At 35.0% G+C, this 144,179-nt stretch overlaps 9 protein-coding genes and 1 non-coding gene across 12 annotated transcripts; 4 read left to right on the top strand and 6 right to left on the bottom strand.

Moving 5' to 3' along the window:
* The first annotated feature begins 2,037 nt into the window (after positions 1–2,037).
* On the top strand, positions 2,038–10,997 carry LOC112001279 (uncharacterized). Its single transcript, XM_065759809.1, has 2 exons — positions 2,038–2,571; positions 8,441–10,997. Exons 1-2 carry the CDS (start codon positions 2,484–2,486, stop codon positions 10,843–10,845), a joined length of 2,493 nt encoding a protein of 830 aa, XP_065615881.1. The 5' UTR covers positions 2,038–2,483; the 3' UTR covers positions 10,846–10,997.
* Positions 10,998–13,836: 2,839 nt separating this feature from the next.
* Positions 13,837–24,451, top strand: LOC136061704 (transcription elongation factor SPT6 homolog). Its single transcript, XM_065759810.1, has 17 exons — positions 13,837–13,924; positions 14,034–14,084; positions 15,209–15,338; positions 15,433–15,520; positions 15,624–15,705; positions 16,005–16,122; positions 16,304–16,535; positions 16,625–16,831; positions 16,915–17,037; positions 17,233–17,613; positions 17,707–17,817; positions 17,903–18,682; positions 19,200–19,341; positions 19,421–20,592; positions 20,692–20,901; positions 21,505–21,955; positions 22,362–24,451. Exons 1-17 carry the CDS (start codon positions 13,879–13,881, stop codon positions 24,182–24,184), a joined length of 6,147 nt encoding a protein of 2,048 aa, XP_065615882.1. The 5' UTR covers positions 13,837–13,878; the 3' UTR covers positions 24,185–24,451.
* A 6,788-nt stretch (positions 24,452–31,239) lies between these two features.
* On the bottom strand, positions 31,240–35,145 carry LOC112030967 (protein FAR1-RELATED SEQUENCE 5). Of its 2 annotated transcripts, none has more exons than XM_065759808.1 (4): positions 34,873–35,145; positions 31,934–34,070; positions 31,720–31,826; positions 31,240–31,611 (listed from the first exon to the last, which is right to left on the bottom strand). In XM_065759808.1, the coding sequence occupies exons 2-4, from the start codon at positions 34,059–34,061 to the stop codon at positions 31,576–31,578; spliced, it is 2,271 nt and encodes a 756-aa protein (XP_065615880.1). In that variant the 5' UTR covers positions 34,062–34,070; positions 34,873–35,145; the 3' UTR covers positions 31,240–31,575. The 2 variants fall into 2 exon arrangements, with proteins under 2 accessions (XP_065615880.1, XP_023919402.1); XM_024063634.2 differs by having other exon boundaries at positions 31,934–34,075; positions 34,873–35,144.
* Positions 35,146–39,139: 3,994 nt separating this feature from the next.
* On the top strand, positions 39,140–56,493 carry LOC111987934 (nascent polypeptide-associated complex subunit alpha-like protein 1). 2 transcript variants are annotated; one of them, XM_065759807.1, is made up of 4 exons: positions 39,140–39,303; positions 49,944–50,016; positions 55,735–55,868; positions 55,969–56,493. In XM_065759807.1, exons 1-4 carry the CDS (start codon positions 39,244–39,246, stop codon positions 56,299–56,301), a joined length of 600 nt encoding a protein of 199 aa, XP_065615879.1. In that variant the 5' UTR covers positions 39,140–39,243; the 3' UTR covers positions 56,302–56,493. The 2 variants fall into 2 exon arrangements, with proteins under 2 accessions (XP_065615879.1, XP_023875444.2); XM_024019676.2 differs by lacking the exons at positions 49,944–50,016; positions 55,735–55,868; positions 55,969–56,493 and adding exons at positions 40,425–40,506; positions 41,758–41,891; positions 41,992–42,426 and having other exon boundaries at positions 39,146–39,303.
* Positions 44,747–47,086, bottom strand: LOC112030968 (uncharacterized). Its single transcript, XR_010623534.1, has 2 exons — positions 46,897–47,086; positions 44,747–45,316 (listed from the first exon to the last, which is right to left on the bottom strand). It is a non-coding gene; the product is annotated as an uncharacterized LOC112030968 (transcript).
* On the bottom strand, positions 52,105–53,479 carry LOC136061703 (transcription termination factor MTERF9, chloroplastic-like). The gene has a single exon (XM_065759806.1). It carries the CDS (start codon positions 53,351–53,353, stop codon positions 52,217–52,219), a length of 1,137 nt encoding a protein of 378 aa, XP_065615878.1. The 5' UTR covers positions 53,354–53,479; the 3' UTR covers positions 52,105–52,216.
* A 6,142-nt stretch (positions 56,494–62,635) lies between the features above and the next one.
* LOC111987938 (uncharacterized) lies at positions 62,636–73,978 on the bottom strand. The gene is made up of 9 exons (XM_024019679.2): positions 73,789–73,978; positions 73,539–73,688; positions 71,142–71,175; positions 70,959–71,010; positions 65,164–65,259; positions 64,140–64,193; positions 63,975–64,040; positions 63,196–63,274; positions 62,636–63,119 (listed from the first exon to the last, which is right to left on the bottom strand). Exons 1-9 carry the CDS (start codon positions 73,855–73,857, stop codon positions 63,042–63,044), a joined length of 678 nt encoding a protein of 225 aa, XP_023875447.2. The 5' UTR covers positions 73,858–73,978; the 3' UTR covers positions 62,636–63,041.
* Positions 73,979–82,312: 8,334 nt separating this feature from the next.
* LOC111987937 (serine/threonine-protein kinase RIPK-like) lies at positions 82,313–92,599 on the top strand. The gene is made up of 11 exons (XM_065759798.1): positions 82,313–82,495; positions 82,611–82,661; positions 83,826–83,907; positions 85,278–85,375; positions 85,908–86,086; positions 87,060–87,139; positions 87,172–87,793; positions 87,902–88,074; positions 88,737–88,958; positions 89,429–89,575; positions 92,139–92,599. Exons 2-11 carry the CDS (start codon positions 82,654–82,656, stop codon positions 92,514–92,516), a joined length of 1,989 nt encoding a protein of 662 aa, XP_065615870.1. The 5' UTR covers positions 82,313–82,495; positions 82,611–82,653; the 3' UTR covers positions 92,517–92,599.
* Positions 92,600–114,631: 22,032 nt separating this feature from the next.
* Positions 114,632–120,754, bottom strand: LOC111987940 (transcription factor GAMYB). Its single transcript, XM_065759805.1, is given in 6 exon segments — positions 114,632–115,276; positions 115,596–116,610; positions 118,077–118,093; positions 118,096–118,467; positions 118,593–118,729; positions 120,040–120,754. Coding segments are annotated over 4 exon segments (1,680 nt in total). The 5' UTR covers positions 118,436–118,467; positions 118,593–118,729; positions 120,040–120,754; the 3' UTR covers positions 114,632–114,968.
* Positions 120,755–142,096: 21,342 nt separating this feature from the next.
* LOC111987921 (uncharacterized) lies at positions 142,097–143,313 on the bottom strand. The gene is made up of 2 exons (XM_024019664.1): positions 143,041–143,313; positions 142,097–142,432 (listed from the first exon to the last, which is right to left on the bottom strand). The coding sequence occupies exons 1-2, from the start codon at positions 143,311–143,313 to the stop codon at positions 142,097–142,099; spliced, it is 609 nt and encodes a 202-aa protein (XP_023875432.1).
* Between the last annotated feature and the right edge of the window lie 866 nt (positions 143,314–144,179).

The raw sequence follows: 144,179 nt of genomic DNA, 5'->3' as shown, positions 1-144,179 counted from the left end.
TAGATTTTAAAAATTAATTTGTAAGGAAAATCATTAATTTTAATATAGAGAGAGAGAGAGAGAGAGAGAGAGAGAGAGAGAGAGAGAGAGAGATTGTTCACCTTTCATGTGTTTGGTGTATCATAAATTGGATGTCACCAACCAAGTGGGTGTCGACATAAATTTGGCTGCAAGCCATAACTGGCTTTTTGCTCCTTTACAATTTGTATCTGGGCTTGGACCCAGGAAGGCTGGTTCTTTACAGAGGGCATTAGTTCGAGCTGGAGTAGTTACCTCTCGAATGTACTTGATTGCTCATGGACTTGGTACAAAAAAGGTGTTTGCAAATGCAATTGGTTTCTTACGTGTAAGGTGCAGTGGGTTGGCTGCTTCTAGTAGTGATTTGATCTTTTGGATGATACTAGAATTCATCCAGAGTCATATCCTCTTGCCGAGGCTTTGGCTGGTGAAGTTCACACGAAATATGCTGAAACTGCAGATTATGATGAGACACCTATAGAATATGTTAAGAACAATCCACAACTGCTACAAAATTTCATAGTTCATAACTATGCGGAGGATAACAACAAAGATAAACGAGAGACTCTTTATGACATTAAAATGGAGTTGCTTCATGGATTTTGTGAGTGGCGTAGTCCTTTTAAAGAATTAAGTCAGGATGAGGAGTTCTATATTTTGTCTGGGGAAAATAGGGATTCACTTGTTGAAGGAAAGATAGTTCAAGTAACAGTTCGGCATGTAAAAACTGATCGAGCAATATGTGTTGTTGACTCTGGCTTGACAGGAATACTGTACAAAAATGAATTGCAGATCAACTGGATGATGTTGATTTAACAGACAAATTACAAGCAGGTCATGTGCTTGCCTGCAAGATTAAACAGATTCAGAAGAATAGATACCAGCTGATAATAACTTGCAAAGAAAGTGAGTTGAACAATAGTCAATGTCAAAACCCATGTGATGTTGATCCCTATTACCGTGAACACCAGATGCATGCCTTAAGTCAGGTGGAGAAATCCTGTAGAGCGGTGGTAGCAAAAAAGAATTTTATACCAAGGATGATAGTTCATCCCCATTTCCGGAATATGACTGCTGATGAAGCAAAGGAGGTATGTATTTGATATCTATTTACTATGTATATATATTCCTAAGTGTGGTGATTTATATTGTCTGTGGTTAAGAATTCTCTCTCTCTCCCCCTGCCCCCTGCTTTGTTGTGTAGTTCCTTTCAGACAAGGATGTTGGAGCAAGTGTTATTTGTCCAAGCTCAAAAGGTCCTCTTGTCTGATTTTAACTCTGAAATTTATGACGAGTTTATACTCAGAAAGAAATAGTTGAAGATAGGAAGGATCAGAAGGCTAGCTTGCTTACCCTTGGAACACACTGAGAATTGATAAGGACAGTTTTGAAGATTTGGATGAGGTGAGTGCTTTTCTTATAAATCTTAGAAAATGAATTTTTCTTTCCATTCATCCACCTCACTGCTTCCATATTTGCTCTTCCCTTTTTCATCTTTTTGAAAAAGGGTTCTAAATTCTGAAGCTTCTCATTTTGCCTTAAATTTGCTCTAATAAGGTGTAGTCTGTATGATATGCACATGTTATTTGTCAATTTTCTTGATTTTTTTGGCTAATTCTGTGTGGAAATCCTTGAGAGAAACGAAATTATTTTATAAAATTCACCAATGTATTTGTAGTTTGAGTTTGAACATTGATTATATGGATAGAGAATCTTGATGGTAATTTATAACAAGCACACACATGCACACATATGCGCTGGAGATCATTCGATGCATATTAACCTATGACTTAGATCATATAGCTTACTACTTTTAGTTGTAAAATTATAAAGTAGCAATGAATTGGGGTCATGCTTAAAGTGCTATGGTTAGTCATATGATCCTCAAAATTTGTGCAAACCCTAGACTTCTTTCAGGGTATTTGCTGATGGGTTTGATAATTTAAATCTATATTTTTAAAAATATTGGTTATGTTTATTTGGCCTCCTGACCATTTAAATACATGCATTGACTCTCTCTCTCTCTCTCTCTCTCTCTCTCTCTCTATAATAATTCCTGCTATTGTTATAGGTCATGGATCGATATGTTGACCCTTTGGTATCTCACTTGAAGGCTATCCTTTGTTATCGTAAATTCAGGAAAGGCTCAAAAACTGAAATTGATGACCTCTTGAAGGTTGAGAAATCAGAAAACCCAATGAGGATAGTTTATTGCTTTGGTGTTTGTCATACCCATCCTGGTGCTTTTATTTTGTCTTTTATAAGAAATACAAATCCACATCATGAATATGTAGTGCTGCACCACAAGGGATATATATTTCGGAAAAATACATTTCATAACATCGACCGGCTTGTGGCATATTTCCAGAAACACATTAATGATTTGCCTCCACAGTCTACTCATTCAGCTTCTGCATCGTACCAATGGTCGGCACTGCTTATAGGAGTTGTTTAGGTGGGGATCCATGGGTGGCAGTAGGGAAAAGAATGAGATCAACAGGAGAGGACAGTCATGTCCAGAAAGAAATACCTTGTCAGCTCCTGGTTCTCAAGGTAAAGTTTTGATTTAATTAGTAATTGTTTTAATTAATTTATAGGTATATGTAGTCTTAGTTTTATAGCATGGAATCTTAGTTTTCGCATCATTGGTATGCTTAAAAGGGAAGAAGATCCTAAAGATAAATTTGTCTATTTTCATTGAGTTATTGCAGTACTTGAGAGTTAATTTTGAAGTTTGAATATGGCTTACTGCATAGAAAGTATTAGTGAATGTGGTAAGCATCTACTTTGGAGCGGACACCTTTTAACCCTTAACTTTATCCCCACGCTTGTAGAATCATTGAACAAGTAGCACAGAAATGCACAAATGTAGGTTGCATCACATGCTTAAATTTTGCCTTCAAGGATGTGATGTTTCACTCTTTAGGTTTTATGTGCCATGCTTGTAATTCCCATTCTGAATTTGGTGTGATGAATTCAGGGTTGTGTGTCTGGTCAGTAACTCATAGTATGCAATCTTTGACAACAAGAAAGTAAGATAGAAGAATAAATTTAAGTTTTGCAAGTACAATGTCATGGCATGGAAATCCACATACATTGTATCACATGCTTAATGTATATGTTTAAGGACTTGATGGTTCAGTGTTTTGGTTTTACGTGTCATGCTTACACTTCTAATGCATATTTAAGATTATTCGAGTAGTTTTGGTATATTTTGGGTGTATTTATAGGATTAAGTCAAATAAAAAGCTATGAAATTTTGGTTGTCTTCTGTTAATTTGTAAGTGATATTTTGTATAAGGTATTCATTTTATTAGATGGTTTCCTCTATACCTGTCTGGATCATATACAGATACACTGATAGACCTATTCTCTAGTGTGTCATATAGGAATGTAATGCATTGAACTTATGCTGACATTGTTTGATNTTTCATGTGTTTGGTGTATCATAAATTTACTCTTAAATTGCTAGAGTAAAATACATTTACAAAGTGCACATCATTTGAAAAGAGAATAATTTTCTAAAAATAATTTTTGTTTATTAAAATTTTTGGGTATTAATTATTCCTATAATTTTAGGCTACCAAACAAATAGACAATACATTTGATTGGCCAATGGGGGATATCAAAGTGATACAGAAAATTTGTACACTGCAAAACATGTTATTTATAGGGGGTCTTTTCATGTTAAGTCAACCCTAGATAGTATTCATACTAATAATCTCAAGAATTTCTAAGATAACTCCACTATAAAGTTCCCAAATATTCAATCCCATTTAAATAATTGGATTGAATTTTTGCCACATTATCAGTATTTAAACAAACATCATCTATTACCATTTTGTACCTATTTAAATTATTGATACGGTTTTAAAATCATCTACTTATTTTGAAAACAAATAAATAGAATTTTAGGAACACCATACATGGTGGAATTAATTAAAAACTCTAAAAATATTTTAATTCATGGTCCTCACTCCTCATAGCCAATTGATTAGAAGTTAGTAGTTACTAATAAAATGTATTAGACTTGTCAGAATTGGAATTAGACCTGTTAACTCACTCTCTCTAAATGTTGTTTTTAGCAAGATACCCCAAAACCCTCATCTCTTCCTACTATATTTTAGTAAGTTAACAAGTGATGTCAACGATATTACAAATTTTATTATATCAGATTATATACTAAGGTGTAAACTTTTAAATATAAAACAAAAACATAGGTAAACAACTTATTTATTAAATTGTGGATGTGGTAATATTGTACTTCTTTTTCCGCCAAACAATTCATATATAGTTATATATTACCTATATCATCTTAGTGAAAATACCAACCAAAAAAAAAAAAATTGGGTTACCATTAAAAAAAACTATTATAAATTTATAAGAGTAAGATTTTCAATTAATATTTTTTATTGGTAAAAAATTTTAATTTTAATTATAAATTGGTTCAATGCCATTTGGTAACCCAAAATTTTTTTTTTTTTTTTGGTTGATATTTTCTGGTTCTTTCCTGCAGTGATGCTTCAACATATCAGTGTTTGCTCTTATACCAAATATGATGCAGGACAACTAGAACAAAACTAAAACAAACAATAAAATAAAGAGATATGACCTAGGATTCAGCATCTAGATCTTGCTTGGAGTTAGCACCAAGTGGGAAAACTACTAGAAGTTAGCACCTAGGATAGACCTGGAGTCATCATCAGATCAAAGAAATACCAAACAGCCATTTTTTTCATTCATCAAAATATCAACTATCTCCTCAAGTACAATAGGTTGCTTATAAAAAATTGCTAAACCCTAGTTCTAATTGGCTAGAAAACCTTAATTGCTTTATTATAAAAATAACCTTGCTTCCAAATTAAAATACTAATGCCCTAATAAATTACTAGGACCCAAAACATAAAAATACAATTAACTTGCAAATATAAATAATACTAAATAATAATCTTCATACATATACACATAAATTAAGTTAGAGTAGAATTTTTATCTTGTATAAAAATAATAATAAAAAAGTCTTAATACTTAATAGTACTAATGTACTGGAAGGCTTATTGGGTACGCAAATATGCATTTATTTCATTCAAGCTGTATTAACTAATAACTGATAGTGTAATGGAAGATGATAGTGTATTGCTGATACAACAACATAAACTTGTATTTTCACCAAATCAGCAAAACTATTGTCCATTAGGCTCTACAGCGGTACAGCCTCTAAAAGCATTTGGGCTATTTTAGGCAACACATTTAAAGATTTAGTAAGGATACATTATATTTCATATTGAAGAGGATACGGTATATATGTGAACTCTCACGTAATTTCCTAGGTCATATACAATCAACCAAGTCCAACTTGGCCAAATCGTTTTCCCTTAAAAAAAAAAACAAAAAAAAAAAATCGAGTAATTGACCAAATCGTTTACATCATTTTCTTGGAAAGTTCATAATCAAACAAAGAAAGAGGGAGACATGAAGCATAGTTGCGAATTGAATTAGTTCAAGAAAGAAAAAAATAATGTTCTTAATTTCTAAAACCAAACATATGAATAATTTTTCTTCTTTCAAGATGAAAGACTCTAGTATAGTTAATATTGAAAGCAAAAAAAAAAAAAAAAAAAAAAAAAAAAGAAAAAAAAAAGAGACCTTTAACTTTATAACTAAATGATTTTTCTTGATTTTCTTCTTATTGAGAAATTAAATATATATAATTCATGTTTACATTATTGATACATGATACAAGCTACGTAGCGTAAAAAAAAAATGATATTATAAGTTAATGACCATATCATGCCGAATGATGCTTTTGTAATTTAGTACTTTTTTTATTTTATAATTTTTTTTATAAAATCAAAATTGTTATACATTAATCCCTATAAATTGATTTAAAATTAAAAATTTATATACTAGATTCTGAAATGGTCAAACAACATCAAATAACTATTAAAATTAGATATGGAAAGGTCAATTGGCACCAATTTGTGTTGTGGTGGGATTGAATGATATAAATATGTGAGAGAAGGTGATTTTTTTTTTATGTGAAATAATTGGTGCTTATACCTAACTTGACAAAATTGGACTCAACCGAATAACCCAAAGGAAAAATACCCTACTCAAACCCGAAATTATTGATCTGTTACCAACCCTTTTTTTTTTTTGTTGAAAAATTATTACAATATATTACTAATTTCGCAGGTCAAACTATTTCCCTCCCTAGACCCCAAACACTTTGTGTATAGAGAAATGTCAATTTAGCTACAAGGCCTTTGGCGTTACCAATCTTTTTTTAAAAAAATAATATTTTAAGGATGATGGATATGAAGGACTAAACGTAAATGGGTGAGAAAATTTATATGGTAGATAGCGATTCTCAAGTTTGAAGATTTTCATTGCTAGATCTAATATAAGGTTGAGTAGATTGAGATACAATTCATATTAAACATTTACTTATTTTTCTTTACCCAAATATGTTATGTTCTATTTTTAAAGATTTTTTTAGTTTTTTTTTAGGTAAAATAATTTTATTATTATTTTACACGAAAAAAATATATATAGTGTAACTAAAAAGACTGATATCTTGACATGGAAAAATTATAAAGTCCTCAAGGTGGACAAGTGACGTGGTCCACCATTCCACTAAAAGATTCCAACTTATTCAAAATTGTTGAGTTAAAATTTTTTAAAATAAAAACTGATTACTGACTCAGTAATTTTAAACAAATGAGAGTCTTTTAATGGAATTGTGGACAAGTAACGTGGTCCACTGACATGGTCCACCAAAGGATTAATAATTTATCATGACATGGTCTAAAACATTTAGTTAGTTTGTTAGTTAGTTTATTTTTATTTTTATATATTTTTTGTTCATGGTGATGATATCATTAGTAAACTTGAAATTGTGTAAATTTAAAAATTTATGTATTAAGTATTTAACTTTTATTTTTCACATTTAGCTTTTTTTATTTGTAGCTTTTTAATCCTTGTGAAAAATATGTGTCAATCCCATAGAGTGATCTACTTGACTTACTTGCAACCCGCTATTTTTATCTAAAACTAACTTACCCGAAATAAAAAGACTCAATTTCACCAAAATAAAGTTGTGTAGCACTAGAAGTATTTTTTAGTGTTTTCCAACAAAGATATTTACAATTCAAATTTCAAATCTTTAATCTAGTCCCAACTATTTATTTATTTATTTATTATAAAGTATTCCTCTTAAATCCAAATTATGAAAAATAAGAAAAACATTATTTGCATAATTTAAAAAAAAAATAATAAGAGAGAGAGAGAAGAAAATAGCATTAGCATCCAAAACCATTTTATAACTTCTCCTTGAAGGTACTAAGTACTAACAAAAAAGTGAAAAAGTACTAAGGACAGAGCCTGAGCCTGACCCCCTGCCATGCTAATGAACCATCTCACGTTCCTAATTCCGTTACTTAAATAGACTCTCCGCTCCTCATCATCATCATCATCCCAATAATTAATATCCACAATCACTGCAACTCTAGCTATAACTAAAAACTTCAAAACTAAAACCCCATTCTCTCACTCTCTCTAAAAAACCATTTCCAATACAAGAAATCTAGGGTTTCTAGTTTCTACCAAACCATCACTCAGTCAGCCATGGCCATTGTCAGCAAAGGAAGAGGAAAAGCTTGTACATCTCTCTCTCTCTTTCTCTCTGCATTTTTTAGCTTTTTTTTTTTTTTTTTTTTTTTGTATATATGCAATTTTCTTTTTTGATTTTTTTTTTTTTTTTTTGGTATGTGGTAAACTTGTTCACATGGAAGATGGTGAAGAAGAAGAAGAAGAAGAAGGTGAACTCGTGAGTCGCGAAGCCATTGACGAAGACGACGAAGACGAAGACGAAGAAGGTAAGTTTTCTTCGCCATTTCTCAGTGCATTCGTTTTCTATTTATAACGAAAATATCTTCTTCGGAGTTCTCGCTTTCCGTACCGTACTGTAAGGAAACTCCATTTTTTTCTCTCTCTAAACACTACTGCTTTGTTCTGATCCTAACATAGCTTTCTTTTTTTCTTTTTTTTTCAATGTTTATTAATTTCAAAGGAGCTTGGTCAATGTTTATATTAATTTATTACTTCGCTTAATAAATAAATACTATAAATCAATCAATCAATAAAAAAATATATAAAATATATATATATATTTAAAGCTTTGCAACTTTTCGTCTTCTCGTATATTTAGTGGTTTCCGGCTATCTTCGGCGACGGAGTTGTATTCGCCGGCGAATGTTTGGTACAGATTGCTGAGAGCTTGCGGAAGACTTTTATCTCGCGAGATATGTCGATATTTTTGCTTTTGAGCTCGCTGGATTTTAGATATACTACTTCGCGTAAATCTAGGACGCTACTTTGGTTTACGATTTCTTTTTTTTTTTTTTTTTTTTTTTTTGAACAGGAAAAAATGATTCGATGAGTGGTGGCAGTCAAGATAGGCATCCAAGTGGCTTGACTACTAAGCCACATGTTGAACAAAGCCATTGCAATTATAATAGCAGGAGGGAAAGCAACACTAATGGAGGGAAGGGTTCTGGATATGGTAGTAATTTTCAATGGGGCTCAGATTGCACAAATGGGAGTGGGATAGAAAATGGGTGGAAAAATTTTCCTGGTGCTAAAATCCAGAATTCCCCTGGTAGAGAAGCTTTCCCTGGTGGGTGGAGCGACAATCAGATTAGTAGTACCAGTAATGGGAATTGGAGTGGTGGAGATGAGAATGTTACAAAATGTAGTTGGGGGGTTAAGAACATTGTTGGCAGGGAAGGTGAGAGTGCTACTGCTAATGATGCTTGGGGTGGTGGTAAAAGTAGCAATACCAGTGTTAAAGATGGCAAACAGAATATCAACTGCTTAAATAAGAACAGTGATACCTCGGGAGGTCGTGACTGGGTAAGTGGGCAAAGGGGAAGTGGCATTGATAGTGGTGGCAATTGGGGCATAGTAAGTAATGACAATTGGGGTAGAGCTGGTGGTAATGCTAATGACAAAGAGAGTTGCGGTTGGGGGGAATGGGGGGGTAGCAGAAGTGGTGGTAGTGGTACTAAAGATGTTGGACCAAGGAATGAAGATTGGGGTGATAAGAGCCATGGTGGCTGGCTCAATATTGACTTGGGTGGTAAGGAAGGTGGGAGAGGCACTATTTTTAGTGGTAATGGGTCCAGAGTAAGTAACAGTTGGGTTGATGGTAGAGATGGGGCTGCTACCAGTTTGAGCAGTTGGGCAGCCGGTGGTAATAATGATGTCAAAAAGAGTGATGATTGGGGGGCATGGGGAGATAGAAAAAGTGGTAATAGTGGTGCTAGCAAGGGTAAAGGGAATGACAATTGGGGCAATAAGAAAAATACTGGCTGGGATGGTTGTGCTGAAGGTAGTAAGGAAAGTGGGAGTGACACTGTTATTAGTGGTAATGGATGCAAAGTAAGTAACAGTTGGGTTGATGGTAGAGATGGGGCTGCCGCTGGTTTGAGCAGCTGGGCAGCCGGTGGTAATAATGATGTCAAAAAGAGTGATGATTGGGGGGCATGGGGGGATAGAAAAAGTGGTAATAGTGGTGCTAACAAGGGTAAAGGCAATGACAGTTGGGGCAATAAGAAAAATACTGGCTGGGATGGCTGTGCTGGAGGTCGCAAGGAAAGTGGGAAAGACACTGTTACTAGTGGTAATGTGTGCACAGAAAGGAACAGTAGGGTTGATAGTAGAGATAGGGCTGCTACCAGTTTGAGAAGCTGGGCATCCGGCAGTAATAATGATGGCAAAAAGAGTGATAATTGGGGATCATGGGAAAATAGGAAAAGTGGTAATAGTGGTGTTAAAAAGGGTCAAGGGAATGACAATTGGGGCAATAAGAAAACTAATGGCTGGGAGGGCTGTGATAGGGGCAGTAGGCAAAGTGGTAGTGATGTTGGTACTGTTCACAATAGGTGTGGGGTAAGTAATGCTGGTTGGGGGGACTGTAAAGGAGGTACTTCTACAAATGTTGGTTGGGGAGCTAGTGGTGAAAATGTTGGCAAAAAGGGTCTAGGGAATAAAAATTGGGGCAATAAGAAAACAGCTGGCTGGGAGGGCTGTAGTAGGCAAAGTGGTAGTGATGCTGGTGCTGGTAACAATGCGGTTGGGGTAAGTAATGCCAGTTGGGGCTGCAAAAGAGGTACTTCTACAAATGTTGGTTGGGGAGCTGGTGGTGAAAATGTTGGCAAAAAAGGTCAAGGAAATGACAATTGGAGCAATAAGAAAACTACTGGCTGGGATGGCTGTGATAGGGGTAGTAGACAAAGTGGTAGTGATGCTGGTACTGTTAACATTGGGGGTGGGGTAAGTAATGCTGGTTGGGGGGACTGCAAAGGAGGTGCTGCTACAAATGGTGGTTGGGGAGCTGTTGGTGAAAATACTGGCAAAAAGAGTGGTGGTATGGGTGAGTGGGGAAATAAGAACAATGCTGGTAGAGGGGGTGGAAGGGCTTGGCATTCAGCTGCTGAACCTGGTTCAGAGGTTAAAAATGCTAGTTGGGGTGAAAGGAGTGGCAATCGGGGCAATAAGAACAATACCCGCTGGGATGGGAGTGACAGTGTTAGTAGACCAAGTGGTGGTGGCACTCGTACTGGTGATAATGGGGGCGGAGTAAGTAGCGGTGGCTGGGGGAATTCCAAAGGAGGTGCTGCTGCAAGTGGTGGTTGGGGAGCTAGTGGTGCAAAAGATGGCCCAAAGAGTGGTGGTTGGGGCGAATGGGGAAAGAAGAAGAGCAATGCTGAAACTGATTCAAAGGCTAAAAATGCTGGATGGGGTGCTAATTCTGGATGGAAGTAAATAGTTTTGGGGAAGTGAAATCGTGTGTACAGAGATTTAACAGTGCTGAGATCCTCTTTAATTGTTTTTGCCGTTTTCTTGGATAGTGAGTAGTGAGTGATAGTTTGATGTCTTTTACGAAGAAACCTTATATTACTAATGCTTTAATGGATATATCTCAGTTCTTATATTATTACCCTCGTGACCAAATATTATTTGTTGGTTTGTTTAATTTTTGTTTTCCATTTTCAAAATTGTAATATCTGTTTGTCTTAGCTGTATAATTCCAGGTTCAATTAGAAATTCTATTGACGGAGTGCATTCGTATTGCATGTCATGTTGAACATTTAAGATTAACATCATTTGTATAGAAATAGTAGAAAGAATATCTGATGAATCATGAATGCAAAGACAGAACTTTTGATTTTAGTTGAAAATGTAATTATTGAAGGAACAATCTAAACTTTCGAGTCAGCTAATGATGGTTATTTCATTCATTGAAGTCTTTTTGCTAAACCCCTCCGGTCATCCTTGGATTAGATCCTCCCTCCATTTCTTTTTCATCCCTACACAGTGGTTCCCTTCTCTCTTTAAAAACATGACTACTGTGACAACAAAGTGTTAGATTTAAATTTTTATTTCTTAGAAAAGATAAAATATGGAACCAAAGGACTGTGGTTTCATAAGAGACTTGTAACTTACTCCAATCCACCTCTAAAACTTGTATCTATTTTGCTTATCTGACTCGAATGTATCGATTTTGCTTTCTGACTGCTCACATGTAACGACTTCCCTATCTATTAGGGACCTATCGATTTAATATCTATCATTGTTGTTAGTTGTTACCCAAAAAATGTATACTAAGACATATATGTGCAACATTAAACTACACAAAGGAAAAGAAAATGACTCAATGCACTAATGTATCTTTTCAAAACTTAATTTAGCAAATGAGTCCCATAAAAAAATATAAATAAATAAATAAATAAAATTTAGCAAATGAGTATGTTTTTACTTTTCGGTTACTTTTTAAGTAATTGATCGTTCATCTCTACCAACTAAACCAAATTAATTAAGAAATTTTGTGTAATATATTAAAGAGATAATATATGGTATAAGAAAGTTTACTTTAAAGAGTTTGAAGTTTGAAGTTTGAAGTTAGAACTTTTTTTTTTTTTTTTTTTTTTGATGAAAGAAGTTAGAACTTATGTGTAGAAAAACAATGTAGAATTGACTTATAGAGGTTTTATAATTGTTGGTGTGACATGTCATGATTAGTACATAATAAAAATTCCCTAACTAATGAAATAGAATGAAAGGAATAAATGAGGCATATTATAATTAGTACATAATAAAAATAGGGTCATTAGTAAAGCCATGTAATATAAAAATAAAATTTATTTCTCTAACTAATTGAAAAGGAAAGGAATAGATAAAGATCTCTAATGTTATTATTATTATTTTTTTATGAGAAAGAAGTATTTATTAAAGAGAAAAGAAAAAGAGAAGTTACAAAGAAACAGAACTGTTTGCCTCAACCGTGATAATAAACTCTAAACAATAGGGACAACATCCTATATCAAAAGAACCAAATATATTATGATTGGAAGAGCAAATTTGACCTAGATATAGGCAAATGAATTGGTTTCAACTTTTCTATTACTTTTGAAGTAATTGATTTTTCATATATGCCACTAAACCAGATTAATTAAGAAATCATATAATATATCAAAAAGGTAATATATGGTACAAGATAGTTTACTTTAGAGTGTGGAATAGAAACTGTGTCACTGTTAACGAATCCATGTAATAAAAAATAAAAATAAAATTTTTTTTCCTAACTAATTAAAAAGAAAGAAAGGAATAGATAAAGAGATCATAGGGGCAGCCTTAAATTGTGCCAATGACATTAAATAAATAAGTTGGTAGAGGAATATTGGCCATTAAATTGAAGGGTAATAAAGTAGGAGAACAGCAGCAATACAATCCTTGTCCAGTTTACCAAAAACGTATACTGATAGTGATATGCTCTGTCAAGTGGCCTGCACCATATGCTCTCCTAGCTTGTACCATATAGTATTAGACATTAGTACCCCCCATAAAACAGTTCCAACCAAATGACATTTATGCCCCCCTCCTTCCTCTCTCCAACAAGATTTTATGAAACAAGATTTTTTTTTTTTTTTTTTTTATGTCAAGCTTAGCTCATATTTTTTTTTTCTAACAAAACTCGACGTTGTTCACAAGCTACTTGATTAACATATTCTGTATTTTTATTTATTGTAAAATCATGTTTAAAATATTTTACCTATTCATAATTTTATAAATTTTTATTACAAATAGATTTTTTATATCATCAATAAGTTTCAAATAGTAATTTAATATTATATGAACCTATTGAAAACCTTATACAATATAATTTCAAGTCTATATAAATATATTTTTAGGTACAATACTTAGGTGACGTTTTTTAAGTTCATTTTAGAATTCATATGATGAAAATGTATTTTTAGTTAATTATATGGATGAATTTTAAGATGAGAATTTAAAGAACAATAAATAAATTACTATACCTAAATTTTGTCATAAAATATACTAATATTATACTATCTAATTAAATTGAATCTCCATGTTCATGAGTTTGTTCACAAACACATTACTATGTTTCAACTTAGCTCGTTTAATAATCGAGCCTAAAATTAAGGCTTATTTTCTAAATTAACAAACATAAATAAGGTTTTTTTGGGAAGCAAGCTCAAGATTCACCAACTCCATCCCCATTGTTATTCCACGTGGCATGATTACAGTAGCAGACCCATAATAGGGGTGTTTTGGTAAATTAGTAGTATGGAGCACACGCAAATGGCATAACATGCAACAGAAAAAGCCTGAAGGTCTGGTACTCTCTCTATCCATTTCTGTACTATTTCTTCTCTCTCTCTCTCTCTAAAACTTGACTCCACTCTATCATCAACACAGCTATTCAATCTCTCTCTCTCTCTCACTCTAAAACCATTGGGTTAGGGTTTCTGAGAATCGCTTACAACATACAATATGGCGAGGAAGAGAAGGTCACGCATTGTCGACGATGATGATGAAGGTCCCTAAATATCCATACTCTCTCTCTTTTCACATACACACATTATATGCGAAAACCAATTCATATTCTCTATGCGTTTTTTTTTTTTTTTTCTTGTTTTGTTTCACAGACGAAAACGAACCAGCTCTAGCTTCCAACAACGAAGACGAAGAAGACGATGGTATATATAAACAAAACTAACATATATAGTTTTATCTCAGCTTTTTAGGGTTTATTCTTTCCCATATATATATACGTTTCTTTTTGAAAAGTTGATGTAGCTCTAACCGTACGGACTCTTCGTTATCTCTGTCACTGTGTGTGTTCGTTTTGGTTTTTTGGTTTTAGCTTTTGCTCTATTTAATAATCAATAAGTGCTTTTCATAAATGTTTTTTTAAATTTTTTTTTAATTTATGTCCGTACGATCGGCGAGTTTTGCCGGCGAAATGATCATTTCCGGCTTTATCATCATCTCGTATCACTGCATTTAATTTTATATCGCGATATTTTCATCTGACGTGATAATGCGATATTTTGAATGCTGCTAGTTCTCTTCAATTGTTTTATGTAGTTTTTCTTTCTTCTCGCTCTGTTGGGTTTGTAAATTTGTGTTCTTTTTTTGCCTGCAAATTTTTATGAAACGTGAACGTTTTATAATTATTGTGTCCCTGCTTTTTTTTCTTTTTCTTTTTTTCCAAAAATTTATTTTATTTGTTTATTTATTTTTGCTTTCCCACTCCCATTTTCTTTGATTGTCAAAGTTACACTCAATTTGAGTTCAGTATCCAAGCATTGAGTCAAGTAAGGGTCCAGTTAACGAATGTCTATTAGTTAAAGTTGAGTGTTTTATTGCAATTGATCAGTATTTTTAGTGAGTCACACAATTTTGAGCTAATAGGTTATTTATTTATTTGCTTTTGTTACTTTCTAATGCAGTGGGACTTACTTAATTAGTTTTAAAAAGCAATATATTTCTTTAAGTAATATGTGATCTCGGTTTTTGTGCCCTCAACTTTATAATTTGTTTTATGCTTTCACTGTGAGTAATAATTACCACACACAGGTTATTTGCACACTCATTTACGCACACACTGCACGATGTGAGTTTAAATTGTGCTTTGAGAGAGTGTGTAACAAGATTTAGCCTTTTGCCATATGCTATTATTGTTTCTAGTATTATTATGGTAATGATGATGTTAGTGACTTAATGTGAGTTGGGTGTTGCTGGTATAGCTGTTGTATTTGTTTGCTATAATCTAATTGTTGTTGATAATTATTGAATTTGGTTTGATTGGTTTGATTAGAAGAAGATTTGGATGAGTTTGAGGATGATGGGTTTTTAGTAGATGATAATGATGATGATGATGATGAAGAATCGGAGGAAGAACAACAAAGCTATAAAGGCAAACAAAAGAAAAAGAGGAAAAGGAAAAGGTTAGGATAATATTTTCCCCTCCACTCTGCAATGTGATTTGAAGTATGTGGTTTACTTTCATGTTATAAAGTATTTTGCTTTGAAATTCTTTAGAAAATCGTTGAGGAGTCTTATGCTTGATGACGACGATCTTGAGTTGATTCGAGAGAATGAAAACTTGGGCATTACTCAATCAGAGAAGGTGAATTTTTGTGCCATCATCTTTTTTCTTTTTCCTTTTTCCTTTTATCCTTGTTGACATGGTATACACATATTTTGTTGATCATGTTTTGTTTCACTGATAGGGAGGTGCAAAGTTTAAGCGGCTCAAAAAGGCTGTGGTTGACACTGAACTGGAAGGACCCTCTGGCATTTCAGATGACGATGGTAATTGTTTCTCTGTTGTTATAACTTCTTCAATTTAGTTCAATGTTCTAAAAAGATGTCATTACTTTTTTTTTATAAGTAAAAATGATGTCCATTACCTGGCTTGAGGACTGCCTGAGTGGGGATCAATTTGCTTGAAAACACTTGGTGCTTGTTAGACATTTGCAATATGCGTTTCTTTTGGTTAAAAGCTATCCATAACATTGTTAATGATTCAAAATTGTGCTTTAAAAATCTAACATTAGAATGTCTATCATAAATTTTTTTTTTTTTTTTTTAAATTAAAATGGTGTTTTCAGGACCACTATTTAGTGATATTGCTGAAGAAGATGATTACGTGCCTGATGATGAAGAGGATGAAATGGCAAATTTTATAGTGGATCATGGAAAATTTTATGGGAAGGGAGCCCCCATAAGGTATTATGCCAGCATGAGCCCCTTGAATTTACTCTTGTAATTCTTATTTTGATTCACCTGCTTACTTTGTTATTTATAAATGATTAATTTTTAATTACTTTAAAAAAAAATGTTTTATTATTTTTTTTTTTTTTCTTTTCTTTTTTGCAAGTTCTACTTACAAATCTCTTTCTGGCCAAAGAAATCTGAATGAAAAGAAGTCAAGGCATGCATCAAAAGCTTCATCTGCAGTAAGGAAAGCTAGTTACACTTTTGGCAATGCTGATGAAGTACTGAATCTTAATGAGCAAGTTCTAGCTGAGAGTGCCAGACCTGATGATTCTAATGATTTTGCACCTTTCATCCTCAAAGACAAGTACATGACAGAGAAGGATGCTAGTATAAAGGAGATTGACGTGCCCGAGAGGATGCAGGTCTATTGTCTTTGATAATGGTAGTTAATTGCCAAAATGTCATCTTATTCTTACTCTAGAATTAATTCTTCCTACGTTTCAACTCTTAGATATTTGGGGAAGTCATTGGGCCTGCTCCAGTTGACGAAATGAGCATTATAGAGGAGAGTTCTTGGATACTTGGTCAACTTGGGACGTATATGTATCCATTGTTCTGCAAGATGCCGGAACAAGCTGAAGGATTTGATATATGTAAAAGAATTCGTAAGGAAGACATTATGAGCTTTTTGAAATTGCATCATGTGGAGAAGTGTGATGTAAGTATCAGTAGCTTTAAAGAGATATCCCATTTTAAACTCTGAATTGCACCTTTTAATTAGCAATTTTTGTTCTTTCCAAGATTCCGTTTATTGCTATGTATCGGAAGGAGCAGTGCCTGAGTCTTTTGAAAGACCCAGAGCAAGATGAAGAAAGCAGAGATAAGGTTGATGCCGAGAGAATGCCTAAACTGAAGTGGCACAAGGTACTCTTTATTTTTAATTTTTTCTTCTTTTAATTATAACCTTAGTAAAATTGAGGGGCTATACAAATTACATGTTGCCACCTTATTCATGTAGCATGAGTCATTGTAGAAGAGGAAGAAAAGAAAAGTAGGAAGTATATAACGTATAAACAGGATGAAATGTTTCCATAATCCAAGTGAATGCATTCTGTGCAGGTTCTTTGGGCCATCAAGGAGCTTGACAAAAAGTGGTTACATCTTCAGAAGCGGAAGAGTGCTCTTCAGAGGTACTATAACAAGCGCTATGAAGAGGAATGTAGCAATATTGTCAGTGGGGCAAGACTTGCCTTTGTTAAGGAGCTCTTTGAAACCACCACCAAGTCTCTGAAGAAGGCTGAATCTGAGAGAGATGTTGATGATGTGGACATGGAGTTTAGCTTACATTTTCCTCCAACTGAGGGGGGTAATGGTGGAAAATATAAGAGGCCTGCAAAGAAATCACAATATAGCTACTGCAATAAGGCTGGCCTGTGGGAGCTTGCACACAAGTTTGGTGACTCCAAGCAATTTGGCTTCCAAATAACTTTAGAGAGAACTGTATGTTCACTAGTGTATAAACTTCTTTTATTACCATGTTTTTGTTTTAACATTTATATGTGTAAGACATAATTTGGCTTCTTCTGACTGTAGGGATTTAAGTTTGATGAGGATCCTGAGGAATTTCCAGTGGAGATAGCTTCAAATTTTATGTGTGAAATGTTTGAAACTCCTGAAGCAGTGCTCAAAGGTGCTAGGCACATGGTATGCTCTTGATGTTTGTCTTTGATCCTGCATAACTTTGAGGGGCTGGTTGGTTTTGTTTGCTAACCTTTTTTTTTTTTTGCAGGCCGCAGTGGATATCAGCTGTGAGACATTGTTTAGGAAACATGCCCGTGGTATTTTCATGGATAGAGCTTTAGTCTCAACAAGCCCTACCCCAAAAGGAAACAGGGAAATAGATTGTTTTCACCAGTATGCAGGGGTCAAGTGGCTACACAACAAACCACTCTCAAAATTTGAGGACATGCAGTGGCTACTTATTCAGAAGGCGGAAGAAGAGAAGCTCCTTGAAATTACCATAAAGTTGCCAGAGAGTGCCCTGGATGAGTTGATAAGTGCGTCCTATGATGTTTATCTTAGAGACAATGACAATAGATCTGCTCAAATTTGGAACGAACAGCGCAAGATAATTCTAGAGGATGCAATTAAAAATTTTCTTCTTCCTTCCACTGAGAAGGAAGCAAGAGCTCTGTTGACCACCCGAGCAAAAAACTGGTTACTTATAGAATATGGGAAGCAGTTCTGGAATAGGGTCTCTGTGGCGCCATATCATTGTAAGAAAAATGTTGTTAATGAGAATAAAGGTACTGCACCAAGGGTAATGGCCTGTTGTTGGGGTCCAGGAAAGCCAGAAACTACATTTGTAATGTTGGATTCTTCAGGAGAAGTGCTTGATGTGTTGCATGCTGGGTCAATTACTAAACGGTCACAAAATGTTATTCACCAGCAACAGAGGAAGAATGACCAACAGCATGTTCTTAAGCTCATGAAAAATTATCGTCCACATGTCATTGTCTTAGGTGCTGCTAATGTGGCTTGCACACGGTTGAAGGATGATATCAAAGAGGTATTCATATCTGGAACAATTTAACATAGTAACTTTTGCTGTGCTAGTTATGAAGAGCTGAGTATTCATATCTAGAACAACAATATTTTCACTACATGATGTAGTCAAAAGTAGAGAGAGAGAGAGACATAGGTTAAAGTTGAACCTTGTGTAACTTTTACTTCTCAGATATCATCAATAACAATCTCATCCAAAAAATACATAAAATTTCATAATAGTTTTTTTAACTTTAAAATTATACAAAACTTTAAAATTATACACAAAACATGAGTCAAATAGTAAACAAGATATATTTGGTATGCATGTAAAGAATAAAGAGAACGTGCATTTTGCTTTCATGACTTAACATCATGACTTCACTGACTATTTTACTTGATGGATGCTAATGCAACTTAACATTCATGACTTCACTGACTTGTCATATGATGTATATTTTCCTTTTCTTCTATAATCATTTTGATTTCTTCTTTATTAGTTAGACGATATGACATTGTGAGTTGTTATTCCTGTTGATCAGATCATTTTTAAAATGGTAGAGGAGAATACTGGAGATATCAGCCAAGTTATGGATGAGATCAGCATTGTTTATGGGGATGAATCCTTTGCTCATATTTATGAACATTCACAGATTTCCTCAGAACAGCTGCCTGGACAACCAGGTAATTACATTTGTTTCTTGATATCTTCTTTTAATTAACTTGATTGTTTACTGTTGCCTTTATTTTGGAAATCATTTAGGCATTGTAAAGCGTGCTGTGGCTCTCGGTCGTTACCTCCAGAACCCGTTGGCTATGATTGCAACATTGTGTGGGACCCAAAGAGAGATAGTATCTTGGAAACTTAGCTCCTTGGATCACTATCTTACAGGTGATGAGAAGTGGGAGATGATAGAATGGGTTATGGTGGATGTTACTAACCAGGTAGGTCTAGACTTGAACTTGGCTGCAAGCCATGCCTGGCTTTTTGCGCCTTTGCAATTCGTTTCCGGGCTTGGACCTAGAAAGGTGGCTTCATTACAGAGGCAATTACTTGGAGGTAAAGAAATTAGAAATCGAAGAGAGTTAATTAGTTGTGGACTGAGAGGAAAGAACGATTTCTATAATGCAGTTGGTTTTTTACGAGTTAGTTGCAGTGGACTGCATTATACTGGCAAAGATACTAATCTGTTGGATAATACAAGAATTCACCCTGAGTCATATAGTCTTGCAGAGGATTTGGCAAAGGCAGTTCATAAATTTCATGTTCAGGATGATGCAAATAATGCAGATTCCCTGGAAGAGCCTGTACAGCACATTAATGACAATCCACAACTGCTAAAAAGTTTTGATATTACTGATTATTCGGAAAAATATGAAATAGAAATGGGAGAAAACAGAAGAGAGACTCTTTATGATATTAGAATGGAACTTCTTCATGGATTTCGAGATCCTCGAAGGCCTTATGAAGAACCAACTCAGGATGAGGAATTTGATATGGTATCTGGAAAAAATGGGAATGCTCTTGCTGAAGGAAGAATAGTCCAGGCAACAGTTCGCAATTTGCAATCTCATCGAGCATTCTGTGTGCTTGACTCAGGCTTGACTGGGGTACTCGTAGAGGAAGACTTTTCAGATAATGCTGATGACATTTCTTTAGCAGACAAGCTGCATGTAGGTGATATTCTTACCTGCAAGATCAAACAAATAGAAAAAGACAAATTCCAGGTGTGTCTGACTTGTAAAGAAAGTGAATTAAAGAGTAATGGAGACCAAAACTCTTCTGAAGCAGACCCTTATTACCGTGGAGGCCAGAGCAGTTTACGAAGTCAGCAGGGGAAAGCCCACAATGGGGAGCTAGCAAAGAAGCCTTTCAACCCAAGGATGATTGTTCATCCTCATTTTCAGAATCTAACTTTGAATCAAGCAATGGAGGTGTGTTATTCATGATGCAATTTTTAGCTTGTTCAATTTGTCATTGTCATGGAGTTTTGAATTGGTGATAGGCATTAATTTGTGTATTTTGTTGAGTAGTTCCTCTCAAATAAGGATGCTGGAGAATTTATTTTTCGCCCTAGTGCCAGAGGTCCATCTTATCTTACTTTAACTCTGAAAATCTGTGATGGACTTTTTGTGCACAAAGACATCACCGAAGGGGGAAAGGATCACAGCAATATTACAAGCTTGCTTCGTCTTGGAAAGACATTAAAAATAGGGGATGATTACTTTGAGGATATTGATGAGGTTTGTATTCTTTTTTTCTGGTCAGGAAGGCTTCTCAACTTTCTACCTTATATTGTCTCTGTTGCTACAATAGTATGTCATCTCTGCCAATTTTATATTTCAATCAGTCCTCATTCATCATATATGTAATTTCTTTATTTCTACACAGTGAGTTGACTAATGAGTTCTAGATTCGCCTATGTAGTAAAAAACTGAATAAATAGATAAAATTAAAAACTATGACTGTGAGTCACTAACATAATTCCATCTGATTCTTGCCCAGTGAACTAGCCAAAAAACTGATCAGGTTTTCCTAAGGAAAAGGTTGAAAGCTAGCTAATGTCTTGGTGTGGAGAATATTTTGGAATTAAAATTTTCCATGATCACAACTATAACATCAATAAGTTGACATCATACTTATTGCTAGTAGTTAGTTGTTGCTGGACCTTTGTATTAATCCCAACAAAATTGCGAGTTTTATCTTATGGGTTACTTGATAAATCCCCAAGCTGAGAAGAAATTACTTATACACAGAAAATTTAGTGTCTGTGCTTATCTGCTAAATGTATCTGCCCTTTTGATTGTTTTGGCTCATCCAATATTTTTTCATGGTGTCAAAAATAGGTTGTGGATCGTTATGTTGACCCACTGGTAACCCACTTGAAAACAATGGTTAGTTTCCGAAAATTCAAGAGGGGTTCAAAAGCAGAGGTTGATGAAGTGTTGAGAGTAGAAAAATCAGAATATCCGACTAGAATTGTTTACTGTTTTGGAATTTCTTATGAGCATCCTGGAACTTTCATCTTGTCTTATATAAAAACCACACATCTACGTCATGAGTTTGTTGGTCTGCATCCCAAGGGATTCAAGTTTAGGAAGCAAATGTTTGGGAAGATTGAGCATTTGGTGGCATATTTCCAGAAGCATATTGATGATTTGCAGCATGAGTCAGCACCAATGCAAAAATCTGCATTTGGGGGTTCTTCTGTAAAGACTAGTGATTGGGGAAGCAATGATAGTGGTTGGCAAAGCCAGCCAAAATCAGGCTTAGACAAATCTACCCCTTTTCCAAGAGGTGAAAACTACTCACTTTCTTTTTGTAATTTATTTAATTTTATACCTTGCACAAAGCACACAATAGCCTGGGGAAAATTATTTGATAGACTCCTCTGTCAAGTTTCAGATTATTATATTGATCTGGTGTTAAATTCCTGGATTAACGTTATGTTAGAAGTTTTTAATACCATTTAATAATGCTTATTTGTTAGTCTAACCAATTGATGTGTACATGAGTTTGATATATGAAGATGCATGTCTATAAAATATAAATAGGGCATTCACATATCAACGCTGTAAATGGTAATGTACAATAATTTTGTTGTAGAACACATGATATGGTCACAATAGGCTAACCTGCCAATATTTAGAATATTTTGATGCATTACCTTTCTTTACTCTTTATTTTTCCATTTAATTGACAGATACAAATGACTATGGAGATGATGTTGGAGATGGTGGCCAAGGCCTTGGTCGTGGATTTGGGCATGGGCGTGGACGTGGTCGTGGTCGTGGTCATGGGCGTGGGCGTGATGACAGCAGCCATGAAAATAAAGATTCTAGTTATGATACATACTCAAAGTCAGACTTTGGTTCGAAGGGTGGAGATGGGGGTGATGGTGGATGGAGCACTTTTCATAGTGAAAAAGCTCAGAATTCACCCACATGGGATAGTGATTGTACTAATACTAATGGAGGAAATTGGGAGGGTGTAGGTGATGGTACAGGTAGTTGGAGTGGGGGTGCAAGGGATAACAACAATAAGACTTTCTTTGGTGAGCTGGGCAGTGGTGGAACTGATGGTGTTGGTGGAACAAGTTGGGGACCTAGTGGTGGTATAGGTGGTTGGGGTGATAGCACTAGCAGTAAGGGTGGAGGTGCAAGTGGTGTCACTTGGGGTGGCAGCAAGGGAGCTGAGAGTAATAGTGGTGGCAGTCAAGGTGGCAATAATGTACATGGCCATGGGGGTGCAAGTGAGAAAAAAAATAATACTTTTTTTGGTGAGTTGGGCAGTGGTGGAACTGATGGTGTTGGTGGAACAAGCTGGGGATCTAGTGGTGGCACAGGTGGTTGGGGTGATAGCAGTAAGGGTAGAGGTGCAGGTGGTTGGGGCGATAGCAGTAAGGGTGGAGGTGCAGGTGGTGTCATTTGGGGTGGCAGCAAGGGAGCTGAGAGTAATAGTGGTGGCAATCAAGGTGTTAATAATGGATGTGGCCATGGGGGTGTAAGTGAGAACAACAATAATACTTTTTTTGGTGAGTTGGGCAGTGGTGGAACAAGTTGGGGACCTAGTGGTAGTACAGGTGGTTGGGGTGATAGCAGTAAGGGTGGAGGTGCAGGTGGTGTCACTTGGGGTGGCAACAAGGGATCTGAGAGTAATAGTGGTGGCAATCAAGAGGGCAATAATGGATGGAGCCATAGGGGTAGTGATGGTGGATGGAGCAATTCTCCTAGTGCCAAAATTAAAAATTCACCTGGAAAATGGGATAATAATCGTACTAATGCTAGTGGTGGAAATTGGAGTGGTGGTGGTGATGGAACTGGTGGTTGGAGTGGGGTTGGGAGTGCCAATTTTGGCAATTGGGATAACAATGGGGAAGGTGGGCATACTAGCGGTTACAAAATGGGTCGCTCCAATGACCATGGTTATGGACAAGGACAAGGACAAGGACGTGGTCCTAATCGTGGTCGAGGTCGTGGTCGAGGTCGTGGATGTGGACGTGGACGTGACTCTTATAACATAGGGGATGAGGACAACAATCATAGTGGTGGAACTAATACTGGTGGTTGGAGTGGGGGTGGGAGAGCCAGTTTTGACAATTGGGATAACAATGGGGAAGGTGGGCATACTAGTGGTAACAATATGGGTTGCTCCAATGACCATGGTTACAGACAAGGACGAGGACATGGTCCTAATCGTGGTCGAGGTCGTGGTGAAGGTTGTGGACGTGGCCGTGGCCAAGGTCGTGGGCGTGGACGTGGACATGACTCTTGTAACAGTGGGGATGATGACAACAATTATACCTCCTTTAGTGGGTTGGGCAGTGGGGGAACTGATAGTGCTGGTGGAACAAGTTGGGGACCTCGTGGTGGTACAGGTGGTTGGGGTGATAACAGTAAGGGTAGAGGTGCAAGTGGTGGCACTTGGGGTGGCACTTGGGGAGCTGAGAGTAACAGTGGCGGCAGCAATGGACGTGGTCGTGGATCTGGGGGTGACTGGAGTAGAAATGCTGGTAGTGGCTGGTAAAAATATCTTGGGAAGTGTAGGATTTCAGTTTGCAGTGATTAGTGAAATTCCTTCCATATGTGGGATTATGTTATTAGTGTAGACTGGGATCAAGGGTTGCTTTTATATTTTGTGCTGTAGTAAGTGAACAAGCATGGCCTCAAATGGCTCTCCTTTCTTGAAAGATAAGGTAAATGGTAAGATCTTGTGATCAAGATCCACCTAGTACTTGTTAACTTATCTATGGAAAAAAGGTTTATGCGAACAAGCTTGGCTTTACTCTTGTTACTTGGGAAGTAAAATATACTGCTTGTCATTGCTTTTAGTAAGACATAGTACCCACCACTCTTTGTGACTGAGGTTATATTGCTCTCTCTCTGTCTCTCTCTCTCTCTCCAATAATCTTCTAAAATGCTACTAATTGAAGGAACCCAGATAACTCTTCAGTTAAGTAATGATAGCACTCCAATTGATTTGATGACCAATGACTGTTGATTCATCCCCTGCTGCAATTTCTATGTAGAACAATACCCATGTACATTCTGTTTAGTTTTCAGCTAAAAGTATTTGCAGATGCAGATTTTTGTTAAACTTCTGGTTTGTGGCATGTCATTTGGTATTAAGATGTTGGGGAGGAAGAGAAGTCAGGCTTCTAGGATTATAATTGCTTCCCAAGTTAGATGCAACCTGAAATTATTCGTGTCAGCTGGTTAGTGATAGGTGCGCCTATTTTTTGTGTTGTTGAATTTGTGTTGCAATAATAATCATATTAGTAGTGGTTTATTCACTGAAGAAGATTTCCTAAGTAACTATTGATGGGGTTTTGCACCATGGAATGGTTGTGAACTGCATAATATCTTTCTCATGGCTAATCAATCTCTCAAACTCAGATTTGTTGTTCAAGATATGATTTTGAGCTTTACATAGGCTATGAAATCTTGAATCGTGCGTGACCTAGAATTGGTAAAAAAAAAAAATCCAATTGATAAACATATGTGACCAATCACATCTTAGAGTCCCGATGATTGGTGACTTTTCACTAACTAAAGTCCGTGTACTCACGCAAAGTGGGTACTCAAGGCACGTTGCCAACTCTGGGGTTCTAGTTATGTCAACTTGGTCACTCCACTGAGCATATTAGAGAGTTCAGGTCTAGATCCTTTTACCAAAAAAAAATTTTTTTGAATGTGTGGCTTAATTCTACACTGCATTCCATAATCATATGCATGTGTAGCTTTTTGGTTTACACTCCTTATTTCTTTATAATCTTATGACATAGCTCAGGATCAAAATTTAATTTTATGTAAAACCATTATCTATTATATATGTCATATTTGTTGTTGTGTTTGCTTGCAAAATCTTCAACCTTTATATTTTCAAAAATTGCATGAAGTGTCAGTGTGTCAATTGTAAATGAGCTAAGTTTTGCCGAGTAGTGTGTATTTAAGCTTGGCTCGTCAATAAAAATCAAATGCTTAAGCTTGGCTTGAGCTTGAGACATGCCTAAAAACAATGTTTAAACTTGAGCTTGTGAGAATGCCAAAAAACTTTAGCTCGGCTTGGCTTGGCTTGATTGATTAGTCAAGCCAAGCTTGAGCTTAATATCAAGCTCAAACTCGAGCTCAAGTCAAGCTTTTTAGCTTGGGATCCAAAAAAATTGCATCATCAAATGCTTATATCACCAAAAATCAAGTAAACATATATATCATATACGCATTTTATCATGCTTCTAACACCTGTGATTAGAATTTGTTCAAATTACAACTTTAAATAATTAAATCCATCCATCATCATTTATTGTCTATAGCTTGAGTAATTATTCAAAATATAATTTTTACATCCACATTTGTCATTCATACAATTATGATCTTCACAAGTCTAAATAAATTAACATTCCAAAACATTTATATACGTATATAAATTATATATATATATATATATATGAATAAACAAGCTATAAATTAACATTCCAAAACATGTGTAATGTCATAATAATAAATTTATTTAGTAAACATATATCAAGCTATAAACGAGTTTAAGCTCGGCATGTTTTGTATTAAGCCCTATTGTTTATGAGCTTGTTCACGTACAATTTTTTTTACTTGAACTCAGCTTGTTTATCAAACAAGCCTAAAACTAAGGCTCAAGCTTGGCTTATTTTTAAACAAACGAACATGAACAAGCTTTTTATCGAGCCAAGCACAAGTTGTTCATGAACGGCTTAGTTTGTTTACAGCCCTTATTGTCACTCATTATTAGTTGAATAGAGTCTTTCACCATTCAGTTTAGTTTTGGAGATCAAACTAATTTAGCACCTCATGTATCAGGCTTCGTCAATAGGACAGTAGTTGAAAAGACTCAAAAGACTCCCCTTGATCTACTTCACTTACTAACCTTCATTGAAGGCAAGTTTGGATGATCAAAGACCCGATAAGCTATGAATATAACCATGTTCATGGCCATGTTGCATATAGCCATAGACTACATAGGCACTTGAAGCATAAGATAATATAGGGCACCTAAAGTTTAGAACAGTTATAACCCCCCCCCCCCCCCCACCCACCCAAAAAAAAAAAAAAAAAGGTAAGGAAAAAGCATTATATTATGGGAAAAATACAAATGCCTTGAGGACATTTATTTAGAAACTTTTTGTGAGAGAAAAGAAAAAAAATAATCAACTTTTTTGACATATTTTTTTATATTTCCCATGAAAGTTGTACTATAAATTTTTTAAAATAATCCATTAACAAATATCTTAAGTACACCCGTTAATATCTTATTATTCAGGTTCAAGCATCTCATCACCTTGAGGTTATTTGCACTTCTGTTTGCAGATTTGTTCTTTCCTTCCACACACATCATGTACCAAAAATTCTAAGGAAAAGAGCATATATGTCTGCATATATATACTGTTAGTTTTCTCTCATAAATTGTACAGATAATGAAGTAAGCGGCAGAAAGTTTGGATCAAGAAAGGTGAAGAACTGTTGGAGAACTAGATTTTTCTCAGCACCAAAAGAGGAATTAACCCCACATTTTTCTCTTTTTTAAAAACTTTGGACATCTGTACCAATTTTGAATTGGTAATGTTAATAACTAGTAAGTGTTGTACCCCATTTTTATTCTATAGAAGAAAGGGTTGATTCAAAATTTTCATGTGTGACTTTAGTATGTAATAATATAGCTGCTTGTCACTTGTCAGTAAGTTTGCATGCCAAAATTATTGGATGTTCCCAAGGGTTTCAGTTTCAACCAGATTTGATGAACAAAAATAGGAGCATGAATGGGGTTAAACCGTTGTGTTAAGAAGCAGCCTTGTACTTTTTTTTAGTTTTCAGCTAAAAGTATATGCTGTGCAGATACTTGTTAAATTATGGTTTTTGGTTTGTCATTTGGTATTGAGAAGTGGTAGAAATTAACGAAGTCAGGCTTCTAGGTTTGGAAAATATAATTGCTTCTGAAGTTCGATGCAACATGAAAATATTCATGTCAGCCGTTTAATTAGTGCATGGTAATAAAGACATTAGACCAACACTTGTTTCTTTGTTGCCTCAATGCACAAAAGCACTAAAGATAAGCAAAACCTTTTTTTGTATTTGACAGAATATATGTCGTAGTAATAATAATAATAATAATAATAATAATAAGAGTTTATTCACCAAAATAGATGATTTAACAATTGATGGGTTTTGCACCATGGAACTCTTTGTTTCAAAGATTGGTCTGCTTAGAGGTTATATCTTCAATCTCATTTAAAACAGAGCCCATACGGCAAGATGTAAAATTAACTAATGGAATAAGTGTATGAAACATGTTTAAAATGTGAACACAGAAAAAATGGCAAGCATTTTAAATTTCATACAAATATGATAAAGCATAAAATAGAGGGAAAATATCTTCTTACTCGTTTTTATCTACTATTTTACATAAATATCTATAATTGACGTGGAAATGTTCACATTTTAAAAAACAAGGAAAAGAATGTCTAAATTTAAAACATGAAAGTAGAAATAAATAAATAAATAATTAGATGTCAAAAGCAAGTGCAAGAGCATCATTGCACTAAAATGTAACACAAGCGTTCAAGACTTCAAATAGCTCAGGCCCAGTAGCAACTTAGCCCAAAAGGGGGAAGTAATGGATACCGTTCTACATTTTTTTTCTTTTCCTCCAAGTTAATTATTTTTCTCCATGCAAAAATATTGTATTGTTAACCCATACTTTCATCTATAGGTGGTGAAACTTAACCCAAAAACTTAAGTGGACCAATTATGTTATATTAACTATTTATTATTATTTAATGTGGGACTTTACTCACACATGTATACTCAAAAGCCCATTTGATTCTTGATATCATGTTGAAGTTGCTCAATTTCTCTTTTTGGGAAATTCATTTTGTTAATAAGGATTGTAATGTTCAAGCCCATTTGCTAGCTGTCTGGGTTTCTTGTATGTACTGTTTGGGCTTCTTGTGCACAATCATTCTCACACTTAATTTCACAATTTACTGACTTGTGTGATTTTGAGTAGTTTGCGTGAAGTAGTGGATTGCATAACGCAGAAAATTTTCACCATTCACAGAAAATTTCCACCATTCACAAATGCACAACTTAACAATTTGTGAAATTAGGTATGTAATTGACCGTGTGCTTAGAATTATTCTTCTTGAATGATCTCATTCATTCCTTCCGTTCTCCTAGAGAATGAAGACAGTTTGGATCTCATGACTAACTTTTTGTTGTCCTTTTATTTTTGTTTAATGATACTTAAGTAGCCAGCTTAAAAAAAGAGTCATCATTGACTAACATTATATTATATAATTGAATGACCGCTAATATTTTAGTGATTTAGTCTAATTGTTCTATATTTGATGATGTATCTTTTTTCCTTTTACCCCATATCCATCAATGGACTGGCCTATAACTTGACCCACTGGGCTTGTTTTTGTTATCCTTATTTACCCAAAACAAAAAGGGCATGTGAATGTATTTTTTTTTTTTTTTAATGTTGTCATATAATAGTTTACCATTTTTACCTATTTTCCCCCTAAATTTTGTCAGTGTTTCAACTTTCAAGAGCTCTCATGAGTTATGGGAATGATTTTTCTAATTTATGACATGCTAAGTTCCAAATTTTATCTCTTACCAAGAACAAAAATTCCAAACTTTATTATTGACTTATTGTTACCTATTCTTTTTCTTCATTTGGAATGCAAGTCATATTTTTCTTCACATTATCTGAGATTTTTACCTAAGCATCCAATCCATGACATTTCCATACACCTCCTGAGAATCACTGCAATAAATAAGCATGGAATTCAATCATTTGAATCTTCCCATTTAAGTTCCCAATGTATTCAATTCTAAGTTTTATTTGGTAAAGAGGTACAAACTAGAGGTCGCTTAAGAATTCCAGCAAATTTGTTTTTATACTTTTGGAAAAAGAAAGATGGGTTCACTGGATTGAAATACATGTTTGAGGTTCAATACCACCTTCGTCTGATGAAAGTATTTGCTTAAATCTTGACAGAACCTTGCTTTCACCTACTTTAACAGATTCTTTCTTTATCAATTCCGCTAACTACAAGGGTAATTGGCATCAGTAAAGGTGAGATTTATACATTGAAATGCATAAACAAAAATGACCTTCGATTAAGGGTGAACCATTTAAGTAGAACATTGAACATCAACATCGTCTTCTATTTTCCTCAAGTGACCTGCCCCATGATAGACACAAAAGTTGCCATTGCTGTTACCCCCTTCTGGATTCTTAGATTAAGGTTTGCTTGTAGGAATGGATCATGGGTTGAAGTTGTTTGCTGCTAGTTTGTAATTATTGTTACCTATTAAGTCAAAGCTATAGCATTTACATAGTTCTATAACTATTCTTTTCTGCTAGTTCTTGAGCCAGAACTGTGGTACTTCTTTGACACACACACATATAACCCTATTAAATGCTTGCCCATTTTTTATTTAACATTAGATGATTTTGGAGGAAGGAATATAGGCATAGCATTCAAAGATTATAAGAGTACATCCACAACAAATCTGATATAACAATTTTTTTCACTACTACTGAGATACCATATTTATGGTGTTAATGAAAGATACATGTGAAAATAATATTGTACAAATCATAATTTGGCACCTTTTCATCGGAATTTGGCACCTCAACAAGTTCTTGTGAAATAGAATGTGAAAAAAGTTTTATCTCCCCAGCATAGCTCAATACAACCATGGGAAGATGATTATAAAAACTTTGAAGTAGTACTTTTTTCTTTTCTTTTTTTCTGTTGGGGGCTGGGGGTAGAGAGAAAGATGAAGCAAAATAAAGGTCACCAAACTGGTGAGTCATGCTACCAAACATATAGAAGAAACGATCAGCATTTTAAGATGGAATGATTTATATCATTATTATTATTATTAAATTTTTTTGGGGAGACAGCAGTGTGTATAATGTAACTTTGTGTGCTTTTTGGTGGTAAAATACTTAGCATTTATTTATTTATTTTAATGACAAGGAACCCCCCTCAAGGTATGGGACAGTGGGACCACCCATGAGGGGCAAACCCCAGATGCCCATACACCCCCACTGAGCAGACATCAGGTAAATCAAGAAATGTCTCAGCTAGGGGTCGAACTAGAGACTTCTGGGTTTACAGTTAGTCCAGGCACTTTCCCTTACTACTGGGTTTTTAATTACTCCAAGGTCAATGCATGATTTCGCCAATCCTGTGGACCTGACAACTTTGAAAAATTGCTAACACCGCAAATGACCATGAAATCGCACCAAAAGTTACAATGTGAAGGCTTTATGAGGAGACTATATACTTCTTGAGTTTCAGCTAGAGGATCCATTATAACCCTGACTTATAATCTTCCTTTTTGGTTGGACAGAATCTGCCTTTTCAAGTTCATACGGTGCATTGTGTTTGAAATAAGCCTTCTAGCTGAAATCAGTTACACCATGCCCACTCCATCAATCAAACCTAACATTCTTAGCAAAACTCTCTCAACCCAAAAGCCATTTCGAAACCAATACCACAGCCCATTCCAAACTCCATAATAAAACCACCATTTAAACTTCACATCCGGTGACTACTTTTTTCATAAACTCCACATCAAGTAACAAATATTTAAGGGGCAAATGTTTCAAAACATGTCTTCTGGTAGTACATGTGGAAGTTTTTACACAAAATGGATGCTTTAAACATGCAGGAAAGTCAACATTCAAAAGCATTTTTTTTTTTCTTTCCTAGCCAGGTGAAGTTTTTGAGGGGATTCAACCTCTAAACATGTCCCACCACTGGGGAGTGATGTGCAAATTGGACCAAAGACCACTGGCAACTATCAGAAGAAATTTACCGTGACATTATATCATGTTCCAAAAAATACCTACTTCAAAGTCTTGTATCATCCTTGCATACCATCTTTTGATGTGGTAGATTCCTACATCAAATATAACAAAAGGTAAGGGGATGAAAAAACAGAAGAAGAAGCAAATGTTAAATTCATATATGCGTGCTCAAGCATAGAGTATTAGGTTGTAGAAATTACTGGACTCAAGTATGGCACGGAGGTACTCTCTTGGGGTGTTCTTGTGAGGTTAAAATTGTGATCATCAAAAGACAACTCAAGTGAAGAAGATGATGATTGACCATCTCCTGAAATTTCAGTTGGAATAACAAAAAAGAAATTAAAAAAATACAGTTAAATTCAACAAGTCACACTAAGGAAAAAAAAATTGAAAATAACAAAAAATTTAACTTACCATGCACCATGTGACTAGGTTGTGGAGTTTGTAATGTGATTGCATCTTTTACTCTTTTTCTCTTCTTTCTCACATGCGGTGGGTCAAAGACTTGTTTATCACCAACTACACAAGGTTCCATATCATCACTATTGTTGGGATCTTCTTGGAGACATTCTTGACCAACAATTTCCGCCATACCCATGGATGCCACGTCCTTTTCAACCAGGTGCAATGCCTCTCTTAACTTATCTTTGACAATTTTGGTCCTGCTATTTGTCAATGAAGCCTTTTCAAAAACAATATACCCCAAATGACATAACTCGCTCAAGCGTGATGCACGGGTAGATTTCTCATTTTCTTGAGACGAATCATCAAAGCAATACAACCCTTTCTTTGCATCTTTTGTCCATTTATTTGATATATATTTATCAGGTATCACATTCACATTATTCACAACAAACACCCTTAAAGCATGGCAACATAACAAACCTAATGTCTCAAACAACTTGCAACTACAACAAATAATCAGCTTGGATCGGTCAAACTCAACGATATGAACACTTCCATTTCCAAGTTCAGTTAGTGAATAGATAGAATTATTCCCATGATGATTAGTTTCAACACAACTCAATCCCAAACATGAATTCAACTCCTCTTCAAACACTCTAAATAAAGCATGAGTATAAACACTAGCAGCATGACTCAAAATACCTCCATAACGAGTAACTTTTGAGGGTGCACCATTTTTGCAACGAAAATCTTCATTTGATTCATCTTGACGCATTTGTGCTATTTTTTCCTCAAAAGACTGAATAGCTTGAATAAGCTGCATAGGCTTTCGCATTATTTGATGAAAAATACTAGTTGAGCTCTCCTTCCGTTGGGAAGATTTCAGCTTTGCTGAGAAAAAATCTACACTCAAAGCTGTGCACCACTTTTCTCGATCCTCGTATAAACTATTAAGCCATTCGTGACTCTGTAGATTATACTTCTCAATCATATCATTCCAAGTTGACTCAAATTCCATTTCATTTATGCATCCATTTAAGCACTTATCAAATCTCGAGTTGAAATCAGCATTAATAGTATAAAGTCCACCAAGATGTTGTTTAGCATTTTTACTAATATGCCATGGGCAAAGTCGATGACGGGATTTGGGGAAAACCAAATTGATAGCATTTGCCATTGTTTGGTCTTGATCTGTAAAAATGGATTTTGGTTGTTGACCTCCCATAGCTGCCAAAAAAGTCTTGAACAACCAAATAAATGACTCAGTTGTCTCATCTATTAAAAAGGCACAACCAAATAAAACATTCTTCCAATGATGGTTAACCCCTACAAACGGTGCACAAATTAAGTTGTAACTATTGATTCGAAAGGTGTCAAAAATAACAACATCTCCAAAATAACCATAGTCTAATTTTGATCTACCATCTCTCCAAAAGACATTTGCCATCCTATTGTCTTGGTCCACTTGCAATGAATAGAAAAACATAGGATCTTCACTTTGCTTATGTCTGAAATGATTAAAAACACTTTGTCCATCCCCAGCTTCAATCATTTCTTTTCTCACAGTAGGCAAGTAATTGTGACTATCTAGCTTGCTTAACCCAATTTTATTGGCACCATCAACTTCCTTTGACAAACGTGAGCATGAGCATGATCCCGTTGCTTTTGCATTTGTGCTAGTTGTATTCCCACTTGCATTTAGTACCTTTCTTCCTGATCTCAAATTAAGCTTTTGTTCAGGACTTGCAAATTCATGATTGTGCGTGTCATTAAACAAAACAACAGTCCAAACATCATCTTTCACATCGAATCGAATCCTAGCACAACATCCTGTTCTAGTATCTAAATGATTAAACTTCTTCGCATTAACAGGGTCTTCGAACTCTTTAAACCCTTGTTTCGAACACACAAACTCTCGCTGCCTAATGACACCATTAACCACTCGCCTAGTCGCTTTTCGAATGCTAAACCCCTTCTTAAAAGCATGTGCATTGTAAAGGTCATAAGCTTCTTCTTCAGAACTCACTTGCATTCCAAGTTTGATTTCCCCATCAAATTCACGTGAATTTACAATCCGACAATCTTCTCCATTATCACCTTCCTCGATTACATCCGGCGCAGTTCTTGAAAGATCCATCACATTAGTCTAACCTAATCATTCAAAAAAAAAAAAAACATTTTGCATAAACATTTAAGAATAAATTGCATTAACAACAAATACAGAGCTAATATTTAATACTTTAGCTATACTTTACATCCCTTAAGAACCTATAACAACAGAAAATTACAATTACAGCCCCAAAAATACATATTGCATAAACAACAAATACATACTTAATATTTAAGATCCGTTTGTTTAGGCGTTTTGGGAGCTTCGGGCCCATTTGGTACGTATGTTCAAACAACAGATTCTAGTTTTTTTGAAAATGCATATAAGTGAAAAAGTATGTAAAAATACATATAACGTTACTTAAAAACTGAAAACATATGTTTAAACTTACATACCAAACGGGACCTAAAAAAGTGTTTTTAAAACTTATAACTCTGTTTTGCAATGACAATTTCTCGTAACTTTTTTACACTCATTTTATACACAAAACACCGTTTTTCATTAGCTTATACAAACGCACCCTTAATACATTAGCTATGCTTGATATCCCTTAAGAAACTATAACAACAGAAATTTTACAATTACAGACCCAAAAAAATATATAGAACAATAAAATAAAAGAACCCCGGCAAAAAAATTAACATGATATATAAATAAAAGAAGATAGAACGTCTAAAACCCAGAAAATTTTGTTCCAAATGAAACCCAGAAATACTTCAAAAAGTGAAAAATACAAAGTTTACCCATTTTTTTTCCTAGTTTCAGTTAAGCTTATGAATGAGCAAATTCAAGCATAGTATTTCAGATTAAAGCAAAAAGAGGAGAGAAATTTTCATACACAGTTGAGTTTTTGGCGTAGATCTGGGTTCGATCGCAGAGAGGAGAGCTGGGATTGTGGATTGGGAGAGCGAGAGAAACGTGAGAAGAGTGAAAAGGAGAGAGAGAGAGAGAGAGTGTGTGGAAATTGCAATTGAGCGGGATTGATAATTTTATTTTGGACGGTTAATTGGTGGGCAATAATTTTGTGGAGATCAAGAAAAAGGTGAAACTGATTGGAATTTGATATTTTGTCCTTTTGCCATTTTATCTTATATTTTCCCCAACAAAAAAAAGTAATAAAACTTTTTTTTTTTTTTGTGGAAATAAACTAAGTTTTTATATTTTTGTCTAACATTTAGCAAGTTATTAGATACTACGACTTAATAGTATTGATCAAAGAAAGGAACTTTACACAAACAGCTGAGACCGGCCGATTTGATAGCGATGTTTAAGTATTAGTGTTTAAAATAGTGTGAAAGTTATGATTTAAAAAATATTGTGTAAATACGTATTTAAAATATCCATAACGCAAACAAAAATGTGATTTGTACCATATTTTAAATAATATATTTTGAAATTAAAAAAAAATTGTGTTTGGTATGTATATTAGTTTTTTTTTTTTTTTAAGTGAAAAGTGTATAGGAAAATAATAGTATTTTATTTAAGGATAGGGGAAAAAAAAAAGGGAAGGACAAAGGGCTGGGTTTGTGAAAAAAAAAAATTAAAAAAAAGAAATTGGTCTTGCCAATGGGCGTACGATTTTCAACCTATTTACAAAAGACTATTTATCAAAGTCGTTATTAAACAACTAAAAACTGAAATGGATGAGTTTTCAAAATGCATACTTTAAAAGTCATAATTTGATAATTATAACTCAAACACCTATAATAAAACATCGCTACGAAACACTCCCTTTTTTTTTTTTGGCCTATAGTTTTTAGTATCTAAACATTGAAAATTATTGTTTGAACATCGCTACTAAACATGCTACTTAGATTAGGATAAAGTAGAATTTATATCTTATTAAAAAAAAATACTTTTTTTTTTCCATTTAGAATAGCTTATCTAACTTTTTGTTGAAAACATTTTGCTAAATGTATAGATAAGAGGTAAAAGTTAAATAAAATAAATAGATAACTCACTTTTTTTTTTTTTTGAGAAAGAAATAGATAACTCACTTAAAACCTGCAAATAGTATGAAAAATAAAAAATAAAAAAAATATAAAATAAGTAGTGATTCACAGGAGACCCATAAATAGTATGAACAATAAGCAAAAGTTAAATAAAATAAGTAATGACTCACATGAGACCCACAAATAGTAGGAAATAGAAGTAATAAGCTAACTGGGTGTGTTTGTTTGGATGTGAAATAGGGTGGATGGAAAATTTTGAAAAGAAAATGGGAAGGGAAAATTTTTTGGAGTGTGTTTGATTGGGTGGGAGGAAAGAAAATAAGTTGCGAGATCTAGATATTTTCTCCTCTGACCCACCAAAAAGTTTTCTCTCCAAAATGGAGAGAAAACTGAAGGGAGAAAATGAGGTTGTTTAATGGATGAAAATGTTCATTAGTAAATTTAAACAAACTCATTTTTTAACAAGAGTATATGCGTAAATTTATACAGACTTACTTTTTCCATCTCTCCACTTTTCCATTCTCTTATTATTTTCTATCCTCCCACTTTTTCACCCTTCTAACCAAACGGACCCTAAACAAGCATTTTGTATGCCATCGCTGCACTTATTAGTCCAAGTGGTACTAGAAATTTAGAGGATCTTGGGTTTGAGCACTATATGTATATATGTGTATATATGTGTGTGTGTGTGTGTGTGTGTGCAAGCTCTTGAAAATGCAAAATGCATAACACCATTCACACAAATGCACAAAAAAACAAGCTTCGTGAGGCATTTTGCATTTGAATTTTACTTACATGATATTGTAGCCATATTCATACAAATCTCTGGTTTGAAAATTTATTTATAATTCTCCTCTTAAATTCAAATAAGAGCTTTCAGACTAACTATCAAATGGCTCTAGTTGAGTAAATCTTGTATACATTTGTTCTCTTTTGCATTATACAAATGTCATATTCTATTAAACATCTATCAAATATAGAAATTGAAATTTTTTTTGTTTCTTGTGTTAAGGTCATCGTATTCTATGATTATAGTTTTTATTTTCTCCCACAATTATGCAAAATATTTTATTTGCTTGATAACATGTGTCTTATGAGTCACATTGAAGATATTTCCAATGGAAAAACTTGGCTCAAATTGGTGGGGAGAAATTAAGCTTTTGATGCCTACTCTTACCTAGTAATGGAATGAAGAAAATTGCCTAATGAGTTTCGATTTAAAATGATCTAAAAAGAAAACCTTTATGGAAAAATAATCATCTAGTTGATCCAAGCATAAAATATTTCAATTTATATTTTGCTACATAAACATGAACTTTTGGTTTCAGTCAAGGTCATGCATGAAATCACCGAAGGATGGGGTGGGGGTGTGTCAATGGGTCAATTGACATGATCAGGAGGATCATGGATTTGGGGAGGGGGGACTGGTCTATTGTCTAGGGCGTAAACTATTATTATTATTATTATTTATAAAATATAGAATTTCATAGAATTTCTACTCTAGTATAATCTAAATGTATATGTATGTAAAACTCTCTCCTGGAGACTTGAACCCTGATCCTTGCCTCCCAAACTCCATAAGCGCTTATACTTGTTAAATGACCACCGCACCAAGGGTGTGCGGTGGTGAGCATAAACTATTTTAAATTACCGCAATAACTTCCTTCCAACAATTATTGTACTAATAGTGTTTCTCATAACCGCCACAATAAGTTGTTTTGACGGACTTGAAATGACAGCTTTTGTCACTTTATGGAAGTGATTTTCTTATTAGTTTGTTGAGGTAATTTTAACCATCATAACTTTTTTTTTCTCAAAGTCTAAAAATGTGACATCTAATATGTGGAAGGAAATTACTCAAGTAACTAAGTACATCTAAATAGATATTTAAGAGAAGCACAAAATTTCTACATATAAATTGTATACCAACAATTTTTTGAAGCAATATATAATAGAAATCTTGTGTCTGTTTTTGCTTCATGAAGCAAGCCTCCTAGAGGTTGTAGTTTAATTACACCTAACACCTATAGAACTCACAGATTGTGAGAGGCCTACTGGCACAGGAACATTAGATAGTTTCTCCACCAAAAAGAGAAAAAGAAAAAGAAAAAGATGATATGCTATTATTGCTGCATGAGATACGTTCTCAATTAGCTAGATGAGCGCGATAATTATATTTGTGAAAAACTTCTTTCTCATAATATGTGGGTCTCCTATGTTATATGGGTATTTATATAGAGTCACTCCACAAACTACCACATAGATTGAGTGGTGCCACACTCTACTATATTGCACCTTTTGTTTTACCAGCAATTATCTCTTGTATGATGCAAGACATACTCCCTCTTGTTGTGCATGCAAACAAGACTAGAGATTTAACCCAAAAAATTCACAATTTCTTTTTCTCAATCTCTTGATGTCACAAATTGTGATTAATGGAATATCATTTTTATACAGATCTAATACTAATGCTTGTCCAAAGCATATTGATTACATGCAATGGATGAACCAACAAACCATCCTCTTTATTTATTTATTTATTTATTTGTTATAATAACTCATTAAGTTTTGTCTACCATGAACATGAAAAAACTTGATCTAAGTATCATAAGTTTTTCAATTTTTATTTTTAAAAAAAATTATATATATATATATATATATCTATATTTCAAGTGATTAGATTTGAATTTATCTTGTACATTTTATAACTACTGTCTCAATACTAAATCAAGATACCTTTGTAAAATCCTATTGGACGAGGGCTTAGTAGGCCAAATCCAGCATTTTGCTAAAACATAAGCTATATTGAGTTGAGCTTTAGTCAATTCGTTAGCGTTAGGCTACCACACTTTATGAGAATAAAATTACGCTTTTACTATCAGCTATAAATTTTGATGCAACGAATCCTTTTTTGATAATATGTTTCTAACGAATCCTATAAGTACAAATTAACAAGCTTTTATATAAGATTGAAAAAGACCTCTCTCTCTCTCTCTCTCTCTCTCACACATTAAAAAAAAAAAATTAAATGAGATTGGGCTTCCATGTTAGCTCAACCAATGAAATAGAGCCCATTTGGTCACAAAATGAACAATATGTCATTTTCGTAATTTCGCTTCACCGAGGCCTGTAATCGAAATCGACACGACTATAAAAACCCCCATTATCGGTTGCCTCTTTCTTTGGACAACCAATTTTGGGGTTTTAGGGTTTTTGCGAACACTCTCTCTTTCTCTCTCTCTTCAAAACCACCAGCCATGACTGCCCAAACCCAGGAAGAGCTTCTCGCTGCCCATCTCGAACAGCAAGCCATCGATGTATACTCTCACTCTCTCTCTCTCTCACTATATATTGAATCTGTTTGCTATTTCGTTGAAGTGATTGATTGCTTTAATTATGATTAAGATCTTATATTTTGTTAGTCTCTATTAGTATTATGTTAGATCTCTTTAGATTTTATGATTTTGCTTCATTTCTAATCATTGAAAATGACATTTCTTTAGATTGGGTTTTTATTTTTTAATATTTTTTAAAAAACCCAAATGTCGAAAAATGAGATCAATTTGTTATTGTATTTGTAGGGTATTGAGCTAGAAACCTTTTTTTTTTGGGGGGACAGAAAATATATATAGATTTGAATCAGCAAAAGTGTGTGGGGAAGGTAGAGTACTTTGAATGTAAATGATTTCGGTGCTATACGAGATCGATAGGATAACAAATTTGCGATGAATGCATTTTGCTTTATTTAATAGTGAGGTTTGGGAGTGTAATAGTGGGAGTCTTGTGGAAATTTTATGTAGAATGAATTTTGTGCTTGTATGTTTGTGTGTGGAAATTGCTGTTCTTGAATGGGTTATTATTTTTTAATGATAAATGATACACGCAGCAACCCAATGGGAGTTGAACCCACGACATCATTTTCCGTCTAGAGTTTATAAGCAGAGGAGGGGCCAGTTGAGATTGAGCTCATTGGTGTATTGTGTTTTTGGCGACCTCTGATTTGACGTTATATAGAGAATGGCAAGGATTTTCCGAATTTTGAAAAGTCCGTTCAACTGGAGATGTTCTGATGATTCTCTTCTTTACCATCCCATCCCTGTTCTGTATGAGAGATATATGCCTTAATGAACTTAACAAAATAACAGACTAAATGACATACATGGTGTCCGCTATATTTCGGCTTCTTTGTGTATGCGATTTTCAGTCTTTCTATTTATTTATGTCCTCTAATTCCATTAGATGAAATGGGCCCGTATATATCTTTTTTACTCCAAATTCCCTCAATTTTTGCTTTCAAATTGCTATTACTTCCATGCTGATAAGCTTGTAAATGCTTTGGAACTAATTTCTAATTACAATGTATTTCTATTAAGCCTCTTTCATTTTGAAGTCTGCTTAATTTGTTGTATTAATTCAATCTGCCTTTTTTTTTGGGTAGCCCGATGAGCCTGTGCTTGAGGACGAAGATGATGATGACGAGGATGATGATGATGATGACAAGGATGATGATGAAGTTGAGGGTAAGTTCACTGTGAATGTTGTTTGCTGTAGTATCTATGTTTCCTTTTTTTTTTTCTTCCTTGTGTTTATGCATTCACATCTTTTCCTGTTAAGCCAATGGGCATTGTTTCAAATTACACATTATCTTTCTGCAAGAATGTGGTGAAGGGTGAGGTCAGGCTTCAAGAAGACTCATTGGTTGGATATAATAGATAACCAATAAAATTTTTAAAAAACTTAAATAAAAAATTTAGTGATTTAACAATAAACTTTTTGTAGTTGTCCCTTTTTTTTCAGTAAAAGATTATCTATCATAAAAATTACATTCATATGTGTTCCATGTATTCCATATAAAAGGAAAATGGGTTTTAGGGGGGGTGTTTGATGCAACTTATTAATTTCTCTCTTGTGTAGATACCACGTTAATCTCTCTTGTGCAGATTGGATAAAAAACAGTGCATTGCTATAGTTTGGAACTATAAGATTGTTATGATGCACAATAAGATTGTTTTTGTCCCTGATGTATACTTCCTGTATACTTTGGTGACACCCTTTTTCTTTTTAATATATTTTTATTACTTAACCCAAAAAAAAAAAAAAAGATAGTTATGATGCACAAAGAGGGTAGTCGCCACTAGATTGGCCAACATCCAAATAAATTGAAGATCAAGTCCTTGAATGTAAATATAGGGCTTTCTAATATTTTACCTATAGATTTAGGATGTTGATTTTTTATTTATTTTTAAATTTAAATCCTGGATTTTGTTATTCTCACTCTGTCTCTGTTTGACTAGTTCTTTTGGATCCTTTCATTTACAGATTCCTCATTATAAAATGTTCGTGTCAAGTTGGATTGCAGTTTTCTTTTCATTTCTTTTTGAAAAATAAATTCTAAATCTGTTTTATTTTCCACTGCTTGCTTATCACTAATGTGTTGCATTTATAGAACATTTTCCTGGAAAAAAAAAAGTTACTCTTGCTTGAAATTAGTGTGCATGAGTGATACTAGTGGATCTGTGGATGGTATCCACTGGTAGCAAAAACTGAACTGATATACAAACCATTGGGCTGATTGTTCAGTGAAATGAAATGGAGTTCTTTTTAAATTTGAACTAAATGAATAAAGTCATGCAATGTGATCCCTCCTAATTAAACCTTTTTGTGAAAATATCGATGGATCCAATAAGGATGCAATTGCAGCTAATATTAACCTTGCTTATTTAATTATGTACATGATGGTTCTTTTTTTCCAATGCTTTCTGTATTATCAGGACAACATGATGGAGATGCAAGTGGTAGCTCGAAGCAAAGCAGAAGTGAAAAGAAAAGTCGCAAAGCAATGTTGAAGCTTGGCATGAAACCTATCCCGGGTGTTAGCCGGGTCACTGTCAAAAAGAGCAAGAATGTTGGTGCCCTCTGAACTGTGATTTTACTGATTGTGGTTTTAATTTATATATCTTTCTTTAGTTTTCTTTTGGTCTAACATATATTGCCCTTAAAATCAGATATTGTTTGTCATCTCAAAACCCGATGTTTTCAAGAGTCCAACTTCAGACACGTATGTAATCTTTGGGGAGGCAAAGATCGAGGATTTGAGCTCTCAACTACAGACTCAGGCTGCAGAGCAGTTTAAGGCTCCTGATCTCAGCAATGTGATTTCCAAACCTGAGACTTCGGCTGTGGCTCAAGATGATGAAGAAGTAGATGAGACTGGAGTGGAACCCAAGGACATAGAGTTGGTGATGACACAGGCAGGAGTCACTAGGTCAAAGGTAATGTGATGTTTTAGCAGTTATGTGGTTTCTAGAGCATGTGAGCTTTATGGTGGTGGATCTTTCATCAATTTTACTAAAATTTCTCTTTTTCTTTATCCTTTGTTGTACCAGTAACGAAACTGAGAAATGCAACCTTGAGTGATAAATTTGTGCTCTTTTACCCTATTTTTATCCATTTTCAAGTTTGGGGGATCTTTGTCTGGATGAATTCACGTGAAATGGTTGCATGATTTTGGTATAGACAAATTGTATGTGAACCTTCACAGGACTGTTGAAACCAGGATGGTTCATCATCATAGATCATCAATTCCGATCAACGTTTACATATGCATATTAAATTCCTGGAATTTTTGCTAGAAGTTAGAACTTGTATTGAAATTCAAAGAATTTCCTATATAGCAAAAGAAATTCCTGACTCCTAGGATGGGAATGCTTTCCTTTCTTGGATGAATAGGATGTGATGTGAATTTCTTAATGGCAAATGAGATGGATTGTTAGATAAGTGCCCAAAGATGCTCATTGATTTGATGGAACTTCAGAATTCAGATATAGTTGTCTAGGTATGGCTTGTGTCTTGTGTTCTAGTTAGATGTGTCCTAAAATGAATATGTTCTTGTTCATGTATTATGCACAATGCACTAGAATATTTGATGGAAGTCTTGCCCAAATTGTTTTAAAATGGACAAGTGGCATGTGATTGGAAATTATGGACCATTAATTTTTAAGTATTTCTTCATAAATGGGTTGCTCACAAGCCCCAAGAAAACTTCATGATTATTACATTTTTTTTCTTCATAATTTGTTGAGAGTCAGATTATTGGACAAGCACTTTAAAATTTTAATACAAAATCCTCTATTTCACTTTTATACTCCACTAATTGCAATATAATGTGTGTTAGATTTTTTTTTTTTCAATTTCAAACTTTATTTATTTTATAAGGAAAAAAGTCATGTAATAGGATGTATTTTTTTGTGTTCGATAGTTACGATGGGATAAGAGAGATTTAAACCCTAAATATTTCCATTAAAAACATTAGGAGGTGCTAATCACTTGAGCTACATGACTTTTGGCATAACAATATGTAACTGATAGAGTATAAAGTAGAATACTTAAAATGGAATAGTATCACTATATATATTTTTACCACTCAAAACTTGTAATCTCGGAAGTTGTGAAAAAAATGTGTTAGAAAACAACAAGGATTAGCTCTCTCTCTCTCTCTCTCTCACGAAATGAAAGGAGTAAGTACTTGATGTAAAACTCAATTGGTTATTTCTCTTTCCAAGTTTTGACTTAACAAATCAATGATTTTAGATCCAAATGCAAGGTGCAACTGTGTTAGTTCAGCCAAACAAGGTCAAATTGTAGGCTCCATATTGGACAACCTGTAGGTGCGGTAGTCTTCAAGAAAAAAATAAACTAGTAGCAAAAAATACTAATAGTACCATTAATTGGCCATACATCCCTACTAAAAAAAAGGGACCTATATCTTCCTATCCAAAAAAACAAAGGCCATATCTCTAAGAAATATTTCTTAAGTGAAAAAAATGAAAGGACTAAAAATTCCTCCTAAGCTTAAAGGTCTTAGAAGCGAAGCATTAACAGATGTGCAAATTAAGTCATAAAAGCAAAAGGAAAAACGTAAGAACTATTCTCTCTAATGCTCTCATTGACATTGTCCCTTGCAACAAAAGTATCATCAAGATAATACATCAATTACTAAAGTTGAAAGAGGAGTGTTTGAGGGGGAGAGCATTCAACCATTGCCTTTCTTCTTTTGCTTGCGTAACAAAAAAAATCTCTGGATTTTTCCTTCTTGCCCAAAAGGAAAAAAAGTTTCCATACAATAACATGAAAAGATTCAAAGTAGTTTTCAATGACAAATTTTCACCATCATAAAATTTAAAAACAGCTCAATTTATGATCTCAAGCAGGAAGTTTAATTTAGTTTCTTTGGGGGGAAAGAAGAATCTACAGAAAATATTTAAAACGATAATCAAACCCCAAAACATTGTTAAAGATCATTTTTGTGTATCAAAGGTTCCAAGGTAAATCTTAAATTTTAATGACCCCCTTCCCAAAAGAGGGGAAAGAAAAGAAATAAAGATGATATGATAGGATATACAAGAAATATACAAATTAATTCTCCATACTATGAAATTGAGAGATAAGCTTAAACATCCTATTACTCATGCCATCGATAGCTTCAATAGTCATTTTGCAGCCAGTGATTTCAGGTTAATTGTAACTGCACAGAGTGTAAAAGCATCAGCAATGACAGATCATCAGAAGTCCCAAGCATGAACTTCTGAAAGGTTCCCTCACATCCTAAATAAAATCCAGCACACCTCAGAAACTGAAAACATGTAGCATCCATATTGATAACCATCACAAACTTTTCAATGTCCAAATTAAAGGGGCAAAATCACATCCACAAAATATAGTTGAAAATTGAAACCATTCATATTTTAAAAAGAATCAAAATCTAGGAAACTCAATTTAATGAGACATCTGACAACCATAAGAAATGTAAGAAGTACAAATTACACTTATTGCCAACATCAGGATGTTATGGAAGTCATGTTAATCAGTGGCAAATAATCAAGAAAAATGCTGATGCTCTAAAACAGAAGCCATCTCCTGAGAGGAAACAGTGATAAGGACAATAAGGAGGTCAGTATAATACATATGTCAAGGCATCAAAGGACATCATAGAATGAAATTTACCATTCCTCTCATTTATGTTTGTTTTTATCATATTCCTGAAATATACTACTTCTGTATGTAGAAATGCCCGGCCATGACATAGCAGTTTCACCTTCCAACATTTTGCACTTGACTGTGATAATCAACACATGAAGCATAGATGGCTCTCTGTGACAGTAATCTTTATCTCATAAAAGTCCAGTGGTATTAGCAACAACAGAAGCCTATAAAGAAGGATCAGTCCTGACATTGAGGACACATCTTCTTCCATTCTCCAGACTGTTGGAAAAATCATTTTCATTTCATCCTATATTCTTGCCAAAGGTGTGGGGGGCCTTATTGCAATGCCTACAATGCAAAACAGAGTTACTAAAAATATGCTCTAATATGTAGTTTTCACACCAAGAAGACTATTTAAGCACTACAAGGAAAAAAATTGCTGATGCTTTCTTTGTTTCTAATGACATTCCATTTAATATAAACTACATCAAATTCCATGTTTGGATACTCCTTTAACAGATATCCACTTGCAAATATTGACGTCTAATTGCCCTCACCTTCTTGATAATAATTAAAAAACTAATACTGACATGTCAATAGCTTATAAAACAATGGCAGTGCAAAGAAGATCTTTAACTTATTTAGCTTGTAAGCAAGTAACAAGGTTGTTTTGAGGAGCTGTGGCTTATCTTCTTCTTTTCTGCTATTCCACATCAAAATATCTGTCAGAACCCACTCATGAATTGGTACATCTATTTGATATGGTCTTATTATCTTTTATTCTTAGCAAAATCAGTAAGCAAAAAAAGAAAAACTTAATCCGTGTTATATCAGGAAATACTTATATCAACTGAAGAGTTCATCGATAAGTTTTCAAATGCAACTAGTCTAGGACCTAGTAAGACCTCACTGTTCAGCTATTGTTCTCCTGATTTATACTAGCATGGGAACAAATGCTTCAAAAGTTGACACTGGAACATAGTAGGTTGACACATCAAGTAAAGGAAATCAAATAAATGGTTGATGCAGTAAATTGGTTATGGGAATGATCACCGTTGAAAATAGCTGGGTATATGAAAAAGATGATAAAATTCAAGATAATATCAGGCAATCACATTGAAGAGAGAAGAATGGGAACAAGAAAATAGAAAGTATGATGTGAAACAAAATATAGATGTCCCATTTGTATTGGCCTGTATATTTGTTGCAACTGAGAATTGTTAGTCTAATGGTATATGTTCTAGTGGTCAACCAAAAATATACCAAAATGGTGACAACTGGTTTACACTTTGCGAAAGTGAGAACCAATTTACAGATCAAATCTATACCCCTGCTCCCCACTCCTCTGTGCCCCCAACCTCCCCCATGCTACCACCACCTCTATCTCCCTCCTTCACACTGCCACCACCACCTCCCTCCCCGTATTCTGCATTGCCACACGACCACCTCCTCCACGCAGCTACTCTGTATTGCTGCAACCACCAACTCCCTCCTCTCTCCAACTTTGCACCACCACCACCACCACCTCCACCCCTAAAATTATTCCCACCACAACAACAAACATCACTGCCTTCCAACCTTTTGTGGTTTTTATTGGTTTTAAAATATTTTGTTTTTTTCTCTGATAAGTAACAAAAATTTTATTAAAAAAGACAGCACTAGGTACACAAGGGGTGTACTTAGGAGAATTACAAACAGCTCTCAAACTACAATGCTCAACCAAATCTAAAAGAGTAAAACAAGGAGAAGGGTAAAAAGCAACATTCAAATCTAACAAGGTACAGAAGACTAGAAATTTACTTTTAGGATGTCAAGCAACAGAAAATAAATAAATTTCTCTGAAAATATTATCTATTGAAAATATTTCCCTTTCCAAAATAAACAGAACCTCAATAGTAATAAATTCCACATTATTGAGCTCAACTTACACGTTGCCATCAACTATCTTTATTCTCTGCCATAGTGATACCACGGTATAACTCCATTAAGCCTGGTATGCTATCTGAATGCTTAACAACATAATTCTTGTAGAAAGTGTTTTCATTTAGAGTAAGAAGCCAAGCATAATTCTTGCCCTCTTTAAGCAGATTCTTTGACTTCAAAACCTTCAAGACATTATACCTTTATTCTCTGCCATAGTGATACCACGGTATAACTCCATTAAGCCTGGTATGCTATCTGAATGCTTAACAACATAATTCTTGTAGAAAGTGTTTTCATTTAGAGTAAGAAGCCAAGCATAATTCTTGCCCTCTTTAAGCAGATTCTTTGACTTCAAAACCTTCAAGACATTATACCTTGGACGAAGCCTTTTATCAAGCGCATACATAAGAAATCTGGGGTAACGAATTATAGTCTCTACATCCATCTCCATGGTATTCAAATAGAAATCCATTGCACTCCTCATTTTCTCCTCCGAGCAAGCCAAAAAAAGCGGGTTGCTCTTAAAAGCCAACCAAATATCCTCTTCAGACCACCCCAAACTCTTCAACACTTCCATTTTTCTGCTCCAAGTTGACTCCTTCATGGAAACCAATACTCTAAAAGCATGCATAAACAACGGAGAAGTCGGTTCTAGACCCAATTTTTTGAGAGTTTGTACTGCATCTTCCAACCTATTGACTTTCCGCATTATTGCTCTAGGCTGCGTTAGAATTATTTTCGATATGCTATGTAAAGGTACTCCTTCCCTTATCAAAAAATCAATATTTGGTTGCAAAATCCCAGTAAGATCATAAGTTAAAAGCCACGAAGACCGCTTAACAGCCGCCATAACATTCTCATTGTTGTCAAGGTATGTATTCAGAAACTGAAATGATGGTTTTATATGAGAACTCAAGCCTCGCTTCAAAATGACAGGATTCAAAACAATGAGGTCAGCAAGAAGCTTACCCACAAGGCCATTTTGGGTGAGGAACTCTATCTTGGGCTTGAGATTGTCTTCCACTTTGGATTGGAGTATCTTTGGGCGCTTTTTGATCAATTCCGCGATGTGGGTATTGTCGAAGCCGTGAGATTTCAAGAAAGCGAGCACAGCTTGAGGCCTTTGGAGGTTGTTTTCTTCCAGCTTGAGCTTCTGTGAGGTTGAGAGGGCAGATTCAAAGGGAAGCCCACATGAGTTCATGAGGTAGTTAACAGTGAATGAGGATGAAAGTAGTTGAGAAGTTGATGAATTTTTTGCTGCCGATGTTGTCAAAAAACGATTTTGCATAAGAGAAAGCAGGTTTCTGAAGGGAAGATTAGCAGCCATTGTTGTGGAAGCAAAGAAAAGATACACAGACAATGTTTTTGGAGAAGGGATTTTGCCAGGGCTTATGGGGAAAAGGAGTAAAGGTATCGATTTAGTTGGGAAAACGTAGGATTTTGTAATGTATTTAGTGATAATAACAGTCCCGCCCACTTATTTTTCAATTATTTATTCTTTGTCCATCTGAACTTCAATCCGTTATCTACTTAGAAAAATACATTTTTATTTAAAATCAGAACATAACATGAATTAAAAACACAAACTCACTCTTCTTTTCCTCATGAGCCCTAGATACACAAAAATCCCTTGTATTGAGCTGGGGTTTTGATTTTTTTGATTGTGCTTTCATGTGAGGGTGAGGTTCTGACTTTGGATTGTCTTGACGCATTGAATATTCGAAGATAGATGATTACCAGGTACGACATTTCTACTTTATGTGGATTTTGGGGTTTAAAGTTTTGATGATAGCTTTGATTAACAGGAAGTTGATAATCGATGTCTTCTTCGAGTGGAAATTACTCAGGTTCAAGTAGGCACATATATATATATATGAGACTTGTGTGTTGAGAACAAGTCTGACAGTGGATAATTTTGAGAGAAGGCCGATATAAGGCAAGTATACTTTTTACTTAATCTAGTTGATTTACATGAGATTGGAATGTGATGTGTTCAATTCAATTTATGAACAGGTTGGTCCCAAGTGCCCTTCCTTTAAATGGCTTGATAATCCCACTTGTATGCGTGGGAATGAAACTACCTATTTGGTGCAACAAAAGCTGGATTTATTGCGGAGTAAGCTGCAACTTGCACATGAAAAGGAAAGAGCAGCTACCCAAACAACAACAAAAGCTACCCAAATGGAATTGAGCTAGAAACCAAACCAACTTCTTTTTTTTTTTTTTTGGGGATAGAAAATATATAAAGATTTGAATCAGCAGAAGTGTGGGGGAAGGTAGAGTACTTTGAATGTAAATGATTTCGGTGCTATACGAGATTGAAAGGATAACAAATTTGCGATGAATGCATTTTGCTTTATTTAATAGTGAGGTTTGGGAGTGTAAGAGTGGGAGTCTTGTGGAAATTTTATGTAGAATGAATTTTGTGCTTGTATGTTTGTGTGTGGAAATTGCTGTTCTTGAATGGGTTATTATTTTTGAATGATAAATGATACACGCAGCAACACAATGGGAGTTGAACCCACGACATCATTTTCCGTCTAGAGTTTATAAGCGGAGGAGGGGCCAGTTGAGATTGAGCTCATTGGTGTATTGTGCTTTTGGCGACCTCTGATTTGAGGTTACATAGAGAATGGCAAGGATTTTCCGAACTTTGAAAAGTCAGTTCCACTGGAGTTGTTCTGATGATTCTCTTCTTTACCATCCCATCCCTGTTCTGTATGAGAGATATATGCCTTAATGAACTTAACAAAATAACAGACTATATGACATACATGGTGTCCGCCATATTTTGGCTTCTTTGTATATGCAATTTTCAGTCTTTCTATTTATTTATGTCCTCTAATTCCATTAGATGAAATGGGCCTGTATATATCTTTTTGACTCTAAATTCCCTCAATTTTTGCTTTCAAATTGCTGTTACTTCCATGCTGATAAGCTTGTAAATGCTTTGGAACTAATTTCTGATTACAATGTATTTCTATTAAGCCTCTTTCTTTTTGAAGTCTGCTTAATTGGTTGTATTAATTCAATCTGCCTTTTTTTGGGGTAGCCCAATGAGCCCGTGCTTGAGGACGAAGATGATGACGACGACGACGAGGATGATGATGATGATGAAGCTGAGGGTAAGTTCACTGTGAATGTTGTTTGTTGTAGTATCTATGTTTCCTTTTTTTTTTTTTTTTTTTTCCTTGTGTTTATGCATTCACATCTTTTCTGTAACTGCACAGAGTGTAAAAGCATCAGCAATGACAGATCATCAGAAGTCCCAAGCATGAACTTCTGAAAGGTTCCCTCACATCCTAAATAAAATCCAGCACACCTCAGAAACTGAAAACATGTAGCATCCATATTGATAACCATCACAAACTTTTCAGTGTCCAAATTAAAGGGCAAAATCACATCCACAAAATATAGTTGAAAATTGAAACCATTCATATTTTAAAAAGAATCAAAATCTAGGAAACTCAATTTAATGAGACATCTGACAACCATAAGAAATGTAAGCAGTACAATTTCAATGCATTCAAGCATATGAGCTTTGCCAACAGTGGAAAATTGTGTAAACAAATTACACTTATTGCCAACATCAGGAGGTTATGGAAGTCATGTTAATCAGTGGCAAATAATCAAGAAAAATGCTGATGCTCTAAAACAGAAGCCATCTCCTGAGATGAAACAGTGATAAGGACAATACGGAGGTCAGTATAATACATATGTCAAGGCATCAAAGGACATCATAGAATGAAATTTACCATTCCTCTCATTTATGTTTGTTTTTATCATATTCCTGAAATATACTACTTCTGTATGTAGAAATGCCCGGCCATGACATAGCAGTTTCACCTTCTAATGACATTCCATTTAATATAAACTACATCAAATTCCATGTTTGCATACTCCTTTAACAGATATCCACTTGCAAATATTGACGTCTAATTGCCCTCACCTTCTCGATAATTCTTAAAAAACTAATACTGACATGTCAATAGCTTATAAAACAATGGCAGTGCAAAGAAGATCTTTAACTTATTTAGATTGTAAGCAAGTAACAAGGTTGTTTTGCAGAGCTGTGGCTTATCTTCTTCTTTTCTGCTACTCCACATCAAAATATCTGTCAGAACCCACTCATGAATTGGTAAATCTATTTGATATGGTCTTATTATCTTTTATTCTTAGCGAAATCAGTAAGCAAAAAAGCAAAACTTAATCCATGTTATATCAGGAAATACTTATATCAACTAAAGAGTTCATCGAGTTTTCAAATGCAACTAGTCTAGGACCTAGTAAGACCTCACTGTTCAGCTATTGTTCTCCTGATTTATACTAGCATGGGAATAAATGCTTCAAAAGTTGACACTGGAACATAGTAGGTTGACACATCAAGTAAAGGAAATCAAATAAATGGTTGATGCAGTAAATTGGTTATGGGAATGATCACCGTTGAAAATAGCTGGGTATATGAAAAAGATGATAAAATTCAAGATAATATCAGGCAATCACATTGAAGAGAGAAGAATGGGAACAAGAAAATAGAAAGTATGATGTGAAACAAAATATAGATGTCCCATTTGTATTGGCCTGTATATTTGTTGCAACTGAGAATTGTTAGTCTAATGGTATATGTTCTAGTGGTCAACCAAAAATATACCAAAATGGTGACAACTGGTTTACACTTTGCGAAAGTGAGAACCAATTTACAGATCAAATCTATACCCCTGCTCCCCACTCCTCTGTGCCCCCAACCTCCCCCATGCTACCACCACCTCTATCTCCCTCCTTCACACTGCCACCACCACCTCCCTCCCCGTATTCTGCATTGCCACACGACCACCTCCTCCACGCAGCTACTCTGTATTGCTGCAACCACCAACTCCCTCCTCTCTCCAACTTTGCACCACCACCACCACCACCTCCACCCCTAAAATTATTCCCACCACAACAACAAACATCACTGCCTTCCAACCTTTTGTGGTTTTTATTGGTTTTAAAATATTTTGTTTTTTTCTCTGATAAGTAACAAAAATTTTATTAAAAAAGACAGCACTAGGTACACAAGGGGTGTACTTAGGAGAATTACAAACAGCTCTCAAACTACAATGCTCAACCAAATCTAAAAGAGTAAAACAAGGAGAAGGGTAAAAAGCAACATTCAAATCTAACAAGGTACAGAAGACTAGAAATTTACTTTTAGGATGTCAAGCAACAGAAAATAAATAAATTTCTCTGAAAATATTATCTATTGAAAATATTTCCCTTTCCAAAATAAACAGAACCTCAATAGTAATAAATTCCACATTATTGAGCTCAACTTACACGTTGCCATCAACTATCTTTATTCTCTGCCATAGTGATACCACGGTATAACTCCATTAAGCCTGGTATGCTATCTGAATGCTTAACAACATAATTCTTGTAGAAAGTGTTTTCATTTAGAGTAAGAAGCCAAGCATAATTCTTGCCCTCTTTAAGCAGATTCTTTGACTTCAAAACCTTCAAGACATTATACCTTGGACGAAGCCTTTTATCAAGCGCATACATAAGAAATCTGGGGTAACGAATTATAGTCTCTACATCCATCTCCATGGTATTCAAATAGAAATCCATTGCACTCCTCATTTTCTCCTCCGAGCAAGCCAAAAAAAGTGGGTTGCTCTTAAAAGCCAACCAAATATCCTCTTCAGGCCACCCCAAACTCTTCAACACTTCCATTTTTCTGCTCCAAGTTGACTCCTTCATGGAAACCAATACTCTAAAAGCATGCATAAACAACGGAGAAGTCGGTTCTAGACCCAATTTTTTGAGAGTTTGTACTGCATCTTCCAACCTATTGACTTTCCGCATTATTGTTCTAGGCTGCGTTAGAATTATTTTCGATATGCTATGTAAAGGTACTCCTTCCCTTATCAAAAAATCAATATTTGGTTGCAAAATCCCAGTAAGATCATAAGTTAAAAGCCACGAAGACCGCTTAACAGCCGCCATAACATTCTCATTGTTGTCAAGGTATGTATTCAGAAACTGAAATGATGGTTTTATATAAGAACTCAAGCCTCGCTTCAAAATGACAGGATTCAAAACAATGAGGTCAGCAAGAAGCTTACCCACAAGGCCATTTTGGGTGAGGAACTCTATCTTGGGCTTGAGATTGTCTTCCACTTTGGATTGGAGTATCTTTGGGCGCTTTTTGATCAATTCCGCGATGTGGGTATTGTCGAAGCCGTGAGATTTCAAGAAAGCGAGCACAGCTTGAGGCCTTTGGAGGTTGTTTTCTTCCAGCTTGAGCTTCTGTGAGGTTGAGAAGGCAGATTCAAAGGGAAGCCCACATGAGTTCATGAGGTAGTTAACAGTGAATGAGGATGAAAGTAGCTGAGAAGTTGATGAATTTTTTGCTGCCGATGTTGTCAAAAAACGATTTTGCATAAGAGAAAGCAGGTTTCTGAAGGGAAGATTAGCAGCCATTGTTGTGGAAGCAAAGAAAAGAAACACAGACAATGTTTTTGGAGAAGGGTTTTTGCTGGGCTTAAGGGGAAAAGGAGTAAAGGTATCGATTTAGTTGGGAAAACGTAGGATTTTGTAATGTATTTAGGAATAATTACAGTAAATTTGTGGTGTGACCTCACTTTACCTACTTGTGTTTTACTTATTTATACTTTGCCTACCTAAACTTCGATCCGTTACTCATTCATTACTCATCTCACCAGCAAACGTTAGAAAAACACTTTTTTATTCAAAATTAGAACATAACACAGATCAAAAATACGAACCCACTCTTCTTTTCCTCACGAGCCATATATACATGAAAATCTCTTGTATTGAGTTGGGGTTTGGATTTTTTTTTATCGTGCTTTCATGTGAGGGTGAGATTCTAACTTTGGGTTGTCTTGAAGCATTAAATATTCGAAAATAGATCATCACCAGGTACGACATTTCTGCTTTATGTGAGTTTTGGAGTTTAAAGTTTTGGTGGTAGCTTTGATTAACAAGTTGTTGATAATCGATGTCTTCTTGGAGTGGAAATTACTCGGGTTCAAGTGGGCATATGTGTACATATGAGACTTGCGTGCTGTGAACAAATCTGACAGTGGATAATTTTAGGAGAAGGTTTTTAGGTTGTAGCCGGTATAAGGTAAGTATACTTTTTACTTAATCTAGTTAATTTACGTGATATTGGAATGTGATGTGTTCAATTCAATTTATGAACTTGTTGGTCCTAAGTGCCCTTTCTTTAAATGGCTTGATAATTCCACTTGTATGCATGGGAATGAAGCTACCCATTTGGTGCAATAAAAGCTTGATTTACTGCAGAGTGAGCTGCAAGTTGCACATGAAAGGAAAAGAGCAGCTACCCAGATAGCAGCAGAAGCTACCCAAATGGAATTGAGCTAGAAACCAATATATATATATATATATATAGATTTGAATCAGCAAAAGTGTGGGGGAAGGTAGAGTACTTTGAATGTAAATGATTTCAGTGCTATACGAGATTGAAAGGATAACAAATTTGCGATGAATGCATTTTGCTTTATTTAATAGTGAGGTTTGGGAGTGTAAGAGTGGGAGTCTTGTGGAAATTTTATGTAGAATGAATTTTGTGCTTGTATGTTTGTGTGTGGAAATTGCTGTTCTTGAATGGGTTATTATTTTTGAATGATAAATGATACACGCAGCAACACAGTGGGAGTTGAACCCATGACATCATTTTCCATCTAGAGTTTATAAGCGGAGGAGGGGCCAGTTGAGATTAAGGGAGTCGATTCCGTACCATACCGGCCGGTACTGCCGGTATATACCGTACCGGCAAGCAAACCGGTAAATATAACCTCCCTACTTCGTACCAAAAAAAATACCGGCCCTATTGGCCAATTTCGGGCAATACCGGCCGGTATAGAAAAAAGTTTTTTATTTTTTTTTTTATTTTTAAGTTTTGTAATTTTTGAATTTTTGTTAGCGCAGAATGGTAACTTATTTGCAATAACTTATTAGTATTATATGTTTTCTTAGTATGCAATAGTAACTTTTAAGCTTTCTATTTTTTATATTGTGTTTTTTTTTTTTTCCTTTTAATTGATATTAAAGTCTAAAACCATGAATAATTAGTTCTGAATTGAAGAAATATTTTATGCTAAACTTTTATATTTATTATAATATACATACACACACATACATGTATATATATATTATTTATAAATATAAAAAATAGCGGTAAACCTGAAACGGTATACCGGTATTGATCAGTATCCGAAATATATCGTACTGCTGGCCAAACTGGTACAATCTCGGGTACGGTATTGACTCTCTAAGTTGAGATTGAGCTCATTGGTGTATTGTGTTTTTGGCGACCTCTGATTTGAGGTTATATAGAGAATGGCAAGGATTGCAGTTTTCTTTTCTTTTCTTTTTTAAAAATAAATTCAAAATCTGTTTTATTTTCTTCTGCTTGCTTATCACTAATGTGTCGCATTTATAGAACATTTTCCTGGGGGGAAAAAAAAAGTTACTCTTGCTTGAAATTAGTGTGCATGAGTGATACTAGTGGATCTGTGGATGGTATCCACTGGTAGCAAAAACAGAACTGATATACAACCATTGGGCTGATTGTTCAGTGAAATGAAATGGAGTTCTTTTTAAATTTGAACTAAATGAATAAAGTCGTGCAATATGATCCCTCCTAATTAAACCTTTTTGTGAAAATATCGATGGATCCAATAAGGATGCAATTGCAGCTAATTTTAACCTTGCTTATTTAATTATTTACATAATGGTTCTTTTCTTTTCTTTCTTTCTTCTTCTTCTTCTTCTTCTTCTTTTTTTTTTTTTTTTGATGCTTTCTGTATTATCAGTACAACATGATGGAGATGCAAGTGGTAGCTCGAAGCAAAGCAGAAGTGAAAAGAAAAGTCGCAAAGCAATGTTGAAGATTGGCATGAAACCTATCCCGGGTGTTAGCCGAGTCACTGTCAAAAAGAGCAAGAATGTTGGTGCCTTTTGAACTGTGATTTTATTGATTGTGGTTTTAATTTATATATCTATCTTTAGTTTTCTTTTGGTCTAACATATATTGCCCTTAAAATCAGATATTGTTTGTCATCTCAAAACCCGATGTTTTCAAGAGTCCAACTTCAGACACGTATGTAATCTTTGGGGAGGCAAAGATCGAGGATTTGAGCTCTCAACTACAGACTCAGGCTGCAGAGCAGTTTAAGGCTCCTGATCTCAGCAATGTGATTTCCAAACCTGAGACTTCGGCTGTGGCTCAAGATGATGAAGAAGTAGATGAGACTGGAGTGGAACCCAAGGACATAGAGTTGGTGATGACACAGGCAGGAGTCACTAGGTCAAAGGCTGTGAAGGCGTTGAAGGCTGCAGATGGAGACATAGTTACTGCCATCATGGATCTTACCAACTGAGAAGCTATTTACATGTTTTTTTTTTAAATGTGATGTTTTAGCAGTTATGTGGTTTCTAGAGCATGTGAGCTTTATGGTGGTGGATCTTTCATCAATTTTACTAAAATTTCTCTTTTTCTTTATCCTTTGTTGTACCAGTAACGAAACTGAGAAATGCAACCTTGAGTGATAAATTTGTGCTCTTTTACCCTATTTTTATCCATTTTCAAGTTTGGGTGATCTTTGTCTGGATGAATTCACCTGAAATGGTTGCATGATTTTGGTATAGACAAATTGTATGTGAACCTTCACAGGACTGTTGAAACCAGGATGGTTCATCATAGGTCAATTCCGATCAAGGTTTACATATGCATATTAAATTCCTGGAATTTTTGCTAGAAGTTAGAACTTGTATTGAAATTCAAAGACTTTCCTATATAGCAAAAGAAATTCCTGACTCCTAGGATGGGAATGCTTTCATTTCTTGGATGAATAGGATGTGATGTGAATTTCTTAGTGGCAAATGAGATGGATTGTTGGATAAGTGCCCAAAGATGCTCATTGATTTGATGGAACTTCAAAATTCAGATATAATTGTCTAGGTGTGGCTTGTGTCTGGTGTTCTAGTTAAAATGCGTCTTAAAATGACTGTTTTTGTTCTTGTATTATGCACAATGCACTAGAATATTAGATGGAAGTCTTGCCCGAATTGTTTTAAAATGGACAGGTGGCCTGTGATTGGAAATTTTGGACCATTAATTTTTAAGTATTTCTTCATAAATGGGTTGCTCACAAGCCTCAAGAAAACTTCACGATTATTACATTTTCTTTTTTCACAATTTGTTGAAATGGCAAGTTAAATTATTGGACAAGCACTTTAAAATTTTAAATACAAAATCCTCTATTTCACTTTTATACTCCACATATTGCAATATAATATGTGTTAGATTTTTTTTTTTTTTTTTCAATTTCAAACTTTATTTATTTTATAAAGAAAAAAGTCATGTAATAGGATGTATCTTTTTGTGTTTGATAATTCAATAGTTACAACGGGATAAGAGAGATTTAAACCCTGAATATTTCCGTTGAAAACATTAGAAAGTGCTAACCACTTGAGCTACATGACTTTTGGCATAACAATATGTAATTGATAGAGTATAAAGTAGAATAATTAAAATGGAATAATATCACTATATATTTTTTTAACACTCAAAACTTGTAAACTCAGGAGTTGTGAAAAAAATGTGTTAAAAAACAACAAGAATTAGCTCTCTCTCTCATGAAATGAAAGGAGTAAGTATTTGATGTAAAACTCAATTGGTTATTTCTCTTTCCGTGTTTTGACTTAACAAATCAATTATTTTAGATCCATATGCAAGGTGCAACTGTGTTAGTTCAGCCAAACAAGGTCAAATTGTAGGCTCCATATTGGACAGGCTGGAGGTGCGATAGTCTTCAAGAAAAAAATAAACTAATAACAAAAAATACTAAATAGTACCATTAATTGGCCATACGTCCCTACTAAAAAAAAGGGACCTATATCCACCTATCCAAAAAACCAAAGGCCATATCTCTAAGAAATATTTCTAAAGTGAAAAAATGAAAGGACTAAAAATTCCTCCTAAGCTTAAAGGTCTTAGAAGCCTGAAGCATTAACGGATGTGCAAATTCAGTCATAAAAGCAAAATGAAAAACGTAAGAACTATTCTCTCTAATGCTCTCATTGACATTGTCCCTTGCAACAAAAGTATCATCAAGATAATACATCAATTACTGAAGTTGAAAGAGGAGTGTTTGAGGGGGAGAGCATTCAACCATTGCCTTTCTTCTTTTGCTTGCGTAACAAAAAAAATCTCTGGATTTTTCCTTCTTGCCCAAAAGAATAAAAAGTCTCCATACAATAACATGAAAAGATTCAAAGTAGTTTTCAATGACAAATTTTCACCATCATAAAATTTAAAAACAGCTCAATTTATGATCTCAAGCAGGAAGTTTAATTTAGTTTCTTTGGGGGGAAAGAAGAATCTACAGAAAATATTTAAAAAGATTATCAAACCCCAAAACATTGTTAAAGATCATTTTTGTGTATCAAAGGTTCCAAGGTAAATCTTAAATTTTAATGACCCCCTTCCCAAAAGAGGGGAAAGAAAAGAAAAAGAAAAAGTAATAAAGATGATATGATAGGATATACAAGAAATACACAAATTAATTCTCCATACTATGAAATTGAGAGATAAGCTTAAACATCCCATTACTCAGCTATTGCAGGTCAATTAGATTAAAGATGGGTAATTTCCCTGGTTTTTATACACTTATCATGTGTTTTTCATCTTGACACACTATTCAAACTTCACAATTCTAGAATGCATCGTAAAGAGCTTGACAGCAAAGCTCTTATTCTAAATTAATCCATTCTATGTTCCTATTCATGCCATCGATAGCTTCAATAGTCATTTTGCAGCCAGTGATTTCAGGTTAATCGTAACTGCACAGAGTGTAAAAGCATCAGCAATGACAGATCATCAGAAGTCCCAAGCATGAACTTCTGAAAGGTTCCCTCACATCCTGAATAAAATCCAGCACACCTCAGAAACTGAAAACATGTAGCATCCATATTGATAACCATCACAAACTTTTCAATGTCCAAATTAAAGGGCAAAATCACATCCACAAAATATAGTTGAAAATTGAAACCGTTCATATTTTAAAAAGAATCAAAATCTAGGAAACTCAGTTTAATGAGACATCTGACAACCATAAGAAATGTAAGAAGTACAATTTCAATGCATTCAAATGAGGCAACTAAAAGGGTGCCCTAATTAAATTGATTTTTTTATCTATTAGTTAGTTTTATTTTCAAATAGTTTTAAAAATAAAGTAGGGGTATAATAAGAACATTAGTAAACTAATAATTTTTATTTTTAGAAACATGACAAAATTTTGAGACATCCCAAAATGGAATAGAGGACAAACAAACTAAGACAAAGATAGTATTAAATTTTATCCAATCGCCTATCCCAATTTCACCCAACTATTTTTCCTTTTAACCATGAATGTGCTAATCATGTAACCAAACACTCATTGATTTCAGCTTCCTATTTTCCACTTCCTTTTCCCTTTTCCCCAAGGGTCGGGAAGAAAGGCTCCCATTGCAGTTAAAGAGATGGGGTTTTATGGATGTATATTTGATATTAAAGAGAGCATCAAGACTGAAGCATGTCATTTGGGTTCTCTTTTTTTCCTAGGGGTGATAATCGATTTATCTTTGTTAATAGAGTTTTTGCTTTTATATTTGATATATGATAGCATGCGTTTTCATTAAATTAATGATGTGGAAAAAAAAAAAAAAAAAAAAAAAAAAAATTTCGGTTTTGGAAAGAACTTTTGGGTTCATGTTGATTTGGTTTATGATGTGATTTTATTAATGAATATGGTTCATTGATTTTCTAAGTGATTTTGAACGTCTAGAAAATCTGGACATTCTTTAGAAGGTTTAGATGTCAAATTATGTATAACTTATGAAAATCGTGGATGTGATATTCAAAAATGTGGATATTTATTGGAAGGTCTAAATGTCATATGTCCAAACCTCTTTAGGATTGTGTATCACCTAACAAAATTGTGAAGGTTAATGTACACAACTCTGAATATTCTCTAGAAGGTCTAGATGTTAGATGTCCCAACCTTTTTAGAATTGTGTATCACCTAACCAAATTGTAGATGTAAATCTACACAATTCCAGACTTTCTCTAGAGAGAAATGATATGTCCATAACATTTTTACAACAAATCATACGTAGCAGATTGTTACTGTTTGTTATTGTTGGGGCAAAAAAAGTAATTTGAGTATTAAGTTCAAATTTGAACCAGTAACAACCTATGATTTGTTGTAAAATTGTTGTAGACATAGCATCTCTCTTCTCTAGAAGGTCTAGAAGTTAGATGTCCAAACCAATGTGGATGATGATAAACCTAATATCCACAAATATGGATATTTGTTGGAAGGTTTGGATGTCAAATATCCAAACCTCCTTTGGATTGTGTACCACCTAACCAAATGGTGGATGTTGATGTACAAAATTCTGGATATTCTCTAGAAGGTTTGGATATTACATGTCTGTTGGTGCAAACACAATAATAATAGAAATAACACATTACACAACACTATACCTCCGCCCTTCACCTCTCCTTTGGGTATGTATTTAGCCCAATATCTGATTCAATTTATATTAACCCATTAATCACCACAATTAAAAAGAATAAAATAGTCTCTCTCCTTTTCAATGTGGGATTAAACATTTTCACTAGCTCATCATCTTTCATATTCACTCTCACGTCTTTACATTTAAGTTGTAATATTTATTCATTTTAATTAATTAATATTAAAATGCTCCAACAATGTCCAAACCACCTTATGATACTTAGGTTATGTATAACTTAACCGTCAAAGAGTGCACTCATAGACTTGAGTGTTGAGTTGTAAAAAAGATTTGCTCATTAAGTCAACCTAGATGGGACTATAATTTCATAAATAAGTTAAATAACCCCTAATTTAAAATAAATATAAATGTAATTAAATTAAAGATATTGGTTAATTATACTAGGTACCTAATCTTTTCCCTTTTAAGAATAAAGTATATGCGTGAGAAAAAAAAAATTGCAATTTCTATATGGTCTAAAATATAGGGAGTTAAATTGGTGGCTAGTTGGGGATTTCATGATTTATGGAATATCCATCAATCATTTTTTTTTCTTCTTTTGATTTTATTATCAAACCTAGGTTAAGGAAAGTCTCGGGGTCTCCTAGCTTAATTGAGAGTCAAAATCATGACTATAACAAGAAATATGAGTTTTAAGGTTCAATTTTGTATGGAAAATGCGTTAGGAACTCTCACAATGCTCGTCTTAAAATTGTATGTCATTTACTCAGTGAAACGTAAAATAAATTTGGCTTTTGGTTTTTGGGGTAAAATGTCACATTGTGATGCATTTGCATTTCTACATCATGAATAATGCATAAGGATGAAATGGATTAAGTGAAGTGTGTTTTTGAAAATTAGAAAAAAAAAAAAAAAACGTATTTTCTAAGTTTGGGAAATAATTTTGAGAAAACCAAAGATCATTGGTTGGTTAGCAGAAGGTGTTCTATAAATTGCAACCTAGAATGACTACATGATTACTTTACCTTCTGGATCTTATCAAATTATAGGCAATATATTCTATTGCTTGGTGAGGGTATAAGCATAAACAAATAAACATTGGAAATGTGAAGCTATCTATATAATATCTAAAAGTTGAAATGTAGCATTTATAGTTGCTATATTCTTAACTTCTTTCTATCCACTTCGATCCATTCAACCTATTTCGGTCTACTTCCACCCATTCCACCCAATTCTGTCCATTTCAGTTCACTTTGGTTCAATCGATCCATTTCGGTCTATTTAGTCCATTGCAGTCCACTTGGGTCCATTCGGTTCAATTCAGTCTATTTTAGTCCTTTCAGTCCAATTACATTTCATCTCTTTTATTGGAAATGTAAAGAACAAACAACTCGAGGGAAACTGTGTGATCGTTGCATGGTTCAGGGATTTTTGGGGTATGAAGTGAGAAGTTGCACATTTTGTTTTGATGTGCTTTTGATTTCAACAAATGAAGGCTAAACATCAAAGTCCAAGGTTGTTACAAAAAATAATTGGAGTATCACCATGTACTTTGTCATGAGAGTAAGAGTAGTACTGATGCAGTATGGATTATCTAGAACAATAACTCAATCAGCTCACTTCCTATTCAGGAAATTAAAAAAAAAAAATATATATATATATATATATATAAGTCGAGTGAAGGATCGATACAAGTATTCCCATTATGTCCAAGATATAGTAAAAGATCACATGGAGTACTAATTTCGATAGTGAAAATCAGCAGTTTACCAAATTGAATTTCCGCACTGCCTTTCATTTACAAACTGATGGCCAATATGAACGAATCATTCATATTTTATTAGTTCATAAATGAAAGTATTACATCTAGTTAACTCTAATAGTAAAATCTCAACTATAATTTAGTTACTAATTATTAGTATAGATTTGTGAAGAGTTAAAAAATTTTAGTCATGTTGGTTACTTTATATAAGAATAGAATAAGCAATTAGCCTAGGAACAAGTTCAAGCTTTTTCGATAAGAAAATGAAACAATTTTGAACATATAATTTAGCTTGATGATGAACACAAGCTTAACTCGTATTCAACATAAAATTAAGTGAACTAAACCTGAACTTTTAAGGGAAAAACCAAAAATGCCAATGTTGAAAGAGAACTAGAGAAGGCTCTGTCAACCTAACCAAGTGAGAACAAACATCAAGAATAGCTTTAGCCCCAAATCATCACAACTAAAAATAGTAAACGTCTCCAGGCTTTAATAACATTTTTAATGCATCATCAAAAGACAAGGGAAAATCACTTTCCTGAGGTTTTCGGACACCATTGTACATTGTAGTGTACTCATTTATGACAACGTACTCATATCTATAGTTGTATAGTATCTTTTTTGCAACAAAATCTACGCTGTACAACAAAATTTGATTTAACAAGAGGCTGAATTTATTCTGCAACAGCAGCAAATAATGATATAGAAAACTAATTGGGACATGAACTACATATAGATGGTGTGATTTTAAAGGAAAAACAAAAATGAAAATATTTAAAGAGAACTAGAGAAGGCTTTGTTGTCTTAGCCAGGCAAGAACAAACAAGAGGAATAGCTTCAGGCCCAAAGCAATGTCACGACCAAAAATAGGATGATAGCCAGTGCAAAACAGAACCCAACAATTGCCATGAAAGCCTGGAAACAGTTAAAGGAATGAGATACTTGTAATTGAACAAAACAAGAATTTTTTAAAAATTTCAGTGTCGCTTACCTTCCCCTGAGACTCAAACTTAAATTTCACAGTGAACCATGACAATCCTGTGTCTACAAAAGGTGCAAGGGCAAGTGCTCTGCATAAAAAGAAGCTCTATAGAATCAAAAGACTGTTAAATTTAACAAAAAAAGAACTTCTATTCAATAAGAGTGAGTACAATGGCATTTAAATGAAATCAGCAGTTAAACAATATCATTATGAAATAAAAGATGGGAAAAACCCAGAACATTGTTCATTAACCTATAGATAAAATTTGATTTTTTACTGAATATAATATGCCAGTATCTAAGGTAGAAATTTTAAAACAAATTTTTCAGCAATAACATTCATGCATTGGAATCATCATATTATCATATACTACATTCTCACAATGTTAATCACGAGATTTACAGTTAAGATTGAAAAGAAACAATCCCTTCTGCTGCATCAAAGAGACAACTTATTTCAACAGCACTAGATATAGATTAAACAATTTATTACATGTGGCTTTTCCTTTTTCTCCATTATTGTGTTCTTGTATCCGCTTCAACCAACAGTATTATAACTTCAACAAGCATATATTCCAAACAGCTCAAATATATATATATATATATATATTGACCAATGGTTTAAATGACTTAATTTAAAACAATATCTAAAGCAAGGTAAAAATCATTTATAGAAAAGGATATTCCGTTATCATACCAGCTGAATTGCTTATTCAAGAATCAAGAAACATCATGATGTCCATACAAATCACTAAATAATCGAAGAAAATTTGAGTACTGGCAGCTCACCCGCCAGCTCTTATAAGCTTAGTAACTTGGCTTCCGGCCCACACCATGGCCATTACTTTGAGGAATCTGAAAATGGCCAAAAATTTCACAACGTCTATTAATTTTTTTTCTATACAACTTCTTGATCATTTATGCGTCAGAAAATAATAATACATTAGTAGTCACCTTTCAACAGCAGCAAGATAACCCATCTTTCCAGGTACAGGAGCAACATAAAACCTAAAAGCAAGTGTAGGTTGTAGTTATGACAAGATATATTCAGAACACCTTCCTGAGTACCGTAGAATCTAAACAAAAGAGGTGAGATCTCTACATTTTCCTATTAATTCTTCAAAAGAATTTCTATTCCTAGAATCAACATAAGTCAAATTTATTCCTCAAAAATATAGGATTCAATAAGATCTTCAGTATTAACAAAATTCCTAGTGAATGGAGGAAGAGTATTTTAACACCTATATCTAAGAACAAAGAAGACATTTAAAACTATAAAAAATTGCTATGAAAATAAACTTATGAGTCACACTATGAAACTTTAGGAGATAATGATCAAACATAGTTTAAGAAACTAAGGAGCACGGACATTCCAAAATCCTCAGAGTGTTCATGTTGAGCATCCCTATCTGACACATGTCCATGTCGGCCATGCCAAGGACACTCCTACACACGTCCTCATTGTGTTGGGAGGGGAAATAATTTTTTTTTTGTTTAAAAAAAATTCCGTTGATTTTAGATATGCTTTTAAAGATTTTGATAGTTATTATTTATTTTGAAAACTTGAAATAAACATAGAATATACCTAAGAATGTATATTAATTGTCAATCCAAAAAAAAAAAAATAATTGTCATATTCCCACCATGTCATGTGCTAATTTTTCAGGAATTGTCATGCCGTTGTGTCTGGTGTCATGTCATGACTATTTCCATACTTCTTAGTTAAGACACGAAACAACAATGTTGGATAATCAATTTAGTTGACACGAAACAACAATGTTGGATAATCAATTTAGTTTTATGTCAAGGCAGTCTACCACAAAAGCAATTTTCTTAGATATCTAATTGAGAATATAAACTAATCAAAGTAATGAATAGCATTTATGCATGTTTTGTATCTGCTGATGTTACTGTGCACACTGAAAGAAAATGGCTAGATGTTAATTAAAATTGAAATGCGCATTATAATTTGGCTCACCAAACCAAGAGAAATGTTGTAAGATAGTAGGCAGTATTAAACAGCCCATAGGACAATATTCCCGAAATTCCATATCTCTTTAATTTCCTCAATATCCTGCCAAATTGAACAAACAAGTTTAAGCTCCTGCTGGCATGCTACTCCATAAAGAAACCAAAGTAATTAGACATATATCCAAATATGTATTCCATTTCTTTGTAGTTTTAATTTGTTATCTTTTTGGGCTCTTTCTTCACTGCTCAAAGAAAAGAAGAGAGAGAGGGGCCATTCTCATTCAAAGAAAGCTGTGGAATAACACACAGAGCCATAGAAGTTATTATGCACTTAAGAGGACAAGGGGAAGGGAGGAGAGAATATGTTCCTTAGAGAATTTCTTCTCAAGCATCTTTCCCCCCATGCTAGCAAATGATGTTGACATAATATAATTACAATTGGATTTAGACTAACAAATAGCAAATAATTAGGGGATATCACAGATCAATTGGGACCAGATTAAGTATCAACCTATCAGCCAACCCGATCACATCAGGCTTGAAGACATCCCACCCACTACCAACCAAGAAGGAACAGGTCAGCAACTGATCCAATAAGGTTATGTCACTACCGTGATAGGAATATAAAACTATGGTCATGTTTTAATATGTGTAGGAAAAGGAGAAGTTGATCATGAGAAGGAAAACAAACAAAATAGTCATCATAGATCCTTTAAAACAAGTCCACCCTCCTTAGACATAAAGCCCCATCATTTTTTCTTAACCACTAGATTCAACAAATTCAATACAGGTATACCCTTGAAGACCTTTAGAGAACAAGAGTGCAATAAATTGTCATTGATGAGTTCCAACAATATGTAAAGAGTAATAAGTATAACAAATCAATGCTAAGGAAAATGTACTTTCTAAACATAGTTCAAGGTTTGGCTAATACATACACGTCTTAACAAGTGTAGTAAATACTGGAAGTTGCTTTGGAAAGTCTCTTAAGATTACCATGCAGAAAGCAATTTTGACATTCAGGATTCAGCTATCTAGAAACAGCATAACTTAGCATCCAACTTGGAAATTAGTAACCCAATTTAATGAAAAATACACACCCAAAAAAAAAAAAGTAAGATACCCTTTTTGATTCCTCAAATAGTAGAAGCTCTAGAGTGCACTTCCACCCTTTACAAGCACTGGTTTAGTTCTACAAGAGGGAAGAAACAGAAGTATGCCAAACTGCCACATGCTGTACTAGACACACAGTTCAGAACAAATTAAATCTGCAAACAAGCAAACCCTGGAAATTTTTCCAAGCCAAGAATGTAGCAAATCAACAATTCCAGAATGTGGAAGGCAACAACAAGGAGTTCATCATATTTAATGTTAAAAAAGAAAGAGAAACAAGGAGTGCAGTTTAACCTAAACCTAAAGTCCCATAGCAAAATTTGAAGAGAGCCAATTTTTTTTTTAATAAGTAAAATTTGAGGAGAACCAATGAAACAAAACTGATTATTATGATGAGACGCATCATTGGAAATGGGGGAATCAGCATACCTTTCATGGCAATCAGTTGTACCATACTATAACTTGACCTATTAATTTTCCAATTTACTTTTTTAGTCAACGATTAATACACTACCATTCTTAAAAAATAAAAGGAAAAAAAATGGTAAAAAAAAAAAAAAAAAAAAAACCAAAAGTGATTCAAAGATTGTCTATCAATTTTATTACACTACCATTCTTAAAAAATAAAAGGAAAAAAAATGGTAAAAAAAAAAAAAAAAAAAAAACCAAAAGTGATTCAAAGATTGTCTATCAATTTTAAATATAATGTGGGGGTAGTTATTGACAAATGAGACTTTCCCTTGGAAAAGTATTTGGAAGCTGAAAGCTCCTTCTAAGGTTGGTTTCTTCAGTTGGACAACTGCTAAGGGAAAGATCCTCCCTTTGGATTAATTTGTGTTGTTAACAGGTGTTGCGTGTAAGAATGATTGGGAATTGGTGGATCATCTACTCCTTCGTTGCTCTTATGCATATGACCTTTGGACTTTTGTGTTTAGCTTGTTTGGTATTTCTTGGGTTATGCCAAAACAAGTGGTTGAGTTGCTAGTGTTTTGGCATAGAGGTGCTGGGCAGCATCAAGCAGCAACTGTTTGGGGGGCTATTCCAGTGTATTATGTGGACTACTTGGAGGGAACAGAAGAACCGAACTTTTGAAGGGGATAAGCTCTCTATCATAGAGTTTAAACGTTTCTTCTTAATGTCTTTGCTTGATTGGATGAATGCTATGAGTAGTCCATTCCTTCCTTTTTGGAATTTTTAGATTTATGTAATTTTATTTAGCTTATGTTTCCCTTAGTACTCTCCCTGTGTACCAGGGCAGCTGTTTTCTTTTGTACTACTTCTGTTTATTTTCAAAAAAGTTTACTTACCTATAAAAAAAGATTGCCAAATGAGACTTTCAAAGGCAAGGACATCTACCACAACAGCCATGGACAGTAGTTCCATATATCAGCATAGCCATTTACTCAAAGGCAAATTCTCTTTGTAGAAAGGTAATAGAAAAGAAATACAAATTGTTGGGGTGACTGATCTTCAGAATTTTTTTGTTCCTTAAGGAGTGAGCCTTTGGCAGCATTTAGAAATGGATGGGCTACATTTGCTAGTTTTTTTGTTTTGAGGCCACGGATGGACCTAAGATCCACTTCTGGCATAACCATAGTTGTGGACATCTCTCAAACTATTTTTCATAGCTGTTTACAATAGCTAGAAATAGCGAAGCAACAGAGGCAGATTATCATATGGATTTCTTAGGAGGCACTGTTCAGTGAATCCTTTTTTTTTTCATAGCATTTCAGAGCTGAAGAAGGGTCCATTCAGCTTCTTGGATGTCATACATGCCCACTAGAATAAACCATGAAGGTGAAGATAGTTGGTTTGGACCATCTCAAGGATTCATGGCTTTCGTGTGCACAATTACTACAAGACTTTGAGGGAGGAAGGAGACAGTAGATTTCCTTGGAAAGCTATATGGTGAGTTATAGTTCCTCCACGTGTTGCTGTATTTAATTGGACAGCAGCCAAAGGTAGACTGTTAACAATTGACAATATGAGGAAGCGGGAAATTGTGAATACTGATTGGTGCTGCATGTGTAAATATGAGGAATCAGTTGATCATCTTTTCCTGCACTGTCAGGTATATCAAGATCTGTGGTCTCTGATTCTTTTCTTCTTTGGCTTGTGCTGGGTTATGCCTAGATCAGTAGTTGATTATTGACATGTAGGGGAGGGCATTTTAGAAAGAATGCCAACAATGCAGCAACATGGAGGACAATTTCTTTGTGTTTGACATGGAGTATTTATAGGGAGAGGAATGCACACACACTTTGAAGGAGAAGAACACTCAATATTTCAGTTGAAGTATCTGTTTCTACAGTCCTTATAAGTGGGAGAGGATTGCCTGCCCCTCTACATCAGAACATCTTTTTTTAGATTTTCTAGATAAGCTGAACTTAAATTGATTTTGTTTTCTTTTTGGCTCTTTGTTTGGATACTTCTCGTATGCTAGGGTAGCACCCCTTTTTGTGCTTTTAAATGCATCAATATACTTATATATATATATATATATATATGATTAAAGGTTTAAGCGCCACCATCATATATAATGGTGAATTAAACAAACAAATCGATGCATGTAAAACCTTCCTAACATACTTCAGCAGTAAAATGGACATCTAACCCATTTCATTCCAGTACTTATGGTCATTATTCCTAGTACTTTTTTAACTCTATTATGACTTAGTGATGCATTCTATTTGCATACTACAACATTATGGTCAATACAAGTTGTCCTGCTAGTACCTGATTATAGAACCATCAACACCAATATGGAAATCACCATTCAAAACATGTTGGAGGAAACCCATCCCATCAATGCAAATCATAGGAGAGGCAAGAATTTCCTGTATGAGATAGAAGAATCAACTGACTGGCACACTTGTGCTCAATTTATTTGGGAAAAAGAAGAAAAAAAAAGTCTCTTGGTAAAGACATCCAGCTAAGCATTACTGAAGTGTTTCTCTTTCTTTTCACTGCTTTAGATTTATTTGGATTTGTCATCCTTGCCTTTTGTTTTTCACTCCCTTTTTCTCTTTTAAGGCAGCAACCCTTTTTTCTGTATTCTTCAAATAAGTTTTTTTAAACTATCAAAAGGAAAATCTCTCTCTCTCTCTCTCTCTCTCTCTCTCTCTCTCTCAATTAACAGTATTCTTTTTCTTTTCTTTTTTGCCTATATCCTATTCATACAGAAGCATGCACCACCACCATAACAGCAAAGCCCAAGGTGTCACCACGTTGAAATGAAGAAAGAAAAGTTAATAGTCACCACCTCTTCAAATTGATTGCTAATATGCTATCTATTATGCAAAAGTAATATTAAGAAACTTTATAAGTTCTTTTTAAGCTTATACACCTTTAATACATATGCAACTTTGCTCATGTATTGGAAAGATTATAATTTTAAGATTTCATTAGAATAATAAACAGAACCTCCCTCCACTTGAGTTTGGATATCAATACATCAATTGATAAGCACTCCTTTAGGGTCTTTCCAGTACTTTGACTTGTACCTTACCATGCAGGCCACTCTATCCAAACTTTTGTGTACCAGAATAAACAATAAAATTTCTAATCATTCTGTCTTTTGGCAACCCCCCTGCCAAAAACATAAGATAACACATCAACTGCCTCAGGGACCTAGTTGACATCATTATTACCTAGAGAAATCTCCAATGTAAGTACTTCATTTTTTCACAGCTCAAAGCAATCCTAGGATCTCAATCTCCAGCTTTAAACCAATCAACTTTCATGGTAGCTCATAAAAGAGAACAATCAAGCCTTTTGGACTAAAGAGCGGGATTTTTTAAGCTCTCATAGGATAAAAAGAACTAGTTTCCGTCCATGCATTTTGACTACTAATTATTACGATCACACCATCTCTAATTCACTTTTTCTTTCATTAATGAATTTACTAGGTCCATTTTGCAGACCTACGCTGCTCTTATTTTAATTATAGGCACAATATTAAAAAGAAAAAACTCTTCAACTAATAAAATGGTCACGACCTGAGGAAAGCACTAGCCACATCTACGCTATACCTCAAAGGACTAGTCAACTTACAATTAGGGCTTCCCATAATCAATTATATAGCCCAATTCAACCTAGTAAATGCCTTATGTGCGACTCAACGCATGCTCACACAACACACACTAATCCAATCCAATCAAATCAAATCCACACAATCTAGGGTATCACAACATGCAATTAGGAAATAAAAATCAACACAATCACCTACCAGCATGCAATCTGCTTTTCTTTTTCTTTTTTTTTTCTTTTTTTTTTAAGATACAATCTGCTTGCTTTTTCCATGCAAGAAGATTACATAATACTATTAAACATATTGAAGTTCATCAAGTATTCTTATCAAAGTCAAGGGGACAAATTTGCTCTAGGTTGTTAATTGTAACATCTTTTCAACAACAACTAAGCTAAGATCTATGGCTCTCTACAAAAACTTATTGGATTGATTTACAAATTCCATTATGCACTCTGTCCCTTAGGCACATGGAAAACCTCTTGCAACATTTGCCTACAGCTACGTTGACAAGGCATGAAGGTTAAACTATGTATTCAACTCATGAGGTTAGATAAATTTGACCCAAAACACAATAGACACCATCATCATGTCATCAACAAAAATCAGTACTCAGTAGTATTCTATTGATCCAAAGAGATTGAAAGGCAAGTAGTAAGTACATGTTGGATGAGAGTGATCCTCCTTGACTACTTTCATTTCTTTCCTTGGAACCTAAAAAACAAATGCAAAGGTGTGAATTGTTGAGAATTTAATTTTGTAGGAATGAAACAGAAATATCAAGCATCATAATATACATATAAATTTGTCTATCTCAAGTTAAATTAGTTGAAAATGTTAATTACCTTCATCGTTGGGTGGATCCGATACACCATAAGCCTAACCTCACAAAAGAAGAAAACAAAAGTGCATTCTTTTATCAGAATAGGGACAAACTCGTGAAATCATAATATTACCACCAGAGTGTTAGAGTTGAATGTTGTGTTTTCAAAATTGTTTCTTAAAATGTGCACTTATCAAACCATTTGGCATTCTACGGTAGTCTTGGGATATGCCTTCAAAACATGATTAGATCTAACTAACAACATTGACATGGCAAGATTAGAAGAAAGGCGCCTCATTGTGACTGTAGCATGAAGGCACAATTTCATGTTTTAAGTGAAATAATATCTTGAAGCCCTAATTTCAAGACAAATTCACCCGGAATACAATTAAATAGTAAAGTACTACACATCTTAAGTAAATAAATGTCACAAAAGTGCCTTGTCTACTTCACCAGAAATACAATCTAGCTTAAGTTGAAACACTGTCTTCATATCTTATGTGAAATTGTGTCTTCTGTGTTCAAGAAATTGTTTCAATTTAGGTTTAGTGAAACCATACATGATACCTTATTTTTTAACTTGCCATCTCATCACTGCCAGTTCGGCATAAAATTGTGTCTTGAACTCACTGTTTCATGTGAAATAATGAGTTCAAGACACTAGGGACTGAAATCCAAATTCAAATCTATGATTGAATACAAACAGTCTTAAACGTGCAATAAGTTTAAGAGTAGTTTTTTAAAACACAATATTTAGCCAAATGAGTCATTAACACCATGTTCAACTCCTTTTCATAGATAAAATCAAAACGAGCAAAAGGGAAGCATACAATCACTACTGGCATACAATAATGCAGATATGGAGAGAGATTTAATCATTGTTTGTTCGTATGTCTCAATCTTGGTAAGATCATTTGCTGTGTGGAACCCTTGTGCAATGCCTAATGGGTGAAAGAATTGCAAATTTAACAGGTTGATTCGTAAATACCATAGGCTTAACTCAATTATTGATTTTGATTTTTTTTTGAGTCATGGTCAATTTTGTAACAAAAGGCAGATATGTAATTTTATTAAACACCTGCCAATTAAGGGCATTTTGACAAAAGGATATGTAGACATTGTTGTAATACCAGAATGTGTAGATTGCACGTTTACATAGTTAAGAGGCAAATTTAAAAGCAGCCTCAAACTTAAAGGGTGCAAATAGTATTTTAACCTTTTTTTGCAAGATAGTCTTTTATTAGGTCTTTTGATTAATCATAATAAGTTAAGAGTCAATGAGTCTACTATGCCAAGAGCCTTGTAGCACAACTAGCACTTCATAGCGTTTCCAACGGAAACTCCCAGGGTTCAAATTCCCCCTCCCCCAACACTAAAAAATATATATAAATAAATAAGTTAATAAGTCCATGAGTCGACATAATAATGGAATACTTGGTTCACTCTAACAATCACTGTCCACACAGCCATCAATAACAACAAACTTTTCCCTTTTCTCTCTTCTTTACAACTCCAAATCAAGCTCTTCTCCTTACTTAACAAAATCTCATATATTTCACACAGTCTATTATTTGCTGCTGCCCAAGAAATCCTACCCTTCTTTGTAAGTCAATCCTCTCTTTCCAAACCCTAAACCCCAACTCTAAAATCCAAAGTCTCAAACCCTAAGCCCACCACAACCACACGTAACATAAAGATGGATTTAGCATTCCAATCTCGGCAGCCTTATAAAAACCCTCAAAAACCAGCGCTTCGTAAACAATATTAGGCCACAATTACAAATAACACCCTCTAACTTTAATCTATTTTCAATCAATTCCTTCAGGTTTCATTATTTTTCATTTATTTCCAGTCTTTTAAATTTTACTCCATTTTCAATTTGTCGCTGCATCTAGTTCCGTCCGATCTCGCCCTTAGGGAAAAAAAAAAAAAAAAACACTTTCCAAAACAATGACATGTATACACACACACACACACAACACACACGATAGCATCCGCTCCTGATAATTGCTATTTATCATCTGGCCATGACACTAATTGGTATTTGGTGTACAATTTCAAATTACACCCTCTAATTTTAATCTATTTCCAGTTTTTTAACTTTACTCCATTTTCAATTTGCCATTCCGTCTAGTTCCGCCCATTCTTGCCCCCATAGTTTTTGAATTTTCCACATGACATTTACTACATTGTTTTATATATATATATACACTAGACAAAATTTCAACATATGGCTCCGCTTCTGATAATTACTCTTTGTCTTCACGCCAAGACACCAATTGGTTTTAGTGCAAGCAGGTTTGAAACCCAAATCTAGTATTTGACGCCAACAGAACAACAACAGCAAAAAAAAAATAAATAAATAAAAACCCAGTCGAGATAAAGCGATGAGTTCTTCATAGTTAGGAGGAGAACTTACAGGGTTATTGCCATTGATTGAGCAGGCTGTGGAAATGGATGGTGATGATGAACGGTTGATATTAAGCGATGAGTACTTCGATTTTTGCAAGCAATAGAGCCTGGAAGGCCTTGGAATTCTAGACACTGAGGAAAACTCATCGACGAAACCCTTAAAAATTATAGATAAAAGTCTGATAAGTATAAATAAAGAATGGAAAATTGAATCGTAGAGGAGAGAAGAGTAAATAGAGCGGTTGTATTTTGTTTACCGAGCGGTGATAGTGATGCAGGAGGAGTGAAGGGTGAGCGGTGAGCTTGAGCGAAGTTGAAGCAGACATGAGGAAGAGAGAGAGAGATTTTGTGTGAAAGAATCGACTATGGGCTTATAATTTAGGCGGGAGGAAAGAAAACATTCCAAGGACTTTTCATTATTTTTGAGGAAGGCCAGCAAGAACGACACACGACTTTCATGTTAATATTGAACCAAATAACCAATTGGCACGTGTGTATTTTGCAGAAATTGTTACAACCTAATTTGCAGTAAATTCTTGTTCAATTAGGAAAAAAAAAAAAGTAAAATGAATGTAAAATGCTTAAATATCATCAAATTTACATAATTAAGTTAGAATAATTAAATAATTAAACATTATAAAATATATAGATATATATGTGTGTTACTCCAAATTTAGCTGAGATCTAATTCTTTGCTTCAACCCTACGATTGCAAGATTGCTACTATCAGCACATACCAACAAAATTACTGCTAAAATCGTTGTTGCTACCTATTAGCACTGTTAGCACGTACTGACAAAATTGCTGAACTCATTACCATTGTTATTTGACATGAACTATTCATCTATAGTATTTTTCTCGTGAGATGAATAGTAAAAAAGTCAAATTTACCATTTGCTATTCATCTATGATTCTTGCTACTCAAATAGTGACTATTTCTACCTATAAAAGGCCTATTTCTCTTCATTTGTAATTAAAACTTAATTTTTAACTTTCATATTCTCCATTACTTCTCCAACTATTTACTATTATAATCTTCGTTTTTTGCTGCTGGAAATACTTATTTTACTACTATTTCTTGTAAGTGTTTATTTTGATAATAATATTTAGTGTTAAGGATTTACTTTACATTATTATTTATCTTATCTTAACTTATCTTTATCTTATCCATAGTCTTAAAGCTCAATTTGTGAACATACCTTTAGGCCCTTAAAACCTTAACTCCCAAGCTTCCCCCATTAAAAAAAAAAAAAAAAAATCATGATCTTGGACCATTAGATTGAAGTTTTGTGATGATTTTTTCTTCTCGATCCATCATGTGTAGTTGGAAAATTGCAAGTTATTGGTCTTTCTTTGAGTTTTGGCCATAGCTTCTCTAAGCTAGACCCCTTTCCCCCAAAATGCGTTGACAAATGATGTGAGGATAGAGGGGTATTGCCTGTTCAATGGGTTGGCAGCATGGGTGTGAAGCTTCGAAAGTTAGATTATAAATCCCCATTACAGTTGTCTTGCCTTCAAGCCACCAGCTTGCTTTTTTGTGTTTTAGTGTGGTGTCTTTAGTTCAATTAACCAATTCAGTTTCCTTTGTTGTTTTCCCACACGTGCGTACAATAGGTTGACCTTGCACAAGGCTTCTCTCCTTCGTCTTTTAGTGGGTTGTGTTTGGGCTTGAATGGTTGGACCTTCTTTTAATCAAACGGATCCAATGCTTTGGTATTTTAAGACATGTGCATTGGCTTCACAACCTCAATGGGCTCTCACTGAGAAAGTCCATGATACAAAACATCAATATGCCAGTTCATATTGGACTTTTGATTCAAGTGAAGAGTGAGCCTATTTAGGACTTTGGGACCATTTTGTGATTCGAGCTTTGAGCTTTTTTTTTTTAGTAAATTCGAGCTTTGAGTTCATTCTTCAAATTTAGGAAAAGTGGTAGGCTATGAGCTCAATTAATTATATAAAGAAAATAGAGATTTTATTTGCAATCTGTGAAGTAAAGAAATAATGTGGGCTATAAATTTATTATATAATGTAGAGACAATATAGGTCATGAGCCCATCCCATAAAGTGAAGAAGTTTATGAACCATGAGCCCAATTTAAAAAATGTGGATCCTCAATTCTAAAATCCAACCTATGTAATTGTATCAAATTTGGGTATGTTGGAACTTCAAAGAAATTTCAAGATCCATTATTTACTGCTTGAATAAAATAGGTAATGCTAATGTGGGTGTCCAATAAAATTGTGGGGAAAAGGGACCCTAAAGACACATTAATATAATCAAAGGAAAATGAACCTTTATCCAAATGGTGGACTAACTAATGCATGAGGTATCTTAAAAATGAACCATTATCCAAATAATGGACTAACTAATGCATGAGGTATCTTAAAAATGAACTTCAAAGAAATTTCAAGATCCATTATTTATTGCTTGAATAAAATAGGTAATGCTAATGTGGGTGTCCAATAAAATTGTGGGAAAAAGGGACCCTAGAGACACATTAATATAATCAAAGGAAAATGAACCTTTATCCAAATGGTGGACTAACTAATGCATGAGGTATCTTAAAAATGAACCTCTATCCAAATAATGGACTAATAATGCATTAGATGAACTTTTATCCTAACGATAGTCAAATTCATATAATAAATTAATATGTTGAAGTCTCCTTGTCTTCGTTTAGGAATCAAGGCAAAGAACCTTTGTCCAAATAAAGTAATAATAATAATTCGTACAAGTATGCTGAATTTTGTTTTTTGTTCTAATTAGTTTATAGAACCAAGGGAAATGAACATTCATGCATTATTGGAAGAATTCATCTTGTTAAAATTCTCTTGAATCCCCGTCCTTGCAAAGCAGAAAGTATACCATGTTTCGGTAAAACTCAGCATCTATTTTGGTATTTCCTATCCAATAAATGAGTGACACATGTTTCAAAAAATCACATCAAACTATTTTAATAAATTAATCACTATCTTCTATACTATTGAGAAGATAAATTAATGATTTATTGGAGTAATTTAATATAGTTTTTTGAAACAGATGTCACTCATTTATTGGATAGAAAATACCAAAACAGATAATAAGTTGATATTACCAAAACATGGTATATTTTCTCTTTGCAAAGCTATTGGATAGTTTTATGCTTCACCAATGCCTCTCGCAAGCTATTAAATAGTTTAGACATGAATCTATTGGATTGACAATTCAAATGGATATTATTAATTTGCATAAGAAATATTCTATATTGGAGAAGATTACTGACATCTTGAAAATAATAGTAATGTTTCTTTGGTGAAAAAATCGAAGCCGATTACTGACATCTTTTCCATCATCAACTTTTTGTCTATTTCGGTTGACTATTCTTTCAATTTTAGCAGTTGGACACGTGCTATCCTAGTATCATCAACAAAGAGCATGCAACTCTAAGATACAAGTACTAGTTTGCTATTCAAGTATTCATACTAGGACTGAGGATGCGATGTTAGTTTTACTTTGTTGCAGATTAATATCATACTACTAGTATAAAGGAAAAGGTTATCTTGAATTTGAGCATTATCAGCTCGTGCAAAAATTAATGTTTATTTTAGCATAAAAATTTATTTTTTCTAATATATATAAGGTGAGACATGTGAGCAAGAGGTGAGGAAAAAAAAATAAATACAAAACTACAATAACTATATATATTTATGTAGTTATTATCGAGAAAATGGTTTTTTGCACAATTTTACATTGACTGATGTAAAGGTTTTGAGAGTTAATTGGGTAAAATGTGAGTTTTTATTTTTTTTATTTTTTTATTTTACATAGACCAATGCAAATTCTTTTACAATGATATGATAATCTCTCATCTTATCATTACCAAATGGATACTATACGAGAGAGAAGAGTATATTCCTATAGCCTACGGGGAGCGTGGTGACCAAAAGTTTATATTTAACTATTCCTAGTACAATGTAAACTTATTAATAAAAGACCTTTTATCACTAAAAACCAAAAGCTTATATCCTTGTCACTCACACACGGATCTTTAAGTTAGATTCCTCTCAAGAAAAAATGACATACTAACGTACATGAAATACAAAATAAAACGAATTAAATATGATGGCCTGGCATTCTTTGTAATACTTAATGATTTATAATATAGCTAAAGTGATGCTGTCTATTTATTAAACATGAATTATTTATTTCAATTATTATAGGTTCCAGACAGAATCAACAAATGTACTTTTAAACGTGGCTACTAGTATATCATAATGAAGTGATGACTGAATCAACTGCATAGCCATTCACATCTCAGCCATCTTGCTCATATAAAACATTTACTAATGACAGCTAATTTTGCCAAATAATATAATTTTTAGGAAAAATTTAAAAAAAACATTACTGGCCAAACTTAATTAGTTATGTAGCACTCTTTTGGAACTCGAATTCCAAACATTATGTTTGATCAAATTGTTCATAACACATGGAACTCGAGTTTGGTAAACTCGAGTTTGACAAACTCAAGTTTAAAAAAAAAATGCTACATCACTAATTAAGTTTGGCTGGATGCATTTATAAAATTATGTCATTTGCAAAAAAGACCGCTAAAGACAAAGGTTGAGAGTAGAGACACAAATTTTATTACAATGTCCAGCTTATTGATAGACAAATACCTAGCTGTCTATCATTACATAAAAAATTCATCCAAAGAACATTATAATAAACTCACATTCCCACGAGGACAGCTTTCTTAGAGCTTTGTTTTCATCAACCTCTTCATTTTTCTTGCATAGGACTTTGCACCATATAAGCAAAGGCTAAATTGGATCTTCTTTCAACAGAAGAAACTCCCGGGGTCCATTTTTCGGATATCCGAATATGCGCTCAAACTAACGTTTGAGAAGCTTGCATGGATTCACCAGTCGCCAGTCACCACCACTATTTTCTCTTATATTTCGTCTAAGCTTTCTATTTATCTGAATCTGTGAACATTAACAAAATCTTCTGTCTTCTTTGTTTATCTTTTGCATAAAATATCCTCTATCTTTTTCCTTTCATGTTATTTTATTCTTGACTTGTTTTACAAGATTTAAATGAATTCATACCTGCTCAAATTGATAATTATCAGATATTTATAGCCTTATTGATTCTATGCTTCTTCTCAGTTAGTGCACATGTACCTAGCTAGTAGCTATAAATATGGAAGAATATATAGAGCCATAATGGCATTTCATGCAAGAGAAATTTAGAAGATAAATAAAAAGCGTGTAGTGCAGGACTAAATAATCAAGTGAACAAGTGAAACCACTGCACATAAATATTTGAAGTACGTACTAAGCAAAGTTCTCTTAAGCATTGTATCATATTAAGAACTTCAAGAAAAATCATGTCTGAAGAGTCTCAGAGGGTACTGGTGATCCAAGATGCATCAAGGGATGTTAGTTATAGCGCAATCAAATGGACCCTGCAAGGCTTATCACTTAAGCCTGGAGATGTGGTTACACTTCTCGGAGTTCTTCACCATGTTAATAACCCTAGTACGTTTTCTTTCATGAGAGGGAAGCTGTGTAAGCATTCCTGCTTCTGTTTTTTTCTTCTTGCTAATCATCATCATCAAGCACAATTAAAATGACATGAAAGTATATATTAAAAATCACAGCTATATATCACAAAGAACTGATGTTTCTAATATTTCTATACCCTTTTCTTCTCTCTCTCTCTCTCTCTCTCTCTCTTCAGTGGGATACAAGAACAAGATGGATATCAATTCAATGTTTGGAGCCAACAGGAGAATTGTTGAGGAAGAACTTGCCAGAAGGAATGAAGAGTACCATAATGATGAGGAGATCCAGAAAATTGCTAAGGTCAGATTAAAAAGTTGTAGTCAGGCTTCATATTTTTCTAGTCCCAACTCATGAAACCAGAGAGCTGTATTATATAGGTATCAGAATCTACCCATAAACTCGAAACAAGAATTTACTGATTAACCCTACCTTCCAAAGGAATATACGGCCATTTACATGCAGTACATGTACTGGCACACATTATTATAACAAACCAACAATATCCACGGACCACAGTATTCCAACACATACAAGAATAGAATAGAAGCAGTAAAATTAAGGAAATAATAGAAGTATGAATTACTTTGTAGCAGCCAACCATCATATCATGTTTCGTTAGTTTCATTTATGCACATGACACGATACTTTCTGAAATCTCAACATGCATTATAGGTTTATAACCTCGACCTGCAAGCTTCAATAGATTTAAGTGACAAATATTGTCAATGATCATCTTTTAGTGTTAATTGATAGATGGAGTGATCACCATCTGAAAGTTTAAATAGCGTTGAAAACACTATGAACGTTTAGACCCCCAAACAACAAATTACCAATTCAAACTTTATATCAAACAATGTATGTGCGAAAAATGATAACAAGCTTACAACAGAATTGATAAACAATCTAAACTAATTAAAATCACACCCACAACAGAAATTAAATAGTAAAGATTAAGGGAAGAGAGATGCAAACACAAAGACAACACAACGATGTGTTATCGAAGAGGAAACCGAAGCTCTGGGCGTAAAACTTCTCCGTCGCCCTCTAAGCAGTCCATAATCCACTAGAAAATGTAGTTGAGATACATGAACAGCAATAGACCTTCTAAGCCTAATCTACCCAAGTACCTAAGCTCTCCAAGCTTTTTGCTCCAACGAGGTTGCGCCAAACCTTTTTCTTCTCTAACTTACCACATTCCACTATAGCTCATAGCATCAACTAATAACTATTGGTCCCTTCCAAACTGTTTCTCTTAGCACTAAAAGAATCTTCTCACAGACGTGGGTATGGTGAGAAAATGACTTGATCAAGAACCTCTCAAAGATGTATCAATGGAGAGGAAGAGAGTAGATGAATTTGAAGAATCTCTTAGGTAAAGATTGTGGATGAATCAATCTTGTTTTTCTTTAGGGTTTCTCTCTCAAAATTCTCTTTGGAATCTCTCTACATTTCGTGGGTTTAAGGGGTATTTATACTAGGGTGAGATAGGAATGTAAAGAGTCAAGTTTTTCAAAACAAGGCTAGTTGGCAGCTTGGTCTTGCAACTTGGCTGAGTCGCGAGCTCAAGCCGCGAGCTAACAGCCTAGCTAGCCTGGGATGTTTGTCCTGTAGTGTAACAGCTGGCGTGACTCTTCAACTCCCTTGCATACTCCACACGTGTGTCAACTTTGGCAGCTTGCCAGTTGCGAGTAACCCACGAGTCCAACCGCGAGTCTCTGCATCCTTGCATAATCTTGAGCAATTCTTCACACACTCTCACTTATTGCCTTTACATAATTCCCACATAAATACAGAGTTACTAATTGCTAAAATACAAGCAAATTTGGCACGGAATAAAGCCAACAAGATGGTTGATTAAATTCAACCTTACACCATCCTCACGGGACTACTCTGTCCATAATGGGACCTACAATAATTACGGAATATAAAAACTTCAAGCACCCAAAACATATAGTTAAAAAGTAACAACAACACAATTATGTTTTGAGTTTCCTAAAATATATCACAACTCTACATCTTTTTTGATTTTGAGCAAGATTGTCTATTGGTTTTTTTTTTTTTTTTTTTTTAACAAGTAAGGTTGTCTATTGGTTTCTTTAGAATCTTATATTCTTCCTTCAAAATCTTGTGCAATGGTTTCTGTTTCTATATATTAACAGATAATCAAGTTTGAAATTCAAAATTAACATCTATGCATGCTTTATTTCAACTAAGCAGGTTCCTGAAAGCCTAAGAACTATGTTGGATCATCCTCAAGGCTGGTCCAGTGCATCAAATAATTAACTTTCCACTGAAACCAAGTACCTTTAGTAGTCGTAGTAAATCAAATTATTTGAGCTTTTTATGAGCACATGGTAAAGATTGCCAAAAAGGATTCCATAAACTACACAGGCCAAAGAATTAAATTAAGTTGCCTCATCTGGATTGCAAATGAGACATATATGAATGAATAACCATGTTCCTGCAGGATATGAGTGATAAACTTCTAATATATTATTAACAGTTTAATAAAGTACTGCCCACATGATTCTTTTTTTTTTTTTTTTTTTTTTTGGAGAAGCAAAAAATGGGGGTTTTTATGGTTATATTACACTCCTGGGCAGGGAGTCAATGGCCTCGATCAGGGAGTCCGTAGTCGGTACCCGTTCTATACCCTCTGTGTGAGAGTCACCTCACATTTTATGAGTACACCTCACCACTAAGTTTACCCACCAACGAAAGCCTGCGGGCAGTGAGACTCAAATTTAGGTGTGTTGCACGAAGCGTCCGAACCTTACCCACTCAGCCAAGCCCTCGTTGGCTACTGCCCACATGATTCTTAGTATAGCAACTTATAGGAAAAGTTTGTTACTTGATCCCCTATCTATATATTACTAAAAATTGAAGCGTAGCATTTAATGTTGCTACGTTCACATTAAGCCACGTCAACCGCCATATCATTCTCATCCTATTTTCTGAATTTTTAATTCAATTTTAAAATAGTTTTTACCAACTAATAAAATACTAATAAAACTAAAATTATATTCAGCCCTATCTCTACTTTAAAGTCCACTTCTTATATATTTAAATCCACTATAAAGCCCAAGCCCATACCCAAAGCCTTTTCAACTAACTTCCTTTGTCAAACCTGATTGCTTTTCACGGTTACAACTTATGCTATTCCCTTACCTTCTGTTGCAACTTATGCTTTAAGTTTTCACGGGTACAACTTATTCATCATTTCAGGTTTAGTTTCTTCCCCTGCCCACCTTTTGATTCTCACGATTTCAGCTTCTATTCTACTGTTTCACTCACGATTTCATCTTCTGTTCTACAGTTTCAGCTTCTATTTTGGATTCTAATGGCAACCTCTCTGTCTTCCTTCCTCTCCGCACATCTATATAAATACTGATGTAAGCTGGGTGGTTCAGTTGAGGTATCCCTACATCCCAATTTCTTGCTCTACTATTTTGCTTAATGGTTTCTTTTTTCCTTTCTACGTTTGTTTCTGCCTATTTCATCTATGGTGTGGATGGTTTCATTTTTGCTAGGGTGTTGAATTTGTTACTGCTGGGTTACTTTCTAATACGTTACATGTCTAGGTATCCATACATCCCAATTTCTTGCTTTATTATTTTGCTTGATGGTTTCTTTTTGTAAAAATATATATTCTTTAATTTCTTTTATTTTCTCCCCTGCCCTTGAGTCCTTCTTTAGAAAACTGCCCACTTCTCTCTCTTTACATCTTCCTATATCTTTTAAATTTTGCTTTTGTTAGATGCACGCCAATTGTTTGATAAAATAGCTGAGTGTTTCAATTGTTTATTTATTGTATATTCAAAACTCAACAGATTTAGTATGATTATATGTTGCAGTTTTATTTTAAGATGGGTTGGTAGATTGTTTCCTAATTCTTAAGCATCTTCTTGCGAAAGTATATATTCTCTGTTGTCCCACCACCCAAATTGGATTATGCAACTAAACTAATAAATTTAATATCCATTGATATTTCAAAACCAGTGGTAGCTAGACTTGATATTTAGATGTACCCCATGATGTGGCTTGGTGACAAATGGGCATAGGTACAACTAACAATACAATACAATACAATTTGATGAACAAGTACTTCACCATTACTAGATGCAAAACAAATCAAGAGTTTGAATCAACTGTAAAATTTGAAATATCTCTGTTGGAACTATATGATTCTGGGTGTTGGTATTTTTTTTTTTTTATTTTTTTTTTTAACATGTTGCAATACCATTGGTCTAATATTCAGATTTTGAGATAACGTTAGATAAGATTGTAATATGTTCAGAGATTAGATATTTTCTATTGAAAAATATGACTGGTGCAAAATATCACATAATTTTTATCTATGTTTTGCAGCCAAAATGCTTAATAAAAGGTATTTATATTTTCATTAAATTAAATTGAGCAGTTTTATGCTCCAATGCAAAAAAATAAATACTATAAATTCAATTTGGGGTTTTCCTCATTAAATGTTAAAAATGGTTTTGTATTTTCTTAATATAATGAAAGATGCATAATGAGCATATGTGCATATAAAATAAATTTAAATGTAAATGTAAATATACCTTAGAGGGTATCAATATTTTAGTAATGATCTACATGTCAAATTAAGTTGCACTTTTTTGTAAATCATCTACAACATTGGTGGTTCACTTTAGGGTTAGCAATCAAAATTCATGAGTAACCTTGCACACCTTTTTATGGACTAAATGTTTTTTGAAATGTCTTTAAAGGAATTTCAAATCCAGGTTTAGGACCATGAATGATGGAAATATTTGGCATTGGGAGAGAAAACGACACAATGCACATTTGAAGGTTTTTCTTTTTAATCCCTTACAAAATTGGACTATTAACTCCATATGCATGTTTTTTTTTTCAAAGCAAATTTACATCATTGTAGTTCCCTCTCTTGGTGTATTTTACCCCACAACATTTATGAGGCCTGAGGTTCCCAAAATGATTTGGTAGGTGAAGGAGATTCCCTTTTGATGTAGCTTTAATGAACCAAACACACATCTAAGATTTGGTGGTAAAGTTGCTCTCTCCACTATGTCTACTCCTCTATTTCTTAGGTCGGTTTTTACTTAAAAACATTGGTTTTTGTAGCACAGATTGTCATCACCTCTGATTTTGAAGTTGGCCCCCTGTTTGATTGTCCCTTTTAACAGTCATAAATCATATATATTTTTACAAAAAATCTGTATATTTTTTTAGGAAGAAATGATGACTAACTAGATTCGACAAAGTTCCAAATGATTGATATTCTAAATTTCCAATAATGATTCTCATTGTCTTATATGTGATTTATCTAAGTTTGGTCTTCTTCATTCAATGCTAACATGCATATTTTAAGGACAACATAATTTCTAGAAAGTGTCTTATGCATTGAGGTATCAATCTACTGTTTATTTCTTTGAAATTACCTTTTCAATTCCCTAATGAACCCCATCCAGAGAAGTTCCAATCTTCAAAGAAATGTGCCACATTGGGTTGGTATATCTTTTGTGACAAACTCTACTGAGAGCTTGAAATCAAAGCATATATAGGGGTTAGTTACTGTGGAGATATAATTACTTTATAGAAGAACCTACTTGGGTTTCAACACTCTATTTCAGTGTCGTAGTTATGAGGTTACTTGGGATTCTAAGATATTTTGGCCATAATTTTCTTAAACTGGGGTTGCAATTGCTTAACATATTTTATGCTTTACTTGCACAGGGTAAAGTTTTAATATCATTTATCTTCAATTAATGAGGAATTCTTTGTAAGCATGACTGCATGAGTCATTAACTCACGTTGACTACAACCATGCCCTTTATAGACACTGCTCATCGCTCTTATCCGTTGAATAGTTTGGTGAACTGTTTGGATCGTAGCAATATGGGTGGTTAGTCGGTATATCATGTGCAGTCTAGCTCCCTGTCCAGAAATTTTTGTGCTCTCATAATAAACTAAATGCTATTGTTATTTGAGAGAGGTAGATTGTCTAATGTATGCTTATTGAGAAAAAATTTCTTTTTAACTATTAGTTAGGAATGAATAGCTTTTAGCTTTACCATTTGAGTTCTTAAAATAGAAATAGTATTTTTCACTATAGCAAATAAAAAAAATTTCCGCACATTGCGCAGGTCTGCGACTAGTTAATCTAAAGGTTGGTTGAATTATTTTTGCACATGAAATTTCAGATTGAATTCAATATAAAGGTGCATGCTGGACCTTGTCCAAGGACAGTCGCTCTAAACGCTGCCAAAAAGTTGAGGGCCACATGGGTGATACTCGACAGGTTAGTCATATCAAAACTGTTGATCTTAATCTGATGATTACCCAACCCTGTGTAAGTGATGAAATTGAACTTTAAAATCAACTTCTAACTTCATTCAAATATTGTAAGAAAGTTATTTCACGGAATTCCAAAAGAATTTTTACATGTATTAATTACGTAGACAGTAAAGTGCTTAGCCCTTTGAGAGAGAGAGAGAGAGATTATGGATGCTTATACACAATGTATTTTCAAGGAAAAAGCAGCTTATGTAAGAGAGGCATGCCATGACTATAAAGTTTTCTAGTTCACACTTCATACTCAGATTTTTAAAGCATGTTAGATGAAAACAAAGTATTTTCATGTAAAGAGTCATGCCATTAATAGATCTTCAAGTTCACACTTTATACTGCCAGATTTCTAAAACACATTATTTGAATTTTTTATTAAAAAAAAAAAAGATCTGTAATTTTAGTTTTAAATAAAATAAAATTATAAAGGCAATAAACTAATTTGTTCATGAACTCCGCTTTGCTTTGTATAATTCCTGGCATAGGCAAATAAAGCAAGACAAGAAGTACTTCTTGGAGGAGCTTTCATGTGGTATATCAAAAATGAAACGCAACAACAAGATTGTGCTGTTGAGAGGGCCAAAAGCTATAGGATACAGCAAACTGGCCGCAGAAAGCACTGTGGACCAAGTAACATATGGAGAAATGTTACCAGGGAGCCCAGGTGAAGAACAAACTCTTAGTAGTAAGTAGATTTAACAAAATATAACCTGAACCCTGTACATAAAAAATGGGTCAGTGATAGACTGGTAAGAAGTTTTTGACCCCTATGAAACACGTCTTTATGTCATCCTAAATCTGAGCCAAGTATTAAATGTTCCAGGTTAAAGAATTTTGAACCCAGACATGAAGAAACCTAAAAACAATTGGGTACGACTCCGTAGAAATAAAAGTTTTGTGCATTAGGTACAACCTGAAGATACCTAAAAATGTTATATAGAAGACCAAGCAATCAGCCCAAACCTGCATAAAAACAGGTTTGGCTAGGGAGTTTCCTGACTTGGAATTAATGAGATCAACCTGAGACAGACCTTATTAAATGGTTTGGGGGTTTGGGGAGAGGGTGTTCTAGTTGAAATTGAAAGTCACCTGTTTTGACCCACTGGTTTGACAGATCTAAGAGTAAGTTCAACCCGGACAGTAACAATATCCTACTTCATTATAAGATACTTGGAGATCTTGGAAATCGTTTCGGGGGTCATTTTTATGAAACTGGAGTAGGTTTGGTTCCATGATACACTAGCTAATGTCAAACAAAAAAATCATATTTTTGGAAGACCTTTCACCAATCAATTTATGAACACTCTTTAAGGGTGTGAACCTATGGCCGCTTTTAAAGAGTACAAAATATGAACAGTATCATTTTAATAAGGATCCACTGTAAAGTAATTACTCCTTTAATTGCTTGATACCTGATGACATACTGTAGCACAGTTGGATCGTGGCAAGTAAGTTTTCACCGTACAATCAATATCGACATATGCACTAACACATGATCAAAATGCAGACACAATGAACCCAATTCTTGGTGTCTAATTTGTATAATACATAGTTTCTTAGAATGATAACAATTTTTCCATGTCTAAAAATTGCAACAAGAATTTAAGCATGACTCCACATTATCACGGAATGTCCAGGTGATCACATGATCAGCTTAGACAAAGGACAATATTGTGACGATTGTCAGTCAACCCCCCAGTCATTTGACTTCTACTTTACTTTCTAAATTGTCACCAAGTGAACAGCTGATGTCCACTATGGTTTCAAGTTCAATTCAGGGAGATACTGAAGCCTCTAGTTCTAGTTTTATTGACAAATAAATGTTCTCCTTTGCCTATTCAAGAGGAAGAAAATGCTACAATTTCCGAACAAGAAGCAACAGGAGAGCGATCCCCATTTTTCATTGCTGATAATCAAGAGAGTAGTCCAAAAGAAGCATTTCATGCAGGGATCCCAGATGAACAACAAAGCAACAAAAGTGATTGGACGGAAGGATATGAGATGGAGGAGGAATTTGATAATCACATGTGTTCTATCTGCAAAGACAGGCGACCAAAAATTGGAAGGCTGAGAGACTTCACTTATGCAGAGCTCCAAGCAGCTACAAAAGGATTTTCCCAAAAGAACTACATATCAGAAGGTGGATTTGGTTCTGTGTACAGAGGAGAACTGCAAGGGTTGAAGATTGCTGTTAAGCAACATAAAAATGCAAGCTTGCAAGGAGAGAAGGAATTCAAGTCGGAAGTTCATGTACCCAGCAAAGCCAGACATAAGAATCTGGTCAGGCTGTTTGGGTCATGTTCAGAAGGAAACCACAGGCTGCTTGTTTACGAATATGTCTGCTATGGTTCCCTGGATCAACATCTCTCAAGTAAGAATGAAATAAAATCAAAAGAGCCCTTATATAGATATCCTCTGCAATAATTGCTATGTATGCTTTTTATGATACAATGCAAAATAGGAAAATCTAATCCAACAGGAATGTTTGCTGAAATGCTGCAGGACACAACCAAGGACCCCCCAGTTGGAAAAAGAAGGTTGAGAATAGCTAGAGGAGCTGCCAAAGGTTTACAATATCTGCATGAAAACAAGATCATTCACAGAGATATGAGGCCAAACAACATCCTCATAACCCATGATCATGAAGCACTGGTAATTAGCCAAATACATATAGCTTTTAAATCAGTTATTGATATCCAATCTGCCCAACGACCTATAAAGCATTTACATTGGTAAAACCAGCAAATGATTCAGCCTGGCCTTTATGCTGCATGTGACACATAAGAAAGACACCTGTTTGAACTTATGATATCTAGATTTGTCCCTTACATATTTTTAAAACAATCAATAATAAGATATATTATCATTAGTGCAAAATTCACCAGCTAGAGCAAAGTACCCAGCCAAGTGATACCACGTTGAATGATCTTTGGATGGGTTTGCTTACCTACATAAGTCCAAGATTGTATATGTTTGGTACTTCTTACTCCTGTCCATTGAAGGCACTGGATTTGAGAAAAAATAGTTGGACCAAGAAACATGTTAGATTAAAATATTAAATTCACCATTTCCTAATGATTTAAGTTTTTGGTACAATTAGTAATTTATCATGGTATCAAAGAAAGAGGTCCCAACGTGAAGGGGAGTATTAGATTAAATGACTTTAAATTCACAATTTCCTAACAACTTGAGATTTTGGGACAATTAGTAATTTATCAATACACATCAATATATGATTTTTTTTTTAACCGAATGCGCAGCGAAAACATACTACTACATCAACCTTCATCTAACATGTCAAATGTTTTTGTTAGCTAGGAGATTTTGGTCTTGCAAAAACCCAACGTGAAGACTCAGAAAAGTCCACAGAGACAACAGTTGTTGGAACCCTGGGATACTTGAACCCAGAATATGCAGAATCTGGGAAAGTGTCAACCAAGACAGACGTGTATGCTTTTGGGGTGGTTCTATTACAGCTAATAACTGGGAGGAGTACTACAGACAAGAAACTTGAAGGGCAAAGCCTTGTGGGATGGGTAACGAGCTTAAAACTTTAAATTTCTTATTCATATAAATATATGTCTGATACTTAATCTTAGAGCAATGCCAATAGATCCATTATTTATGATAAATTATTTTAGCAGTGCATTATGGTGAAAATTAGCAGTTGAGAATGGGAGAATTATCAAGCACATATATTTTATGAAAATCTCAATTCCTTAAATACTGACCAATTTATGTTTCCTATGTTCTGCTTGATTTTCAAAGAAAGCAGATATTTATTATTTTTGATGGGGGAGAATCTAAAGAAGAATAGAAATGAGCAAGAAGAATCAATAATAACACAAGTTGATCCTTATTATAAAATTTACAGAAAAAATTGCTTTAGACTAACAGTACCAGTTGCTTACCAACCTTGAATGATATGTTGAGGGGGAAAAAAATAAGGGACATAGGGTTTGATGTCACATTTCTGCATTATCTTCACAGGTTTCCTTATATACAGGCAAGACCACTACTAAAAGAGAACTACCCCCTCTTAGTCGACCCCAAAATAATGGACTCACACGATTTCTACCAACTGATTTGGATGGTTCTAGTGGCACAAAAATGTCTCACCAAGGATCCTAAAAAGAGATTAACGATGGATAGGGTAAGTCTGCATGAATCAAGTCTTTCTACAAAAGAAATGTTTTTTTGTATAAAAACTATGGCGTTAAGAATACACATGCTTGTCACATTCTTACATAAATCACCTAAGTTTTGCCTTTGCCAATGCGGGCATTGCATCTCCATATTTAAAGAATTCGATGGAAGTTATTTAGGAATTTGCAGATTTTGTAATCAATTATGTGTGTATGTATGTATATAGGTATGTAGGCATGTATATGGCTGGAAGTTGAGGCTAGTGGAAGTGCATCCACACGAACAGTAAACTAAAAATATCCACACAAGACCCAAAGTTTAAAGTGTTTTGATAAACTCTATGCTTACATCCATGGATAATGCCAACCAAAATCCACCATCAACAATATGGATTAATACAAACATAACCTCACAAATCTCACAAACACAAACTACCCCAAATCCGATTGCCCCCAATACCAAATCACATTCCTGATATTCTCACAAGCCCAAAACCCTAATACTCCCAATGATGCATTCTCACTCAAACAATAGACAAACTCTCAACTCACACACAATGCTCCCTCTCTCAAACAATAGATAAACTCTCAACTCACACACATGGGTGTCTTTCAACCCCTAAAGAATTACCAAACTATTATTTGAAGAAAACCAATCTATGTTCTTCTAAAAGTATTCTCCTATCCTCACCAAAGCCTTGAAACCCATAATACTAATTCTTATATAAGCGCAATTACATCAGTCTGTGCAAAGTTGTGCAAAATGAAAAAACTAACTGATTTTACATATTTTGAGCAAAAAACCACCCACATCAATGGGTGCAAAATTGTGCATAAATGCACAATTGCTACAGTAACCGTGCATATATGGACGGTTACTATAGCATGTGCATTTAATATTTTAATAATTTCTGGTTCGCTCCTTTTTTTTTTCTCTCTCTACTCCATCTGCAAAACTAACTCTCCCTCTCATGTTCTTTCTTCCTCTGATACACATACTCCCACAGACACAAAATCAAAAATCAACTACAAAAATAAAAAATCAACCACAAAATCAACAAAAAAAAAATCAACCACTAGAACAAAATCGTTGGATCAGTGATCAGATTATGGATTGGAGAGGCGATTTGGATCGGTGATGTGGATCGGTGTTGATGGAGATTAGTGATGGGTTGACGGAGATCGGTTTTGATGGAGATCAGTGATAGGTTGACAGAGATCGGTGTTGATGCAGATCAATGTTGATGGAGATCGGTGTTGATGGAGTGCTTGTAATGGGTTGACGAAGAAAAGGAAAGAAAAAGATTCTCCAAAAAAAAAAAAAAAAGAAGAAGAAGGAGAAGGAGAAGAAAGAGAGGTGGAGATAGAGATAAGAATGGTGTGAAGAAGAAGGGGGTGTATTCAGAGGAAAAAGAAGGGTTAAGTGGGGGTAGGTGGGAAATAATATAAAAAGTGAGGGAAAATATTATTTTAATAAAAAAGTGTGTATAATAAATAAACTGATATGGATGTTTTGTAAAAGTAATAGTGTAAAATAGAAAAAGTAGATTTTTGTGTAAAATAAATAGAATCTTTTACACAGACTAATGTAATTGCTCTAAGACTCATAACTCCTTTTTCTTGGAAATAAGGAATACCAAATCACTTCTTTAACAAATAATATATTTCCTTTCCATACCAAGAATACTCAAATAGGTAACAGGATTAGAATAAGAGTTTGAGGAAATTTCTATGTGTGTATGTGTCATTTTAAATTATGTAGAATAGCATGTCAAGGTTACCACCATTTACTTTAAGTAGAATAGCGTATGCCAAACTTTAACTGATTAATTTGAAGCAGTGATTTAAACTTTCTATAATGAATCAAACGAAATGGTTGCATTAATTTAATTATCACATTAGAGATTTTTGTAGGGATTTAATATGGCCAATATTATCAGTTATCACTAGGTCTTTTTACATTACAGATTCATATGAGAGATCAAGAGTGACTTGGCAAATCCATCTATCTTCACTTCTTCCGAGCATCCGTAGTAGATGTTCTAAAAATTATGCCATTTTACCACACCAAAAGCCTACTTTATTATTTTACCACATCATTTTACAATATCTCATTTATCAGATATTTTATAATTCAATTATATACATTAAAATAATATTTACTACGCATTAATTAAAATAATATTTATTATAACTCATCAACACAATCAACACATTAAAAATTTTACCACATGCATTCCGTACCGTGGCAAATTTGCCACGGTACTATTCAATGTTGCAAAAAAAATACAATATCCCACATTTGCTAAATGGCCTCAAATTGGGTTTGGTGTGGGATATGTGCCAAATATTTAGCATTTGGCACATATCCCACGTCTTCTGTGGGTGCTCTAGTGAATATTATCCCCTTCTAAAGATGTTGGGCTCCATGGCTGAAGCACCTAAATATTTATCTCTTCTACATTATCTTTGATATTTGTTCTAAGTACAAACTATTATTGATCACAGTAGTCATTTCTCATATCATTCAAATAAATCTAATGTCCACAGTTGTTGTACAATTCATTATAGGTGGTTGAATCTTTAGATTACATCATCGAAAAAAACCCAACTTGTGGTATAAAAATCTACTCCCCAGTAGATTCAGATTCAGCCTCTAGCATGCCAGGCTCTTGTGAATCAGAAGTTACCACGCCAGATATCTCCGAATCACAATGTGAAGATGGAAGCTTTAGTATAGGCCCTACGACGTCAATAAGTAGCACGAGTCAGATGAGTATAACACGTCCATCTTCACCTCCACCACAAACCAGTTCTTCAAGTAGTTCAAGCATGCCAACTTTGCCTGAACAGTCTACTTTGGGAGGTCAAAAAAGAAGAGAAAATCAGAGTGAAGTATCACAAAATAAAAGTGGGTTACGATATGATGAGATGCTCATGTATATATGATGATCCAGACATTCAGCTTCTGTGGCAGCAAATGGCAGTTAATAACTTAAACATTTCACAATTTCCAGATTTTTTTTTTCTCAGACTCTATAGTTGTACTAGCTAAAAATTAGTTTTGATAGTCTTATCTCATCTGTTAAGCATAAATTAAAAATAATAATAATAATAATATTAATTAATTAATTAATTAATTTTTTTTTTAAAAAAAAGCAGAAGGCTTGGAATGAGGAAGAAGGCGGGAAATTTTGATTAGACAGGAGAGGATCTATTCATAGCACTACTTAGTTTTGAATTTCAACATATGTAATGGTTTATCACATTTGAGGAGAACTCTGTACCATCAACTTAAACATGAGAAACAAATCATCCTCATAAATGAAAGTGTAACAGAAATTGAATACAAAGATGACCAAAGTAGCCTCTATAATTCAGGCAACAGATTGGTCACTCTTGTGGGGAGTTTTTCACCTTAACAGGATATGCAGTAGAATAGATAAAACTTGGGTATAGTTTCTTAAGTGCATTACGATAGGTTCCACAACTAAATTCAAACTCTTTTTGGTGCATTGACCAATGTTTTCTTTTCCAAGAACGGTTAAATTCAACATAACCATGTGTTTGAATTTGATTTGGGAAGCCTATATATTACATCTAAGGAACTATACTTAAGTTCTATCCTTAAATTATTGTGTCAAGGAGACACACTTATCCAAACTAGCACAAATAAGTAACACAATTCACTTTACCAAACTGACCCAGTTGCTTTTATTTTATAAGACACTGTTTTACAAAATACTAATTTATAATTTTCTGTTTTTGGATTAAATCACTCCAACCAAAATGACCCAATACGAGTATATGCCAAAGGAAAGGAAAAATGATAATACAAACAACCAACAAAACTAAGAGTAAGAAGAAAGACAATGACTTACAGGTAATCAATATATATTAATAATAAAAAAATGATTCGCATTTAGAGTATTGGAATCCATTTTCCAAATTCCATCAACCTTCCTTCCAAGTCACTGAGCTCCTCACCACATTTCAAGTACTCTTACAATCAGAGTCACCTTGGAAGAGAGAGGGGGGACTGAGAGAGACCAAAGACACAGTCTTTGGGGAGCATTGGGGGCCAAAATGGCCTTTTACTATTAATTTTCGAAATATTTGGCAAAAAAACACTGTTTTGGAAATAAACAGGGAACTACCACTTTTTCAAGTACTCGAGTTTAGTGAACTCAAGTACCCTATTTTCTAATTCCACCGTGGCATGCTGACATGGCAATTGGATTTAAAAATTCCGTTTGGTACTCGAGCTTTGTGGTTTCAAGTATTGTTTAAAAAAGTACCCAAGTCCGGTTAGCTTGAGTATGGCTGTACTACATTACTAATAACACAAGATTCAATTTTATTTGTTACTCTCACTTTTACTTCTCACTCTCACTTACCAGAAGACACTCTCACACTCCTTCACACACATACAAAGCCCAAACCCTCACACCATCAGCGGCAGAAAACTCGTTGGCGGCAAAAGACTCTCGTCGGCGACCGAACTCAACTCTCTCACTGTGAACACACTCTCACTCTTACTCTCCTTCACACCCAAACATAAAAACCCCAAACCCTCCATCGGCGGCCCAAACCCTCACTCCATCGGTGGCAGAAGAATCTCGTCGGCGACCTCTCACTCAGCTCTCTCACTGTCTCGCACTAAGGTTAGTTTTTTAGTTTTGGGGTTACGTCTTTCATTTGAAATTTTAATGGATTCAAAATTAGAAATATTGGAAAAAAAAAAAAAAAAAAAAACACAGATTTCGGATAGAATAGAATGATAGATAATACATATGACCAACTCTGAGTACTTTGTTGAGGATCCATAATTGACCCCAATCAATTTGAGACTAGGACTTAGTTATTGGTATTGTAGTATTTCACCCTCCATTTTATGCTTATGGTGAAGAAATGCTATTTAGTCTAAATTTCCTTAGTGATGAATTATTATTACTCATGTAAAGAAATCCATGATTTTCGAAATGGGGTCTCATATGTAGGGTTTAAGAGAAGTTAAAAAAAGAAAAAGAAAAAAAATGGCATACATACCTCATAGTTATGATTGTTATTGCTAGTTATTTTCAAATAAGTCTTCACTAGATAAGTGTTTCTATGGGTATTTATATTTATTTTTCAACAACTATAATATTAAATAAATAAATAAATAAATAATTATGATAATAAAAACCTTAAGTGGACCACATTAAACATATCTCCCTAGTCCTACTTAGAACCATTAAAAAAAAAAAAAAAATAGGACCTACTTAGAAAGAGTGAAAGACAGAGCCAATGCATGATAAATGTGTCAAAACAAATATTGAAGATTATAAATTGTAATGGATATGACTCAAAATTAATGTGTCAAAACAAATATTGAAGATTATAGATTGTAATGGATATGACTCTAAATTGTGGTTGTCATGTTTATATTATACCTCAAGGTTGGTGACAATGACTAGGTTGAAACAACAGAGTCTTCCTTTTTGAAGCTAGATACATAACAACCGCTAGTGAGTATAGACACATAAAAAGGTACTAGAAATCTTGAAATTGTGGTGGATGGGGACATTTTTGAAAGATATCATGAGCATAAGGTTCTTTGGTACACATTAATACTTGAAATGATAAAGAAGATAATTTGAGTTCAGTGGATGTCTATTTAGCTTGTATCCTAAGAATAAGCAGTTGTTGACAAAGCCAATTTCTTTCTTAGCCTTTAAAAAGAAAAAAATTGAGAGTAATTTTGTTGGGCAACCCATGTGGTTGGTAATTGCTACTTTATATAGACCCTTATAAGTTTTACACTAAAGGACCATAAAAAAAATGGTAATACAAAAAGTTTTCATACCTAGATTGGGGGCTAATAGATAGGCCAGCCAAGGAAAAAAGAAGAAGAATAAAGAATAAAGAATAAAGGTAACCTATTTATGCTTTAATTTTTTTATATGGCTCATATTAAAACTTGTCACTCATTCAATAACACCACTGATTTTTGTGTTACTTTGTGTTCCTCTATGGTTTTGGCCAAATTTAATATGCAAGCTTGATTTTAAGCTCTACACTGTGCACACGCCTACCAAATTCAATTTAATTAACTTTTGTGGGCCACTTAAGAGTTTAAATTCATGATTGAGGCACACATGTAAAGTTTTGTCCCACTGCCATAGTACATTTGCCAGGAATTTAAATAATGATCAATCTTGGGACATGATACTCAATAAACAAGGTTTTCTTTCTTTCTTTCTTTGTTTTGATTGAATTATTGTATAGACAAATTTGAATGAAAATTTCCATTATCTAGGTCATAACTAAGGCTGATACTGAATTGATAAATGTGAGAGCTGTGGTAAGTATTGGTGGGTGAGGGAAGACAGGTAGTTGTAATTGTAGTTTAGAGTTGTTACAAAGAATCCAATTGAGGCAAAGTCTGATTGTAGAAATTTAAAAAAAAAAAAAAATTCATAATATTCTTGGTGACTAGGTTTATGATCTCATTTAAATCTTAAACCATAAGTTTCCCTTAAAAAAATAGTCATGATAGGAATGTACTACATTGAGATTTTAGGTGTGAGGGCTCAATCCACATTCTTAACCATAAGTTTTTGAAGTATTTATATTTAATCAATAATCATGATTGATTGATTGTAGTCATACTTTTAATACCACCTAATGACTCTATTCTATAATTGTACTCTTTAAGATAAGTGGTTCATAGGGCTATTAAGTTGCAAAAGAATCTGAGAGACTGATTTTATAATATTGAACCTTAGTCACAACTTTGGTCTGTTGGAATATTATTTTCAAACAAAGACAAGAAAGTTTTGCTTACTACCGACGACATAAAATATGCAACTTCAAAATTAGTGGAGCTAGTCTTATCTTCCATAACAAAATGAATTTTCCTGATGTGTCATGCTCCTTAAAAAGAGAATTAGAATGTTTATGCTTTGTATTGACCTAATGGGCCATTAATCACCTATAATTTATGCCAGATATGGACCCACATAGAGCGGGACCCTCTATACAGGATGTCTTGACGAGGCAGGATGTGCATCGTTCAAGTTTGCTTTGGGATGCTCCTTTGGCAGGCGAGGTATGCACTTGTCCAAAATCGTAGTCAATATATGTAGTAGAAAGATTTTTGGCATTTAAGTTTGAAGCGTAATTATTACGTGCTTAGTGAATGCTATTATTAATACTAAGCTACTCTGTTTGCAGGAAGTGCCTGGTGTACTGACTTGTCGTCACCAAGAGAAAGGTTTGCTTGAAGGTCTGTTTGAAGGTGGGTTAGACCCACGTACCGCCGCTTATATCACAGAAGTGGGATTAGATAGGCTACTTCAGGTCCCAAATATAGACATTGACCATAGCTTGATCACGGTGTTGGTGGAGAGATGGCGGCTAGAGACGCACTCATTCCACTTGCCCTACAGTAAGATGACCATCACGTTGCAAGACATGGAGGTTATAATGGGGGTACCTATAGATGGCTTGCCGGTGGTGGGATATACACGTATGGATGATTGGAGTGACCTCTGTTCCAACTTGCTAGGGCATAGGCCGCCGAGAGGTATTCGTGGAGCTAAGAACACTGGAGTGATGGAAGGGTCGATGGTAAAAGCCAAATGGCTTGAGGATCGGTTTAGGAACCCTCTCCCGGCTAATGCCAGTGAAGAGCTTATGCAGCAGTATGCTTGGTTTTACATACTGGAGATGTTGGCTAGTATATTGTTTATGGACAAGTCTGGCAAATGGCACTCAGTTATGTATTTGCAATTTTTCAATCCAATTAGCAATGGAAAGAAATATAGTTGGGGTAGTGCAGCACTAAGTTGGCTATATAGACACCTCTGTAAGGCATCAGAGAAGAAAGCCAAACAGATTGGCGGTGCCATGCTATTGGTGCAGTTGTTTTCTTCAACTATAATTATTTAACCTGTATTCATTTTTAACATAATCATCATAATTCACATACAAGGTATGGGATGCCAAACAAAAGGCTGTTGCAGCTATATACAGGGATTTTAAGGAGTCTTATGCAGAGTTGCTGCGTTTTTTGGCAGGACTTACTGATGCAAGTCCGGGTACATAGTATAAGTTAATAGTGGACGATAATTATGAAAGGGGAACATGTACATTCAAGTCCGTATTTTAGGCGTTTCGACCATGTATTGTTGGGTTCAAGAAGTGTAGGCCTGTGATTAGCATTGCTGCAACCCACCTCTATGGAAAATATAAAGGAAAATTGATGATTGCAATGGCGACAGATGCTAATAATAAGATTTATCCACTAGCCTTCGCTGTTGTCGAGAGCGAGAGCACAGAGACTTGGGGTTGGTTTTTGGCTTGTATAAGAACGTATGTTACCGACCGAAGACACATGTGTGTCATATCTGACAGACACCCTGGGATACAAGCTATCTTCAGAGACACTAATCGAGATGTCTCCTTGCTGCCTTCGTCATCTATGCAATAACGTCAACACTAGATGAAAAAATGAGACTTTAAAGGATCTAGTATGGAGGGCAGCAAGTGCTACCCAGGAGCGAAAGTTCAATGCCACTTTCGATTCAATTGAGAATGTCAACCGGGATACGCACCGATATCTGAAGGATGTGCCCAAAGAGAAATGGACTCTAACTTTTGACAACGGTTACTATTATGGGGCGATGACTACAAACGTGTCCGAGTGCTTCAATGGTGTTCTAAAGGGTGCTCGTAGCCTACTTATTACGGTAATGGTGAAATACACATGGTTCAAACTAAATGCTTACTTTGATAATCGTCGCAATAAGAGCATAGCGCAGTTGAAATCGGGTCAAAGATGGACTAAATATGCCTTGGATATCTTCATGAGAAATAAGGCGAAGGGGAAGAATCACAAGGTGATGAGATTGAGTGCACAACAACAATCATATCAAGTAGATACACTGCATAATCCAGGGACTACTGGACATGGGGATCACACACATGGAGTTAATCTATTGCAAAGAACTTGCACATGTCAAAAATGGAAACTGTACAAGATACCATGTTCACATGTCATTGCAGTTTGTATTAGGTATTGACATGATGTAGAGCAGTACATTGACCCATGCTATAACGTGGACGCACTGTTCCAGAGCTATGCTCCCGTTTTCCCTGTGTTGAAAGATAAATTATCATGGCCGAATCATACAGAAACTAGAAAGGTCCTCCCTAACTCTCGATTAATCCGAGAGAAAGGTCGCCCTGTCTCAACACGAATTAGGAATGAGATGGACAAGGGCAGGAGACGGCCAAGAACCACACCATGGAATGAGGGGGGGAGGAAGGTGCAATGTAGGTTGTGTGACCAAGTGGGCCATAACCAAAGAACATGCCCTAAGCAGAACGAGGTACCGACGAGTGGTGGTCTCACGGACTAGGTACACTAAGTTTGAACCGTGGCATCCTTTTAAATGTAAAATTTTTCCATTTTTTTTAATGCTGATCATAGAAGTTCTAACTTCTAACTTGTTCTTAAACATTGCTACGAATCAAAGGAATTGCCTAAAGAATCACAATTGAACGCTTTAGTTCCACCTAAATTTCTTTGATTGCACTAGTTCAAAACTTCAAATTATTATGCTTATGATGATGATGACTTTCTCTTTATATTTAAATTATTGAACTTGTGTATTGTTTTACTTAAATGCCAATTAGCTTACAAATCTTCTCTCCTCCCAAAAATTCTATCACCAATCAGAAAGATGATTTTTTTTTTTCCTTACTTCAATGTAGTGACGTTGTTGAAATGGCAAGCTATGCACCGCTTTTTGTGAATACCAATGACAGACGGTAAATGTTCTCCATCTTTTCCCATGAAATATCTCTCTATATACAAAGCTTCTCTACTCCCAACAATTTTCTCCATCTTATTATCACGTTAATTCCTTTTGAAATTAGTTAAAGCCTAGACATTTACTTGTTCTAGAATTTTTGTTTGCAATTATTTAGGTGTTTGTAACTTGTGTCAATGTGCCTATGTCAGAAATTTACTAAAGATCATGCATTTTGTTACATTGCTATGAAGGAGTCAAGGGCACAAAAATTTAAAAACAAATCATCAAGCATGAAATGGTGGCCTCCATTGTATAATAGCAACTGAAAATAAAGATGATTTGCCCATGTAGTTATTTGCTAGGCTCATATGCTCTTTTTGTCACAAGATGCTCTCTAGTGGTAATCACAATTTCATCTTGGTATTCTTTTTTTATCAGATGTCTCTAAAGGTCACTTACTTTTTCCCCTTGATGAATGCACATAGGTTGAAACAGTGGCCCAGTTTGGTGTAGTTTTTCTTCTTTTTGCACTGGGCTTGGAGTTCTCCATAACGAAGGTCAAATTTTGTTCTTTCGTCTGCTTCATTTTCTTTCTCTTTTAGTGAAATTGTGATTCAAACTCTATAACTGTGTGATTGCAGCTTCGCGTTGTTCGAGCAGTTGCTGTTCTAGGGGGCTTGCTATAGATTTTCTTATTTATGTGCCTGTGTGGCATACTAATATCGGTATGTCTACAAATTCTAACAGAAAATTCACAGAAGTTTGCCCCTTTCTACTTGTGAAAACTACTTGCACCTGATTATGTGCCATAGAAAAGTTTGACTGAACTGGGAATATAGGAAATGCTTAAAAGAGATGCAAGTTTGAAAGTGATAAAGAACGATTGGAAATGGATGACAAGTTTACTGAGGATTCTTGTATGATATCAACTTCATCTCAAGTCCATTGAAGAGTTATTTTGCTCTTTAGTTACATATCTTGTGTTATATTTTGTAATTATTTTCTTAAGCTTCGGATTTGGGCTCTCAAGTTAAAGCTTTTTGTTTTAAGGCAGCATTAATATAGAGTAATTTGATGGTGTTGATTGATGAATATTTAGTATACTTTTATGAATTAATCAAAATAACTCTATGAACATGACATCGTTGTGCGCTAGCTATTCAGTTGTAACGTCATGTTGTAGATAATATCAAACTTGTTGCACTAACTCACAATTGAAAGGCAGGGTACTGACACCTGAAGCACTAATAATATCAAACATATCATAGTTGTTTTATTAACTAATGCATTTGGCGATACTATTAGGTTGATCCAACCACTAGTGAGACAGAGGATGATGGTGTTAAAGATGAATATCAGCTAGAGGACCTGGAGGTTGTAGCAGCTGATTACATGTTGAAAGTGGGGTCTCCAATTTCAGAAATGCATGGGAAAGCATGGGTGATGACTGCTTCCCATGCATTATACTATTACTGGCAGGGGAGATTTTCTCTCTTTTATTTTTTTTTTTTTTTGGGATGGGGGTGAATCTTAGTATATAAAGAGCAACAACTTGCAAATTGCAATGACCTATGCATTACTGGACAGTTTAACAAGTTCATAAAATTTTCTGTTTGGCTTGGAGGGATTTTAAGTTCTAAAACAAATAGAACTGTTTTGAAAAAAATAATTATACAAATTAACACTGGGATTAAGTGAAAATGCCCAAATAATACCACCTCTGAGTTCTCAAGGTTACCATATAAGTTGGGTGCTGAATGAGTTATGATGCTGGTGATTTTATAAACAGCCTTTCCATGTACCACCCATTTGATCACATGTAAGTATTAAAAAACCTTAGGCATGTCATAATATAATATAATATAATAATGAAGGGAGGTGTAGGGGGAAGAAAATCAACCAATTGGGAATATATATATATATATAAAATATTATGAATTTCTTCAAAAATAAAAAAAGAAGAAGATGAAACCAAATGATTAAAGAAACCATTGGGTCCATTGTATTCTGTTTCTAATGATTTGAGTTAGATGGCTAACCAAAACCAAAGAAAAAAACATATTCTTTCTTTGTTTTTTTATTGAGAGAGAGAGAGAGAGAGAGAGAGAGTTTACTGGACTCGGGTATCACACTATACAGCACTCGAGCTCAGGAAGCTCGAGTACTGTGTTGCATATTTTAATTCTCAAATGCCTTGTCATCGTGCCACGGTGGAAGCATAAAATAAGGTACTCGAGTTCAGCAATCTCGAGTACTTGAAAAAGTGGTAAATTCCTGTTTATTTTCGAAACAATGTTTTTTTGCCAAATATTTCGAAAATTAATGGTAAAAGGCCATTTTGGCCAAGCATTGGGTTCTCGTTTTCGCGCAAGTTTCAAAGATTTGGTAGTTTTTTGTTTTTTTTTTTTTTTTTTGTTTTCTTACGTTTTGTTTTGGTGGGTCCAGTGTGCAAGGAGGCAGTTGTATAATAAAGAAAATATACAAACATGTATATTTGGTATCTTTCAAGAAAAGTATGTTTCAAAAATTCGGCAGTAAAATATGAAAACCAATAAATAACGGTACATGTATAGTTTGTTTATATTTATATTAAAAAAACTAAAAAATTACAAAAATATTTGTCATGTACTTTCTTTCATATATAAATACAATAGTCATTGTATTATGTTTAATAGAAGATTCTGGAGGATTTAATATGAAATAGTCTTTTTTTTTTTATAATAAAAATAGAAATTTTATTGATATATGAAAATATAACAAGGTAAGCAACCTGGACACAACTAGGGAACAAAGAAAGCAGACTACAGGTAGCCAAAGAAAAACAAAAGGCTGCAAGAAAGAGGAAAAAAAAAACCAGAACAGCTAGCAAATAAGCAAAACACATAATCAAGAACTTCTCTACGTTGCAACCAACCTTTCCTTATTAATAAAGAAATTAATTCAATAGTATTTAAAAATTCAATAATAACAGTTATATATCAAATAATGTTCTACATCTCTATTTAATCAAAAAAATGTAACATACAGTTTCTCAAAAAAAAAAAAATGTAACATAGATGATCTTAACTTATCAGTCATCAAGGTTTAAATTTTGTGATGTGTATCCAAGAGTTAGACTCTTTTGAATATACACTACTGTCAGTTTCTTTAAGACATTCTCTCCTCTCTCCGTGTGTGTGTCTTAAAATACTTAGTATTCTAAAAAAAAAAATACTTATTAGCCATCACAACTAAACTTGAGAAGAGTAAAAAAAAAACCTATCAATTTAACCATGAAAGACATCTATAACTATAACATCATCATTAATATTTTTAACCCCTCCATTTAGCGTGTCATTTTCTGTATCTTGTTCTTCAGAAATATATTCATATTCAAGAAGCTCATTAAGCCTATCAAGAGCAATAGGCTCTACATCTCGAGCTTCTAAGGTATTGAATTTCTCCATCATCATTGTATTCATTCTTACACACACCAATTTGTTAGAAACTGAAAAGAATATGGAAGGACACCCAAAGTGGGCATGTCCCTCTGTATACCTCAAGATAATTGTAACATCCAGGAGTTATGGAGTAATGGTTTAAACCGTTACTCTACCCCACTAAGCCTATTATCCCACTCAATATTAATGGAGTGGTGTGTATATAAACATCAAGAGTGGTACCCATTGAACAGAGAACGAATTTTGCATTTCTTACAGTGTTTACAGAGTGTTGTGAGGCTCTTAGGTTGTGGGTTATGCTTGCATCACTCTAGTACTATGCAACACCGTCGAAGAAACATTTTGTATGTGGGTTATACAAATTGGAATTCAAAACGTGTTTGAATAGCTGGTCTGCGTGGAGGCTGGCTCTGGACAACATAGAACAATCTCAAAGCTCCTGTGTGATTGTCGGACTAGGCCAAGAGAGGTATGCCGAAAAACCGATTGTTTATATTCCGCTGCAAAGTCTCTGTTTCTTACATTGGTATCAAAGCATTTGTAGGTTGTTCTAGATGTCATAGGCATATATGATTAGTTCTGAATACGTTTTATGTTCTGTAATATGCTATGAATTTCTATGCACCTCACATGGCCTTCAATGGCAAGTTTTAATTATGAGCATTTCAAGCCTTGAAATTAATATATGTTATTTATTTTACATGTATTATTACCTGCTTTAAGTTTCATAGCAAATCTCTAAGTGTGCCATGAGATATAGTTTGACAAAACTTAGAATACCGAAACTTTAAAAACAAAAGCTCTTATATGATTTATATTTGAAAAATATGTTTTCATATTATGAATCAATGTGTTATAACCTTTGAATCGGTATATGGTACATCAAAAACAGTTTTGAAATGTAGAAATATAAACCTTTGAAGTTCATGTCTTAAACTTGTTTTTTGCTAAAAGAAATCAAGAGGAAGAAGGTTGAAGACAACTTGTTTTAGGCGTTTAGTAAACACCACTCTCGCAGGCATATCGCGTGTCTGCTACTCGCCAAAAGGGCTAGAGTGACAGCTAATGAAATACAAAAAGAAGGTCCCACAATAGTTTATTTCTTAAACGCTTATTTGTTGCTCTGTTAGTGTGCACTGTTTAGTGAGTACATGTGCCATGTTTGGGATCCTTGTTTCCTGCGAGATTTTTTTTGTTTTATGCATATTAAGCCTATTGATAAATGAGTTCTTTAAGTGAAACGTACTCTACAAGCCTAGCTTTTATTTCTCATGAAACGTAAAAGGTATATGCTTCAATGATATGGAATTAATTTAATTTTGTAAATTGTTTAATTCCATTATTATTTCTTAGTGAAATATGGTATTAAAAATATTTACACTACATTAAATATTATATTTAACGCAACAAAGCAATGATTATTTCTTAGTGAAATAATGACATGCCTACATGAATTGTTCTCCTGAGTTTAAATTAGGATAGCATGTTTAGCTTAATAGTTAATTGATGAAATTGGTGAATTATTTTCAATCCATATTTTTTGTAAATATATTTAGAATTGAAATATGGAATAGTGGGAGTATGGTTGAGTTGCGTTATCTCCCATACATAATTTTGCACGAATAGATTAAAATCAAGCTTAGTAATAAACACTAGTGGTGCAAGAGATGATTAAGAAGCTTAGCAAATTTTCGATCTTGCGACGTGTGTTGATTATCTAAGTTTATTTTAGATTGAATGTCAAAAATTTTGAAATGCGTGTGTAATATCTCATTTGTGAAATTTTGTAGTGAAATGACTTCCAAGGATATAGTTGCTAACCTTAATAAAGGAGAGAAACTGAATGGTGAAAATTAAAATATTTGGCATTACAAAATCTAGTATGTGCTAAATGAGCAAGAAGTCTTGGAGACTTTGACTCATTCGTTGAGTAAACCCAATGAGGGAAGCATTAAGCAACACTAACGTGATCTTGCTGCCTATGAAAGTTGGTGCAAGAAAGATATGTATACGTGCTTTACAATGTTGAGCAGCATGCACAATGATCTGATTGGTGAATTTGGGCAGTATACAACTGCGCAAGACATGTGGAAAGCTCTTAAGCTAAGATATGGAGGGACATCAGCCACTAGACCGCATGGCTTAACAATGAAATTTTATTCATATAAGATATGCTCTGAACATACGATGAAGCAGCATCTTAAGGTGATGTCATCCATGATTCGAGAGCTTAAATCAACTGAAAACAATCTTACTAATGAACAACAAGTCCAAGCAGTGATTCGTTCATTACCAAGTTCATGAGAGACGATGTGTTAAAACTTGACACATAATGAGAACATCAAAACATTTGGGGCTTGTTTGGTAGCCTAGTTTCAGCAACGTTGTTCTGTGTTTAAACACCCAAACAGGTGGGCCCTATGCTGAAATCTTTGTTTGGTACGTGAGTCTGAACTATTGTTGTTTGAGTTGTGTTCAAGCGTTGTTTGAGTAAGTGTTTCACATGAGACGAGTTCTGTTCAAGCTTGTTTGAGTGTGTGTTTCACTGTGCTCTGGGCCCATGTGTATAATCGTACCGTCTCTTCTCTCCCAAACATCAGTGCAGTGTGGCCTCTCTGCAACAGCTCTCCTACGAGTCTATGCAGCAAGGAACTTGAAGCTTTTCTCTTCTCCCCCATGTCACATCACCTTTAATCTCACAAACCTACCCAATCCACCATAACTCGTCCCAACGATCTTCTAATCTCATTCATAAACGTTGAGCAAAACCCCCAAAATCAAAGCCCTAAATTCACCATAAAAATTGCCCCAAATCGTATAGCCTGATGACCTCCCCAACCATCATATTTACTCGCATAGCCTATCTGCACCCTTGATCACTGAGATTTGTTGGATTTTGTCAAACCCACAACTGGCTTTATCTCAAATCACCTTTAATTGCCCTTCAAACTACGTCTGGCATTACATATGGAGCTCGCAAGTCCTCTTCAATCATTCCACCATTTTCATCATCCTCCTCCAACGCAGTTCCTACACCTAAGGTAAGTGTTTAATGTTTGTGTTAAATTCAAAAATGGTATGTTTGCTGTTACTGAAATTTTTTCTTGGTTGCTGTTGATTGTTAATTGTTGATTGTTGCTTGTTGCTCTTGATGTTGGACACGTTTTTCCTCCATGCCCTTCTAGCTGATCATAAATGTATAATTTGTGAAATGGGCTTCCTAAAACTAATAAAGGTCTAAACTGGTTAATTGCTTCCCTGCAAATAATTTATAATTGTGATTCTAGATTTGCTTTTCTTTCCCATGCTGTATGTAACTTGTCTACAAAAGAATTTCTTCAAAATATACCTGTAATAACTGCTTTGAGTTAATCTTAACTCTGTGTTGCTCTAGATGTATCACTTTCTTTTATATATAACGCTACAACTTGTTTGGTACAGTTTTCTATTCAAATGACCATTTTACTATTGTACTGGGTTAGACCATAGGGTTAGGTTCAGGTTAAGAAATCATAAAACTAATTAGGAAAACAGAAACCTGAATTTACTAGGTAACCATGTACAGTCTGTCATGCCTACTATCCATATTAGTGGATATTTATGGCTTAAGTGTGCATGTCCTATTAGATGCTAGACCCATCCGATGCTGAGGATTTAAAGTTATGGCCCACACCAATAGAAAAGCAGTACATTGATATTTTGTTGGAAGAAGAAGCGAAGGAGAACATGCCTTCTGGGCAATTCAAGAAAAACCTTGGGCCATTTATCAAAGATGAGTTTAACCGATGAACCGAAAAACGCTATCGCCAACAGCAATTAACCCAAAAATTTCAACGGCTAAAGCAAAGATACCATACATTTGTCCAACTAATTGGTAGAACCGGAATGGGATGGGATCCTGTTACCAACACCGTCACAGGTAGTGATGCCGCGTGGGCACATGCAATGGCGGTGAGTGTTATACGTTTAATTAATTTCCACTCCATTCATTTTGCAAATTCTTAATGTACACAATCCCATATAAAAGTAGTGCCTCTAATTCCATGTATACCACGTCTTCTCTCTTTCTAGTTGAATGCTAGGTGCAATAAATTTTTTAAAAAGGGGCTGGACCACTACGAATTGCTAGGATGACTCTTCCACACGGGCACGACAACCAAATTTTTACAAATATCCTCTGCCCAACCAGCCCCTAACAGTGACGAGGAGCGTGAATTGGATGCCGCCTTCCTCATGGAGGGAGTACACGACAGTGTTGAACCCGATAGTTCAAATGATGTGGACAAGCTCCTCCCCCCCCCCCCCCAGATATGGGGCAATGCAGCAACGCAAAAGAAAAGCAGTCAGCTCACTCCGACACCTTAACTGAGAAGAAGAGGAAAGCAAGGTCCCTTGATAGAGCCACCGATGATATCATGAAGTTCACAAAGATGTCAAGGAAAAGGCATAGTGATAAGGAAAGCGAAAGTCGAAAATCATAGAATATGCGTCGATGCATGATCCCTTCTTAATGTCGAAGGCGATGGAAATTGTGAACTTTATTCCTAATGTTGATGATTACACCATATTCAAGGTCCTTAATGAATTCCATAAGCCCATAAGCAGGGCTACTTTCATCACCTTGAATCCAGAAAGGCGACGGGGCTGGATGGACCAAGTGACTAGTTTCCTCTAGGGGAGTTGGTGAAGGAAGGGGAGGAAGTGAAGGGAAAGATTTGTGGAGTTCCCAGTTTCAGTAGTTAATGTTTACTAAGCTAATGACCACTACCACCATTTTTTGTTCAGTTACTATTGTGGGACCTCCTTTTGTTTTTTGTTGGCTATCACTCTAGCCCTTTTGGCGAGTAGCAGGCACGATATGCCTGCGAGAGTGGTGTTTACTAAATGCCTAAAACAGATTGTCTTCAACCTTCTTCCTCTCGATTTCTTTTAGCAAAAAACGAGTTTAAAACAGGAACTTCAAAGGTTTAAATCTTTTTCATTTAAATCTGTTTTTGATGTAACACATACCGATTTAAAGGTTATGACATATAGATTCATAATATGAAATCATATTTTGCAAATAGAAATCATATAAAAGCAGTTTTGTCCTTAAAGTTTCGATATTCTAAATTTCATCAAACTATACCTCATAGCACACTAAGAGATTTGCTATGAAACTTAAGATAGATATTAATACATGTAGTATAAACAACATATATTAATTTCAAGGCACAAAATGCCTAAAATCAAAATTTGCCATTGAAGGCCATGTGAGGTGCATAAAATTTCATAGCATATTATAGAAACATAAAACGCATTTAGAACTACCCATATATGCATAAGACATCAAGAACAACCTATAAAAGCTCTGACACCAATGTAAGAAATAGAGACTTTGCAACGGAACATAAACAATTAGTTTTTTGGCATACCTCTCTTGGCCTGAACCAACAATCACACAGGAGTTTCGAGATTGTTCTACGCTATCCAAAGCCAACCTCCACGCAGACCAGCAATTCAAACTCATTCTGAATTCCAGTTTATATAACCCATGAACCAAAAATGTTTCTCCAACGATATGCGTCGGATCCCGTATAACAAGCGAGCTTTTTACCCTCAAATTCAAAGGTGTGGGTGCAAAATGCTATCCTGCTCTATTGTTGCGTAGCAATAGAAGCCTGCTCAGTGATGCAAACATAACCCACAACCTAAGAGCCTCACAGCATTCTGTAAACACTATGAGAAATGCAGAATTTGTTCTCTGTCCAATGGGTACCACTCTTAGTGTTTATATACACCACTCCATTAATATTGAGTGGGATAGTGGACTTAGTGGGGTAAAGTAACGATTCAAACCACTACTCCATAACTCTTGGATGTTACAATTATCTTGAGGTATACATAGGGACATGCCCAGTTTGGGTGTCCTTCCATATTCTTTTTAGTTTCTAACATCCAAATGCTATTGTGATTTTAAAGTGACCATTTTCTATGTCTGCCATGCCATTTCCTCTCCCTGCTGCTTTAATATTATCTCCTGCTGTTATAGTAATCTCTTATGTTGGCATACTCGCTCTTCAAGTTGGGTCTTCTGTTGGCGTACTCTCTCTTCATCAGAAGTTGACCTAGAAATTCGGTAGCAATATATGCAACAAAAAGCTTAGATATTTGAGATATAGAAATGAATTGAACAAATAAGTATCAGAGGGATCCTCAGAGTGAATTCAAAGGAAAAACCTCTCAATCTTTTGGGCATGGAGAAGAATCAAATTTAGGTTTTAGTTAAAGTAAATTCAGAGAGAGAATCCTCTGACTCTTATAGGCATGAAGAAGTATCATATAGAAGCATTACCTCAGAAAAAGAAATTTAAAAAAAGGTATAAAACCCTACTACAAAAAATAACTAGAAACCCAAGCCAAAAAAGAAATACATCTCTTTACCATCAACTTAAAAAATCTCAGAAAACCCACTAAAACCAAGTCGAAACAATTGATAAAAGAAGAAAGAAAACCTAGGGATAAAAGGTACCTAAAAGGCCCTATTTGGCTAGTGAGAATTGAACCTAACCATTAAAAATAAAAAATAAAAATAATGCATGAATCAATAAAAAAAAAATTGGAAGAACAACATGTGAAATGAATATTTAAAAGAAAGAAAAATGCAGATCATTGAAGGTGATGGATTGGCTTCCGTACCTTTCTTTCTGGGGACCTAAATTTGGAGCAAAGCAATAATAAGTAAATGCGCAATGTGACCATTAGACAGAGAAGATTAAGATAAATTGTCTTGCTACGAGAGATGGTCACCAGAGACTAAGTGTTAGAGAACAATGAGAAATAAAATAAGGTTATTACTAAAGCAATGGAGTGGGTTTTGTGGAAATGGAGCCCTACAATAACTTCAAGTTTGAGAAATCTTTGAATTAGATTTTTGTCACTTTGATTCCAAAAAACTAAGTGGTGGCATCAATATCAAGGATTTTCTCCGTGTAAGCTTGGTTGGTCTATATGCTTATGGCAAAGGTGTTGGCTGATCTATTTACTTAAACAACCCCCCCCCCCCAAAAAAAAGGAAAAAAGCAAGTGTAGGCTGATCAGTTAAATGTGTGATAGGTGTCTTGTGTTAGATCCAAATGCTTACATTGACGGTTGGCAACTCCTTATTTGTTGTTTATTGCCAATGAAATGTCTTGATAGCAAACTCAATAGCAGTGTTTTGGAGTACTTTGAAAGTTGAACATTGAAATGATATAAGATCATGTTAACTAGGCTATTTCATATATGTAGATAGACTCGATTTTGGTGAAAATGGAGGAAGTCGGTTTGGTTTTCTATTTGGACAATTGGTTCTCAAACATGGTTAATAGAAGCAGAATTGGCTTTCCCAGTAGTTCAAGAGAACTAAGACAAGGAGATCCTCTCTCCATGTGTTTTTAATTTTGGTTATGAAATAATGAAAGTACACAATGGGATGTTACATAATGTTGTGGGCTGCATTTCAAGTTGGGGGAGAGTAAAAGGGTTATGGAAACTCTCCTCTTTTGTTTGCTCATGATACAATACTATACAGAGGTAGTGTAAATGGGTTGTTAAAGTCATTGAAAAGTACAAGTCCAAAAAAATCTAGCATAGTAGAAAATGAAGACTGCTTAAAGCAGTTAATTTCTTATTTTACATCTCTGCCCTCCATGCACTCCCTCAATTCCCCACTATCTATCACAACATGACCATTCAAGTCTAGTCCAATAAAAACCTTTATCCTTTTTGATATCCCTTGAATAAACTCATTTGTATCATCCAAAATTATTTCTTGATGGAGTCTTCTAAATCTATTTGAGGAACATAAATGCTAACTGAGTTGGTTGTCACTTCCCCTAGACAATTTCTATTAAAAAAAGGTATATCTCCTATTTTCTTAACTTGACAACTTTCACTTTTAAGCTTTTCTCTACAACCATCCCTACCTGAAATCTATTGCTATCATTCCCTGTATCTCACAATTTATACTTAGTATGCTCAATTTCTCAAGATTTGTCACCTACCCACTTAGTCTTCGAGACTATCTTCTTTATACACAACCCTAGATTAAAGCGTGGGAGCATTTTCCCACTTCTCATTGCACCTACATCCAATGCCCATTCAACAAGGAGGTTTGGGTTTTTGAAACTTGGTTCGTTTCAATCAAGCCTTACTTGGGAAGTGGCTTTGGCGATATTAATTGGTGTACAGTAATTGCTACAAAATATGGAGCATGTGGGGTAATTGGATGACGGATGAGTCAGCAATGTCGGTGTCCCATGGAATTAGCTTATGGAAATACATTTGAAGCACGTGGAATAGGCTGGCCCCATTTTTAAAGTTCATCATGGGGAGTGGTGCTAATATTCTTTTTTGGTTCGATTGTTGGTGTGGGGACGTGATGTTTTTCCAAACCTATTTTGGTTGGCCAAGGATAAAAATGCTGCAGTGGCAGAAATGTAATGCAATCACAGGATGGGTCTGTTTTTTGAAATAACATATTTACAAGGTCCTGTCAAGACTGGGAGTTGGAATTCATGCAGTGTTTCTTCAACTATTTGTATTTTGTGAAAATAGGAGCTGAAGAGGATCTTTTTAAGATGGCCCCTGACTACAAGTGGAGCTTTTGAGGTTAAATCTTATTATAAAGCTCTATCTCTTACTGGTTATTATTCTTTTCCATTGAAGCCTATATGCAAGGCAAAGGTCTTAACGAAGATAGCTTTCTTCACGTGGACAACCACTAAGAGGAAAATTTTAACCATGGATAATCTCTGTAAGAAAGGATTGTGTCTGTTAGATTGGTGTTCCATGTGTAAATGGAGTGGTGAGTCTACTGATCACTTGTTACTCCATTGTTGTTTTGCTTATGATATTTGGTCTATGGTGTTTGGTATGTTTGGGTTAGCTTGGGCGATGCCTCAGAGTGTTCTGGCCTTCCTAGAGTGCTGGATAGGGAGGTTTGGCCGTCATCAAAATGCAGTTATTTGGGGTGCTATACCATCATGTTTCATGACTCTACCTACAATTACATGGCTATTACAACTTTTAAATGGTTGGCATCATGCTATACTTTGTTTAATCTTACATTGAAGCAAAACATGTCTTGTACAAAACAGAGTATCAATAGGCAAAAGCAGATCATATCGGACAAATCTTAGCATGTCTAGCGAAATGGAAAGAGTAAAACACATTTGATATTAGGGATTAGATTTGAGTTCAGCATATGAAAAATGGAATAACATCAGTCTTTCATTTATATTCACCGATTCCAACTTGCAAATGTTTAATCTCATCATGAACGAGAACCAAAAAATTGAAATTAACAATTCTGCCAACTCTTTCTAGCAAGCCGATAACAAATTAACATCCAAGAGCAGTATATTAAGGTTTAAAACTTCACGTTTACTTATAAGTTATAACCACACAACAATATCTAGCATATATCAAGAATAAGATTAAACTGAGAGAAGCGAATGCTGAAATTTTGAGTTGAATCAAGCTTATACCTGCATTTCCTCTTCCTACTCACTCCCTTTTCGAAAACTGCAAAACTAAATGCAATCCTCCTCACCACCTTATAATCATTAGTCCGCGGATCAAACCCGAATGCCAGATGACACTTAACGCGGCCGGGTGTCCTGACAGTAATGCAAAGGCTTTGGAAGGGTGATATATTTTTCTAATAGAGGGATTCCAGAGAACAAAGCACTCTTGTTTGAAAAGACTGAACAAGCCATTGGCGGAACCAATTAGCATAAAATGTTGGATACGGTGACTCGTGAGTGGTAACTCAATGTTTTGAATCTAATCAAACGAGTCGTTGTTATCGACAATTAATTTTGTAGTGCTCTACACTATCAACGCGGTGCCTAAAAATTAATTTGTTGGAGTTGGAGGGAAGTGAAAGTGATTGAGTGAGGTGGGAATTGATGAAGGCAGAGCTTGTGATTAGAGAGTTCCATGATTTTGAAATGCGCCTGAATTGAATTAGGGATTTGACGGGAAGTCTGTGCAGAATTTCCAACACCACTTCCTCTGGGAGATAGTCTGACATGCTCCTTTTGGTTCGACTGTCTCTACTTTTCTGTACAGCGGTTTTGTTGTATCTGTAACTAGCAAATCAATTACCACATCTTGTATTTTTAGACTTTCCCACTCAAATGAAATAGTTTAGCGCTCTTTTTTTTTTTTTTTTTTTTTAGAGTTTTAAGATTGTTTGGATACAATTTATTTTGTTAAAAACTGAAAATAATAAAAAATTACTGTTCATTGACCTAAATGCACTATTCATGTCCTATAAATAGTGTAAGAGACGCTGGTTAAAAAATAAAAAATAAAAAAATAAAATAAAATAAAAAGTCAAACGCAGGGAACCCAAATGCACACTTAACCTATGGCATCCTAATAATAGCTCATTATTATCAGACCAAAATATCAATTAATTTCTACTGTAGGCAAGGATTAAATTCCAAATCTCTTATACAACCATCAAAGATTTTACCATGTTTTTATAGTCAATACAAGTTTTACTATATTCTATTTTTAAACTAACATGCAGGGGTGTCTCACGGGTCACTCCAAGTCAGGTTTGTGCCTAACCTGCGAGTGACCCCGACCAAGTCAAGTGGACATTTACCAAACAGCCACCGACCAGTGAAAGAGTCAATTCGGATTGGTCGAGTCTTCGTCAAATGACGGTCATAGGAGATCTGGCCAAACTCGACGGATCTTGACGAGATATAACCATGGAATTCCTTAGACGGCAAAGAATAGTGGCCTTTTGGTGGTGGAATTGGCTAGGTCGATTGAAATCGGGTTTCGATGCAACGACTAACCAACTGATGATTCGCCAAAATCAAGTTTTAGACGTCGAAAATTGCCGCCAGCGGTTATAGGTGTTGGATCGAGTGGTTTTTAGATCAGGTCGATTAGACTGGGCAGGTGGGTCAAGTCCATAGGCGATCTGGATAGCCCTACTTATGTGTCACTATCTTTGCACAGGTTAGGTTTTTATTTGAACTAAATAACTCATCTCCAAAGAATACAATAAAATGATATTCAATCTCACTATAACTCACATTTTGAAGATGCAATTTTAAAAAGTGTCACATTATCTTTATAACTCTCAGGTATTTTTACATTTTTATATTTATAATACTATGTCTTGTCAAATTAACCCGTGAGAGTGGATTAAGATGAGCTTATTTTCGTCTTATTTTTATTGGTTAATGTTGTTTAAGAAAAAGTTTTTTTTTTTTTTTTGGAGAATGTGTTTAAGAAATAAGTTGGTTATAATTGTGCCTAAAAAAAGGTTTAACAACACAAACAAAAATAAGTGGGAAAGTAGAATGTGCTTCCTATATTACTCTTAACCAGCAATAAAAGCTTCCTCATAAATGTCAAGGAGGTTGCCATGTCAATAGGGCATTATTCCTTAATTGACATATTTTCATAAACTTACAAATGAAAATTCATTCACTAGAACTCACGTTTAGTATGAAATAGTAACTTCTAACTCTCATGTATATGCGGATCAGTGGATCCTTCAGGCTTCAACAAGTCTTCACAATTGAACCACTATTTTGAACTATTTTGAACCACTAATAGCACTATTTGACATCTCTCTAATAGCACTATTTTGAACCACTAATAGCACTATTTTGAACCACTATTTGACATCTCTCTCGCCTACTGACAATAGATATTTGATCGACAATTTCTATGACAAATAAACAAAGAGGTAATATAATAATTAAGAATATTTTCCACAAAATATGTAAAAAAAATTGGTAGCAGGAAGAGGAAGTGAGACCACAGAGAAATCCAAGCAAATTGACTTTGACAAATAAGAAACAAACAGGATTACAATGTTCCACATTTGACATGCGTGGTTATTTTACAATTCTAAAAAAAAAAAAAAGCCTTGATGCATTTTGTATACCTCATATAGTTCAATATTGGCATACAAGCACTACACTACTCGAAAGACAAAGAAATACAAAGCACACAAACAAAACACCCACAACACAAGTGATTCATAAATTTGAAGTTACCCGCTAGAGACATTTCTCAGTAGCCTTAAAACCCACATTAAACAAATCAACAACATGAACGAAGAGACCAAAGTTTCAAGTTCATAAAATTGACAGCATTTTTCAAGGATGATCGGACATTTGACAGACAGCAGGCATGTTATTCCACGGACAAGAATTAAGCCCCCATCCTTGACTTGATATAGAAGTTCCAGAAGCCAGGTGCTTGTAGTCAGAAGCAAGATCATCACCAAGAAGTGTTGCAATAGCATCCGACATTATGCTTTGTTCCTTAATATACCCAGAACTCTGCTGAAGCCAGTCTGACGCAAGTAAAACATCTGGCCGACTAAAATTCAACCTAGTTGTGGTTTCTTTTTCCATATCTAGTGTCGACGCTGGGTCCACTGATGCTGATTTCACAGCAATACCTGGGGAACAAACAAATGTAGCATAAGAAACTATAATCAAAATGAATAAAATATTCAGAAGAGATCTATCCTGCTTTGGAAGAAGTTTGGAAATCAGGTGTTCAAAGCTTTAACATAAATTTTTTTTTTTTTCTTCATATAATTGTCTTGGAGGACACAAATTATGGATTTCAATTTTCAACTGCTTAGACCGGGGTGGGGTGTGGGAGATGAATTTAATAATATCAAGAATAATTCAAACATACATTTCCTCACAGTTTTGCACCAAATATAGATATGATGAACTCTGTCATATTTAAGACCACGTAGAGATGCTCACCAGTAAAGGTCTCAGCAGGCAGTTGTTCATCCAATGAACTTCCACATGCGCTGATAGGAGTGCGCTCACTGAAAAGTGAAGTTGCAGAATGACCAAGTGGAGAAATGGGATCCCCACAATCTTCCCATTCTGTCTCACAAATGTTCAAAGTGGAACTGTCTGCTTTATCACCAGGAGTAGCACTGGATGAGTTTGAACTCTTGTCAGATGATTGATTCTTTGCACTTCTCAAAGTCTTTGACTCATGAAGTAAAGCATCCAGCAGACCACTATTACGTGGGGAAGAACAATCTGCCTCAAATGCACCAGATGGTGGAGGAGACTGAATAAAAGCATCAACTGACTCGAGCAAAGGACGTGGGAGAGACGTGCCCCAGCTGCCTAAATCAGTTTCTGTATATTGGAGTGAAGGGAGCTCTAACTTCAAAGCCCCATAAGTGGGCTCAGAAGCAGAGGAATTGCCATTTGAGAGGGAATGGCTACCCTGAATTACACCAAAAGATTGTGAGTTCTTAGTGGTAGGATCAGAATCAAGAGGAGAAGACAATCCAATTGATCGAGCAACCTTATGACAAGTGTCTTCACGAAACTGCTCAAACGAGCGGAACCCATTTCCAACACTACCACTTGAACCAGGGAATAAATCAGTTGATTCTCGAAAACGCTTCTGCTGAGGCAACATTGGTGGCAGGGTACAGTAAGGAGAAGAACCAACACCCTTTAACAGCATGTTACTCACAGAGATATCAGGAAGTTCAGGGACATAAGGTAAGATACCCTGATTGGCCGACAAATTGTCAAATATGACATCAGGTATGTCATAATTGTTACTTTGCAAAGGATCATGCTGTCCTCTATCCTCACCATCAACTCCACCAGTGTTTTGGTCAAGTTGACCCTCCTGATATGCTTGCACAGTAACTTCAGGGGGATAAAGAGGTAAGCCAGCCCGTTGACGTCTCTTAATTCGAGTATTCCAGTAGTTCTTTATCTCGTTATCTGTACGACCAGGCAACTAAAAAGAGAAAAAGAGACAATGGATTATGTTATATGAAAAATTTTACATTTTTAAAGAACAAAACTTGAAAAACCTATAAAGCATTCATAGTGACAACAAGATCATGTTGGATATGCAAGCCTAAATGGCGAACACACCAAACAAATCACATATGCAAAACATATGGCAGGTTTTATAATTGAACTAACAGACCGTGGGTGTATTACAATGTATATCCAAACAGAAAAGTTCCAAAATTTTCAGTACTCATTGATTATTTTGGGTTAGATGAAAGGATGTGGATAAATTAATCATTATTTTTTATTTTTACTGTTTGATTATATGCTCAATTTTTTTTTATATATATAAAGAAGATGAGACAAATGAATCCACAGATGCAGAACAGACTATCATCAGCTCTAGCAATAACATAAAACCAGGATAAGTCATTCACTGTTGTATCCGCCACAGGACTAAAGTTGGTGTGCATCCTTCATCTAGGTTTGGGTCATGAGATTTACAATACAAACCCGCCTAACCCGACTCGACCCACCTACAACCACAAGTGCAAATTTATAACCAAATAAACATGAGCATAATGCCAAACAAACACAAACTATATGAGAAAAAACTTAGGGTTTGGGTTTTATTTAGGAAGAGGGGAAAAAAATAAATAACAAAATTATATAATATATTTTTTAACATATATTTTTAAATTTAAATATATATTAACGACATGACTATGTGACCACTTCATCTAGGCAAAGTCAACTGCTATTACTATTACTCAAGTCCCAAATTGACATATCCTATCTATCATAGTTTTCCATGAAGCATAAATTAACGGTATCTATGAAGTTTTCAAATTATTATTGAGATAAACAACAGTAAACTGTAGCAATTAAAGACACTCTTGTTGATACTCTTGAATTAATAATTTTTATTTTATTTTATTGACAGGTAAATCAAGGGAGGGGGCTGATGGGGTTTGAACCCCAATGCCCAAGCATCACCAAAGGTGTTGTAACCACCGGGGTATGGGTATCCCTATGGTTTGAAATTGAAGATAGCCCAACTCTCAGTATTTTGGGTTTTATCACTATTTAGGGTTAACGAATACACAAAACTAATTGGGTTAGATTAAGATGTGTGCGTGTGTATGTATATATAACTGAGGGGGAAAGATGATACGGATAAACTAAATAAACATCACATGAAAAGTAACATGCAATTATGCATGATGGTAGATTAAAGTAGAGTTCACCAAACAAATCCAAAAAATATTAATCAATACCATTAGGAGCATAGCATATATCCTTATAATGTCTAGAAACAAACACGTGATATAAGCATTTCCCTTGTTAGGAATCTCTACATGCAAAAAGTACAAATATATTAAACCCCCCCCCCCCCCCAACAAAAAAAGAGAGCGAAAAAGGCCCAGTTATACCATATCAAAGACAAGAGAAACATATTATGCTTACATGTGCCGCCATCCGTGCCATTTGTTTCCCATCTTGGCATGGAGTTCAATAATCACTTGTTCTTCTTCTGCTGTAAATGCGCCTTTCTTCAAGTTTGGCCTGAGGTGATTTGCCCATCGCAAGCGACAACTTTTGCCACATCGGAACAACCCAGAATGCTTTTGAACAGCATTCCAATTCCCCTCCCCATGCTTCTTGACATAGTCCACCAAAATTGCATCTTCAGTAGATGTCCATGGCCCTTTTTTCAGAACAGCTCCTCCACCAGAACTTCCTCCATTACTTTCATTAATCAACGGAGAATCAGCCTGATCCTTAGGGAGCATCTCATCATCACTGTCATCTCTTTTGCAAGTCATTTCTCAAATGGTGACGAAACACCAAAACCCGCCTTTCCTTCCACAAAAAGGGTATGATGAGAACCAGAACAAAAAGGGAGGATGAGAATCAAAATTTAACACAAAAGGGTATCATCTATTTCCTTTTTCCACTTTACAATACTTGCACTCCACCTACCACACGCTCTATTTTTGCCGTACTCTCTTTGCCAAGCAGGAAAAACTACAAGTCGAGCTAACATAAAAGCACTGCTTTGAATGAAAAGCACTTTCATATCATAAAAACAACCGAACATCATTCATGGATAATCACAGCTGGAAATGGAAACAAAAATAGTTGTTATAATTGCAAAAGCAAATTTAGGTGGAAAGAGCCAAAATAAGACCAGAAGACATGGCAAAAAGAAGGTCAAAACAGAAACATTAAAAACCAATGCAGAGTAATAACTCAGCAAGAATTCATTATGAGTAATTAAGCCAACATTCTAATACGAATCAATGATGGCATCATAACCACAAAAGTAAGAAAAAGATCTGTAAAACCCAAAACAACAACAAACCCATCTCCAAAATCATGAAAAAACCAACATAATCCTTAGTAGAAGTCAATTTTGTTCAACAACCTAAACTCCCATTTTTTTTGGCAAAGAGAAGGTCAAAACAATAACATAAAAAGCTAATGCAGAATGATCACTCAGCAAACATTCATTATGAGTAATTAAGCTAACAATTCTAATATGAATCAATGATGGCATCATGAACCACAAAAGAAAGGAAAAAAAATCCGTAAAACCTAAAACAAAAACAAACCCATCTCCAAAATCATGGAAAATCCAACATACTCCATAGTAGAAGTCAATTTTGTTCAACAACCTAAACTCCCATTTTTTGGCAAAGAGAAAGTCAAAACAGTAACATTAAAAACTAATGCAGAGTAATAACTCAACAAGCATTCATTCTGAGTAATTAAAGTTAACATTCTATTATTGAATCAATGATGGCATCATGAACCACCAAAAAAAAAAAATAATAATAATAATAATAGTAATAATAAATTTTTTTAAAAAATCCGTAAAACCCAAAACAAAAACAAACCCATCTTCAAAAATCATGAAAAAAAACCAACATACCCCTTAGTAGAAATCAATTTTGTTCAACAACCCAAACTCCCATTTTTTGGCAAGGAGAAGGCCAAAACAGCAACATTAAAAACTAATGCACAATAACAACTCAGCAAGCATTCATCATGAGTAATTAAGCTAACAACTCTAATATGAATCAATGATGGCATCATGAACTGCAAAAAAAGGGAAAAAAAAAAAATCTGCAAAACCCAAAACAAAAACAAACCCATCTCCAAAAATCACGAAAAAAAAATCCCCAACATACTCCTTATTAGAATTCAATTTTGTTAAACAACCTAAACTCCCATCTTTAATTACACAATAAATGAAGTCAGAAAAAAGTGAATTGCACTCTGATTTATATAAGATCATATAATGCAAACAAAGAAGTTAACAAGTTCAAAGATAAGAACTCTCATCTAAATTGCCTAATGTATCATTTTAGCATTTTACAAATCCAATTCCACCAAAAGGGTATCGAAATGAAAAAAAAAAAAATACCTGAATTAAACGCAGATTGAAAAACTCAGATTTGCGTCCGATCGAGCTGAGAGCTGAGAAGAAGGTAACCTGGAAGACCTACAGAATTAGACAAATTGGAATCAAAAAACCCAAAACTAAAGCGAAAGAAACTAACGAATCAGCTCAGAAACAAAAACCCTAGTACAGATAAAAATGAATAGCTAAGAACCCTAATTTTCCGGAGGAATTAGCTCAGCTTAGCTAGTTAGCTAGCGAAGCTCAAAGCCATGAATAGTAAAAACAAAAACAAAAACAAACGACGAGGGATTATATAAATTCTCTCACGGATCAACGAAATGGAGCTAAAGAGAGAGAGAGAGAGAGAGAGAGAGAGAGAGAGAGAAGGTGGTCCTGACCGAAAAGCCTGGAACAATTCGTAGAGGATCCGAGCGTAGAATGAACAAAACATCGAGATCCAAACAAACACGCACACACGCACGAACACAGTGACACACACACACAAACACGAACACAGTGAGAGAGTTTTGAGAGAGAGAAATGAAAGATAAAGAAAAGGAAGGGGGTGTTGAGTTGATGAGAGTTTGCAGGGAAGAGGGAAGGAGATTATAGAGGCGAAAGAACTGGACACGGAAGGATCTTGGGGGAGATATCAGGATGACCAAGTACAAACTTCTACCGCCCCCTTTGCCTTTTTGGCCTTTGAACCCCCTTGCCTTTCTTGCCTAGCTTAGCTTTCCTTATTTCACTTTCACTTTATTTTATACCATGTTTTAAACATTCTTTGCTTTCCTTTTTTTTTATTTTTTGATCGGCATTCTTTTCTTTCCTCTTTTGGCTTTGTTTGCCTTTTATTTTATAATAATATGGACAAAGTTTGCATGCAATTTCTTTAATATTTTTTTATTGAAAGTAAGTTTTGGCAAATTTAATTTTAGATTATATTTTTTATGCTTGAAAAATTTCTAAAAAGTTAAAAATAAATAGTTACGTCTTCAATAAATTGTTTAAATTAAAAGTTTCTGTAATTTAAAATTATGCATAAAATATAAGCTTATAAATCATATAATAAATAATATTCGATTAACACAAAATTTGATATGTATATTGAAAGCGTAAAGAATATGTAATTCAATGATTAGATTTTCAAAATATATAGCAATATCTATTTTATGGAATAAGTTTGTAGCATTAGACTACAACTAATTTTGTAGCTAAACTTTATCTTTATAATAATAATAATTTTTTTACTATTTTATAAGTATTTTTTTTATCATGTTCACACCCATATCTCTTATTTTATTGGATAATAAAATAATAATAATAATAACTTTATTTGTTGAGTTGAGTTAAATAAAATTGGATCTAATATTCTATGGCACTAGACGTATCCAAAAAGTCAAAATCTTGTATATTCCTAGCAAACAGAACCTATGTGGGACTAGCATGGGAACTTTACAGCTATGGGGCTCACATGTCATCTCACATAGGCTTTATACACAGGTGTATAAGGATATTTTCTTGTCTAGTACTTTAAGCCACCGAGTCATTATTTGGATAAGTATTGGAGGATTGGACCTAAGTTTTGCTTTGTTTGTAATGGGGATGGTAAGAATTTTTATCAATAAATTTAAGTTTTGTTTTAAAAGAAGAGATAAAGATGATATATTAGAAATTGAAAATTTTATTAATTTTCATTTTTAGAAAAAATATTTTAGTTTTTCGAGGGGGGAAATTAATTGAGATAAAAGTGAAAGACTTTTTTTTTTCTTTGACTTTAAACTATTTTTAGTCAATTATCAATACGAGTGAATAAATAAACACATGGGGATATTAGTTTTAGTTGCTAAAAAGGACTAGAGGATTCTTAGATCTAATTATTATATGGAAATACAAGTATTTGATTAATATAAGTTTATGTAATTAATTAATTATTATAATTTTTTTCTAAAATAATTATCAAAAGGCAATGAACGTGAGGGAATTTGATACATATTTATGGGGATATTAGTAATAATTCTAGTCCCTAAGAGGGACGAGAGGATTTTTTTTTTTTTTTTTTTTTTGGAGAGGGAATACCTCGAACTTTTGGGGATATTAGTAATAATTCTAGTCCCTAAGAGGGACGAGAGGATTTTTTTTTTTTTTTTTTTGGAGAGGGAATACCTCGAACTTTATTGAAAAAACTTAGCCAACATCAGCTAAAAGTAAATTATTAAGGGTGCGGTGAAACATCCTTCATCCACACAGAAAAACAACTAGCATATCTAGTATGTTTAGTAAAGTTGTGAGTCAAAGCATTATCTAACCTACAACTAACATATCTAACATGTTTAGTAAAGTTGTGAGTTAAAGCATTATCTAACCTACGAGTACGAGCAAAAGCAATGTGACCAAAAGCAACTAAAGAAGACTGGATATTAGAAATCAAAGCGAAAGACTCCTCCTTACTCTTCAATTCTTTAATACATAAACTCACTCCATTGTATTTTTATTATTATTTATAGATAAATTTTTCATTCGCACTAGTTTAACTTTGCCTACCTAATACAAGAAACATTTATTTTTAACAAAAATTGGCATTTGTACTTTTGTAGAATGGGAAATCGTAATGCTATATCCTCAATAATCAATTACTTATTGTGTTCAATTCTAAAAAAAAAAAAAGAAAAAAAAAACTTATTGTGTTCAAACTTCAAATAAAATAATTAATTGCTTAGTTACTCTCTTATTAACCAAAAAAAAAACTTAATTACTACCAACGAAGGTTGGCCTGAGCGGGAGGGGCTCAGGTTGCTTAAGCAAGTGGTCTTGGTTTCGAGCCCTTATGGATGCAGCAAACTTTCTTGGGAGAGGTTCCCGCCTTGGCTCCCAATAGTACCTCAAAGGATTAGTCCAAAAAAACTTAGGGATACCTTCGGAAACCAAAAAAAAAAACTTAATTACTCAATCTTCCATTAGAAAAAAGGAAAAAAAAAATCAATCAATCAATCATTGTTGGAGGTGAAGGTGTGATGATAGCTTTTTATCATCAGACCAAGACACCAATCAGTTTTTAGTGTTGGCAAGGATTGAGCCTTAGATCTCTTATATAACCATTAGTGGCTTTACCATTTAAGCTAACTGGAACCCACCTAAAATATTAAATTAAATACATGTTATTGTCCCCTTTTTTTTATAAAAAAAAAAAAAAAAAAAAAAAAAAACATAAATTAAAGTACACTTCTTCCCCCTGAAAGATTGTTTTTTTTTTTTTACCAATATTTTGTTTAAGATTCAATATTTATAAAAAGAGGAACATATAATTAAACATTAAACATAAGAAGCAATATTTGAATTGGAAAAAAATGGTTACCTTTCTAAAGTTTTAAAGCTCAAATAAAGTGTTAAGAGCTCAAATTTTCTATGTAACAATTTGTTTTTGTTTTTGTTTTTATTAAAAAAGTAGTGTATTAGTAATGACATTTGAAAAGAATTGTATAATAAAATGTATAATTTGATATTGTTTTCAAGTTAAACTTTGATAATATTTATGCATAAATGGTTACTATAGAATTATAATTATAATTTGATAATTTTGTGAGTTTAACGAAAATTGACATAAGCAGTAAATTAATGCTTGATGTTTATCTAATTACTAAAAATCAACATAAGCAGTGCTCTTCCTTTATTCTTGAAGGTGACTTTGAACTTGTGATCAAGATTCTCAAAAGTGAAGAGGACTCTCGCTTTCCCCTTTCGACCATATCCTTGCTTCAGTCAAGGTGACCACATAAGCTAGTTGCTGTATTTCTTTTTCTCATATCCGTAGACTTGGTAATTCTGTTGCTCACAACTTAGTTAAACATGCTAGATATATTAAAAGTTTTTGGATGTGGATGGAGGACATTCCTCCACACATCTATTCTGTACTTTTAACCAATAATGATTGATTTTCTTTTAATGAAATTCCAAGATTTTATTCTAAAAAAAAATCATGTTAAAAAAAATGTGAGATTATCATTATCAATATAAATTGTTGCATTTGATAAGTACGAAATGTATTTTCTTCCATCTTACTAATGTCAAATATGTGTGTATCTATATATCCTATAATTTGAAGGATAAAGACAGGAGACTTGTAAAAAAATAAAAAGTATATATATATATATTAAAGGAAAGTAAGGTAAGTTATATATACTAATTTACTAAATGCAATATTCTCTTAATAAGCTATATAATATTTAAGATTGTGGATTCCATATCAATGAGGGATTGTTAATTTGTAACATGGAACCCATTGATTAATATGAGGCTTAATTATATCATCGAACTTTATAATCTTATTGAGAAAATTATTACTTTCATTCATGGATTCTTTGTATCTTTTCATATATGGGTGGGCTGTATGCATTGATCTATATATACGTGGAAGTGTGGAACTCATCTCATGTAAGAGAGAAGAGAAGTATATATTAAGCATATACACACACACATATATATATATATATCTAATAGTTTCCTCCGGACAAAATGGGCTTCTGCCCTTTTCGGGCAAATTATATAGGGAAATACCCTCCTTCCCAAACTAAATAGGGAAATATCCATCTTTTAAAACTCGATTTTTAATAAATCGAGTTAGGCCCTATAGTGGCATTTTTAAGAAGCCTACAGTAACGTTTTAAGGATCTATAGTGACGTTTTTTAACCCGACTTCAATGAAATCGAGTTATAGGCAATGAAATCGACCTATAGTGGCCTTTTTTTAACCTATAACTCGATTTTTTTGAAGTCGAGTTAAAAAAACGTCACTATAAATACTTAAAATGTCATTATAAGCTCCTTAAAATGCCACTATAGGGCTTCAAAAAAAATTTTTCTAACTCGATTTATCAAAAATCGAGTTTTAAAAAAGAGACATTATCTTATTTAGTTTGGGAAGGGGGGGATTTTCCTATATAATTTGCCCGAAAATGGCAGAACCCCATTTTGTCCAGTTTCCTCCATTACATATCACTAAAGTGAATGCTTTCCTTCTTCTATGTCTATTTTTAGATCAAAATGTGCTAATATGATTCCCTTGACATCAATTCATTGATGGTATTGATCCCTTTTGTCAAGTTGGGTGGCGGAGTGAGGTCATTCAAACAAAAACAAAAAAAAAACAATTGCTTTTGGAGAAAAATACGACTTTCATTTCTCTCTCTCTCTCTCTCTAATAATAATAATAATAATAATAATAATAAGCAGAAATTTTATTTTGAAAAGAAAACTAAGAACATGTTACATATACACTTATATCTACGACTTCTTTAATACTATTATACTTTATACTCCTACTTGAGTATATGACCTCTCTATTTAACTTGTGTGTGTAGTGCATTTGGTAAACCAAAATTAACAAAGATTGTGGAATGAGAAAGACATCATTTATTGAGCACATAGAAGAGTATCGGAGATGGCCGAATAAGTATAGCACAAATTCCATGTCATCATGATCATAAATACAAACATATACGAGTTAAATTCATGTAGTGCGAATAATATGACCCAAAACCTTTTTTTTTTTTTTAATTTTTTAATTCACAATATATTACAGTTATAATATATGATGTTTTAACTTGAACCCGGTCTTTTATATGCACAGTAGAAAGATAGAGAGGAAGAAACTTTGACAAGGTGGGACGGGAAGATCCCTAATGACTTCCTAGCTATAATTATCTGGTGGGTGTGAGAGTGAGAGATTAAATGCACTCAGAGAAATAGTCAATTATTTGAAGAATTTCAAACACTCTCGTTAAAAAAAAAAAAAAAAAAAGTATAAGGAATAATTCGTAATGTTCGATCCAACCTGCGAACACGACACGGGTTTTTTCGGGTTAGAGTTGGACCTTAATGGGTTTGGGTCATAAACGGGTCAACCCAAAAGCAACACGATAAGAAACGGGTCATAAATAGGTCAACCCGCGTAACCCGCAATAGACACGTTTGACACGTAATTTATTTGTATCAACCCGAAATGACCCACTTAACACAACCTGTTTAACTTATATAACAAATAAATATTTATTTTATTTTAGATTTGTCAAATACCTTTTATATCCAACATATATTTTAAATTTAAAAAGAAAAGTAAGTAATTACAAAAATTTACAAAGGATATAATTGGAAATTGAAACTTTACAGACCTTAAAACTACTAATACTTTTCTTCTTCTTCTTCTTCTTCTTTTGGTGGCATAGAACTTACACAAATGAAATTGGATGAGCTTGTGGAAGATGTTATGAATTCGGACATCAACAAAGAATTTATGGATGATAATCGTGCTCATAGTCAGGAATAGTCTATTGTTTGCTCAAATTCTTTCAATATTGATACTTAGCATTGGGCAAGTTCCAAGAATATTATATTTTTGTTGAACGATGTTATTTTATTTTGTGAAACTTTGTTATTTTGAATTTGAATTGAAGTGTATGCACTTCTTTTGGAATGTAAAGAACTTATTACTAGATGAATATTATATTTTTGTTGAATTATATTATTTTGAATGTGGGTTGAAGACTTGAAGTATATGCACTGCTTTTTGGGATGTAAAAATAATTATTTATAAATAGATGTTATATTTAATATTATGCAGGTTGAAATGGATTGTGTTACATTCATGTCAACCCAACACGACTCGTTTATTAAGCGTGTCAAATAGGTTGGGTCAGGTCAACCTGCCTTATTAACAGGTCGGGTTAGGGTTGAAGAATCATGACACGATTATTAAATGGGTTGGGTTAGGGTTTAGCCATTTAGTCGAATATCCCTATCTCGACACGACACGAACCCGACACGCTAACCCGAATTGACACCCCTAGTTTCTTAAGTTCCTATCTTAAGATTTTGCCATGTGAATTTTTTCTCATGAGATGGAAGTGTATTTTTTAGTTAAGTAGTCACATGACTGAATCTTAAAATGGAAACTTAAGAAACAACACATAAGGTATTGTATCTAAATTTTGTTCATATAATTAATCTAATTGATATTATTATAAGAGACAATATCAATCGAGACAATGTCAACAAATTATGGAATTATATGACCATTATTACTTGAGAAAAAAAAAATACAATTATACATAAATTGAGTGAACAGTTTCTTTTGTGACAAAAAATAAAAAATGTTGCAATATCAAGTATTGAAAATTTGAAACAAATAAATTTTTTTTTTTTTTTGAGAATCTTGAAATAAAGAATTGGATCTCTCTCTCTCTCTCTCTTAAAAATCAAATAGAATACAACTAGGATTGGATTGCATGGGCTGTACTGTCATTGTTTTAGCTCGTCATGCAATACTGTTCATGAATCATGAGAACAAGAACACTAAAAATGAAAGACGATGTTGCCTACATTATAGTTTCCTTGGATTTTTCCTAGAGTTGATAACTTAAAGAGTTTGTTGAGGCTTAAGGATAAAAAGAAAAAGGAAGAGACAATGATCACACATTGTATTGTAAGGATATGTGTGCTGAATAATTAAAATTTAAAACATAGATATCATTCATACATATAGGACCAAACTTCTTGTGATGAAAGCCAATATGTATCTTTCATTCTTTCCTACAAGATGCATTGTGTTTGACTGTATCCCACCCAACTTGGAGGGAAATAAGAGCATTCACAGCAGTGGAGTTATAATGCTATAATGCTAAAATTTAGCTTCAAAATCACAAAAAGAGCTTACAGCAGTGGAGCCATACTTATAAATTATAGATGAATTGCTACAGTGCACATCTATAAATAGATGTGCACTGTAGCACACAGCTAAAAAAAAATTATTTTTTTATTATCTTCTCTCTCTTCTCACATTAATAAAACATTTCCTTCTCTCTCTCTCTGTCTCTCCGGCTTCTCCTTTCTTCTTTCTTCCTCAAAATTTTTTTTTTTCCCTCTGGTATGCTCAGGCCAAAATCCAGTCGGTGGAGCTTGAAGAGCTCATCGCCGGCTTCTCCTTTCTTCTTTCTTCCCCTGCCCAGCGCCGAAAATGCCAACCCAAGCCCCCCACCCAGCGCTGGCCCAAGCCCTTGCCCAACGCCAACCCAAGCCTCTACCCAGCGCCGACCCAACGCCGCCCCAAGCCTCTACCCAGCGCTGACAACGCCGACCCAAGCCCCTGCCCAACGCCAGCCCAAGCCCCTTCCCAACGCCGACCCAACGCCGACCCAAGCCCCTGCCCAGCGCCGGCCTAAGCCCCTGCCCACGCCGTCGATCCACTGGCTATGGAAGTGGAATGATGTTTGATTTTTTTTTTTTTTTCTATAGGTTTGATGGCTGTAGTGGTGGGATGATGTTTGATTTTTTTTTTTCTTCTGTGGGTTTGATGGCTGTGGTGGTGGAATGATGTTTGATTTTTTTTTCTTCTGCGAGTTTGATGGCTGTGGTGATGGCGATGGTGGTTGTTGTGGCTATGGTTTGGTGGTACGGTGTTTGATTTTTTTTTTCCTGTGAGCTTGGTGGCTGTGGTGGTGGATTGGTGACTATGATGGTTGATTGGTTTTTTATTTTGTTTGTGGGTTTGGTTGTGTCTGTGTTGGTGGTGGTGGTGGTAGTGGTGGCTGTGGCTGATTGTAGAGGTGGCCGGTTGTGGTCGGTGCTGGGAAGTTTATTGGGTTGTAGGATATATTATTTTATTATAGGATATATTATTTTATTGTGATGTTTATATTATTTTATTGTGTTGGTAGTTAAAATAGATCCACTGCTGCAGCAAGTGTATAGTTATAATAGATAAAGTAACTTTTGGTGGAGTTAAAAAGCTAAATTTTTAGCTCCACTGCTGTGAATGCTCTAATGTGGGCAATGCCAAAAATGCTTAGTACCCTACACATATTACGAGGTTTTGTGCTAAGATCATGAAGACGCCTCTACCAAAAATAAGCCATCCAGTGCTTAATATATACAATTTTGCTTTATATGGCATATGCATGGATTTATTTGGTTCGCAGTCAATCTTCCTTCTAAATTAGATGGAGTTTGAATTCTTTGCTCCAAAAATAGGAGAGAAAAAAATAACAGCTTGTTGGCAACTTGGCATCACTAGTAGTTTCAAAGAACATGAAGATAATGTTTTGAGAAGATTCATTCTTTTTTCATCTGAAAACTATATATTAAGTATTAACTTCCGAAACATATTTTGCATAAAAACAACAAAATTTTAGAAAAAATTAAGATAGATAATATTTATTTGGTTTGCACTCTTGAGAGAGAGAGAGAGGCGCTGTGCATTCATTTAACTAATTTATTTAATTAAAGTTAGCTTTTATTTTCTCTAAGCAAATAAAGTAGCCAAACAAATGCATATATGCTTAGAGTACAATCATCAGCCTCAACAATTTAATATTTCAGTAAAATATTGGCTAAACTCAACCAAAACATCTTGCATCAATCTCAATACTTTGTTTGATTTTTTTTTAATGAACAATACCTCAATACACTTGTTGAGGTGCTATTCACCTAATAAAAGTATTTTTTATTCATTCTCACTTACTCTTTGTTGTTGTAATCTCTCTCTCTCTCTCTCTCTCTCTCTCTCTAAGGTCCTTCGGCAATGAGAAGTTGCCTTGTCATGAGATCGACGGGGTTCATCATGGATCAACAAGAAGTTGATTGTGTGGTCCTTTGGATGTGAGAAGTTGTCTCGTTGTGAGATCGATGAGGTTCATCTTGGATTCGAAGATGTTTGCGGAGTTGGGACATAAATCAGTGAAGCTTAGAGCTTGGATGTGGCGGTGTTTGGGTTGTTAAGATCAAGTTCTTCATGTTGATGGTTGGGTTTTTGGGTTGAATTTGGGCAAGGAGGAAAAGGGGGGAAAACGGCCTTGATAGGGACATTTTAATTATGCCAAAATGCAAAACTGACCTTCTAAGTTTCACCACTTTTCATTTTAATCCTTTGACTTTGGTTTTTGTCATTTCAGTCTTTTAAGTTTCATTTATTCTCAATTAATTCCTCCGTTAAACTACCATCCACGGTTTCCATTAAGACCACCAAAACGAAGCCATTTTGGCATTATTTTAATATTTTTACTTAATTTGAAAAAAAAAATTAAAAAAATTAAAAATTAAAAACAAACCCAGATAGTTTGAAGAACAAACGCCCACAAACACAACAAAAAAAAAAAAAAACCCTCAACTAGATCCCCTACCCAATCATTTAAGAGGAAGAGAAAGAGATTGAACTTACATAATAGTGTTTTCAGTGGATCTAGGAGGTTGAGAGATTGAGATTGGTGGCTCTGGCCAGTACTCAACACTCCGGCGAATCTCTCTCTCTCTCTCTCTCTCTCTCTCGATATCTCCTTCTCTCACTCACTCTCCTTCTCTCTCTCGCTCTAACACGTTCTCAATTTCTTTCTTTTTCTTTCAAACTATTGGGTTAGGGATTTGTTTTTTTCTTCAAATATGGTTATGTTTCTAGGTTTATTTTTAACTTTTGGGTTTTTATTTTTTTAAATCATCTAGCACACCACTTGTAACTTCATCTGTTACTAATGACCACAAAGAGTCTACTCCTAGCAAAGCAATCAAAGAGCATGCAAGTTCAATTGATGCATTGGGATTCCCTCACCACAAGACAATAGATGCAAAGATTTTGAAACCATACACATTAAGCTGGGTGTCAAGTGGGGATTGATTTTTTTTTTCTTCAATGTTGCTCTCCATACATTGCTATTTCTTCACATTAATTTATGGGTTTTAATTTTTTTTTTAAATTAACGATTTCTTAAAAATAATAAATAAATAATAATATAAATTAAAAAAAAAAAAAAGACAAAATTTTAATTTATGGGTTTTAATTTTTTTTTTAAATTAACGATTTCTTAAAAATAATAAATAAATAATAATATAAATTAAAAAAAAAAAAAAGACAAAATGACGTAGTTTAGCTATACATAACAGCAACAACTAATATATTGTTAACGGAAGACTTAATTGAGAATAAATGAAACTTAGAGGACCGAAATGATAAAACCCAAACTTAGAGGACTGAAATGAAAATTTGTGAAACATAGAGAATGAATTTTGCATTTTAGCCTTTTAATTAATTAAAATGGAATAGTGACATAGGATTAAGACTAATATAATAGTATGTGATAGTATATTAGCAAAAGTGACAAAGTGAGGTTTTAAGACCAAATTTAGTTAAGAAAGCATTGAGGTTGAAGTAAACGCTCTCAAGCAAACTATATATGTGTCACTTCCAAAACACTTTCTAAAACCTCATATTAAGTAGATAGGTGACCAAAATATTCTTATTTCCTATATGAATAATTCATGGTTGGTTTAATCCTTACTATTGTTATTACTTTGACCCAAATTTTGTGAATTTTAGTTCCACCCCAAGAGAGAGGAAATAATTGAAATGATTTCATTAAAAAAAAAAGAAAAACTGAAAATTGGAAAATTTTAAAAATACGAATAATAGGTAGTCATGAGATTAATCAAACTTTAGAGATCCCCCACCCCAAATTTTTTTTTTTTTTTTTTGGAGTAACTTTAGCCTAGTTTTAGGATATAGAGGTAGTATGTATTGTGCTAGTCGTGGACACCATCACCATGTAAGGCTTATGGTCTGTTTGGATTGGGGGGGAAGAAGGGAAAGTAAAGTAGAGTAGAGTAAATTTTGCCCATATTTTTAATCAATTTTACTCTACTCTCCTCCACTCTCCCTCCTTCCCCCCTCACTCCAAATAGGCACTTAGAGTTAGAGAGGTGTGGTACTCATGTTCCATAGTTCTTAGAAGGCATTAATGGATGGATAAACTTCCACCTTCTCAAAAGAAAAAAACCTTCCACCTTGAAGCTTTCCTTTTTTGAGATTTTGTTTATTTATTTTCATTTTAGACAAATTAACTTAGGTAAAAATCAAACAGGATAAAAAAAACATATCATGGCCTTTGTTTGATGTCAACACTCATTATGAGTTACCTAAATTGTTCTTTAGGAGATATAAATTTTAGGCAACAATTATGAATATTTAAAAATAATTCAACCTATTGTAAAAAAGAAAAAAGAAAGAAATTGTGATGGCCATCGATTAGTTAGCTAATCAATAGAAAGCAATAATTAATAATAAATAGTTTCGATATATATTTATATCAAACATTTTGTAAAGATGAAAAAATAAATAAAAATCTATTTTTTGTCTTAACGTTAAAATCCCACTATTAGAGCATTAGCAACCAATCCCCTTAAAACAACTTCTATAGCAAAGAAGCCAAAGTTAAAATAATTTGAGTCTCAGCTAACGAGGGCTACTATAACAGCCCACTGTAGCTTAAAACTCAAAACAAAAAATAATTTTTTATGTAGGGTGTTAAAAAGAAATTAATATATTGATGGTTGTGGTTGTTTTTTATTGTGTAAGATATATTATTTTATTGTGTTATTTATATTATTTTAATGTGTTAAATATTAAAATAAAATCTTTGATGTTGGGTGTATTATAAAGTAAATTGTTAAAATAGATAAAATTGCTTTTTTTTTTTTTTTGAGTTGGTAAATGCTAAAAATTATAAAAGTGTGTTGAAACATTTTCCATTGACACAGAAAACCACTAACATGTCTAGCAAGGTTTTGAGTTAAAGCAATACTTTTCTTTTTTTTGAGAAACCACCCTCGCAAAAGAGGGGGGAGGAAATCATTTGATTACTTCAAATAAGTATACATCTTTCACCCCTGAAGGAACGTCCTCCATCCAGGATTGGAAATTAACAAAATTACATGCCATTCTAGCCATTCCATGGGCAACTCTATTGCCCTGCCTATGGGTATGACTAAAGAGAACACTCCCAAACGATGAAGATAACATCTTGATATCCTTAATAATGTGGCCGAAGCTGGAAGAAGACAACCCACCTCTGTTGAGGGCTTTTATGATAATCTCTGAGTCTCCTTCCAATATTATCTTGTTAAAGCCGAGATCCTTTGCAAAGCAGAGGGCACCCCGAGCTGCCAACACTTCCACTATCTCTACAGATGTAGGCAGTGGAATGGGTTATGTAAAAGCAGCCATAACTAGATCCATGTCATTTTGGATTATTGCTCCCAAACCTGCGGAGCTGGTGTTACTAGATGTTGCTCTGTCGAAATTGATTTTCACCCAATTCGAAAGAAGTGGCAACCATTTTGAGACTTTAGGATGAGAGGGAGCTTTTGGAGGATTAAGGGAGGATTGGTGGAATTCCTAGAGGCTATCCGTTGCCAATTGATTGATTATACTTAGAGTAGCAGCAGTGTCACCCACACGAAGTTTGTTGCGTCTAGACCAAACCTAGTAAGCTGTCATGGTGAGCAAATCCAACAAATTGCACCTCTCTATACACCGTTGTAGCACATCAAGGAAGCAAGAGACCTTAACTGCTTCATTAATTAGCAAATCAAAATGCACATTCCAGACCTGTAATAGGGAGGGACATGAACAAATGGCATGCGCTGTGGTTTCTGGTTCCAAACCGTAGTTTGAGCATATTCAATAGGGATCTTCCTTTTCCTAAGATTTGACTTTGTCGGCAATGAATCTGACCTAGCTCTCTAAATTAGATTCTTAACTCTGTTAAGGACTTTTAGATTCCAAATACCCTTCGATAACCTTTTTGTATTAGTGAGGTCTGAGGATCTAGGTTGGTCATTTAGATCCATGTCCAACAAGAGGAGATAACCAGACCTTACCGAGTATACACCATCACTGTTCAACAACCAAGTTATCACATACACACAGTCGTCAAAACTGAGGGGGATGGCCTTGATTAACAAAGCTTCATGGGGGAGGAAATTCATATCAATAGCCTCCTGGGACCAACAATGCCGCTCACTATCAATAAAGGTTGAAACCTTTTCGTGGCTGTCAAAAAAATTAGGAGTGAAGAGAACTTTCTTGAAACTAGGGTCAAGTAGCCAATTATCATGGTAGATCCGGATTGATGACCCATTGCCTACTCTCCATAACAAGCCTTTTTGGACTAAATCTCTGCCCTTAAGGATGCTCTTCCATGCAAAGGACCCAATCCCTTCCTTCACCTCAAGAATGCTACCTGTTGGGAAAAATTTTGCTTTGAAGAATCTATAGAACAAGGAGTCCCCTTTTGTTAGCAAGCGCCAAACTTGTTTCACAAGCATCGCATCATTAAATTTCTGAAGATCTCTAAAGCCCATGCCTTCAAGATTTTTTGGCTTACAAAGGGTGCTCCATTTGGACCAATGGATTTTCCTTTGCTCACCCCTTTGACCCCACCATAATTTCTTGATCAAGGATTCTATTTCATTGCAAAGGGTGATAAGGAACTTGAAGCAGCTTATGGCATATGTTGGTATCGCTTGGATGACCGCTTTGAGAAGCACTTCTCGGCCTGCTTAAGAAAGGAGCCGCTCTTTCCACCCTTAAAGTTTAGCCCAAAAATTTTCCTTAATGTACCTGAAACTTGCTTTCTTGTTTTTCTCGATTAGAGTAAGTAAACCCAGGTATTTCTCACATTGCTTTACTACTTGGACACCGAGTGATGCTTTGATCTGGTTAAGGGTGTCCGGGTAGGTAGACTTACTAAAGAAGAGGCTTGTTTTGTGCATATTTAGGAGTTGCCTTGATGTTTTCTCATAGCAAGCAAGGAGAGACTGAATTTTCTGACATTCTTGCATGGAGGCTCGGCAGAAAATAAGGCTATCATTAGCGAAAAATAAATGAGCGAGTCTTGGCCCTTTCTTGCAAATGGAGACCCCACAAATATGGCCCTCAGCAGCCGCTTGGTGTAGTAGGTTGTGAAGACCTTCTGTGCATAAAAGAAACAAATAGGGGGAGAGTAGGTCCCCTTGTTTGATGCCTCGTGATGGTTGGATCACATTTGTAAGCTCTCTGTTTATAAGAATGGAGTAGCTCACTAACGTAATGCATTTTATCAATAATGCCACCCACATTTCATCAAAACCCATTTTTCGCATAATCTTTTCAAGATAAGGCCACTCAACTCGATCGTAGGCCTTACTCATGTCCAACTTTAAAGCCATGTAACCCGCCTTACCAGATTAGTGGTTTTTCATATAGTGAAGGGTTTCGAATGCCATGAGAACGTTGTCTGTGATGACTCTCCCTGCTTGGAAAGCACTTTGGTTCTCGGATACTACATCGGGGAGGACTGCCTTAAGTCTATTGGCAAGGACTTTAGAGACAAACTTATATATTACGTTGCATAGGCTGATTGGCCTGAACTCAGTCATATTTTCTGGAGATTTTACTTTAGGGATCAAGGTAATATTGGTATGATTAATCTCATTAGGTATTTTGCAATTATTTAAACAATCTAGAACTGTAGAGCATACTTCATCACCAATTAGAGACCAAAAAGATTGATAGAAAATGGGGGGCATACCGTCAAGGCTTGGTGCCGTGGTGGGTTCCATTTGATCGATGGCTGCCTCCACTTTATCTGTCGAGAACGGCCTAAGAAGATGGTCATTTATTTCCTGGGTAATTGAGGGTTGGACTGCCTCCAAAACCGCATCAAATTCTGTGGAATGAGTTGTGGAGAACAGAGTTTGGTAATATTGGGAAGTAATCTCTTTAATCTGGGGGTCTTTAGAGCACCAAACATTTGACTCATTTCTTAAGCCCAAAATCCTATTCCTTCGAAATCTCTAGGAGGCTTTACTGTGGAAGTATCTTGTGTTTCGGTCTCCTTCTTTCAAAAAGAGAGTTCTAGATTGTTGATGCCACATTTGGCATTCTTTATCCAGCAAACCATTAAGTTCTGCTTGCAAAGCCCAAACTAAATTTTCATCCCCCTTTCCTTTTGCAACTTCTAGTTCAGCTTTGTTTAGCCTTTTTGATTTTGTATCAATTGTTTTTGTAATGCTCCCAAAGGATTGTCGACTCCAAGAAAGGAGTTTGTCACCGCAATGTTTGAGTTTACCTGCTATCAAAGTCATTGAAGCTCCCGGAGAGGGCTGTCTCCATGCATCTTTCACTGTCTGACTGCAACCCCCATCATTGAGCCACATCTTTTCAAACTTGAACGGCCTATTCAGCTTTGGGGTAATACCATCCGGGTTGATGATTATTGGCTTATGATTTGCTGAGTGGGTCTGAAGATGGTGAATAGAAGAGCCCGGGTTGAGGAAGGACCATTGATTGTTGGCCACAGCCCGATCGAGTCTCTCAAACACCATACCCAGCCTTTTACCTTTCCAAGTAAATTTATCTCCCAAAAACCCTAGGTCCCTGAGCCCACATTCGTCTGGGACATCGCAAAAAGCTTTCATACATCCTTCCTGTCTCGGACCAAGACCCAATTTTTCATGAGACTAGAGAATCTCGTTGAAGTCCCCTACGTACAGCCAAGGGAGGGAAATACTGCGATGGAGAGACCTAATCAAGGACCAAGTTTCAGGTTTACTAGCTACATCAGTAAAACCATAAATGCCTGTAAAACGCCATTAGGTTGCTGGATTACGACCAACAATGGAGTCAATATGATTGGGGGAAGAAGAGATTACCTCTATATGAACTGACTTTTTCCAAAATAGAGCTAAGCATCCCGTTTTATTTATCTGGAGGATGATCCAAAAACAGTCAAACAAAAGCTCCCCACACAATCTTTTCAAACGGTCTTCACCTACCCAAGTCTCGGCCAAGAAAAGGGTAGTGGGATCTTGTGCTCGAACCAGAGATCTGAGTTCTCGAATGGTACGTCGGTTCCCAAGCCCGCACATGTTCTAGCAGAGCTAACTCATTGGGCTCGGCCGGGCTGGAGTGCAGCTGATGCCGTTGGACAAAGGTTGTCATTTTGGGTATTGCCGAGTGGAGCTTTGTGTTTATATGGAGTGAGTTCATCATGAGATGAAGGGTAGAGTCGTTTGCCAAAAGAAATATCCAGCGTTTGGTCCTCTGAGAGAAAATAGGGCCTTTGAATAGAGGTCCATTTCTTTTCTTCATGGGCTAGAAGATGAGGAAAGGCCTGTTTCAGGTTTGTAATGTCTTGAAGGGCCGTGAGTTTAATGGGTTGAAGGGGTAAGGTGCATGAGTCTAGGCTTGAGTCCAACTTAGAATAAGGCCCACTAGAATCCACTTGAGTGGTCTCATTGTGATCAAAGCGGAAAATATCCTGATCAATCTCATGGATTAGGTGCTTAAAATCCTTGGTGGAGGGAAACTTCGTAGTGGGGTCATCTTTTGAAATTGATTTGTCCTGTGGGACACCTAATTTTTCGAGATTGTACCTTGTGATGTCTTTCGCATTTAATGTTGACAGAGGTGGTGGGGTGGACATCAAGGTAGTTTCTAAGGACACCATGGATGGTTAAGGATGCTGATCAGAAGAGTAATGGCTTGGGTTTTCCATGGCTTTCTTCTTGAAAAAAACCAAGCACATTAATTACATTCTTACATAAAGCTTGGAAAGGTAGGGCCCTAAGCCAGGGGCCAAATTGTTGATCTTCTTGCCGAAGTGAGCCTTCACTGTCAATCCATTTATTGCAATCTTTATCTCCACAGTTGAGAAGCCCACACCAATAGCACAAGTTAGGCAGACGCTCGTATTTAAATGAAACCCAGTGTTCTCTACCATCCTCCAACGTGATGAGTCTACCCCTACAGAGAGGTAAGGAAATATCAACAATTACCCTCACTCTGATGAAACTACCGCCGTCACTATCCGGGGCGTTTAAAGGGTGGATGACGGATCCAATGGCTTCACAAATTTGCTCTGCTACTTCTCTATTTTTGAATCTAACTGGGATATCAAAGACTTGCACCCAGAAAGCTACCTGTTTCAAGTCTAAAGGGCTTAGGGATATCACCATTAAGTGCTTATCAAAGGACCAAGGCTCCAATTTGAGAATCCGATTTACATCTCCCGTATTATCGAAGGAGAAGAGAATCAAATGGTTGCCAAGATTTTTTATTTTAAACCTTGTTTTGGCTCTCCAGAGAGGAGTGAATGTGTTGGCGATAGCTTCAATGTTAAGGGGGTGTTTAGTTAGGAACCTAGCTGTGATGGCAAACTTCGATAAAGCTTGCTCTTTTTTCAGACGAAGCCCCGATCCTTCCCTTTCAGAGAGGGAGAGTGAGTTCTAGTGTTTTGTAATGTCCTTCATTGCTGTCGTCTCGAAGCTTAGAAGCAAATCTATGTGTATCCCAGACTCCTGAGAAAATAACCCAATAGCCTTGAGATAACGTTGTTATCACAAGTTACTAACTCTCCTTCACCAGGAAGGGACAACAGTGCCACTACCAAGGCGAAGTTTCCAGAGGAAGACTTTCCTAGCGAAGGGCAACCCTTGGGGTGTTCGTTTTTAACTTAGTTAAAGCATTACCTTTTTTTTTTTTTTTTTTTTTTTTTGGAGAAACCAGACTCGAGAGTCTGCTAGATTGATAAAAACAAAGATTACAAAGCATCACGAGAAATAAGAGGAGCTATGTCATCAGGCACGGATTCCATCCATACTTGGAGCTCATTGCCAGATTTAGAGTTTCTAGCAAGAAAGTGGGCAACTAAATTGCCTAGATGTTTTACATGAACAAAATTGCAAGAGCGAAGACCACGTGCAAGTACAAGGGAGGCCAGGATGACAAGACCAAATTCAGGATGGTTAGACTCGCCACTACGTAGAGCATTAGTTACAATTTCTAAGTCACCCTTAAGAGTAGCATAAAAAATACACAATTCCTTAGCAAACAGGATAGCTCTTCTACATGTAAGAGCTTCCACCGAGGCCATAGCAAGAGGAAGGGGGACTCTCTCAATTAACGCACCAATCACTTTACCCTCCGCATCCTGGATGACCACACCCAAGCCCGCCACACCAAGATCCTCGAAAATCACTCTGTCATAGTTCACTTTATAGATTGGGGAGATAGGAGAGATCCACCAGACTTGCCCAGCAGGCACAGGGGGGAAGTGGGATTTTTGCGGAACCTGGGCAGTGGAAAATTCATGGAGGAGCCATAAGACCCTGGGACGGATATCTTGGTATGCAAAAGATCTCTCCTGCATCTGGTCTGCATTTCCTTTCTCCCAAATTAGCCAAAACATCACAGCCAAAAGGTCCGTGTCAGAACCACCATGATTCGTGAAAACCAACTCGAGGAGGTCTGCAAATTTGGAGAACTTATACTTGAGTAGATTTTTCCTTAACCTATCAGCTTCCTAGACAGGCATTAGAGCAAGGCAACCCCACAAAGCATGAATAGTATCCTCAAAAGCTGACTTACAGCCAGGGTAGGAAACCGATAGGACCATTTGCCTTTTCCACAGGTTATATAAAGTAGGGGTTGCCTTATTTGCTGCCTACCACAACAGGTGCTTTATCTTGTGAGGTACTTGTAATGACCAAATACCTTTCCACATATGGCTACGCCTCCTTTCAGAGTCCGAGCAATTAGGGAGGGACAGTCTCTCAGTCAAAGCTAATAGCTTATAGGCACTGCGAGTTATGAACACACCTTGGTTAGAGGGAAGCCAAACCTACTTGTTAGTGATATTATGGATACTCAAAGGGATACCAGAGATGATTTCAGCTTCATGAGTTAAGAATTTAGTTTTAATCAGATCAAAGTTCTATGTGTGGGACACTTCATCAATCAACGCATTAACATTAGAGTCAGAGCGGAGGGATGAAAGTGGGGAAGCAACACAGCTACTGTATAGGCTTGGCAACCGTTTATCACCTCTGACTTTAATGGACTTACCATCTCCAACACGCCAAACGGCCCAAACCAAACCCAAATCAATAACCCATCTAGCTTGGGCTATGCTCTTCCATGCGTATGACCCTTTACTTGAGCTATTTGCCTCCATAATTGAGCAGTTCGGAAAATTTTTTGCCTTGAAGACCCTATGAAATAGAGAATTCTCATTATCCTTTAGACACCACACATGTTTGGCAAGGAGGGAGTCATTGAATTTGCTTAATTCTCTAAACCCCATCCCCCCTCCCCCTCACTTTTTGGGAGGCATAACTTCTCCCAATTGGCTGAGTGAATTCATTTTTGTTCACCACGGTAGCCCTACCAAAATTTTCTAATCAAGCACTCAATTTCATTGATAAGCCCTTTCGGCATTTTGAAACACGACATGGTATAGGTGGGGATCGCCTAGATCACTGCCTTGATCAAAATCTCCCTACTCGCTTGAGATAATAACTTTTCTTTCCACCCCTTTAACTTCTTCCAAATCCGCTCCTTAATCATACTGAAGGATTTCTTTTTTGCCTGGCCAATCAAGGAGGGGAGGCCAAGATATTGCTCATACCTTTGGACGGCTAGAACTGCCAAGAAAGTTTTAATTTCAGCCTATGTCTGAGTGGGCGTGTTAGAGCTGAAGAATAGGTTAGTTTTTCCTCGATTTATATTTTGACTAGAGGCCCTTTCATACTTCAAAAGCATTTCTTGGATTTTTCGGCAATCAAAGATGGAGGCATGGTAGAAGATAAGGCTATCATCAGCAAAAAGTAAGTGAGAAATTCGGCGGCCAGCCGGGCATAGTGAGACACCCCTCAAACTGCCATCATCTTCTGCTTTTTTCAAAAGACCATGCAACCCTTCAGTGACCAACAAAAATAGGTATGGTGACAGTGGGTCACCTCGGCGGAGACCTCTTTGAGGAGAAATAAGACCGTGTGGTTGCCCATTTAGCAGGATAGAGTAAGATACGGATCTTATGCACTTGGAGATTAAAGAAATCCATCTACTGCTGAATCCCATTTTCACCATGATTTTTTCTAGGAAAGCCCATTCAACTCGATCGTAGGCTAAGTACATATCGAGCTTCAGAGCCATTTGCCCCATCTTTCTAGTACGCTTGGCCTTTATGTAGTGAAGAGTCTCATAAGCTATCGGTATATTGTCAGTAATGAGGCGACCTGTTAAGAAAGTGCTCTGAGTTTCCGAAATCAGTTGGGGAAGAAACTTTTTTAAATGATTAGCAAGCACCTTCACAATAAGTTTATACAGCACATTATTGATGCGAATCTCAATCAACACGCTTTGAGACCCAACAAAAATATTGGAATACTTACCCAAGAAAACTAAAATTCAGATTTTTTATAGAAACCCTGACCCAACGTTTATAATCGAAATGCGAACCAAAGGTATAAGTGTAACACCTTGACCCAATGATTATAATTGAATCACAAACCAAAGGTATAAAGTTTGAACTCCACAAGGAAGAATCCCTGATAAGTTCATAGTTCTTAAAGAACCAAAAGAAGAGAAAAACCTTACCTTTTCTGATTTTCTATTCAATAATGTCTCTATTACAATGGGTGCATGTTATTTATAAGACGTGACTGGAAATAGAAAATATAAAAAACGTACTAAATAATAAAACCCTAAATAAAAGTTGATTTGGTCTGAAATTAGAGATCCAAAATAGGAAAAATAGCTAAAAACGTTCTAAATAACAAAAGCTTAAAATTAAGGTAGATCTGGTCCAAAATTAGATGCTCCAGACTAGGAAAAATATTTATTAACTGATATGGAGTTGGAAAATCAACCAATCATTAATCCATGCCATAAATCATGCCCAATTAAGCAAGATTAGCCCTCAATAGCTTGGATTAAATTTATTACGCCTTCATCTTCCTTTGAGCCAAGTTTGGAATGTGCTCCGTTAGAATCAGCCTAAATCTCTTGAATCAGCCCATTAAGTGCTTCTTTGATCTTTTTGGATCTTGCTTTAGTAATAGGCCCAACTGGAACATGTAATGGATCCTTGAATGCTTGTTGATTCTCATCAATTACTCAAACTAATTAGCCTGAAATCCGACATTTGCCTTGAACTTTTGATTTTTGGAATGAGAGTAAGGAAAGCGTGGTTAAGGTCATTAGGGAGATTACCTGAATTTAGCACACCCAGGATAGCATTAGAGACATTCGAGCCAATTTTTGGCCAAACGTTTTATAAAATAGGGGCAGAAGCCCATCTGGACCAGGGGTTGTATTGGCTTTCATTTGCCTAAGAGCAATTTGTACTTCCGAGGAATCAAAAGGGTGGAGCAGGCTCGCATTCATGCCCTGGGTAACCCAGGGCTCAACACCCTCGAGAACTTCATCAAACTCGGTAGGTCAAGACGAAGAGAACAGAGAAGAATAGAAACCATTAAGCAGTTCACCAACTATATTCTCATCCTCCACCCAAGTACCATATTCATCTTCAAGACCAGAGATGAAATTTTTCTTATTCCTTTCAGTGGCACGGCTGTGGAAATGATCGCCATGTCTGAGCCAATTTGTTTTAGCTCTCTGGTTCCACATGCACTCCTCTAATTCCATCAACTTATCAATTTCCTCCCTAAGAACCTTGACTTGACCAATGCCCTGACCAATAATAGCTTTAGATTCTGCCTTTGCCAACAACTTTCTTTTACAAGTTAGAGACCCTTTAACATTGCCAAACACATTCTTATTCCATAATTTCAGTTGAGATTGACAGTTACTAACCTTATGCAAAACTTGTCTCATAGGGTCACCAACGAGGCACAAATCCCAGGCAATATGGACCACCCTTTCACACCTCACATCCTTAGTCCATATCTCTTCGAAACGGAAATGTTTTTTAGGGCGGAAAAAACGACAATGCACATAATCAGAGCATAGCCAAATAGGCTTATGGTTTGAGGAAAAGTCGGATAGGTGGTGTAAGTGGATAGACAGAAACAAGAGCAACCATTCCGCTGAAGCAATTGCTCTGTCTAACCTAACCCATGCAAGGGGGCCATCAAACCTATTATTGCACTAGATGAATGGTAGCCTAGTAAACCCAATGTCCTTAAAGCCACAAAAATCAAGACAATCTCTAAAGACTTGCATCTACTTATTCGATCTTAAAGGACCCCCCCAGACTTCTTATCCAACCTTGTGATTTCGTTAAAATCGCCAATACAAACTCAAGGTAAGACAAATTGGGAGCTGAGATGGTGAAGTAGGGACTAAGAATCTTCTCGATTGATTGTCTTCGGAACTCTGTAAAACCCCGTAAACCGCTAGGCGTCATCAATCCTTGGATTTACCACTACGTCAATGTGGTGAGGGGAGAAGGTGTGAATATGAAAGTCAAGATCATTCATCCAAAATAGAGCCAGACCGCCACTAAGATTTCTTCTAGGGACAAGGAACATGTTATCAAACTTCAAACGGCAACGAATCTTCTCCATGTACGAATTTTTCTTTTTGGTTTCCATCAGGAAAACCAAGTTGGGTCCATTAGCTCTCACTAACTCAGAAAGCTCTCGAACTCGCTGCCGGTTCCCAAGCCGGCGGTAGTTCCAGCTTAGGTAATTCATGGTGTCTGGCGTGGCTGAGTAATAGCCAACGCTAATGGAGAACCATCAACGTTAGTACCATGCTGGAGGGACGCTTTACGTTTTTTTACTTAAGGCTTTAGGTCTTCAAGAGCAGGCCTTACCTTGTTTAAATCACCCATATTCTCATCTGAGGGGTTATTAGTAGGCTGCCTATCAATTCTAGTCCACTTACCTTGGGTTGTAGCTTTAGACTTATTCATAGGCCCATTTACATTAGAAATGGCCTGGAAAGAAGGCCTCGTGCAACTAGCAGAGAACGCAAATGTGTGTCTCATCCCATTTTCCTCTTGGGGCCCAATATCACCCACCAAAGGGAGACTTACAGAAGTTCTAGTCTTGGGACCTTCACCCGCGGGAAGCTTCTTAGGGGGGGGGTTTGATTTTGCATTAATTACCACATTAGAGAGATCCACACAAGGTGGGACCACGAGATCAGCATCTAATCCCAGTTCACTGTCAATCAATTGTAACATCCTTTCAAAACTTTTTGGATTACCTAGCAAGGACTTAGCGTGTACATTACTTACAGACGCCACAACCGAGCTTACCTTATTGGGATGGGTGGAATCAGCTTTTGCCACCTCGACTACCATGCCAGAAAGGTGACCGGTCGGACTTTTTGAGACCAGCAGAGTCTTTGTTTGGAGCGTGAGCGAACCATCCCCACACTTCGGCACTGATGCAGAGCTCTTTGGTTTTCGACTAGCAAAGTTTATCTCAGCCCTTATCCATGGGCCAAATTGACCCTTTTCCATGGATGCCTTATTCCTATTACTAAGCCACAAATTACAGTCCCTATCCTCATGCATCAAGCTAACACACTAGTAGCAAAAATTCGGGAGCCG

This window comes from Quercus suber, unplaced genomic scaffold, assembly GCF_002906115.3.
Source record: "Quercus suber isolate HL8 unplaced genomic scaffold, Cork oak 2.0 scaffold_342, whole genome shotgun sequence".
NCBI classification, from domain to species: domain Eukaryota; kingdom Viridiplantae; phylum Streptophyta; class Magnoliopsida; order Fagales; family Fagaceae; genus Quercus; species Quercus suber.
The sequence above is the reverse complement of the archived record's forward strand: the minus strand, read 5'-3'. Positions and strand labels throughout refer to the sequence as shown.

Bases quoted from the DNA above. Each gene is read 5' to 3' on its own strand.
- LOC112001279 (XM_065759809.1), top strand. From the start codon at position 2,484: ATGGGTGGCAGTAGGGAAAAGAATGAGATCAACAGGAGAGGACAGTCA. The intron at 2,572-8,440 runs GTAAAGTTTTGA...TTTTTTGAACAG, and splicing joins GTCAGCTCCTGGTTCTCAAG to GAAAAAATGATTCGATGAGT.
- LOC136061704 (XM_065759810.1), top strand. From the start codon at position 13,879: ATGGCGAGGAAGAGAAGGTCACGCATTGTCGACGATGATGATGAAG. The intron at 17,614-17,706 runs GTATGTTCACTA...TTCTGACTGTAG, and splicing joins AAATAACTTTAGAGAGAACT to GGATTTAAGTTTGATGAGGA. The intron at 17,818-17,902 runs GTATGCTCTTGA...TTTTTTTTGCAG, and splicing joins TCAAAGGTGCTAGGCACATG to GCCGCAGTGGATATCAGCTG.
- LOC112030967 (XM_065759808.1), bottom strand. From the start codon at position 34,061: ATGGATCTTTCAAGAACTGCGCCGGATGTAATCGAGGAAGGTGATAAT. The intron at 31,827-31,933 runs GTAAGTTAAATT...CTGAAATTTCAG, and splicing joins ACCTAGTCACATGGTGCATG to GAGATGGTCAATCATCATCT. The intron at 31,612-31,719 runs GTAATTTCTACA...TATTTGATGTAG, and splicing joins CCGTGCCATACTTGAGTCCA to GAATCTACCACATCAAAAGA.
- LOC111987934 (XM_065759807.1), top strand. From the start codon at position 39,244: ATGACTGCCCAAACCCAGGAAGAGCTTCTCGCTGCCCATCTCGAACAG. The intron at 50,017-55,734 runs GTAAGTTCACTG...CTGTATTATCAG, and splicing joins TGATGATGATGAAGCTGAGG to TACAACATGATGGAGATGCA. The intron at 55,869-55,968 runs GTTGGTGCCTTT...CCTTAAAATCAG, and splicing joins CTGTCAAAAAGAGCAAGAAT to ATATTGTTTGTCATCTCAAA.
- LOC136061703 (XM_065759806.1), bottom strand. From the start codon at position 53,353: ATGGCTGCTAATCTTCCCTTCAGAAACCTGCTTTCTCTTATGCAAAAT.
- LOC111987938 (XM_024019679.2), bottom strand. From the start codon at position 73,857: ATGTCTGCTTCAACTTCGCTCAAGCTCACCGCTCACCCTTCACTCCTC. The intron at 65,260-70,958 runs GTACTTACTACT...TCAATTTGGCAG, and splicing joins GGATCACTCTCATCCAACAT to GATATTGAGGAAATTAAAGA. The intron at 63,120-63,195 runs GTAAGCGACACT...AACTGTTTCCAG, and splicing joins AGTTTGAGTCTCAGGGGAAG to GCTTTCATGGCAATTGTTGG.
- LOC111987937 (XM_065759798.1), top strand. The intron at 85,376-85,907 runs GTTAGTCATATC...TTCCTGGCATAG, and splicing joins ACATGGGTGATACTCGACAG to GCAAATAAAGCAAGACAAGA. The intron at 88,075-88,736 runs GTAATTAGCCAA...TGTTTTTGTTAG, and splicing joins CCCATGATCATGAAGCACTG to CTAGGAGATTTTGGTCTTGC.
- LOC111987921 (XM_024019664.1), bottom strand. From the start codon at position 143,313: ATGAATTACCTAAGCTGGAACTACCGCCGGCTTGGGAACCGGCAGCGA. The intron at 142,433-143,040 runs GTAAATCCAAGG...TTATGGAATAAG, and splicing joins CTCACCACATTGACGTAGTG to AATGTGTTTGGCAATGTTAA.